This window comes from Globicephala melas, chromosome 7 (genome assembly GCF_963455315.2).
Source record: "Globicephala melas chromosome 7, mGloMel1.2, whole genome shotgun sequence".
Lineage (NCBI taxonomy): Eukaryota > Metazoa > Chordata > Mammalia > Artiodactyla > Delphinidae > Globicephala > Globicephala melas.
This window is the reverse complement of record NC_083320.1, coordinates 110,668,710-110,812,888: the sequence shown is the minus strand read 5'-3', so window position 1 is coordinate 110,812,888 and position 144,179 is coordinate 110,668,710. Positions and strand designations below refer to the sequence as shown.

Here is a 144,179-nt window from a genome sequence, read left to right as displayed (position 1 = left end):
GTGAAGTCACTAAAGAAAGATTCAAAAGCTGCTCAGTTATCAGAGCTCTAATGACAAACCAGGAAAGCATGAAATATGCCCACGGTGGCCAGTTATAAATACCAGCAGGAAAGTCAGAGCATTCGCTCAGACACTGTCATTTCTTCATCTTCTGATCCCCATTTCTACTTAGGGCCAAGTTGGATGATACTCTTGCAGGCATTAGAAAGTGTATGTGATGGAAACGTAGCTCCTGCAGGCCTCTGTGCCAGGTGTGCAGCTGAGCTGACCAAAGAGATCCAGCAAACTGTTCAGGGATCTATAAATCAGGCTCTGGAAGCCAGCTTCTCCAGTTCAGAGACATTAAGAAAGAAGAGAAGGATGTGCTATTTTTCATCAATTGCATTTCTAAACCTGGCTTATAGTCAGATTCAGAGGGTAGCTAAGATTTGCACTGTGATTTATTGCTGAATACTAGAGCCTTGGCATTGTATTCCAGGCCTGGGTAGTGGACTCTTTCCTCAGACTGCAGGATGCAGGGTTGCTTGCAGGGATGCTGGCCCTCTCCTTAGACATGGACTAGAAAGTTGAACATGCCCAAATCTTGTTAGCTATGTTGTGGAAGGAAGAGGCCTTTAATTCTCAATGACTTCATCTTTGGCACTGGTTACCTAATTATAGAACCTGTCGCTATCACCTAGTGGGTGGTGTGTTTTCATCTCATTTGTCTCAACCATTAAAATAAAGACAGGGAATGTGTATTATTACACTCAATGTAATCCCAGAGTTTTTGTTGTTTATAGAAACTAACAAACTGATCCTAATATTCAGACAGAAATATTAATACAAAAGATCCAGAATTCGATGATCTTGGAAAGATAATGTTGGAGGACTCACTTTCTGACTTCAAAACTTGTTACTGGCATATGGATGGAAACAAAGATCTGTGGAATATCATTGAGAATTTAGAAATAAATACTTAAATTTATGGTCAATTAATTTTCTACAAGAATGCCAATATATTCCTTGGGGAAAAAAATAGTCTTTTCAACATTTGGTGCTGGGACAACTGCAAACCACATGCAAAGAATGAAGTTGAACCCCTACCTCACAAGCATACGAAAATAAACACAAATTAATCAGAGACCTAAAGCTGAGAGCTTACACTATACAACTCTTAGAATAACACATAGGATTAAATTTTTATGTCTTTTGATTTGGCATTTAAATTTAGATATAATGTTAAAGCAAAAGAAAATTAGAAAAATGAGACTTTATCAAAATTAAAAAATTTGTGCTTCAATGGATGCTATCAAGATTCTGAATAAAATAACAAAAGGAATAGGAGAGAATATCAACAAATCATTACCTCATAAGAGACTTCTATCCAGAATAAATAAGGGACTCTTATAATTTAATAATAATTTGCTGCCAATGATCAGTAGCAACCCAAGACATCTACCATGCAGAGGAGAAAAACAGGCCTTGGAGTGGAAGTAAGAGTTTTCTAGAAAGTCAAAGTCTTCTGGTGAGCCTGACCATGGCTCAGATGAAGGCAAAGGGAGTCAGAGGTGAGTTTATGGGGACTTCTGTTACCTCGAGTTGAGTTATCATAGCCAACTCTAGACCATTTCCATTAGCTCTTTATATAATCAGCACATTTTGCTTAATTTTTCTTTAAATATAAAATTTAAAAAAATTTAAATGGGGAGTATTTGAATATACATTTCTCCAAAATAGGTATTTGAATGACCAGTAAGCAAATGAAAAGATGATAATCATCATTAGCTAGTAAAGAAATGCAAACAAAACCATAATAAGCTTCCATTCTCATATGCTAAGATAGCTAAAGTAAAAACGGTATACAAAGACAAGTTTTGGCAAGGATGTGGAAAAATTGGAACCCTCATGCATTGCTTTTGGGAATATAAAATGATGCATGTATTTTGGAAAAGAGTTTGGTAGTTCCTCAAAACGTTAAAAGATTGAGTTATCACATGACCCAGCAATTCAACTGAGAACATACGCCCACACAAAATCTTTTACACAAGTGTTTCTAGCAAGAATATTTATTATAGCCCCAAATAGAAACAATCAAAATGCTCCTCATCCAATTAATGGATAAATAAAATGAGACATATCCATGATAAAAGTTCTGAGCACCCCAATTTCAATTGGAAGGGTTTTCCCACACCACAAAGCAATGCTCTGATACCAGATGGATGTCCTACCATTCAGCTCAATTCTGACACTATCTACCTGGAGATAGCATCAGATGCCACAGGTTAAGACTCAGTCCCACAAGACTGCCCTCGGCTCCTGATACCAACCGCAAGTACAAGTTGTCACTCTGACTGACCAGTTATAGACTAGAGGTTTCAACAACTCACTCCTTGGGTTTGACTGCTTTGCTGGAGTGGCTCACAGAACTCAGAGAAACATTTTACTCACTAGATCACTGGTTTATTATGAAAGGATATAACTCAGGAACAGCCAGATGGAAGAGATACTTAGGGCAAGGCATGAGGAAAGGGCTCGGAGATTCCATGGTTTCTTAGAGCACACTGTCTCCCCAAATCTCCACATATTCAGCAACCCAGAAGCTCTCTGAGCCCAGTCTTTTTAAGGCTGTTATGGAGGCTTTATTAGATAGGCACACTTGATGAAATCATTGGCCACTGATGCTTAAACTCAGCTCCTATTCTTAGTTGCTCTCCAAAAGCCACCTCATTAATGTAACAAAAACATTTATTGCTCTCATCACTTCAGAAATTCCAAGGGTTTTAGGAGCTCTGTTCCATAAAGGGGACATATACCAAATACATATTTCTTATTTTAAATCATAATATCACATATACAAAGGAATCGGCAAGGGAAAGGAATGAAGCACTGATACATGCTATGCCGTGGATGAACCTTGTAAACATAAGTGGAAGAATCCAGTCACAAAAGACCACATATGGTATGATTCCATTTATATGAATTGTCTGTAATAGACAAATCCATGAAGAGAGAAAATAAATTAGTGTTTTTCCTGGGCTGGAGAGAAAGAGATTTAGGGAGTGTTTGCTAAAAGGTTCAGAGTTTTATTACCTCAAAAGGTGATGAAAATATTCTAATATTAAATCGTGGTAAAGGTTGCACAACTGTCTGTGTATACTAAAACCCACTAAATTGTATCCTTTAAAATGGAGAAGTTTTGGTATGTGAATACAGATATTTTAAAAAAGAGATTGCCTATTTTTGACATTTAAATGCAATTTAAAACATTGAAAGATCTAAAAAATCATGATCTGAGGTCAGGTCAAGAGGTCCAGTGACCACCTCTTTGTATCCTCCGGTGGACGATTACACTTGTAGTCCACATCTCAGAGGTAGGCTTCTCCTTACGTGCTTCCCCTAGACTCTAAGATCTACAAGGTCAGGGACCATGTTTTTTTGTACTTGTCATACTGTACTTAGTTAGCATCTAGGGTAGTGCCAGGCATACAGAAAGTGCTCATATATACTTGTTAAATAAATAAATGACATCTCCCTCTCACTCACTCCACCTACACTGACCAGTAGGAACCCAAGACATCTACCAGGTGAGAGAGAAAACCTAGGTCCCAGAGTGCAAGCCAGAGATGGTTTGGAATCCAAAGTCCTTTGGTGAGTCTCAGACAAAGGCATGAGAAATGAGTCAGAGATGAATTTACAGGGACTTTTGGTCCCTAGATTTGAGTTACCATAGCCAAGTTTAGGTCACTTCCATTAGCCCTTTATGTGATCAACACTTTTTACTTAATTTTGCTTTAAATATACATATAAAGGCTGTTGCTCTGCTCTATGCAAAGAAGGGAACTTACTTTTTTTTCCCAGCATCAAATGGTACTTGTCCATCCTCCCTAGGAGGAAGAAATTTAACATCAATAGAAAACCTTTTAATATCTGGGTTTTATTTTACCATCAATTAAGTGGCCATTTTATACTGCCCTTCAATTTTTTCAATCTCTTTCATTCTTGGACCATGTCAAACTGGGGGAAATTATAAAACTGACTCACTCAAAATACCAACAGATATAATCATCCTGTTTTACCAATCCAGAATGAAAATTAAAAAGAGTAGTTTTGTTCCTTCAATAAAAACGGTGTTTTCAGTAGAAGGCTGTGGTTACTTAATCTTTTAAACTAATTAATTTATTATTTTTGGCTGAGTTGGGTCTTTGTTTCTGCCCGTGGGCTTTCTCTAGACGCAGTGAGCGGGGGCTTCTCTTCGATGTGGTGCGAGGGCTTCTCATTGCGGTGACTTCTTTTGTTGTGGAGCACGGGCTCTGGGTGCCCGGGCTTCAGTAGCTGTGGCGCACAGGCTTAGTTGCTCTGTGGCATGTGGGATCTTCACGGACCAGGGCTCCAACCTGTGTCCCCTGCATTGGCAGGTGGATTCTTAACCACTGCTCCAAGAGGGAATCCCTGTGGTTACTTACTAAAGTAAAGAAAATGCAAGGAGCATGAAAATGCAGTGTTGGTCACAGAACAGAAGTTAAGACCCAGCAAAGTGAGAGGCCAAATGGGCTGTTCTAGGCCTAGAGCTTGCAGACATTTTGGAGGAGGGGTCATTCACTTTGTGCTCTCTCCAAACCTCCAGTGTCCGCAGAGTCCACCCTGGGGGACTCTCACCCTGGGTGTGCTGGCCCACCTCTCACACTGCCACTTTGGCTATTACATATGGTGTCAACTTTCTTCCTTCATCCTGTTCTAATTTAGCCCTCATTCCCGTATCCCCATTTTCCCAAGGCACCCCTGGATGACAGGTAGCTACTGGGTTGATATGACACCATCTTCATTCAGGACAGCCATCATCTTTTAGAAGAGAACTCCATCACCTCTGATCAATAGGTGACAACAGATTGTAGCACTTGATGTCAGCAGGGCTTAAGCCACACCTGGAAAGTGGAGTGTGATTGATTATCACTGTCTCTAATGGATGCTGGAATGGGGAGAAAGCTACATATTTGCCATCTGTGATGCAGCCCAGCCCTCTCATTTAAAGCTGAATTCATTTTAAACAGGTGGGGTCCCCTCACATACACCACACGAGTCACAATGATACTTGTGCGTTTTCAGACTGCATTGTTTTTTGGGCCTCCATGCAGCTTATCAAAGACAGCAGACATATTCCCACCCCAAGCTTTTGCCCCTGCTCATCTTGCTGCCTGTCCTTCCTTGTTGAAATATTAGCTTTCAGTGACCCTTTCCCTGAAAACTGATGTAAAACAACACGATCTCTCCTCTCCCATGCATATTTCTTCTTCATGGAACTTACCGTCAATTGATCCACTGTATTACTGGCTCAGTGATGTTGACGGTCTGTCTTCCTACCCAGTGCACTGGCATTTTGAGGATGGGGTGTTTGTATTTCTTCTGTGCTGTTTTCCCAGCGCTATTGTCCAGAGTATTGTCTGGCACAGAGTCGTCCCTCACTATCTAGCTGTTGAATAAAATAATGAATTGACTATTCAATTAGCTTTTATTTTTCCCCATGGTGTCCCCACATTTTACAGTTTTCCTTGTTTTGGCTCTAATTTTTGCTTTCTTTCTGTGCCTTTCTTTGAGTTTCCTTTCCTTTTGTTTTTCTGACTTCCTGGGCTTTACCTATGTCTATTACATCAGGCACATTAATTCAGCACATTTGTGAGTACTGAGAGAGTGTTTTGTACAGTCCCCTCTGTTGGAATTTGTCTGATGTTGTTCTCACAGTCAGACTGAAGTTATGAGTGCTTGGAAGGAAGACCACAGAGGTACATTACATCATATCAAGAGTCTATCCTATGAACATGATTTATCATTGTTGATGTTGAACTTGATCACCTGGCTGAAGGAGTGTTTGGCAGGTTTCTCCACTGTAAAGTTACTTTTCTCCCCACCCCACTTTCCATACTGAACTGTCTGATAGGAGCAGTCTCTCTGCATTTAAGGGGAAAGTGACACTCCACATAATTGAGGAGGGAGAGCCACATACATTGTTTTGGGAATCCTTTTTTTTTGGCCATGCCACAGCATGAAGGATCTTAGTTCCCCAACCAGAGATTGTACCTGCATCCTCTGCAGTGGAAGCACAGAGTCTTAACCACTGGATTACCAGAGAAGTCCCTGTTTGGGGAATTCTTCTGCGCAGGAGATTGGAATCTTCTCCTTCATGTTTATTCAGTAATGTATTTAAATGAGTATGGACTGGTAGATATTTATTTTATGCTTTGGTCTGAAATCTCATACTACTTTATTTGTTGAGTTGCTCAGATTGTTCCAGCTTTGGCCATTGGGAGTTCATACCTTAAGTCCTGTGTCCCTATGACATTCTGCTATCAATGTGAGTTTGTATATTTTTTGCTCACTTCCTTACTCTGGCACTACAAGCTGCTCCAGGCCAATTGTGTATATTCCCTCCTCAGCCCTAGAGTTAATCTTTTCTCCAAAGAGTCCTGATTTCTTTTATAGAAGAATAGTAGTGCAATGAAGAGCTGAACTCTTGTACTCATACTAATGGAATACGGCTGCTGCTAGGTCCTCTCAGCTGACATAGCAAGGGAATGTATGTGTATATTCACATATATGAATATATGTGAATATATACTATATATATAATATATATGAATATATACTATTTCATGTATATACACATATCTACAAATATTTCTGTATGCATTAATCTGTCCCTATATCAAGCTAAACATGAGTTGATACTGATATATTGACATACAATCAAGTGCCACACAGATGTAAGCAGCTTTTGGAGGGAAAGAGCTCTTTGCAGGAAAATGCTCTCAGCAGGAGACCCCTTTGTCTGGTCACTAATCTTAAACCAGGCACCCCCATGCTCTACTCATCTCCGGCCCTAGCACAGCTTTCAAATCTTTTGATCACACAATACATTGCTTAACCTGTTGGTTCTTTCCTTAGATCAAAAAAGTAGAAATAAAGCATAAATAATTAAAAGATGACCAGATCTCTTTCCCTTCAGTAATCTCGAGAACAAACGATGTGAACAAGACAGCATCTAAAGAAAAATCACAAGAAGACGACAAGCCTGCAAACAGTGGGGGATGGCAATCACTCTGACCCCCCATCTCAATGATTAACTGAGATTACTTCCCTGTTTCCCTTTAAAAACTTTTATGGCTGAGCAGAATCTTCAGAGGTGGTTTTTAGGGGACAGTGCGTCCACCATCTCCCCAGACTACTGGCATTCTGATTAAAAGCAACTTTCCTTTCTACCAACAGCTGCTTCTTGGGTATTGATTTTCTAGCAGCAAGGAGCAGGCTGTGATTCGGTAACACTGGTCATTCTAGCCTCTTGCTTATCTGTAACCTCCCACTCCAAAAGTGAGAAAACTGGCTCTCACCATCTGTCACTCATTGACTCCAATTCTAGAACGCATAGTAAAATGGTTCTGCTCCCAATTTTCAGTATGACAGTGAGGGTGTTCCTCCACCACCACCAAGCACTGCTCTGGACTTTAGTTGGGTATCCTACAATCAACTCAATTATGACACTATCTACCTGGAAATAGCATCAGTTCCCATACGTTAAGGGCTCAGTCCTACGAGACTTCCCCCACCCCTCAAACCCACTTCAGACATCAGTCACAAGTCCAGGTTATCACTGTGCTTCTGAATGACCAGCTACAGATTGGAGGTTCCAGCAGCCCCTCCTGGGGTTTGATTAACTTGTTAGAGCTGCTCACAGAACTCAGAGAAGCCTTTTACTTACTAGATTGATAGCTTACTAATACAAGGACATAACTCAGAACAGCCAGATGTAAGAAATGCATAGATGAAGGGATGGGGAAATGATGCAGAGCTTCCATGCCCTCTCCAGGTGCCATTCTTCCTGAATCTCCACGTGCTCACCAACCTGGAAGCTCTCCAAACCTTGTCCTTTTTTTTTTTCTTATGGGGGCCTCATTATCCATACATGATGGATTAACTTATTGGCCATTGATGACTGAACTCAGTCTCTAACCCCTCTCCCCTCCCTAAAGGTTGAGGGTCAGACTGAAAGTTGCAACCCTAGTGAGTTCTGGCAACCAGCCGCCATTTTTAGGAGCTTTCCAGGAGTCACCTCATTAACATAATGAAAGATGCCTTGATTGCTCCCTATCCTTTAGGAAATTACAAATTTTTTGGAAGCTCTGTGCCAGAGATTGGGACAAAACTCACATATGTATTTCTTATTATAAGTCACAATATCACACATGGTTAGAGGTCTCAGAATTGTTAATTCTATGGGAATCAGCTTTACCAACTAAAGTGCTTGTGTACAGTTCCTTCACCTTTAACATATATTACTGTGTCCACTCATTTCCAAAGTTTCTTACGTCAATACCTTTTCCCAGCTCCCCTTCAGTGAGGATGCATCATACATTTGTAATATAGTTTGATTCTATCCTCAATGTCTGTATCCCACTCTGGGATTCCCCAACCTCCTAAATAATTTTTTAAAATTTGTACACATCAAGGTTCATCCTTTTTGCTATAAATTCTATGGGTTTTGACAAATACATATTGTCTTGTATCTATCCTCAGAGATACATGAATCATGCAGTATTGTATTATACAGTATTATACAGATGCTGTACAAATATATGTGTTTTATAAGTGTTTTCTCCCAGTAAGTCACTTGTCTTTTCTCAACATCATTTTTTTTTGCAGAGAATTAGTTTTTAATTTTGATAAAGTATTACACATCTATTTATTATTTCATGGATTATACTTTTAGTGTTTTATGTAAAAACTCAATACCAAATCCAAAGTCACTTAGATTTTTTTTCTGTGTTTCATGCAAGAAGTTTTATATTTTTACATTTTACCTTTAAGTCTATGATCCATTTTCAGTTCATTTTTTGCATAAGGTTTCAGGTCTGTGTCAAGATTTATTTCATGAGTATTTGTAATTTTCTGTACAAAGATCCCATGCATATTTTGTTAGATTTATACTTGACTACTTCTTTTTTTGGCTCTATTGTAAAAGATAATGTTTCTTTAATTTCAGAATCCAGTTGTTCATTACTGGTATATGGGAAAGCAATTAAATTTTGTATATTGACTTTGTATCCTGCAACCTTGCTATACAAGCTTATTATTTCCAGAAGGATTTTGTATATTCCCAGTGGTTTTCTACATGCAAATAACATTATCAGGGAATCAATGGAGTTTTCTTTATTCCTTTTCAATCTGTGTTCCCTTTATTTCTTCTTCTGGCTTATTACTCTAACTAGGACTTCTGGGGCAATGTTGAATTGGTGTGGTGAGGTAGGACATCCTGCCTTTCTCCCTATCTTAGGAGGAAAAGTGTTCAGTTACTCATCTTTAAGTATGATGTTAGCTCTATGTTTTCACATATTCCTTTTATTAACTTAAAGAGAGCCTTTTTAAATGTAGGTTTTTTAAAGTTTTTTTTTTTTTTTCCTTTTTATTATGAATGCACACAGAGTACCTGATAGAATTCCTCAGTAAAACTCTTTGGGTCTTGAAAGTTTCTAATTATTAGTTCAATTTCTTTAATAGATGTAGAGTTATTCAAGTTATCTATTTCTCCTGGAATGGATTTTAATAATTTCACTCTTCCAGGAATTGATCCATTTCATCTAAGTTGTCAAATCTGTGGGCATAAAGTTGTTCATAATATTCCCTTTGTATCATTTTAGTAGCCATGGAATCAGTGATGGTTGAATCCTCTTTAATTTCTGATATTGGTAGCTTATGTCTTATCTCTTTTTCTCTTGATTAGATGAGTAAGAGGATTTTCAATTTTATTGTTCTTTTTAAAGACTTAGTTTTGGTTTTGTTGCTTTTCTATTGCTTTTTTGTTTCCAATTTCATTGATTTTCCTTCTAGTTTTAATTATTTTCTTTCTTCTGAATGTCAAAGTTTAATTTCCTTATTTTTTTCTCTAATTTCCTAAGGTAGAAGCTCAGGTAATTGATATTAGATCTTCTTTTCTAATGTCAGGGAAGAAGAAAATTTCCTCCACCCTTCCAAGTTCTTCTGGCTGATCTAATAATTAAATTGGCATGAGACAGATTAACATGAGAAAATCAAACAAAGTTTAATGCATTCATGGGAGAGATCCAGAAGAACTGAGTAACTCACCAGAATGACTGAAACCTTCACCTTAAATACCATCTTCAGCTAAAGACAAAACAGGATGTTGGCGGCAGGGTTTGCCATTTCAAATAAGGAGGAAGGCAATTCACATGGAGAAGGAAAAGCAAATGTTTGGTAAACAACTTCTTCTGGCCATCAGAGACAATGGGACACAGAGAGGAACTTTAACAAACAGATTCTGGTAGGTTCCTCCCTGTCTACACACCTAGTTCATACTGTAGTTACCTATGGTGATACCTCCCTTACTGTAACAGGTCCTCTATCTACATTCATTTAGGTAGTTAGGGGAAGGTCAAAGTTTCTTTCTGAGTCTCTTGGGCCTTGATCATTTTCAGCTCAAAATAATCCACATGCCGAAGAGACATTTTGGGGGGGCAGGTTTTTCTCCCCTACACTAATATAATGAATTTAATGGTATAAATATTTCTGTAAATATTGTTTTAGCTGCCCCTCCTCCCATTTTGATAAGTTGAATTTTCATTTATTTAAAATATTTTAAAATTTCTCTTAAATTTGTGTTGTTTAATCTCCAAGTATTAGGGGAGTTTTCAGCTATCTTTCTGCTATTGACTTCTCATTTATTTTCATTGTCATCTAAGAACATATTTTGTATGATTTCTATTATTAAAATTTTTTTTAATGGCCCAGAACATGGTCTATTTTGGTGAAGTTTCCATAGTAGCATGACAAGAATGTGTATTTTGCTGTTGATTTATGGACTGTTTTATGTGTCAATTAGATTGAATTGACTCAGTGTTGTTCATCTATATCATTAGTTTTCTTTTTTTTTTTTTTTTTGCCTGCTTAATCTGTAAATTATTGACAGAGACATGTTGAAATCACCAACTATTATAGTGGGTTTTTCTGTTTTTCCTTTCACCCCTGTTAGTGAATGTTCACATATTTTTATGCTCCTTTGTTAAATACATATACACTTAGGATTGCTATGTTTTCTTAGAGAACTGATTCTTTATAATTAAGCAATGCCCCTTTTTAAACCAGATAATCTTCTTTGTTCTGAAGTCTGCTCTGTCTTAATATAGCTACTGCAGCTTTCTCTTGATTAAGTGTCAACAGGGCAAAGGTTATTTTCTCTCTTTGTTTTTAACCTGAATGCTTATATTTAAAATTGGATTCTTATACTTAACATATAATTGGGTATTATTTTTTAATTCACTCTGACAATCTCTGTTTTAATTGGTTTATTTATGTCATTTACATTTTAAGTGATTATTGATGTTGCTAGATTAATATTTCCCATCTTGTAACTATTTTCTACTTACTGCATTTGCTCTTTGTTTCTTTTTCCCCTCCTTTTCTGTCTTCTTTTGTTTTGGGCATTTTATATGACTCCACTTTACCTGACAGATAACATTTATACTTTAAAAAATAACAATTTTCCTGGAGTTTATTCTGTACAGTTTTAATTAACCCCAGTCCACTTTCAAGTAGTACTGTAGCACTAAACATTATATTTACAATCCTCCCCCCCACCCTCTGGAACATTACTGTCATTCATTTCACTTATTCACATGCTATAACCTTCTAGTACATTATTGAAACAGGAGGGAAAGGGACAGGGTACAACCTTTAAAAGAATGACATAGCCATAGGACATGACAAAAATTGGTTAGAACCAACTAGGTCCAAGATGGTAGAATAGTCAACTTCCAATGGACCTTGAGCCTCAACATACACTCATTATAATTCATTAGCATAAGCTAAGTGACACACTCACAGGTGCCATGACAGTACTGAGGCCAACCATCAAAGACTAAAAAGTGGGCAGTGACCTAATTCCTGGATATCTCCACCCCTTCCCAAAATAGTTGGAATAATCCTCCCACTCATTAGCCTATGAAATTACTCAGCCCATAAAAACTAACCATACCATATTTCAAGGCCACTCTTGCCTTCTGAGATGGCCCACGCTCTGTCTGTGGAGTGTTTCACTCTAAATAAATCTACTTCTTACTTATCACTTTGTCTCTCACTGAATTCTTTCTGCGAGACATCAAGAACCTGAGCTTCATTAAGTCCTGAAATCAGGTGTGTGATCTTAAAAGACGATGGGTTTTCACCGGGTTCGAGTCCTGCCCACATGGGTTCAAGTCTCAGTCTGGGTTTTGGCTGGGTTTGAGTCTGAGCCATGTGAGTTCAAGTCCCAGTCTGAGACACATGGTTTCATTATCACTATTATTGCTTTAATCAATCAGTTATCTTTAGATCAATTAGATCATTTATTCCTTCTCTGATGCTCTTCTTTTCTTTATGTAGATGCACGTTTCTTTTCTATATCATTTTTTCTTCTTCATGAAAAGCTTATTTTAACATTTTTTTTTCAGAGAACATCTGCTGTCTATGAATTCTCTCAGTTATTGTTTGAGAAAATCTTTAAACCTTACAGTCTCAGCTGGCAGTGACTATAGTGGCCAAATAAACTATTTTACCACAATGTTAATGACTAAAAATTGCAGGTATCTTTCACCATAAGGAAGGATAACTTAAAAGACTGACACATCACTTCAAGGGAAAAATCATTATTTAATTCCAGACATTGCAAAACAGGCCTGGGGAATGATTTTAGCAGTTACTATGGATAGGTAACCTTCCTCTTGCTCTTTCTTGAGAAATGGTTTCTACTGAGTACAGTATCTAAATGGGAGTATCAACCAAAATAGTAGGCCACAATTAAAAATCTTTACAAGAGGCAAAGAATATTCCTGCTCAGTTCCAAAACAAGGTGGTGTAGACTTACTTTTTCTGACAGGTGGTCTTGCCTGCAACTCTCTAAATACAACTAAATACCTTCGAAATTACCCAACAAGTAATGAGATAGTGCTGAAGCTTAGAAAGAAGAAGGTGAAAGATTAGGGATGAAAAACTTGTAGTACTAATAACTGAGTTCAGTTAGGTCATAAGATATAAGATAAACACACAAAAATCAATTGTATTTCTATACACTGACAATGAATGGGTGGAAACCCATATAGAAATGCAATATTTGCTGAAAAAATGAAATACTGAGGTGTAAATATGATAAAACACATACAGGATCTGTATGATGAAAATTATAAAATGCTAATGAAAAACAACAGGGAAGACCTAAATGCTTCATGAGACGTGGTGTTCCAGGAGTGGAAGACTTAACTTAGTGAAGGAGTCAATTATCCCTAAATTGATATGTAGGTTTAACAAAATCTCATCAAAATTTCAGCAAGGTTTTTTTTTTTTTTGTAGAGAAGCGTGTTCTAAAGTGTATAGGAAAAGGGAACACTCTACAATAGCTAGGACAAGTTTCAAAAGTATAAAGAGGGAGAAATCACTCTTCCCAATGTTAAGACTTGCTATATAATTACAGTAATCGAGACATTGTGGTATTAGCAGAAGATTAGATCTATGGATCAATAGAAAACCCAGAAATAGATCAGTACAAATATGCACCATTAATTTTCAATAAAGGAGCAAAAGGAACTCCATCGAGGAGGAACAGCCTTTCAATAACTGATGTTGCAGCAATTAGCTATTCATAGGCAGAAAACTGAATCTTGACTTACAATTCACACCTTACATGAAAATTAACTCAAAATGGATCATCATTCTTAAATGTAAAATATAAAACTTCTAGAATAAAAATAGGAAAAATATTAGATTTGAAACCAACTGTATTATACTTAAAAGGAACAATTGATAAATTTGACTTTATGAAAATGAAAACCTTTTGCTCTGTAAAAGACTCTGTTAAAAGGATGAGAATGCAAACTATAGATTAAAAGAAAATATTTGCCAATTATGCATGTGACAAAGGACTGGTATCTAGAATACATAAAATTCTGTCAGAACTCAGCAGTAAAACACAAGTAATTAAAAAGAAAATAGGCAAAGAAATGCAAAGACAATTCACTAAAAATTACGTTATATAAATGTCATATAAGCACATGAAAAGCTGTTCAACATCATTATTAGTTGGATAAATGCAAATTAAAGCCATAATGAGAGATACTACATACCTATCCAAATGGCTAAAATAAAATAAAATAAAAATGATTACACTAAATGCCTGTGAGGATACCCACAGAAACTGGATCTCTCATACATTGATGTTGAGGATGTAAAATAGTACAACCATTCTGGAAAATAGTTTGACAGTTCATTTTCAGAGTAAAAATGGACTTTCCATACAACCCAGCAATTGCCCTCTTGGGCATATATCCTAATAAAAGTTATTTCCAGGCTGGGACAAAGTGAAAGAGTGGCATGGACATATATACACTACCAAACGTAAAATAGATAGCTAGTGGGAAGCAGCCACATAGCACAGGGAGATCAGCTCGGTGCTTTGTGACCACCTAGAGGGGTGGGGTAGGGAGGGTGAGAGGGAGGGAGACACAAGAGAGAAGAGATATGGGGACATATGTATACATATAACTGATTCACTTTGTTATAAAGCAGAAACTAACACACCATTGTAAAGCAATTATACTCCAATAAAGATGTTTTAAAAAAAAAAGTTATTTCCAGGCAGAAACTTGTAAACAAATATTCATAGCAGCTGTATTTGTAAATAGTGTTTTAAAATGTAATAAAGGTAATAGTCGTGAATAGTTAAGAACTTTCGTTATCATATCACTTATGATTCAAATGGTTTTATATTAGAAAAATTGTGACTTTATTTAAAAGAGAAAGCTCTAGGCATTTTGTTTTTTTTGTTAGGATGGATAAGAACAGAGAGGAACATGAGGGAAAGGGTAAGGCTCCAACACTGATCTACTGTCACGTTGTAAACTTGTCTACTAAAACACTCCCTTCTGGATCCTGAACACCAAGTCAGAAGACAGAGGTCCTTATCCGTTTATTTCCCATGTCTTCTCAATGAACAGATTCTCCTAGAAAGTATGCTGATATTCTAGTACTTGCCTTAATATCCATTGTATACATTCTCCATCCATCCTCTTGGCATGATATCCCCAAGCAGTAAGTTCTGACATCTTGAGGACTGTTAACTTATGTTCAGTTCACTTTCATTGTCCACAGACTCCTGACTGAGATTACAATTACCATCTTCCTCAGTGTTTCAACTTGGTCCAGTTCACCTAATTTTGAGGAGTTTGGGGAATATTTGGTAAAGCATCCGTTTTAATGTCAGACAATTATGTGCTCAAACTCCTGTTTAGCCACCAATTACTGTGTAAATTTGGTGACAGGCTCCTTAATTTCTCCAAGCCTCAGCATGGAGAGGAAATGGTCACACCTATCCAGAGGAATGGATTCAATGAGATCATGTATGTAGAGCATTCAGTACCATGCTTGGAAAGTCGTGCCATGCATGCTCAAATGCATATATAGTGTCTCTCCTTCAATAATCTATATTCTCTGAGTAGAGTTAACAGCTGCAGAAATAGAGGAAATAAAATAGGGAAATAGATATGGGACAGAATCTTTTGAACTGCACATCAGTAAATTTGAACTTTATCAAATAGCAAACAGAATTTTGAATAGGAGAGGGTTAACAGAAGCCAATATGAATATGTAACTGCAGGACGACAGGTGGAGTGATTTCTATTTGCTGGAGACCTACTCAATTTTGGGTATATTATCTTAGTACTCACAACAATGCAAAGAGATGAGTCTGTGTGTGTGTGTGTGTGTGTGTGTGTGTGTGTGTGTGAGAGAGAGAGAGAGAGAGAGAGAGAGAGAGAGAGAGAGACAGAGAGAAGTCATGTTATTTGCTTACATTCTCAGAGTTAGTGCTTCGTTGTCTATTACTGTGCAACAAACCACCCCAAAACTCAGAGGCTAAAAATAATAATCATTTACTATGCCTCCCAAGTCTACAAGTTGGCTGGGTGGTTCTTTTGGTCTTGTGTCTGTGTTCAGTGGCAGGTTGAGTAGACACTTCTGCTGTTCTTCGCTGAACTTGCTCACATATCTGCAGGCTGGTCCAGAACGACTCAACTGAGACAACTGTGTCTTCTCTGCAAATCTTTCACAAGTATGTCTCTCATCTCCCATGTTTTTAGTCTGGACTGGGCAGGATTTTGTTATTGTTGTTTGTTGGTTTGTTTAATAGCAACGACAGAGAAGCAAGAGAGAAATGAAATACATAAGCACTTTGTCAAGACTTTTCTTGACAAAGTGTGTCAACCTTGCTACTGGTCCTTTTGTCAAAGCAAGTCACGTGGCTAAGCTCATAATCAGAGGTTATAAGGTTACATGAACAAACATGAAGATACCAGAAGGCCATTAATGAAGTCAGTCAACCACAATTATTAAGAGGCGAAACTCAAACCTGCCAGACCCCAAATTTAGGGTTAGTACCCCCATACCACACAGATTCTCTGCACACAATGCTTTAAATACATCCTGGAATGGATGGCTATGTACTTACAAAACAAAGTGATTGACGGCCATTGAAATTCCACCCAGAACCTGGGCTGTTTGGAAGGATCGGAAACATGGCTCTGACAGACTGACAAGTCAAGAAGGACACTCTCTCACCTTCCCCTTGAGTCTTAATACGGCACTACAAGTGTAGAGTCCTAGTTATGATTTATCTTCTTACTTCCCTGAGACACATTACGATAGTCTCATGTGTCTAGAACACATCCACCTTGCTCATGTTTCAGACCACATGAGCAATCTGAAACACAACTCAGAAAGAAGCCTACCCTTGGAATTCACAAGACGGCAGCTAGAAGCAAATGACATTAACTGAATTCCTTTAGATGTGCCAAAAGAAATCTTGTCTCTCAGGTAGATAAAAATTAATGAGACATCCAGGATGCGTTTATCTAATTTAGTCTATGTAGCAACGGTGGGATTTTTCTGGGGATTGTAATATTTAAAGTTACATTTTATTACTAAACCTTGTAGAGGATCTGCAAATTACGTTTGTTTATTCCACAGCTATGAAATGTCAGCCGCTTGTTGTCTTTAAATATTGGCTTCAACTGACTGAAAACTTGGAGGATCTTGCTTCCTTTTCTCCAGCGTTTAACTTTTCAACCAATAAGTGGCAATAGAACAAGGACCCCTGATAATATAAGCCAGATCTGATATAGAAGCAGTTCTTTTCTGAATCTTTGGAACCTAATTTCCAGGCAGCCTTTCCCCAGAGCAGTTTGATTTGCACGTGGAACTTTTGTCCCTGAAATTTACTTTGTTCCTTTAAAGTGACTTAAGACTTAATAGAAGGTCCGTTCCTCAGTGAGGATGGAAAGTTGTCCAGTTTGTAAATTCACAATCAACAAAATTTAATGAAGCTCAGAATCTGAAGCACACATTTTGACAGCTTGAAGGATTTGGAGATGAATAAGATGTGTCCCTACCTGGGCTCAGCACCTGTTGCAGGGTATGGATATCCTCACCGGTACATACCGTAGAATACAACAGACGGTGGGCAGGTGTGGTGAGGGCCACCTCTGGCCTCCTCACTGCCACCCCTCTTAGAAGAAACCCTACCACCACTGAGGCCTCACTCACAGGGACATGCCAGGTGAGTTGTGAGCCAATGGCTCCTGGGATGTGACAGGGTGGACCCCCCTAGCTCTTGACAGAGCTCCTGGGAGCCAGACGAGGTCCCCAGCATGTCTTATTTGTGCCTCTGTGCTTTGTAGAAATGCCCTCCTCTACCACCTATCCACTTTGTAACTTCCCACTCCTCCTTGGAGATCTGGCCCAGGTGTCAGCTTCCTTGGCAGGCTGACCCATGGTCCTCCCGTGTGGGTGGGCAGCTCCCTCCCCAAGTTCTGAGAGCTTTCAAATCCACTTTCATCACAGCCTCACAGGCAAGGCTGTACAGAGGAAGCAGCCGGGAGGCCCTTCTCATGTTTGTAGCCAAGAGCCTGGAATAAAACTTGTCACTGGTGAAGAAAAGTGTCTGCAAAATTCTATCATGAGCAATTCTTAGTTTTCACTTTCTTCTCCTTTCCTAGACCCTATACAGGGACCACATTGGATCTCTGATTTCATCCTTATTTCTAATACAGGACCTGGCTCAGACTAGGGGTCTGTTAAATGCAAATAAAGACATTAATGAGTTAATTAATAATGAAAATATATTCCCCATAATTATATTCTTAAGGTAGCTCCCTTTTAGGTCCAAGATTCCTTTCCTCTAATGAAAGCTTTCACAGTTGATAAGATGCCTTTGAACTCTCTGCAGATTACAAAGATGAGAGGAATATCTCCAGCTACACATGAAGCTTTTCTGAGCTCCCCCAGGGGGTTCAAGTTCTGGGCTCCACCCAGAACTCTTCTCTCTTTCTAAAATCAGAACGTGGGGTTGTCCCTTTTTGTGTTTGGGCTGTATCTTCCGCTGACAGCCAGCTCTCAGCAACAGGCAGTTCCCAATATGTCTTGGTAACCGACACCCACTTGGGCTCCATCTGTACTGTGCACCTTAGCCAGCTCTGGACCAGGCAGGGCAGGCTCAGATCTGTGGCTGGCAGGCTGGCGGTACAAGCTGGGAGGCCCTGAGCATTAGTGGGGAATGTTAATTCTCTTCTTTCCTCCTGTGTGGACAGACCCAGTGCTGGGAGGTCTAACTAAGAAAGTCTGGTACTCAAAAGGTTCATTTCTCTGAGATGGAAACAGCACTGAGAAGCAAACCTCCCTTCTATAGCCTCTTCCACCTCACACCTTTTATCAAACTCAAATTTAGAACAAGGTACAGAAACAGAGCCTGACATGGCAGTCTTTACCAGCATTTCTGCCTCTGGAGAATGTGGGTGGTTTAGCCTGCCCACGCTAATGCTACTCACAGGGTTTTAAAGTGGTTTGGGGGTTGGGCTTCCCTGGTGGTGCAGTGGTTGAGAGTCCGCCTGCCAATGCAGGGGACACGGGTTCGTGCCCCGGTCCGGGAAGATCCCACATGCCGCAGAGCGGCTGGGCCCGTGAGCCATGGCCGCTGAGCCTGCGCGTCCGGAGCCTGTGCTCCGCAACGGGAGAGGCCACAATAGTGGCCCGCGTACCGCAAAAAAAAAAAAAAAAAAAAAGTGGTTTGGGGTGTGATGTGAGCAGACCAATGTCTGTGCATGTGGAAGTCTGATAGCTAACTGGGGACCAGGGCGATACTTTTAAATCCAGTTTGTCCCTAAACCCACAGCCCGGGGAAGGTGTTCCAAGAGAGTGGCCACCAGTCCCCTGTCCTTACATATCTCACCCCGCCCACCTCGCACTCTACCTCGAGGGGTCTGGGCCCCCTACACTGGGAGAGTGAGGGGAACACAGAGGAGAGAATCAAAAATGACTGTATCAGGGGAAAGCATAATAAGTTAACTCCAGAATCAGTCGAGAGTGCTTGAATGTGAACCTTCCCACCTTTCCTGGCTGGGGGCAGCAGCACAGAGCTTCCTTCTGCACCTAAGGGATTACACCCACCTTGGGTCCCTGCGAATTCTCCTGGCACAGAACCACCATGAAACATGCCCCTGAGCCCCTATTCACGCTGAAGAAGCAGGGCCACCCTCCAGGGGTGAACCCCTTCTTAGCCTGGGCGTGTGGCTCAGTGGTGCACACAGTATACAGAACCCCACTCCCTCCAGTGCAGACCCTCGAGGGGGTTGCTCCGGACACGCATTCCAGAAATATGCAAGGCGGGTGCCTAAACTGATGCTTCTTGGCAGCATGTATGGGGTATGGAGTTCTCCATATGGGGCTAAGCCCGTGACACACTTTCAATGATTCAGTTATCATAGCAACCCCGCAGGACAGGTGATTCTAGTTCTATTTTAGAACTGAAGAAGCTGAGATTTAGAAATGTTCAATGACTTGCTTAAGGTTATTCAGCTAATAAAAGGCTGAAGCAAAGCTGGGGCAGAGCCTCCGTCCTCTGAAGCTGCGTTCTTTCCTGTAACACCCCAGTGAGCCCTGATGGGCCTCTGCCTGCCTTCTGTAAGGTGAGGCTGGACACGTGGCCTAGGGGATGTGAGGGGGTGACATGCTTTCATTACACTCTTACCATTGGACACATGCTTTCTCTTAAGCAAAGACAAAAAAGGGTTTCTTCGGTCTGCATAGCAGCTTAGAAAATACTTCAGGAAAGTCAATTTCGCTGAATTTGTGGATCAAAGAATAAAACATGGCACCATGCTTTTTAAGAGCAAGTGCAGATAACAGGGTAACGGAGTAAACGCAGAGAGGTCCCGATGACACAAATCCTTGTGTCTTGCATGAGAAGAGCACATGGAAATGCAGTGTGATGCCACCACATCAGTATCATCCAAGCCAGCCCATGTTAACCTTGCCAAGAAGACACACCTTTCACCTTCCTTCTAACTCCATGGTGGGTGTCGGGAGGAGGAGACCATGTGTCTGACCTAGCTCTTAGAGAGCGATGGGCACACAGTGGGTGTGATGGGAAATAAGCTGGTGGTCAGGGTTCCCTCGGCTGGACTTCAACCTCTCTCTAGCCACCTGACATCATTTCTATTGACCCATCACCCAAGCTTTGCACTATTTCCTCAAACACAATGATTTTTTAATGAGATTAATTACTGCTAATTATCAATGACATAATTGTTATTTTCACTTATGAGAGGCAGTGCCCATTGTGTTTCACTCTGTATTAGTCAGCTTGAGCTGCCTTAACAAAATACCACAGATCAGGAGGCTCAAACAAGGGAACTTTATTTCTCACAGTTCCAAGAGGTAGGAAATCCAAGATCAAGATCCTGGCAGGTTTGGTTTCTGATGAGGGGTCTTTTCTTGGCTTGCAGATGGCTGCCTTCTCACTGTATCCTCACACAGCAGGGAAAGAGACAGAGACAGAGACAGAGAGAAGAGGAGGGGAGGGGAGAAGAGTGGAAGGGAGAGGGAGGGAAGGTGTGCTCTCTGGTATCTCTTCTTACAAGGACACTAATCCTATCAGATCAGGGCCCCACCCTTATGATCTCATTTAACCTTAATTACCTTCTTAGAGACCCCATCTCCAAATACAGCCACACTTTGGGTTATGGCTTCATCAAATGAATTTCATGGGGGCGTACATTCAATCCATAACACCCTCTTAGGAGCACAGAGTCAGGAGTTCCATGGTTTGCTTAAACTCCACCTCTGCCTCTCAAAACTGGGGACCTTGGGCAAGTCACTTAACTTCTATAAGCCTTAGTATTTTTATCTTTAAAACAGGGATACTAGTAGTCCTACTTCTAGGATTGTTATGAGGATTAAGCTATTTAATTTATGGGAGTGTTTGGAATGGACCTGGTATATGTGTGAGCTATTACGATTACTCTTTAAAACTGCATGTTATAAAATGTTATAAAATCATTACCATTGTATTTACTTATCTACGATGGAACATTAATTAGTACAACTTATCAAGTAAGAGACATCCTTTGGGTGCAGTAATAACAACAGCCTGCTGTGCCTGAGGTTTCCCTGTAACGCAGGCTCCAGTGCTGCCGTTATGGCCCTGCTCCCTCTTAATCTGCACAGCTCCCGAGACCCTATTCTTGACTTTGTCTAACAGAAGAGACAGCTGCCACCAGAGAGGGCCAGTGACTCTCTCAAAGTCACTCAGCTGAAAAGGGAAGATTCTGGGTAAAATTCCTCTAATCCCACGGCTTTTACTCTTAATTGTGTTGTAATACAACATCAGGTAAGATTTGTTTTCTACAAGTAAGTTCTCAGTTTCCCCAGTAAAATTTGTGTCTGGTTTGCAACTTCTCCCCGTCCCTATGCTGTGCTGCGAACAAACCCACTCAGGCCAGGTGCATTCCAGAGAGACCAGTGAAACCTCAGCATGACAAAGTGCATCGGGCTCAGGGAGGGAATGTCCAGGAGAGCTGGAGGGAGGCAGTTAGGGGAGGAACTCTGGAGCAGATGCTTTAGATGCACGACATGTTCTTTCCTTCGTACTTAATTCAGCTTCATGGACACCTGCCACATGCCAGGTCCACTGCTGGATGTCAATGGTAAAATACCACCATTGGAGCACAGCTGTCCACATAGCCTTTATGGAGGCACAGTCCAGTGGGAGAAGCAGACAGGGGTGCCATTAACATATGAGGTGGGCATGAAATGGACAGGTCTCCAGGGCAGCTTGCAAGTGACCATGACTGTGTGCTTCAAGGAGACTTTGTGCTGATCTGATCACAATCAGAGGGGAGAATGGGTGAGGGATGAGGATGGTACAGGATGAGCATTCCAAGGAGGGGCATAGCTGACGTGAGGCCAGAGGCAGCTTGTGGTTGAGGGTGTGGGGAAACCCATGCATTTTTGTGAAGTATTTATTGTCTAGAGAATAAGATGACTTGGGGACTTACCAGAAATGGGACAGGTACACCTTGCCTCTGGTTTTCAGCTTTGTGGCTGAGAGGTTGGGCTTTTCACAAGAGCAGGGGCCAGGAAGGCCAGCTGGCTGGAGACACCAAAGGTCGACTTCAGAGAGATTGTGATGAGGTGGGTTAGGCCTTTGAGACCTGGAGCTATAGAAATTATTTCTGAGCTGAAAGAGAGCTGGTGCTCAGGCTGCCTGCCTGTCTCATTGTGCTGCTGACAACCCCGGCATCGGAATTGCAGAGTGGACACTGGTGGTTTGGACCCCACTCTCGGCACTTCCTTTCCATGAAGGCAATATTTTATGACACACCCTGTCCCTTGCCCCCGACTGCCACCTGCCACCCCACTCCCACCTGCTGCAGCCAATTACTCCAAACACAAGCATTGACCACAGTTCCTTGCATCTTGGACTTGGGAACTTGAAAGCCAGATCATTCCTCTCCTGAAGTGGAAGTTGTAGGAAGTAAAACATAAGTGTTGGCAGCTCTGATTTTACATTTTTGGTCGTGTAGAGAAAGGTGATCTCAAGTGAATGAAGATTAAGATGGGATCCACAGCCTGCAAAGATGCGAAGTAGACCATGATGCAGCAGTATTGGCCCTGACACTGAAGCTTGGGACTGGTCGTCTCCCGGTGGAGAGCCCTTACTGCGCTTTCCATGGCTTCTTTGGATTTTGTGAGCCAATGCCTCCCCTTTTCAGCTAAGTCCATTTAAGGTTTGTGGAGGTTTTTTGGGTTTTGGTCCATTTGTATATTACGTTCACAAATACATACAATCCTGGTTGTATAGACTCCTAGGTGGTAAGTAGCTTGCCTAGGACCAAAGGGCACATAGCACAGACTAGATTCCAATTCAGATCAAGCTGACCGTTTATACAGGTTTGTATTCATAGCTGCTGTAACTAGCAGCCTGCAGATCTCAATGACTTACTCTCATGAAGTTTCTTTCTCACCCACACCAAATCCACTGCGGATGCCCCTAGACAGGCAAACCTCCTGCAGGCAGTCACTTTGCAGACCAGGCTGCCTTCCCCTGAGGCTCGGCCATTGCGTGACTTTTCGGTTCTCTTGGCATCATTTAGCTGCCGAATAAGGAAAGTGGGATGGGATGAAGGACCCCTCACCTAACACTTAACCTCAGCATCAAAATGGTTCACATCATTTCCACTGCCACTGTGTCAGCAAGAACCAGTGATGTGAGCACACCTCAGTGCAAAGGGAGCCAGGAGGTCAGTGCTTGGCTGCGCAGCCCAGTTCTTGCCATAGTTATTCACCATGGAAGGGGAGCACCGATCACTGGTGTTCTTCCTGTCTCTGCCACAGATCCCATCCACTCCACCAGAGTTCAGTGAAAAGGAAAGGGGGCTGAGTTCTCCAGAGTCCTGAGATTGACCTGAGGTGCAAGTCCGGTGACACTGAATCATTGTGTAGAGAGGGAGATGTGAGCCCCATTGCATCATAAGCATCTGGTCACAGGCAGAGATGCTTTTTTCCAGGCACATGACCTTGGTCTCCATGGGACTAGGTGGTGGGAATGTGGGGGTCAGTGCACATCTTCAAGTACTGCCTGTCTCCATGCTTTTTCCCCTGTGGATGAGAGTCAGGGTAAGAAGCAATAAGTAAATATGAGAAGAAGTCAATCACATGAAATTATAGAGCAGGGAGTCAGTGATGGAATATAAACCCTGCCCTCTAAACCTGGGAGTGAGAATAACAGGCTAGGCGTTGTTCTTTTATCTTCTGGCTTATTGGCCCCTTTGATGTTACAATAAAGAGGCATGGCTATTTTCCAGTTAGAGGCCTGCTGTGCCCCATTTATGGGACCTTAGAAGTAGTGCTATAGGAGCCCAGAGAGTCCTTTTGGGAGTGGTAGCAGTGTGGCGTATGCCATGAGCTTTCCAAGGTGGGATGAAATGAACTCATACAGACTTCAGAGGCGTCTCCAAGACCTGGCAACTGCCCCAAACACACACACACTCATACACAGGCACATGTGCGCATGCGCATGCACACACACACACACACACACACACACACGCACGCACACACACTGCAGTCTGCTTTGGACCTATATAGACAAAACACCCTGGCCCCCAGTGTTGAAGCGTGCACCATAATCTATGTGAAAGTGAAATTAGTTTGCAAGGCCTTTCCTGAAAGTCTTGTTTTCTTTTCCATGCACAGAAGGATGGAGTGAGTCCTGCTCTGATGATCTCTGAACAGACTCTTCACCTGGAAACATTAAAGTCATTACTGTTTGAGAATCTTGGAGTCTGTTTATAATACAATTAGCAAGGTAATCAAAGGTAGTCAATGAAACATAAAATGCCAATTACTTGTGGTTTTAAACTGTTTGTCATTAAACAATAAAACTTTAGAAACAATGACAAATTCTATTTTTCTTTTCTTTTTTTTTTCTTAATATCTTTATTGGGGTATAATTGCTTTACAATGGTGTGTTAGTTTCTGCTTTATAACAAAGTGAATCAGTTATACATATACATATGTTCCCATATGTCTTCCCTCTTGCGTCTCCCTCCCTCCCACCCTCCCTATCCCACCCCTCCAGGCTGTCACAAAGCACCGAGCCAATATCTCTGTGCCATGCGGCTGCTTCCCACTAGCTATCTACCTTTCTACGTTTGTTAGTGTGTATATGTCCATGACTCTCTCTCGCCCTGTCACAGCTCACCCTTCCCCCTCCCCATATCCTCAAGTCCATTCTCCAGTAGGTCTGTGTCTTTATTCCTGTCTTACCCCTAGGTTCTTCATGACATTTTTTTTTCTTAAATTCTATATATGTGTTAGCATACGGTATTTGTCTTTTTATTTCTGACTTACTTCACTCTGTATGACAGACTCTAGGTCTATCCACCTCATTACAAATAGCTTAATTTCGTTTCTTTTTATGGCTGAGTAATATTCCATTGTATATATGTGCCACATCTTCTTTATCCATTCATCCAATGATGGGCACTTAGGTTGTTTCCATCTCCGGGCTATTGTAAATAGAGCTGCAATGAACATTTTGGTACATGACTCTTTGAATTTTGGTTTTCTCAGGGTATATGCCCAGTAGTGGGATTGCTGGGTCATATGGTAGTTCTATTTGTAGTTTTTTAAGGAACCTCCATACTGTTCTCCATAGTGGCTGAACCAATTCACATTCCCACAAGCAGTGCAAGAGTGTTCCCTTTTCTCCACACCCTCTCCAGCATTTATTGTTTCTAGATTTTTTGATGATGGCCATTCTGACTGGTGTGAGATGATATCTCATTGTAGTTTTGATTTGCATTTCTCTAATGATTAATGATGTTGAGCATTCTTTCATGTGTTTGTTGGCAGTCTGTATATCTTCTTTGGAGAAATGTCTATTTAGATCTTCTGCCCATTTTTGGATTGGGTTGTTTGTTTTTTTGTTATTGAGCTGCATGAGCGGCTTGTAAATTTTGGAGATTAATCCTTTGTCAGTTGCTTCATATGTAAATATTTTCTCCCATTCTGAGGGTTGTCTTTTGGTCTTGTTTATGGTTTCCTTTGCTGTGCAAAAGCTTTGAAGTTTCATTAGGTCCCATTTGTTTATTTTTGTTTTTATTTCCATTACTCTAGGAGGTGGGTCAGAAAGGATCTTGCTGTGATTTATGTCATAGATTGTTCTGCCTATGTTTTCCTCTAAGAGTTTGATAGTTTATGGCCTTACATTTAGGTCTTTAATCCATTTTGAGCTTATTTTTGTGTATGGTGTTAGGAAGTGATCTAATCTCATACTTTTATATGTACCTGTCCAGTTTTCCCAGCACCACTTATTGAAGAGGCTGTCCTTTCTCCACTGTACATTCCTGCCACCTTTATCAAAGATAAGGTGTCCATATGTGCATGGGTTTATCTCTGGGCTTTCTATCCTGTTCCATTGATCTATATTTCTGTTTTTGTGCCAGTACCATACTGTCTTGATTACTGTAGCTTTGTAGTATAGTCTGAAGTCAGGGAGCCTGATTCCTCCAGTTCCTTTTTTCGTTCTCAAGATTGCTTTGGCTATTTGGGGTCTTTTGTGTTTCCATACAAATTGCAAAATTTTTTGTTCTAGTTCTGTGAAAAATGCCAGTGGTAGTTTGATAGGGATTGCATTGAATCTATAGATTGCTTTGGGTAGTAGAGTCATTTTCACAATGTTGATTCTTCCAATCCAAGAACATGGTATATCTCTCCATTTATTTGTATCATCTTTAATTTCTTTCATCAGTGTCTTATAATTTCCTGCATACAGGTCTTTTGTCTCCTTAGGTAGGTTTATTCCTAGATAACAAATCCTATTTTTCTAGTGAACTCTCAGGCACACTGCCTTTTTTTTTTTTTAGTAGAAAAAGCATTTTATTTAAATGGAAAAAGCTCAGATCCTAGCTACATCAACACCAGGCACTCATTACTAGGCACTACTTTTATAAATGGGAGTGCTGGAGGTAGGTAATTCAGATTATCTGCCGTGCTTTCCACCAGAAAGACTGATCCCCTTAAACCAGCACGTCTATCTCGATTGTGCTAACATATTTCAGAGCCCTCATTTGCATTGATTTTAATTTATAAATATAAACATGCTGTATATATTAAGCCATGGTAAACCAGAGTTGTCTTTCTTTCCCTCGCTAACAGAGCTCACTCTGGGAAATAAAAACAAATTAAAATAGAAATTTCAACAAGATGAAAAACTTCATTTTACCTCAATTGACAAAAGATTTTATTTTAGAGTTGAATTATTATCTTTAAAAAATTAGATGCAGAAAACAGGGAGACCACTTTCTTTTATCATAACAAAAATTTCTGCCCTGAAAACAAACAAAAAACCCCTACAAACTGATATCCTTCATGAACATATAGTCAAAAATTCTAAAAAAAAAACTTATCAAATGGAATCCAACAATATATAGTAAAAAGATCCTTACCTCATACTATATACAACACTTAACACAAAGTGGATCATAGACCTAATGTAAAACCTACATTATGAAACTTCTAGAAGACAATAAAAGAAAAAGGTTCATGAACTTGGATAGGCAAAGTTTTTTTTTTTTTAATAAGGGGGCCTATATGGCAATAAGGTTTCCTTTTTATTTTATTTATTTATTTAATTAATTAATTTATTTATTTTTTGTGGTACGTGGGCCTCTCACTCTTGTGGCCTCTCCCGTTGCAGAGCACAGGCTCTGGATGCGCAGGCTCAGTGGCCATGGCTCATGGGCCCAGCTGCTCCGCGGCATGTGGGATCTTCCCAGACTGGGGCACGAACCCGTGTCCCCTGAATCGGCAGGCAGACTCTCAACCACTGCGCCACCAGGGAAGCCCTCCTTTTTATTTTAATAAATTTATTTATTTTATTTATTTATTTTTGGCTGCACTGGGTCTTCGTTGCTGCTTGCGAGCATTCTCTAGTTACGGCGAGTGGGGGCTACTCTTCTTTGCAGTACACGGGTCTCTCACTGCGGTGGTTTCTCTTGTTGCGGAACACAGGCTCTAGACCTGCAGGCTTCAGTAACTGTAGTACGCATGCTCAGTAGTTGTGGCGCACAGGCTTAGTTGCTCTGCGGCATGTGGGATCTTCCCGGACCAGGGCTTGAACCCATGTCCCCTGCATTGGTAGGCGGGCTGTCAACCACTGCGCCACCAGGGAAGCCCTAGGCAAAGATTTGTTAGTAATGATTCCAAAAGCACAATCTATCAGAGAAATGCAAATTAAATCCACAAGTCACTGTAAGTATGACTAAATTAAATAGTCTAACCATACCAAGTAGGGATGAGGATGTAGAGGAACTGGAACTCTAGTACACTGCTGGTGGAAAGGTAAGAAAAAAAGGAAGGAAGCAGGGAAGGCAGGGAGGAAGGGAGGAAAGAAGGATAGAAGGAAGGAAAGAAGGATAGAAAAAAGGAAAGAAGGAAGGAAGGAGGGAAGGAAGGAAGGAAATGGTACAACCATCTTGGGAAACAGTTGGGCAGTTTCTTAAAAAGTTAAATCTATACCTGCTATTTGATCCAGGTTTCATCTTCAGATGTCTGGTATCTTGAAGACCACTATTTCATATATTTTGTCATTTTTTGTTGTTGTTCTTAGCTTGTTTTCACACAGGAGGCTTTCTGTTTCTTTATTCCAGGCTAGAAGTGTAAGTCTGTGAGCAGATTTTAGAGACAGAGCTTTACCTGCAGGCACGCACACACTGCAAACAAAACTGCCACCAAGGGCTTCCCATTGGCCACAAAATCCACATGTGCATTTCCTCTCCTGGCTAGCCCTATACACTTTTCTGTTGTCTTCAATGTCTGAGGATGGTACCGAACAGGGTTCTTGGCCTTCTCCGATCAATAGAAATTGACTAGAGGCCGGACAGGAAATTCAGGTGAGGCTTTATTTGGGTCCCTGCTGCAGCAGAGGGAAGAGAGCACAAGTAACAGGTTCCCTTGCTCTCTTGCTTTCTGAGGGGGGTGAGCTTTTCCTTATATGGAGTGAGGGTAGGGATATGTCCAGGGCTCGGCCGTAAGGGTAGCCTAGGTGGGTTGCCCACCCCTTAGGTGGTGTTGTGTGCTGGGGGCATGCACAGTACCCTGATTTTGCTCCCAGCTCTTCAGAAGTGGCAGTTTAGTTTTTTGGTCGTTTGTATCTTTTTGTTCAGAATTTGCCCCAACTGCACATGCACGCCGTTATTTTTAGTCCCATACAGCTTCTTTGTGTTCTGTTGCTTGAAGAGAGGTGTGTCCAGGTGCAAGCATTGCAGCACTGCAGCAAAGTGTTGCAGGTCCTTGTCTCAAGGTCATCTCCATTTTCATCAAGAGGTCTAGTCATAACCCTGGAATTTCGTATTGGTGACTGCACTTAAGTTTGATTAAAATGTCTTGAGCTCATGATTTATACCAAGCTCTATGGACTGGACTGGTAACAGAGAGAGGACTTCATCACAGTCCTCAGTGTGGAAAAGAGCCATGTCATCCAGACATTCTAGGTCAAGCTGGAGGCCGTAGTGATAAAAGGGTGACCAGGATATTGAGGAAAGGCATTTGTCAAGCTTTGGGGGTATCAGTCTCCCAATCTGTGCCTAGCCCTATTTTAAGCCATCTGTTCATAGCATCCCAGACCATTGGGTTTGCAATCCTACAATACCAAAATCAGACCAGACAGCCATCTCATTTATCTCAACAACAACTCTATAAGTAGGTATTATTTGTCACAATTTACATAAGAAGAAATTGATGCTTAGAAAATTTAAAGACTCCTTCAGTATCATTCTTCTAAGCACTGGTAAAAATTTAGGTGAAAACTAAGATATTTCCATCCTCTATAAAATCTGTGTTTTTCTATCACTTACTATAGATCCAAAGTACACAACACAGACCCTAAAACATAGCAGGTGCATGATCGATGCAAGTATTAGTAATGCTACTAGTGAACCCAGGTGAATGGAAAAAATGTAATTGTGCTCATAAATCCCATGCTATGGTCTCCCTAACTTCTTTCTCCTAAATTCTTGTTTACTATTCTGGTCTTAATTCTAAAATTCAGAATTTTTTGAAACAGCCTCGCACATCCCCTCATGTCTACCTGTATCAGTGACAAAATATTACTGCTCTCCACCTTTTGTTAATAGAAAGTGTCATCTTCTCCCTTAATCTACTCCCAACCACTTCTGAAACAAATGTTACCTGGGCTGTTATCCTTTCTCTGGGCATCCTTTCTCTGATTTGCCATCCCTGTATATTCTTAATAGACCTTTTTATTTTTGTTTGGTTTTATTTTCTTGTTCTCCAAACCACTGTGGTTAGCGTGTTCATTATGTGGCAGGACAGTGTGGCTGGAAAGGAAGTTTGTGTTTCACTTAATGAGGACAAAGGCAGATGAAACTGCTCAGAAGTTCATTCTCTGATTACTAAAGCAAGGAGGAGTGTTTCCACCCTCCAATTTAACTGTTGTACCCCCAGTGGTGGAAGAGTCATACACTAGTTCTCCAGAGGCCAAAGGAAAGGTTGGTCCCTTGTGGGAGGAACATCTCAAGGGAACATGGTCTCCCTAGGACAGTGTATGGGGGTAATGACCATAGACAACACCTGTTGGACATTTGCTGACGATGGGGTTGATTGGGTGCCACTTGCTCTATGCAGTATTATTCATTCCTCACCACAACCCTATGAAGTAGGCACTATTATTGCTCCCATATTAAAGTGAGGGAACTGAAGGTTGAGAGGTAACTTAACATGCCCAAAAGTGTCATGGCTAACCAGTGGCAGAGCCAGGTCTGTCTGGCATCTTTGGGAGTCCCTGCCCTTCATCTATATGATATACTGACTCCCCAGTATGGACCTCATACCTCTATGGAAGAGTCTAATGAGCAGTGAGTGGATCCAAGGTCCCAATTACAGGAAGGGAGGTAAGCAACTGGCTCTTCAGGTGAAGACTAAAGTCCTTGCCGTGGACAACAGGGCCAGCTGCGTGGCCCCTGCCGGAACTCTCCAACCTCCTCCTGCCACTTTTTCCCTCCTTTGCTACGTTCCTGCCTCCTGGGCCTTCTTGCCATTCCAGTCCCTAAACTGCAAGGCCCTGACTTTCCTCCCCTCCTAGGAGTTTTGTGTGTGCTCTTCCCCTGCCTGAAATGCTTCCTTCTCTCCTTCCTTCTGTCACCCAGTTATCCTCTCATCCTCCACAACACGAGGCCTCCCTGATCCAAACCCAGACCTCTTCTTTGCTTAGACCCCCACCCCTGTTTCCTTTGACACACTTATCTCACTTGGTAAACAGGCACTTATTTGTCATATTTGTGAACAGGCTCCATGAGAAGATGGATACAGTGGGATTCTGCTTATCACAGTTTCACCAGTAGGTAAAATAGCAAATAGGAGATACCCAGTAGTTACTCATTGAATAAAGGACTGCCCATGCACCTACCAGAAAGAGCACAAGCTTTGAAGCCAAGCAGACCTGTGTCTAAAGTACCACTTTGTTACTTCCTATCTGTAAGACCTTGGCAAGTTACATAATATCTTGGAGCTTGTGACTCCTCTGTGAAGTGGGAACAATTATGCTGACAAATGTTCCTAGGAGGACTGACATTTCATACTTAAAGCTCCCAATATGGTGCCTAGCACATGGCAGGTCCTCAGTCAATGGCAGAACATGCTGGGCTTAGCAAAACGTTTTAGTTGTAATCAGGATGCAACATGATTTTCGTCTCCTTCTTCCACTTTATATCTATGCAATGCAGCTATTTCCTCCACTGCCATTGAGAGAGTAGAAGATTTTTCTGTCATTCATTGTTAATGAGATTCCTTACAGTCATGATAAGTTACTTAAAATTGTGTATTTCAGTAATTAAAATTTTATAATCTCAGGTATTAATCAAAAACAACTGACTCCATTTACAAATAAGGTCTGTTGTAGGTGAGCATCCTAAGTTGAGGTGTGGTCTGATTCATGTCTACCCCACCCCCTTCCATTCACTGCTCCATCACCATCTTTCTAAGAAAGGGGTGCTGGGAGAAGGGGGTGTAAAGGAGGCAAGAATGTCTTTTCATGGTTGTCGTGGTGTAGATGAGTCTTATGCTCTGGACTTGGAAAAGTCTTAAACTGATTTTGTCCCTTGAACCCCTCACCTGATACTCTGAACTCTTATCCCCACTGCTGAGGGTCCCTCAATCTACATGACCCATGTAATCCAAATTCAAGTGTTTTTTGTTTATTTGTCTCTGTTTACTTCATCCTTGGATCTTACTAATCCAAGGGTGGACCTCTAGCTTCTCTGATGATAACTGTTTGCTTCCCCTCACCACCCCCTGCCCCCAACAGGTGACCTTCTTGGACAGGGTCACACAAGACCTGATTCTGTCTTGCTAGTTTTTTCATCTGTGTGGAGAATGGGACTCACATCCTCTAAGAGCTCTCTCCAAATAAATCCTTTCCTAAAATTCCCTCTAATCCCTGACGATCTAACCTTTTATACTCTAACTGTGGGTGAATGGTTTCAAGGGTCATGGAACCAGCTTTTTAAATAAATCCTGCCTGTGTTCTGACAGCTCCTTTGGAATGTCTACATCTGTTCTGTCACAGTGTTTCATGAGATACTCCTAACTCAGCAGGCTGCAACACATATAGGTGGATCCTACAACATGCTACGCACAGTGCTTGGGTCTGGAGATACACACATGAATATGTGCTCCTCAGGGAGCAGGCGGTCTAAAGACACAGATGAACTTCATATCTCACTGTACAGGGTGATGAGAGAGTGCAGTGGCACCAACCCAAACAGGTCAGAGCATAGGCTCTAGAGGTAATGTCCTAAACTGACTTGAAAATAACTAACTCCAGGGACTTCCCTGGTGGTGCAGTGGTTAAGAATCTGCCTGCCAATGCAGGGGACACAGGTTCAAGCCCTGGTCCGGGAAGATCCCACATGCTGCAGAGCAACTAAGCCCATGCACCACAACTACTGAGCCTGCACTCTAGAGCCTGTACACTTCTACTGAGTCCACGTGCTGCAACTACTGAAGCCCACACACCTAGAGCCTGTGCTCTGCAACAAGAGAAGCCACCGCAATGAGAAGCACATGTACCACAACAAAGAGTAGCCCCCGCTCGCCGCAACAATGAAAACCCAATGCAGCCAAAAATAAATAAATAAATTTATTTAAAAAAATAAAAAGAAAATAACTAACTCCAGTTTCTTGACCCTCCCTGCAATCTCATGCTTGACCTACAATGTCAAGAAAACATCCTCACCAGTAAAAAATAAATGCAAATTTGTTTTCATTAATATTAGAAGCTAAGTAATAAAAAATGAATAGTCTAAAACTAAGCTAAAATATAATTCCAAGTAACAACAGCAGAGTCTACATTCTATTCAAATGCCCCTAGATCATGGAATTTTTCCCAGAGAAAGAAAAACTTATTGTCACATAAAAACTTGTACACAAATGTTCCTAGAAGGTTTCTTAATGTAACATATCCTGAGTCATGACACAAACTTTAACAGACTTAAAAGAGTTGAAATCATTCAGAGTACGTTTTCTAATCAGAATAGAAACAAACTAGAAATCTGTCAAAGAAAGACAACAGGGGCATCTTCAGCACATGGAATATAAACAGCACACGTCTAAGTAATCTTGGGTCAAGGAGAAAGCCTCAAAAGAAATTTAAAAAATACATGGCAGCTCTGTTCATAAAAGTCCACACTGGAAACTACCTAATTGTCCTTCAATGGGTGAATGGTTAAAGAAAGAGCAGTAATCCGTAACATGGAACAATACTCAGCCATAAAGGCAAGAAACTATTGCTACACAACTCGAATGAACCTCAAGGGAATCATGCTAAGTGTAACAAACTAATTTTAAAAGGTTCTATACTGTATCATTGAATTGATATAATCTTAAAATAACAAAATTATAGAGATGGAGAACAGATTAGTAGTTTTAGTGTGTGTCGAAACGAGGGGTTGTGACTTCCTGTCTTGTGCCTGTGTGCCCCAGAGCCTGGCCTAGTGCTGAGGCATGGGATTCATTCAGCAACTTTTGTCCCTCTAGCTGTGTTTGCTCAAATGGAAAGTTCTGACTCCAACAAGGGGGGAGATGTGGGGGGGGGAGACAAGAGAAAAAAGAGACATATTTTCTTTAGAATGAGAAATGTGTTTTATTGGAATGACTTACAGCCTTTTTTATCTTTCTTCCAAAGGAGGATTCTAACTTTGTATGATTGACCTAAATTAAATTTATCTTTCCTTTAGTTTCCATAGCAATATACTTGAGACCTCCCCTCAGATTGCTAATAGCAATTCTCCTAATGTTATATTTGCCAAGGAATTTGCAAATATTTTGTCATTGTTTTTCTGATCATATCTTCTAGAAAGAATACCACCATTTGCAAAAAAAAAAAAAAAAAAAAAGCTATATGGGACACATCCACTGCTCAATGACTCAACATGCACCTGGTTAATCAATGAGTAAATATGCAGAATTCAAGCTATAGCCCAAACCGTAGCCTTGTTATTCTCCCAAGCATCCGTTAATTTAAGTTAAAAATTATTATTTCCATGTCCTATGGGAAGATCCTTGTGCTAGGTATGGATTTACAGAAATGCACAGAGGAGGGGTTTTTAAGGCAACCCTGGGCAGGGGATGCTTGGATAGTGTGTGTGTGTGTGTGTGTGTGTGTGTGTGTGTGTGTGTGTGTGTGTGTGTGTCAGGCATGGGAAAGAACACAGCACAAGTCAAAAGGCAGCAGCCTGTGGTGGTGGTTACTCCTGGCCGGGGGCATGGTGTTCGTCTGCACTGTCTCCCCGTTCCTCAGAACACACACGCAGGTGATGGCTCCTCTTCTGGCCATGAGTGCAGCTCCTCCTGTGATGGTAGACATGGCGAGCAGGTTTGAGTTCTTTCTGTGTGCCAAGCATTCCTCTTAGCCTTATACATGTGTTCTCCCTTTTAAACCTGAGCAAAGTGCTTTACCTCTCAGTTTCTTCACCTGAAAAACAGGGATAAGATAATAATAGTGCCACCTGGGAGGTTCTGTGAGGTGTGAATGAGTTTATACACAAAGAGTCCCAGGAGGAGTGGTAGCCAGAGCGAGCACAGGACAGATGTGAACACCTGTGGGGATGAGGTGGGGGGGGAGGCTGGTGAACATCCTTGATTTACCAATGGGAAACAGAGATGGGAGTGATTACATAACTTACCCAAGAAACACAGGAAATGGTACTGGTGAGCCAGGGTGTGTGTCTCCAAAGGAGCCAAGCAGATGGGCTGTGTCTTAAACCCGCCTGCATTCCAGAGAGCCAGGCTGTTTATGGGACAGCCCTGACCTCTCTCGGGTGTTATGAGCAACAATGACTGCTAACTGCAGTTTACATTGGTCAGCACTTTACAGTTTACACAGCACCCACCCCCTCCCCTCTACCCCTTTCCCATGCACTGTTGTCATGCTCTGCATTGAGAGTTGCTGGCAACTTCTGAAGAGATGCCAAAACGATATTCAATGTAGCACCCAAGGCTGCTGTCCTCACCTCCGGGCTCCAGGCAGTAAGTCTGGTCACATTCACCAACACTAAGATCACCTAATGTGTCCAGATAAATAGCAGGAGTGGCTAGGTGGCCTCTCTCTGCACTGCCCTAGACCTGTCCAGGTGGCGAGGTCCCATTATGCAGCCAGTGACATGCCCCAGTTGGGAGTGGGGATCAGATTTAATTCATGACTGTTCAGCTCCTGATGCTTCCCTAGGATGTAGAATTGGAAAAGGTAACTCTTTGTATTCCCATTGTTGTTTAAAGAACATGAGAAAGATTCTTGAGGAAATAAATAGCCAAATAAAATAAAATAAAATAAAATGGAACAATTCTAATTTTAAATATTGTGGGGAAATCTGCTGAGTCAGGGCCTTCATGCTTTGCTGTCTGTCAAGAAACTATTTCTGTGCAGAGCTGGCAGCCTGCCTGGGATTGGTGGGCAAATGTGCAGATCCCAGGGTCTTTAGAGAAGGAAAGGGAAAAAAAACCCTATGATTTTCCCCTGAGATTCTAAGGGGCTGATATGCTGGGGAGAGCCTGATGGCCTGGGGTTACCCTGCACGAATTCTGGGTGCCTGGCGGTGAACGAGGACCCTGAAATAACATCCCCATGAGGTTTGAAAGAGATGGGAAGGCAGGCAAGCTGTAGGGCTGGTCTGGGGAAGAAGGGCCAACAGTGAGTCTGGGGCTGAGGTCTGGGGACTCATGGTCTGCCTTCAGGGGATCACCTTCTCCTGAAAGACTTAAAGAACCGTGGCAGTGTTAGCAATCTGGCTTGAACGGCAAACCTATGTGGCGGTGTTAGTCCTTCCCAGGGCCCTAAGGCTGTGGTATGGCCCCAAGAGGTGAAGGTCAGGTCCAGCTGTGTTGAAGGCCTCCTCAGATGGTCTGAGCTGGAGCCCAGCCTGCACAGTCCCCAGTATCATGGAGGCTGGGTGTTCCCACGGCGGGACATCCAGAAGGGAGTGCACCTAGCAGCAATGGCCTCAGTCCGCCAGCCCGGCCCCTGTTTGTGCAGCATGGTGCATGGTGAGGGACTCCTCCCGGGTGTGCAGAGCACCTGCTGCTGCAGGGCGGCCAGGCTCCCTGACCCGGGAGGACAGACAGAGCCCTGGTCCTTGGTACATTGGGAAGCATGCAAGTGCCCGGGGGATTTCTGGACTGACTGGGTGGGAGGGGTTGGGGGCAGGAAGTGTGTAACAGGGAGAAAGTTACGGAGGGTCAGTGAGTTTTACTTTAATATAGTTCAGCGAGAACATCCATTACACCCCAGAGCTGGGCGGCGAGCACCCAGTTACATATGAGTTATATTACTCACGCATTCATATTGAACAGATATCTGTTACTGAAAAAGCTATATAAGCAACCTAAGTGTCCATCAACAGCTGAATGGATAAAGAAGATGTGGCACATATACACAGTGCAATATCACTCAGCCTTAAAAATAAATGAAACTGAGTTATTTGTAGTGAGGTGGATGGACCTAGAGTCTGTCATACAGAGTGAAGTAAGTCAGAAAGAGAAAAACAAATACCGTATGCTAACACATATATATGGAATCTAAGAAAAAAAAATGGTCATGAAGAACCTACGGTCAAGATGGGGATAAAGACGCAGACCTACTAGAGAATGGACTTGAGGATGGGTGGGGGGAAGGGTAAGCTGGGACAAAGTGAGAGAGTGGCATGGACATACATACACTACCAAACGTAAAATAGATAGCTAGTGGGAAGCAGCCGCATAGCACAGGGAGATCAGCTCAGTGCTTCGTGACCACCTAGAGGAGTGGGATAGGGAGGGTGGGAGGGAGGGAGACACAAGAGGGAAGAGATCTGGGAACATATGTATATGTATAACTGATTCACTTTGTTATAAAGCAGAAACTAACACACCATTGTAAAGCAATTATACTCCAATAAAGATGTAAAAAAAAGGACTTTTGCCAGCATATTTATTGTGGTTTAAAAAATCAATTAGACATGGTTGGATTCTAAAGGATCATACTGTATATCAGGATTAAATATAGATATAAATAATTCTATTTATTTAAAGTATGTACATATACACACATTCTACTTTAAAATTCAAACATTTACAGAACGGCTGTCTATCTCCTCCTCAGCATTGCTGGGGCACACAGGATAGGAATAACCATCCCTCCTTTCTCAGTAATGCTGAGGAAGGCTGGGTACGAAGCAGTCAAGCCCAGCCCTACACCTTCCGTATTCTTCTAGAATGATGTGAAATAAATTGATTTTGTTGGCAGCTGTTTAATCTTCAAGGCTTAAAAGTCTACCGTGATACCAAGAACCTTCAGATATGTGCAGATAAAACACCTTATTTTGTTGTTTCCAAGAGTGATCCTGTTCTAAAATTTCATTATTGTAGATTCATTTCTCTTTTTAATGTGACTCTTCCTAGGCTGGCAGGTTCTGGTCTCACGTGGTCACTGCCATGTCCCTGGGCTAGAACATGCTCAGCAGGGTGTAGGCAAGCAGCACCTGTTGAGTGAAAGAGAATTTAATGGACAATGAGGGTCCTAAGTGAACATCTAGGAGAAGTGGGTGTGAGGAGGAGCCTCCTGACTGCAGGAATCTCTAGGCTGCAATCCCAGCAAGTGTCGGGGTAATTATTTCTCCAAACAGCCATCTGCTTCATTACTCTTATCAGCAGGAGCACACTGCTCCTCTCAGATGCCCACACTGTCCCTCCAGCCCTCAGTGGAGCCTACAGTGGACTCTCCTAGATCCCAATCTTTCTTCTCCTGGGGACTGTTTCTGCCCTGTGACATCGCTGCCCTCCCTGACCTCTGTGCCCATCCATATGGTATCACCACTCTTCCCTGCAAACCCATAGGGACCACACCTCGGGCATCTATTTGTCTACACAGTCTGTCACATAAAGACCAAAATGTGAGTGCCATGGACACACAATGACCAGAAACCCATCCACATGTTCACAAACCCTGGTGTTCTCAGAGTCCCTTTCTCAATAAAGGACGGCTTTACTTGTCATAAAGACATAGACCCCTAGGTGTAATGGCAGATGGGTCACCATGCATGCTTTAGAAAATGTGCACCTGTCTTGGAATGGCCTCCCATTAGAGTGAGAGTCAGTCTTCACCTCAAGTGGGTCGGACTCCAGCCTAGAGATACTTTGGTCCCTGAAAAACCTGGCCCATGAGTCTGTTCGCTGCCTTCTCTCTGTATCTTTATCCTGGTATTGGCCTGATGGATTTTTATCTTTTCTGTAGCAGAGAAAGAGAGTAACAGAGAAACCACAAAACCCTTCTTTCCCAGGCCCACCCCCCCATACCTTGTCTCATTTTGCCCTGTTTCCAGGCTGGTCCTGCCCCCCTGCCACACCCCAGGGAGAACACCTCACAGGGGCGGGGCCTGATCTATCACCATTTTCCCTGTGAGGATACGTACCTCTGGCCCCTGAGAGTCAACAGGAGTGGAAGGATGTCTCAGTAATCACTGCTGTTTCTATCAGTTGAATTTCCGACCTATACTCTTTCTATAATGATCCCCACCCGGGGCATCCTGGCTGAAACATAACTTCTCTGTGAAAACATTTTATGTATAGCAATATTACCAAGTACATAGTCCTCCAAAGAAAACAGCAAGCCACCTACCAGTCTGAGTAACGCATGGTAAAATAGTTTTCCAGCCGTTATTAAATATTCAGATAAACACTACAAATACTTCAGGGCCACTTTATGGGTTTCTTGGGTGAGTATTGTAAAATCATTAAAGATCTCCAACCAAATATCAAGCCACATAACTTAGATGATTTATTTCAGGGATTCATCAGTATATAAAACAACTCTGTGTGTATGTGGTGTGTGTGTGTGTGTGTGTGTGTTTCCAAATGCCTTAAGACCTGTACAGACATTTATGTCACTGGCTTACACCAGTAGCAATTCCCCACGACAGCAAGCAAGGGGCCCAGAGTTCCAGAGGCAAGCTTATAAGGGCACATTATCCCACATCAGTCTACATGCTGGTGGGGACAAAGCCGAAACAGTTAGGACCAGTTCAAGACACAGAAGCAGAAAAGCTGCCGTGATGTCCACCCTCCTTCCCCCGCAGAGGTACTCCTAGCCCCAGTCCAGCTTCCTCTGAGCCCAGGCCATGCTGTCCTTTCCTGGCACTTTACTCTCAACCTTGCAACTGGGATGTCTTTTCCCACAGGTCTCTCTTCATTTGGACCTGCAAGGTTATGCTTCTGCCGATGGGTCCTCTCCCTTCCTCTCCACTGATTCCCAGAGATTATTCTCATCCACTCCCCCTTCAAGGCAGCTGGCAGCCAAAACCCTCCAAGTGGGCTTCAGAAGAAGGGCTCAGAGCTTCCCACCTACTCAGAGAACCAGGAGTGTCACAGCAATGCTCGCAGGTGGGTCCCCTGCAGAGTGGGCACGTTGGGACACTCATAAATCCTAGAGCGTCACTTTCATTTGCCATGGGTGGGGGCAACCACATAACTGCCGCTTGAGCAGTGCTGGAGCAGAGCACTCTGTACAAACAGGAGGATCACATGCGAATGTCCATGAGCTCTGAGGTGGGAGGACAGGATATCACCATCACTGCACTTTCATAACAGAATTCTGGAGCTTGTCACTTTCCAAAACCACAGGACAACCTCCCGTGAAGGAGGAGGGTGAAGAGCACAGGAGCTGAACTAAAAGCACAAAACAGACCAGGAGTTCTGTTTAACTCTTGTCCTTTACAGTGTGTGGTTCAAATAGCCTTTTTTGTTTCTGTCTGTTCTTGGTTGTATATACAGAATCTGGGTGGGATCTTCAACTATATTAAGAAGGTACTTACGTAGCAAGATCCCAAGCTAGACCCTAAAAGGAACTACATGGACGGGCCAAGCTCACAGTGCCTGGGAGATGGCTGGAAGAAGGAAGAAAGCCTCAGGGCACAAGGAGGCTGGGCTTGTAACCCAGGCAGAGGCAGATCACAGCACGGGCATGGGGTAGCTTAGAAGTCACCTGCCAGTGCTCCCTGTGGACTTGTGTTTGGGTCTCATGGAGTGCTGGGTAGCTGGACTTAAGATTTACTAAAAACTCAAAAGGACATGAGGCCTTGAGCAGTGAGACTCTGAGACCCTGATGACAAAAGAGAAAACTTTACCCCAGCACATTGAGGGCTACTCTGGGCAGAAGACAACAGTGCTTTGGAAGCAGAGGACACATGTGCAGGAATGAGGCTCTCCTTGGGGACCCCTAGATGGTATAGGATAAGGCTTTGCAAGACTTTGGGGTTTAGGAAGAGCAAGTGAAGGGAAGAGTTAGGAACAATGTGAGCCTGACCAACGTAGGGAGATAGTTCCTGGGTAGAGTGTTCTTTAAATAGTTAAACAAATCCTGTCCTTGAGAGGATTTTGGTGCATAGAGCATAAGATTGGAGATTATACAAACATGGGGCTAGGTGCCCATGCCATTTAGTTAACTTTTCTCAGCGTCAGTTTCTTCTTCTTTAAAACAGGGATAACATCTGCTTCTTAAAGGAGTCATAGGGAATGAAATGTTCATGCATGTGCAGAGTTTAACCCATCCCTTGGTGCTCACCGTGTTCAGTGAACGTTCATGGAATAAATGAATGCAGCATGGCCACACACTGACAAAATCCGTATTCTCTGAGAAGCCCTATTTGTTTTACTAGGATTGATATGGCTCATTCTGCACTAACATTTCCTATCATAAGACACATGGGCCTGACTTGGTCTCTGGATATCAGGAAGTGAAATTACAATGACCTGAAATTCGTTGTAAAGGGCCCCTGCAAAGTGTCTGGGTCAAGTAAAAGTGATCACCATGAGTGGTAAGCTTCTGGGCTTTGACTGAGAGCCTGTCTGAGCACTGAAGCAGATCTAGAGAGGTTTTACAGAATGACCCCGGTTCTGCCTAGAAAGGCTCTCCAATGCACCTCCATGCACAGGTGGATGGCAGATACTTTTCAGATAGGTCAGTAAAGATAGGTTATTAAGCTCATTTATATAACGGTATGTCAGCCATGTATTATCTGCATTTCAGTTTATGTAAAAATACCAGCTTAGACCCCAAGGCTATGCTGGGTTCATTCTTGCATCCCATGGTTACTTACTGGTGTTAATCCTTACTGGGCTTTGTAATGATAACGGGCATGATTCTTGTCCTTTCTTCCAGTGATGGACAGACAATTACACCTGAGTGAGATGAATGGTCTGCTGGAGGGAATTACTTTGTGCTAAATCCAAACTAAGACCACAGGGGACTTCATGAAGTGAGACGACACCTGAACTGAGGTAAGAAAGACAAATAGGAATTAGGCAGATTGAAAAGGGGCAGACAGAAAGCTCTTCATTCAATCATTATTGGTTTAGTGCCTCCTATACTGTCCTGTGCTCTGGTTATAGAATGATGAATAAGACAGGACTTTTGTCCAAGGAGGCTGTGAAGGCATGGAGTCCCAGGTGATTTTAAAGGGGACGTGGAAGTTGCTAAAGGATGACCTTAATGTCTCCAAACTGGTGGGCAGGGGCACGTTGGATGTGGATCAGGTATGTCTTAAAGTGAGATTTGAATGCTTGGCAAGAGTAAGTCTGTTCTGTGGTGTGGACAGAACAGCATTTCAGGCAGAGGAGGAAGCGTATGAGAAGGATCAGAAATCAGAAAAATGTTGGCACTTTCATGGAAGTGAAAGAATTTCAGTCGGTATAGAGCCTGGAGTGTGGAAGGAGAGGTGAAACTGGACAGATGAGAAGAGCCTGGTCATGCCCTTCTTCCTGGTCACGTGGGACTCGGGTTAGACAGGATGGACAGTTTGTAACATTTTAAGGGCGGCGATGACATTTAGATTTCTGACTGAGAAAAACAGTGCTTTTGGTTATGATATGGAGAATGGATTGAAAGTGAGGCAGGAAGTAACTCTATTCTCTAGAACAGGTCTGGTGGGACCAAGAATGCTGAGAATCTACTTAAGAGGTCAGTTTAGTAACTCAGAGAATGCTGCTCTGAGCATCAGTGGAAACTGAGATTACAGATGGTTATAAAGATGAGATGGTAGATGGCTTTTCTTGGTAGGTTAGAGCAAGTTGTGTAGCCTAAAGGTGCATATTAACAGTTCTTTCTGATTGGTGGGGTAAATCCCTGACTAATCGATTGCCTGCTCTCAGGCTCTTGGAAGGAAGAGTGGCCAGGTTATCAGGCTTCCTACACAAAGTAGGTAGTGGTGGCAGCAACTGCCCACCCACCACCTCTCCTTCTAACTTTGCTCCCATTGCAAGACCTTCCTGAGGCCCACCATGTCCCCATCAGCATGGACACAACAATCAGTAGATGGTCTGAGACCATGACTGCCCTCGGCACCAGGTTTTCAGTGGTTAGTTCCACAGAATAACTCATAAGAGGTTAAATCATTGTCAAATATCGTGAGCAGCCAAAATGACCAACATATCAGTCCCAACCCTGGTCAAAATCAGGCTTCTGTGCACTTTTCCTTCCAGCTCCTGAGGGTCAGAATGAGGGAAGCATCCCAGGACACTGTCTCCCAGAGGCTGCTACCACACAGCAAGGCTCACCAATCTGTCTCATTTCTTTTAAATCCTTGTCGAAGCAGCAGGGGACTGCATTTTTATCTTACCAAAGATGATCAAGTTTAAACTAACATCTAAACTCTTTATGCTCAAGACTTGATCAGCTTAGAGTTCTTTCCAATTAATATGGCATTTAGACCTAAACATATGCCTTACAGAGACTGTTGGAAAAGTCCATTTTCCAGCCTCTACTGCAATTGATCAAGTAAAAGTGATCTTCACCATAACTTTTATGCAGGTGGTGGGTTATAGCCACATACAGGCCTGGACCTTAAGCCTCTCCCACCTGTACTGCAGCCCTCTCTTCCTCTTCTGTGATGGAGACCACCAGGGCTTACTTGTTCAAGGTGGCAGCCAGCACTACAAGGTACAAGAGTCCCACCTAACCCCCTTGGACTTTGCTCACGTGAGAAATAAGTCTTTGTTAAACCAATGGAATTTGGGGGTTTATTTATTAATGGAGCAGAGCAGAGCACATCCAGCCTGTAGCTAAATATATTCAGCAGGACTCCTACACGTTTTCCAAGGCAAAGTGTTCATTGACAACTTTAAATTGCCCATATTCAGGCTGCACCTGCTCTCTTTGCCCCATCTGGTAAAGGGCATGAGTGTGAAGAAAACGTCTTAAACCCCTATAGGACATTTAGGAAGTACAGTCACAGTACTTGGATATTTCTTGTATGTGGGGGTGGGGAGGGGCAGAGATAATGAGAGCCCTGCTAGATGGCAGTGTCTTCCCTGGGAGAGAGAAAAATCCAGTGGAACAGTGAGCTGTATTCTGATTTGTTTTGTTTTGATTTTGTGGGAAGTGAGAAGAGATGGTCAATTCCACAGTGGACTTGCTGATTTTAAGGTACTTGGGGACATCCAAGTTGAGAATCCGGTGGAAAATTGGATACACATGCCTGAGACTTAGAAGAGAAATCGACTGGAATTATAGATTTTTGAGTCATCAGTATATAAATTGAAGCCATGAGTAAATGAGCTTTTCCAGAGAGAAGGTGGAAAATAAGAAAGACAACATCCTAAGATCAGATGCCACAGAAATACTCATACTAAGCCAGCAGGTTCTATGCAGAGGTTGTGAAGGGGGCAGAAGTGTGTGTGTGGAGAAACAAGCTAGTGTAGTGACAAGGGAGCCAAGAAAATAAGGCGGGCAGGGACGGTGGAGATCTCCTGGGATAAGAACCAAGAGATGCCTGTCAGACCTGGCAGTGAAGAGGCCATTGTGACCCCTGGCAGCAGTCTGAGTAGACGGATGGGGCTGTCCTGTGTTGAGGGGTGCATGGGAGGAGATGGTGAGCATACAGTAAGCATGGAGAAGTCTAAGAGTTTGGCTACAAAAATGACATGGACAAGACAGTAAAAGTGCGTACGACTGAGGCAGAACTTTTCTTTCTTTTTTTTTTTTTAAGATAGGGTAAGTTAACATGCCGAGGGGAAGGAGTCAGAAGGAGGGGGAAGGAAGGATAACACAGGTCTGTCCCTGAGAGTAGGCAGGGAGGAAGGCGTCCGGGGGAGGCAAGATTTTTCTGCTAAGATAAGCCAGAGGCAGTGGGGATTTAGAGGTTGTGCTCTGGATATTTCTGTGGTGGGTGCAGGAAGTTTGGAAAATTCCCAGTAAGTGGAGTCCTTTTTCATAGTTAAAAAGGGCGTCTGTTAGGTGAGGGGGTAAGATGCAGAAGAGGGGGTTTTAGAAGTTTGGTGAAGCCTTTGTGGGAAATTGGGAAAGATGGCATTTTAGGGAAATACAGAAGGCCTGTTCTCACAGTTTACGTTGGAGACTGTAAGTTTGAGTGGCAGCAATCCATGTGGTTTCCTGTTTTTCTCAAATGATGCTTAGTAATATATTTGTAAAAGTCATAAAAGCAGACATGGAAGTGATCCAGGATTGGGGTTTTGTAGAGTGGGTGTGAATAATGGAGAAAATGGTAAAGGAGATGAAGTTTCAGGAAAAAAATTACTTTTTCCAGTGATGACTTCGGAGTCCAGGAGAGACAGATAAGGGAATAAATGCATGATTTTCCTGTTTTACAGATAGATAGAAATGGCCTGTGGTATGTGGTCATACCAATGGTATGTGGTCTTAGTCCATCAGTAGGGATGGAACTCTGGCACTTTGAATGCAGGTGGGAATGTCTGTCCAAGACAAAACTGGATTGAATGTTCCAGTTCTAAGGCAGCATCATCTCTTTCTCCCAAGATCTCACTTTTGTATCAGCTGTTATGTTGTTTTTTATCCTTTATAATAAGAATTAGGAGAAAAATATTTTTTTTCTTTACCATTTAAGAGATACATTTGTTCTTGTAAATTTTAGAAAATCCTTGAGAATCTCTGCTCTAATGGAAATTAGACTCTGATCCATCATCTGCCCATCCACTCATCTATCCATCCTCCAGTATGACAGAATTCCCAATCTGCTCTAAACACTGCACGAAGAGACTAGAAATGGAGACTATGGGCCACATTCTCTGCCCTTGAAGTCATTGCTGATGTGACAACTGGCCTGTGCTATTGGGCTGTCCTGTGTAGCATCACACTTACTCTCCAAATGCCTCGTCAGTCTACAGCATCTTCCCACAGTGACATGGCTTCACCTTGCCTGTCTCTCCACATGAGGACATGTAATGTTTTCTGCCACTTTATTACAAAACTTGACTTTATAATGCTAAGTGGCTCCAAACAACTATTAGCAGACATTTTATACCAAAGTAGAGATAACATACTTTTGTTGTTGTTGTTTCCTTCTCTTTTTTTTTTAAACAACTTTATTGGAATATAATTGCTTTACAAGGGTGTGTTAGTTTCTGCTTTATAACAAAGTGAATCAGCTATACATATATCCCCATATCTCCTCCCTCTTGCTTCTCCCTCCCACCCTCCCTACCCCACCCCTCTAGGTGGTCACAAAGCACCGAGCTGATCTCCCTGTGCTATGTGGCTGCTTCCTACTAGCCACCTATTTTACATTTGGTAGTGTATATATGTCCATGCCACTCTCTCACTTTGTCCCAGCTTACCCTTCCCCATGTCCGTGTCCTCAAGTCCATACTTTTTAGTCAGTTGGTTTCTCCATAGAATTAAGATCTCAGTTAAAACAATGTGGCATGCCTATTTTGTTATATTCCAGGCTGTGAACCTGCATTCTGCTGAGTATATGGTAGGTAGGTACTCAGTAAATATTCATTGAATAATCATCATAGCTCATAACTATGACTTATTCAAAGGACTTTAACAGTGTTCAAAAGTACAATTAGAAACACAAAATAGTAACTTCCACAGTTTGTAGTAATAAAGCAAAACTAAATGGGTAAACAGTTGACTGAATCAGGAAGAATTTAAGGTCCTATACAATCCTAAGATATCATGATTCTAGGAAATCAGGGCAGAAGAAGACGGGAATCAGAAAGGGAAGATATTTGGGTTTTGCATAGGTTACTTAGGAAGCCCAGATAGGTAGATTTAAGTAGCACAGATGAACCACCTCAGTTAGGAGCTCAATGGGGCATATTCCTCATAGCAGGCATAGAGGCTCACACTGTTGCCAGCTGAGCTGATGAGAATTAAGGGTCTGTGGTCAGAGTTTCATCTCCTGACCTGACCTCTCAGCACAGGAGTGTGGCCTGAGAGCTACCTGCAGGGACATGCCTGAGGGAGGTATGGAAAACACATGTTCCAGAGCCACTGCGTTGTCATGTTAGGGAATCTGCATCTATAAGAAGCACACCTCACAACCTCTGTGCACACTAACATCTGAGCACCTTTAAGATCCTTTAGTGAGAAGACCAGGGATCTGAGATTTGGGCCTCAGCTTGGCCATTCCCAGGTGTGTGTGGTTTGGGATTCATCACCTAACTCCACTGAAACTTCTTTTCTCTTGATGGTTATCAATACTGCCCTAACTTCTTCTGTAGGAGTCTTTGGAAGGACCATTGAGGTAGAGCCTGTGAAGGGATGTTGGAAATTGGAGATTGCTGCTGAAATCCTGAGCCTCAGGTAGGTGTAAGCCTGTGCCTAATGTGAGTGGCTGACGCTTTGTCTAGAATTTGAGGTGAGTCTTTAGTTAGTTTTGGGGGTATCTTATGGCCAATTAACCCTGGTGGTAAAAAGTCCAGTCTTCGGACAAGCTGAAAGTAAGCTACATCATTGCAGGTTAATGGTAGGGCTGTGAAGAAGGATGCATTGTGATGCTAAGCAGTGGAAGGGGCTGTCCCAGAATGGAACCAGCTTCCTGGAGCCTGGGAAGCTGCCCTCACTGGACTAGTTAAGGCAGAGAGTGGATAATCTCCCTCAGGAAAGCTTGGAGCATTCCTGCTCTGCTTTGAAAATCAGGCCAATGACCTCCATTTCCCCTCCAATTTTATACTTTATTGTTTTATGACCCTATAACTAAGTTAACCAGACACAGAGAGAGGCTGTTTTCTTATATTATAATTTGTCATAAATAGTTCTTTGATAACCTTAGTGCATTAAAGAACTCTTAAAGTTTTCTTTAATCTAAATACAAATTCCACTGGGAATCACTAGGTTATAAGGTACCTTGTATTTTTATAGAGTTAAAAAGGAAAAACAGATGTTACCCTGACTGTAATACTTTTTAAAAAATTCTTTCTGTGGAAGCCGATGTGACATTTCAAATCAGAGCTTTTTTTCCCCTCATGACAGTTCTTACAGTTCTACTCTGGAGGACAGGAAGCTAGCCGTTCCCTCCCCAAAACATGCACACTTGCTTAGGCAGACCAGAGTGGGGATGTGGGCCTGTGTAACGAGTATGAACGAACCCACAGAAAGGTCCATCAGTTTGTAGAGCCTGAAGATGTTGAAAACTGTTCCTCTTTCAGACAGAACCACTGAGGCCCAGAGGTGGGAAGGGATCAGGTTTCAGTGACACAGCTGCTTTTTCACAGCTGAATGGCCCCTCCCATGAGGACTGAGGAGTGGACCCAGTAGTTTTTAAAGTTGACCGTAGAGTGATTCTACCAAATTCAGTATTTGCTATTCACTTACATCATAGCTGAAATACGCTTTACCTTCTCTTGGAAATAAACCAGTCTATAAATGGCAGGAAAAAAGTTGGCTGTGTAGGATATATTGCTCTTTCATATGTGCCTGAAACATTGTATCTAGTAGAGAAAGAAAAATGAAATCTGTGCCTTATTTATTTCCTGACCTGGACAAAATCACTAGGAGAAATATTCCTTAAGGTGTATTTTGTGTACCACTAAATCTGTGGTATATTGGGGGATGAAAAGTAAAAAATAAGTTTCAAAATCAAGTATATTTGGGAGAGTTATTCAGGATTCTCTTCTGCAGAGTTTCTCAGCAAACTCTGAGTATGATAATGCACAATAGGTCTTTCCAAGAAGGATAGGGGATAGTACCTTATTCAGTACTCTTTGGTTACACATCACAAAGAATTAGTGTTCTTCATAACACATTTTAGGAAATTCTAACATAGAGATTTCAGTTGAAGAAAAACACAAAGAAAAACTCACTGAAATTCACTGAGATGTGGCAGTGAGTAAACAGAAAGAACACATTTACTATATTTAATAAAACAGCTTTCTTCAGTACTTTAATTCAGGGCAATAAAGTAAAATTAAAAATTTAAAGTAAGCTGATAATTTAAATAATTTACTAGAACTTATTAAGTCCTAAATTTTGTGTAATAATTGAATTTTGGAGGCATTTCAATATATATATAATCAGACGAGAATGAGAGTTCTTAGAATAGCTTTCCTGCTAACAAAGAAAACAGGATTAATTTACCTAGCAAACTAGGAATAGAAGACTTACTTGACTTGATTAAAAAAAAATGTACAAATACCTATAGCTAACATCATATGTAATGATGAGAAACTGTATGATTTTCACCTAAAATTGAGAAAAAAGCAAGAATGTTTCTTGTCACCATGCCTATTCAGCATTGTACTGGAAGTCCTAGTGATTGCAAAAAAAAAAAAAAAAAAAGGTATACAGACTGAGAAGAGAGAAATAAAACCGTACTTATTCCCAGATGACATTACTGTCCATATAGAAAATCCCAAAGAATCAACAAAAACCTTCTGGAATTAATAGGTGATTATACTATGTTACAAGATATAAGCATAACATACCTAAGTCAGTTACTTTCTTATATACCAGCAATGAATACTAGGAATTTGAAATTACTATACAATCTCATTTATATTGACACCAAAAAATGAAATACTTAGGTACAACTTTAACAACTTATGTACAAAATCTATGTGAGGAAAACTACAAAGTCTGATGAAAGGAAGCAAAGATTTGAAAAAATGGAGATATATTCCATGTTCATGGATAGAAAGAGTCGGTATTGTCAGGATGTCTTTTTTTTCCACCATGATCTAAAGATCAATGTGATCCTAATAAAAATTCCAGAAGTTATTTTGTAGATATTGACAAACATTCTAAAATTTATACGGAGAGGCAAAAGACCCCAAATTGCCAACACAATATTGAAGAAGAAGAATAAAGTTAGAGGACTGACACTACCCAGTAACAATCAAGATAGTGTGATATTGGCCAAAGAGTAGATAAAAGATAAAACAGAATAGGGAGCCCTGAAATAGATCCACATGAAGATAGTCAACTTATCTGTGACAAAGGAATAAAGGTAATTCAGTGGAGAAAGGCATGTCTTCAAAAAATGATGTTAGAGCAACTGGACATCCTCATGCCAAAAAAAAAAAAAAAAGTCTAGACACATTTTACATTTTACCAAAATAAACTCAAAATGGATCATAGACCTAAATATAAAACATACATCTGTGAAACTCCTAGCACACGAGATAAAATCTAGGTGACTGTAGGGTTGGTGACGACTTTTTAGCTCAAACACCAAAGGCATAAACCATGAATGAAAATCCTGATAGCTCAGACTCAATTAAATTTAAAAACTCCTGAACTGTGAAATAGATTGTTATGCAAATGAAAAGACAAACCACTGACTGGGACAATATGTTTGCAAAGCATAAAAAAGCACTTGTACCTAGCATACACAAAGAACTCTTAAAATTCAATAGGAAAACAAACAGCCCAATTAAAAAATGGGCAAATGATCTGGACAAACACTTCACCAAAGAAGATATCCATATGGCAAATAGCACATGGAAAGATGCTTAATATCATATGTCATCAGAGAATTGCAAATTAAATAGTAATGTCATATCACTATACATCTAATTTTAGAATGGCTAACATCCAAAACACTGACAACCCTAAATGCTGGTGAGGATTGAAGCAACATAAACTCTTATTCATTACTTATAGGATTGCAAAATAATACAACCACAATGGAAGACATTTTGTCAGGTTCTAACAAAAGTAAACATACTCTTACCATAAGATCCAGAAATTGTCCTTCATGGTATTTACCCAAATAAGTTTAAAAAAAAGTGTGTCAATACTACAAAGCTACAGTAATCAAAACAGTGTGGTATTGGCACAAAAACATACATATGGATCAATGGAAAAGAATAGAGAGCCCAGAAATAAACCCACACACCTATGGTCAATTAATCTTCAACAAAGGAGGCAAGAATATACAATGGAGAAAAGACAGTCTCTTCAGCAAGTGTTGTTGGGAAAGCTGGAGTGCTGCACATTAATCAATGAAGTTAGATTATCTCACTCCACACACAAAAATAAACTCAAAATAGTTCAAAGACTTAAATATAAGATATGGCACCATAAAACTCCTGGAAGAGAACATAGACAAAACATTCTCTGGAATAAATTGCAGCACTGTTTTCTTAGGTCAGTCTCCCAAGGCAAAATAAATAAAAACAAAAATAAACAAATGGGACCTGATCAAACTTATAAGCGTTTTCACAGCAAAGGAAACCATAAACAAAACAAAAAGACAGCCTGTGGACTGGGAGAAGATATTTGCAAACAATGTGACCGACAAGGGCTTAATTTCTACAATATACAAGCATCTCACACAGCTCAATATATAAAAACAAAACAAAAACAAAAACAAAAAAAACCCAACCCATTCAAAAAATGGGCAGAAGACATAGACATTTCTTCAAAGAAGGCATACAGATGGCCAAAAAGCACATGAAAAGATGCTCAACATCACTAATTATTAGAGACATGAAAATCAAAACTACAATGAGCTACCACCTCACATCAATCAGAATGGTCATCATCAAAATGTCTATAAATAATAAATGCTTTGAGGGTGTGGAGAAAAGGGAACCCTCCTACACTTTTGGTGGGAATTTAAATTGGTGCAGCCACTGTGGAGAACAGTATGGAGGTTCCTTAAAAAACTAAAAATAGGGTCACCATATGATTCATCAATCCCACTCCTGGGCATATATCTGGAAAAGACAAAAACTCTAACTTGAAGTGCAATGTTCATAGCAGCACTATTTACAACTATATTCAATATCTTGTAATAATCCATAATGGAAAAGAACCTGAAAATGAATATATATCAATATATAACTGAATCACTTTGCTATATACCAGAAAATAACACAACATTGTAAATCAACTACACTTCAATAAAACAAACAAACAAAAAACTGTGTCTACAGAAAAACCTGCACACAGAGGTTTATATAGGCTCTGTTCATAATTGCCCAAAACTTGGAAACAACCAAGATATCCTTCAATAGGTAAAGTGATAAACAAACTGCAGTACATCCAGACAATGGAGTAATATCCAGTGATTAAAAAGAAATAAGCTATCAAGCCACAAAAATCAAACGAACAGAAAAACCATGGAGGAAACTTAAATGTATGAAGTGAATGAAGCCAATAAGAAAAGGTTACATACTGCATGATTCCAAATATATGACATTCTGAAAAAGGCACAACCAGGGGTTTAGGGGAGGGAGGGAGGGAGGGATGAATAGGTGGAACCTATGTGATTTTTAGCACAGGGAAACTATTCTGTATAATACTGTAATGGTATATGTCATCATTCACTTGTCAAATCCTATAGAATGTACAACACAAAGAGTGAACTCTAATGTAAACTATGATGATAATGTGTCAGTGGTGGCTTATCAGTTGTAACAAACAAATACCATGCTAATGCAAGATGTTAATAAGGGAAACTGTGTCTTGGGTAATGAGATATATAGGCATTTTGTACTTTCCAGTTGATTTTTTTATAAACCTAAATTGCTCTAAAATAGTCTATTAACTAAAAATATATAAATAGAATATTTTTACATTTCCCTTTCCAATCTAAATGCCTTTTTTCTTGCCTAATTGCTTTGGCTAAAGCCCCCAGTACAATATTAAATAGAAGAGTCAAGAACTGAAATCTTTGTGTTTTCCTTGACACTAGGTAGAACACATTTAGCTTTTCACTATTAAGCATGGTGTTGGCTGTTAGTATTTTGTAGATGCACTTTGTCAGGTTGAGGAAGTTTTCTCTTATTAAATCTATTACACAGTTTTTATCATGAAAAGATGTTGGATGTTGTCATGATTTTTCTGTATCTATTGAGATAGTCATGTTGTTTTCTATTGTTTCTATTGTTTTCTATTGTGTTCTATTTATGCAGTGTATTACATTAACTGACTTTTGGATGATAAATCAACTTTGCATTCCTGGGGAAAATTCCACTTGGACGTGTCATATAAAAACGTTTATATATTGCTGGTTTGCTAAACGTTTTAAGAGAGTACTCTGTTGGTATTCATTAGAAATATTGGTCTGTAGGGGCTCTTTTGTTAAAAGTTTAAAATTTGATGTAAACTGAATTGTCGTATAAAAAGATGAGGCAGAACATTTCAAACATTACCCATAACGCTATGACAAAAAGTAACTGATTAACAGGGAGAGAAACCATGTCTCTGCCTTTTAAAAACTAAGATGATTGTAGATTCACATGCAGTTTTAAGAAATAATACAGAGAGATTCCTCATAAACTGTGTCCAGTTTGCCCCAAAGGCAAAATTTTGCAAAACCAAAGTATAATATGACAACGAGGATATTTACCTTCATATAATTCACTGATCTCATTCAGATTTCCCAGTTTTACTGTACGTGTGTGTGTGTGTGTATTAAATGCTATACTTTTATCATCTATGTATGTGTATCCATTATGACAGTCAAGATACTAAAGAATTCCAATACCATAATGATCCCTCTTCTTGCCTTCTATAACCACACCTACTTCTATCCCCATCTCTAAGCCAAACCAATTATTAACATATCCTCCTTTCTAAGATTTTGTCATTTCAAAAGTATGTAATTTTAATCCTCTGTTATTTAGCCTTTGGGTTTTTTTTTTCACTCAACATAATTCATTGGCTATTCATCCATGTTATTAATAGATAGTATCTTTTAATTGATGAGTAGTAGTACATTTAATGTGTGTATCACAGTTTGTTTGAATATTTAGACGTCTGAGTTAACTCCGGTTTTTGGCTAATAAAAATGAAGCTGCTATGACATTTATGTACAGTTTATTTTTGTGGAAACATAGGATTTAATTTCCCTGGGACAAATGCCCAACAGTGTAATTTTTATGAGGCCTAATTTATCTTTTTTAAAAAAATTTTGTTTTATGAAATGTACTTTTTTTGGGGGGGGGTACATGGGCCTCTCATTGCTGTGGCCTCTCCTGTTGCAGGGCACAGGCTCCGGATGCATAGGCCCAGCGACCATGGCTCACGGGCCCAGCTGCTCTGCAGCACGTGGGATCCTCCAAGACTGGGGCACGAACCCGTGTCCCCTGCATCGGCAGGCGGACTCTCAACCACTGCGCCACCAGGGAAGCCCTATGAAATGTACTTTTGATGTCATGTCTGAGAACTCTTTGCCTAGACCAGATTTAAAAGATTTTGCCCTTTTCCTTTCCTAAAAGTTTTATGTTTATATTTTGGTTCTTTTTGAAGTATTTTTTGTATGACATAAAGTTTATTTTGAGGTCTTTTTTTGTTGCTGTTGTTGTTGTTTTTTTGTTCTTCCCCCCACTCCCCGTGGATGTCCAGTTGTTCCTTCGTTATCTGTTGGATAGACTATATCTCCTTCATTGAATTGGTTTTACAAATTTGTCAAAGATAAGCTGAACTCATATTTCTGTGAATTTATTTTACATGTTTTCTATTCTCTTCTATTGATCTGTGTCTATATATCTGCCCGTACAACACTCTCTTAATTACTATACCAATATAGCAAGTCTTAACTTTGGGTAAGATAATTCTTATCACTTTATTCTTTGTCAAGATCATTTGTCTTTTCATTTAAAATTTAGAATAAACTTGTCTATATCTACCAAAAATTGTTGGGATATTGGTATGAATTGAACTCAGATCAGTTTGGGAAGAATTAACATATTTACTATTTTGAGCCTACCCATCCATGAACACAGTATTTGCATTTATTTAGATTTTTTATTTTATTCACCAACATTTTTCTATTTTAGCATGTAGATGTATGTTTTGTTAAGTATATACCTAAGTATTTCATCTTGGATCAATTTTAAATTGTATTATGTTTTTAATTTCTGTTTGCAAATGTTCACTGTTAGTATATAGAAATGTTAGTGGAGTGTGTGTGTGTGTGTGTGTGTGTGTGTGTGTGTGTGTGTATGTGTATGTTGACTTTATATCCTGTAATCTTGCTGGACTAATTTGTTAGTTCTAGGGTATTTTCGTTGATTTATTGAAATTTCTATGTAGACAATGATGCCATTTTCAAATAGAGTTAATTTTTATCTATGTATTCCATTTACTATTATTATTATGGTTGGATTTGCATCTGCCAGTTTGCCGTTTGTTTCCTACATGACTCATGCCTCTTTTCCATTTCTCTTCTTCCTTTATGGCCTTCTTTTTCTTTAAGTGAAATTTTCTTGGGTAACATTTGAATTTTTAATAAGTTTTTACTTTATAATTTTTAGTAATTTTTTTAGTGGTTACACTAAGGCTTACAAGATATATATTAACCTCTCAGAATCTATCTCATATTTCCATTAATTTAATTCCAGTTATTTTTTAAAAAAGAAAACAATACCTTACTCCTCTTTAGCTCTATACTTTTCCCTTTTTTTGTGCCATTCTTGCTTAACAACTTTGTCTAATGTATGTTACAGATTATGTAATAGTAGTTATAATTATTATTGTATTTAAATTTGTGTTTCTTAAAGGAAGATGAAGAAAGAATATATATGTATATGGTTAGATAGATAGATAGATAGAAAATTTGTACTATTCTCCTCGTTTCTTAACTAAGGCTTGTGTTACCTTTTGGTGTCTTTTCCTTGTTCCAATATAGCTTTGGCCCCATTCATCTCTTTTTGTGTTGTTATTGTCTAATATATTGCATTTCTATATGATATAGGCACACAATGCAATAATATATATATATTGTTTTATGAAATTAAAAAGTCTGTTAAGAAAGAAAGTAGAGGAAATATGAAATTATACTGTCTTTTATGATTTTTTACATAATTATCTTAATAGCACTTTTTGTTTTTGTGTGGATTCAAATTACTTACTCTCTTGTGTCACTTGTTTTCAGCCTGAAGAATTTCCTGTATATTTCCTTAAAGGCAATAAATTCTCTTGGGTGTTGTTTATCTGGTGTATTAGTCAGCTCAGGCTGCCATAACAAAATACCATATGCTGGGAGGCTAAAGCAACAAAAATTTATTTTCTCATGGTTCTGGAGCCTAGAAGTCCTAGATCAAGGTCTGACTGGGTTGGTCTCTAGTAAGAGCTCTCTCTCTGTCTTGCAGATAGTCACCTTGCTGTGTCCTCACATGGCAGAGAGAGAGAAAGAGCTTTCTTCAGAAGGACACTAATCCTGTAGGATCAGGGTCCCACCCTTGTGGCCTCATTTAACATTAATTTCATCCATAAATGTTCTATCTTCAAATACAGTTACATTGGAGGTTGGGGCTTCAACATGCAAATTTTGAGGGGATGCAAACATTCAGTTCATAATATCTGGGAATGTCTTTATTTTGAAATGTAATTTTGAAGGCTCTAAGAGCCTTGGTTGAGAGTTTGTTTGTTTGTTTTCCCCACTTAGAATATGTCATATCTAAGCGAAACTTACTTCTGGCCTTCATTGTATCTGATTTGAAGTTAGCTGTTAATTTTACTGTAATTCTCTTGTTCATGGCGAGTCATTTTCTCTTGTTGTTTTCATGATGTCTCTTTGATGATCAGTGTTCAATATGGATCACTTTGTGTTGAGCTTTCTGGATGCATTAATTAATGTTTTTAATTAAATTTTTCATGTTCACAGCAATTATTTCTTTGAACATTTAAATTTTTCTTTTCTTTCTTCTTCTTCTGATAGTCCATTATTTGCATGCTTATTAATGTCCCCCTCAGAATGGGAGAAAATACTTGCAAATGTAGCAACTGACAAAGGATTAATCTCCAAAATATACAAGCAGCTCGTGCAGCTCAATATCAAAAAAAAAAAACAAACAACCCAACCAAAAATGGACAGAAGACCTAAATAGACATTTCTCCAAAGAAGATATATAGATTGCCAACAAACGTATGAAAGGATGTTCAACATCACTAATCATTAGAGAAATGCAAGTCAAAACTACAATGAGGTATCACCTCACACCAGTCAGAATGACCATCATCAAAAAATCTACAAACAATAAATGCTGGGGAGGGTGTAGAGAAAAGGGAACCCTCTTGCACTGTTAGTGGGAATGTAAATTGATACAGCCACTATGGAGAACAGTATGGAGGTTCCTTAAAAAACTAAAAATACAACTACCATATGACCCAGCAATCCCACTACTGGGCACATACCCTGAGAAAACCATAATTCAAAAAGAGTCGTGTACCACAATATTCATTGCAACACTATTTACAATAGCCAGGACATGGAAGCAACCTAAGTGTCCATCAACAGATGAATGGATAAAGAAGATGTGGCACATATATACAATGGAATATTAGCCATAAAAAGAAACAAAGTTGAGTGTAGTGAGGTGGCTCAACCTAGAGACTGTCACATAGAGTGAAGTAAGTCAGAAAGAGAAAAACAAGTACCATATGCTAACACATATATATGGAATCTAAAAAAAAAAAAAAAAAGGTTCTGCAGAACCTAGTGGCAGGAAAGGAGTTTTGGGGACTCTTGTTGACTCTTTCTTTCCCTGATCTCCTTGATAAGCTTCTGAAAAGGCTGCCTCTATTGTTATCACATGCAGCTGTTAGGCTCCACTAATTGCTAGCTGACTTTAACAATACTCTAGGATATGATTTGCTCCAGAGCTGTATCCAGTTAAGTCAGGCCCCTCAAAAGGAGTGGGACATTAACAGTCTTTAAGGCTTGATCTGACTTTTCCCTGGGTGGAAACTCTGCTGTATGGAACAGGAGCTGGTAGAGGGTTTGCTCTCCACTGGCTGTTCCACCTGTATCCTCCTTATGAATCAGGAGATATGTGGTATGTGTGTGTGGCAGATGTGGAAACTGGTGTCACTCCTAGGCACCACCATTGCAGATCTTCTGCAGTCCAGAATCAGGGAAGATCAGATGTGGTGGCTTTCCAGCTTTCAAATCTATTTAAAATAGGTTTTCATCCCTGGAAGCTAGAGGAGAAAAGATTTGCCATCTTTCTGTCAACTTCACTAAAGAAAATCCCTCCTATTATAGAGGCATGTGGGAAAGGGGACTGAACTCTTAAACCAGCTGCCCAGCCCAGATCCTCCGTACTTAGCAGGAGTTGAGGGTGGAGCCACCTGACTGATTCTACAACCACAATAGGCCTTCTGCAACATGGAGCTGTGAAAAAATGTAATCTCCCGATGTTCTCTGGCTTCTAGAAAGCTGGGGAGGTGGTAACTGCTCCTTGGCTGCCAAGCCCATGGTCAGGTCACAACTTAAACCAAGGAAGAGCTGTGGGGGAAGGAGGGGAGTGCAGGTTCTATCACAAATGCCGTAGCTTCCCACTGTTCTGAGTTTCCATGGATTTTGTTGAATAAATGTTTCTCAACTTGCTGTAAGCCGTTTGATCAATCACAGACTTTGAATGATTGTCTTTGCTAATTTTTATGTGCTAAGTAGATATCTTTGTGAGGGAGAGTTTTCCCCGAGTTTTTGTATTACCATTCTGCCTTCCTACCATCACTGCTAAGCACTGCTCCATCTCATAAAATTCGAGAAAATAATATTTTGTCCCCATGTGTTATTGTGACTATTGCATTAAATTATTTTTCACGATCAGAACGTCTCCTCAATGAACTATTATGCCAATATGCTGCTTTTTAGCACCACATTTACTTTAACAAAAATCATTGTCAGTAAATAGAAATGGCAATTTCAGGTGACTTTGATCTTTGGCAATTCTGTAATTGGTGTACATGAAACAATCAACTCACTGGATCATTACTGTATAAATGACAAACTTTATTCATTTTTTTCTCTCTCTTCAATATAATTATCATAAAGCTTTTGATGGAAAACACATTAATATTCTCGGAATGATAATATAAAAATGCCCTAGTTACTGGAGAAACTGTTAAAAAAAAAAAGAAAGTAGAATGAAAGTGTGGCAGGCATTGTCAGGATGGCAGCATGGTTGGATGACAAATGTCAGCTGAGAATCAAGAATTTTCCTTCTCTCCAGCCTGGTCCATCGACTCTGAGATCTGGAAATGTCATTCCAGTCCTTCTGACTATACCCTCAGGGTATCCAAGCAAAATCTTGTACAATAATGGGACTCAGTGAGTTTAACAGGAATCTGTTTAAACATCTTCCTCTGGGTCAAGAAAGCTGGAATCCTGCAGGAAGTAGACATAAGGATGATAAGATAGATGGTTAGAATCACAGGGTGTGAAAAATAGAAGAAACAATGACCAGTTATCACACTAGATTTCTAACTTTTTCATCCAAAGTAAAATTTTTTGAAAGAAAAAGTTACATGGAGCCCCAATATATAAATATCAATGCTCTGATAAAAGTGGGGTTGGAAAAAGCCCTGCTACTTTGACATGCCCTTACCTCCTACAGTGCTCACCAAGACAACATTGCCAACCTCTGGGCTGTTGAGAACCCAGTGTGGAAGGTTGATCTGATCCAGCCTTCTTCTCTATAAGTTTTCAGTTTCATGTGGTGGGGAGTCACTAAAACTCGAGGGGTGGCCCTGAAGAGGAACAAGTGGTAGAAAATACTTCATCCTTTATTGAGTCTTCCTGAATAAGGAGTCAGCTCCTGGACAAAACCCTATGTGTGATCTATCAGGCCTTACCATTGGCAATCACACAGGCTTTATGTAGGTCTTTTCATCTGCATGTATGAGAAGTAGAAACTTAACCATTTTCTAGCAGTAACATAGGTTGTATTTAGCAGCGTACCTCCTCTCCTGATCCTGCAAATCTAATTAGTGGCTGGGGAGAATGAAGTACATTAGAAAGTAGGAGTAACACTGAGGGTAGAGAAGTTCTCTTGGCTGCATCCTCAACCTCTGAGACTCTGGAGAAAGTTCCTTTTTGGCTTCCCTTTGTAAAGCCTGGGTACAGCCACAGAAAGAGAGTGTGCCATTGCCTTCCCACATCTCCTTGGATCTGGTATAACCCTCTCTTTGAGATGTAATCCATGGCCTGCCATGGGATCCACCAAGGCTGGGGGACTGACCTTTGCAGCAGAGGCTAGAGAGTGGTTTACTGGGCCAGTGAGCTGGCTGGAGGGACTGGTGAGAGGTTTGTTTCTGTAGCTAGTGAACTCCCAGATGAGGCCAGATCAGCTGAGGTGAGGCTTTAAGAGCACCATCTTGGCAGATAAATGGTCCACAAGTCCATCCAACTACAGCTGGCATCATCAGAGTTTATCAGGTCATACCAGGAACAGGAGGACAAGGCACATCACCTAAGAGACCAGATGATATCAGGTAAAGCCCATCGGGATTCCTCTCTTCTCCTTCCTTCCTCATATCACCATGACAGTGTGGAAGGTCTTATGCCTCATAAACCTGGACACTTTCTTAGGAGAAGATTCAGGAGGAAGAAATGAGACCTGGGAGACTGAACATTTGTATTTCAAGAAAAATTGAACAGTCAGAGCAGTTGCATACTATATTGCGCTCAACTTTAAATTGTGAAGGACTAGAAGTAAATATTTGACATTTTATTAACCATCAGGTGGAGGATTGCACTTTGGCCAGCAGGCGAGATGTCCCTTTTCAGAGCAGCCACACCTGGTCCGTCAGAACAGTCAAGCCAGAGGCTTCCTGAAGCTCAGTGGGCATTGGACAGATGTAGGCCAGGTAGAAAGGGCATTTGCAAGGGCGTGTTGCTGCCACCTCCATGAAGAAGCCAACCAGGTGGAGGATGCAATCAAGTTTCCTACTTATTCTCCTCATCCCCATCCCACTTTGGTTCAGAATCTTTCTTGGTAGAAATGCCATGGAATGAATCTAAAGGGGCTTGATGGCTGAAATTCAAAGAAACAGTTATACTGTGACTTCCTTTTTGTTCAGTGGTTAATCTCTAGTTTATAGAATAGCTCTCAGGAGCTGAAGATGGGGGCAAAAGTTTTTAAGTTTGAAAAGGCTCCATTGGGCAGGCAAAGCTGAAAGGGTCTAAAAATACAAAGAGACTAGCCTATGTATAGGATGTAGCACAGTTTCTGACACAGCAATCTAAGTCTGTCCTAACATAGACTCTTGTTCAATTATTTACTTTGCACACTTTGATCCCATTCAATTGCGTTCATCTACCCAGTTGTCACCAATGGACAAGGTAACAGGCCTCTTTCTCATCTCCATAGAATGTGGCACTAAATATCCCTCTGCAAATACCTAGCCCAGTCAGCTCCATAAACAGGGTGGATGTGACAGCAATTGTCATGTCATCATTTCATATTACTATGGGGAACATCAACTGAGATTCCACAATGACCCCCAAATAGTCCATGTGTTGGCAATAAAAGAAGATGCAAATACTCAGTCCTTCCCATCAGGACAACCCAGGAGGTTGTCCTGGGTTTATGTAGGTCTTTTCAACCCAGGACAGCCCTCAACACAGGAGGCGATGCAGACATATTAAGAGATTGCCACAAACAAAGTGTGGAAGCTCGTCCAGTAGAGGTGCTTCGACTGGGATTGGTCACCCCTCCCTGAGCACGAGGGATGGTGGGAGGTGCTTTGGCAACATTTCTCTGCTTCAGGAAACGAGAGTCAAACCTAAATATAAATGTTTACTGAAAGGATCTGGGTGGCTCTTGAAACTGCTAGATGCACCAGAGAAGATGAGAGTTCAAGAGAAAGCTTCAGGAACATTGCCTTAAACCAGATCATAACCAGTCTGAGAAAGGAAACAGTGGTGCTGTCATCAAGCCTTAGTAGCTTCGTTAATTCATTTCCTCACTCACTCCTGCATTCAGCAAGACATACTTGGACACCCACCATGGGCAGGCAGTATTGCATGCTCTGAAGATAAAGCAGGGTGTGCAACCACTAACACTTCATGCCAACGGCCCTACTTGACTGTCACTGCTACCACTGCCAGCTCTCTGTCCATTCCCTTTTGACTCAGTTTCTCCTGAGTCATCGTCCTATGAGTCCATGGATATGGCTGGCAAAGCCTGAGAGGGAAACTCGGAGACCAAATATCTAGCATGTTTCTTCTGTAAAGGGAGGTGTGTCTGAAACATACCAGGACTCAACAACTGGAGAATCCCCCAGCTACAAAACAGGGTTTGGTTCCTATTCCTACAAAATGAAAGACAAACAACACTAGGAAATGTGTCACAGCATGATCGATAAGGGGGTTAAGTCTTGCAGGGTGAGTGGTGGCATCAAGCAGCAAAGGAGACAGTGGGGAAAAGTTTCTATGCTGAGGAAACCACTTGAGTCAGGTAAGATGCTGGGAGAGGCAGCCCTGGGCCTTCAGAGGCTCAGCTTATCTGTGGCGTCATCAACACCATCATTTTAGAACAATTAAGAGTAAAACAATAAAGGACTTAATTCTATCTTTATTTATTGCTTTTCTGTCACTCTTTCTGCATGCATGTCCAAGGTTCTGACCCCTATGTTTATTTTTTTGCTTGAAGAACTTCTTTCAACATTTCATGTGATGAATTCCCTTAGTGTTCAATTATCTGCTAAAACCTTTATTTTTACTTCACATTTAGAATTATTGGTTGTCATCTTTTTCCTTTCAACACTAAATACTTCATTCCACTCTGCTTGCTTGCACGGTTTCTTATAAGTCCACTGTAACCCTTACCTTTGTTTCTCTATAGGTAAAACTTTCTTCTCTGGCTTCTTTTAAGATTTTTATCTTTGTCTTTGGTTTCCTACAGTTTGAATATATTTTATTTTTAAAATGTATCCTGCTTGGTGTTCTCTGAGCTTCATCATCTGATTAAGCCTCAGTCTTCTGATGTCTGTCATTAATTTTTGAAAGTTCTTAGCCATTAGTATATCAAATATTTTTCTGTTCTATTCTCTTTCTTCTCCTTCTTGCATTCCCATTATGATATGTTATACCTTCTACCTTCTTGAAACTGTCACACAATCCTTGGATGTTCTGTTCTGTGGTTTGCATATTTTTTTTCTCTTGGTTGTTTTAGTTCAGGAAGATTCTATTGTCCTATCTTCAAGTTCACTGATTCTCCCCCTGCTGTGTCAAGTTTACTCATGAGACCATCAAAGGCATTTTCCATTTGCATTACAATGAATTTGATATCTAGCATTCCCTTTTGATTTATTTTCCTGGAGTTTCCATGTCTCTGCAAATGTTGCCCATCTGTTCTTTCATTTGTGTACTTTTTATTTTTCCATTAAATCCCTTAACATACTTATCATAGTTATTTTAAATTCTCTGTCTGATAACTTTAACATCTGTATCATGTATGAGCCTGGTTCTGTTGATAGCTTATATTTCTTCACACTGTATTTTGTTCTGTGTTGCCTTTTAACAGGACTTACAATTTTTGATTAAAAGCTGGGCATGATGTATCAGATTATAGGAACTTGTATAAAAGGCCTTTACTGTGAGAACTTAAGTTATTCTGCCTAGGAGTTGGGCCATGTTTAATGTTTGCTGTAGCTATAGTGTCAGAGACTACAAATTCCACTGCTGTCTCTGTTTCTATCTCTCCTCTTGGTTTAGGGACTTCCCTTTGTGCTATTCCTTGGTGAGAGTTTGTGTGTTACAGTCCTTTCATTTGTAATGCACTGTTATTATGCTGGAAGCTTGTTGGTGTGGCCTTCAGTTGTGGAGTTGGGTAGCATTCTACAATCTTCGGATAAAGTCTCTGTCATTCTGTGGACCTGTTTCTCATGGGTGGCCTTTCAAAGTGGCTCTGTTCCTCCATTTCCAATTTATATGCTTAATTCTGGTTCCCTATTGAATATGTTTTTTAAAATTATTTTTTCAAAGGTGAGACAGAAAAGCTGGAGGGGACTGGTTTGGGGCAGAATTCCACACACCGCCTCCACCCCCCCACTGGAATAAGCTTTCAGTATTTCCCTCTGGTCATTCTCATCCACTGCCCCCCTGGCCAAGGGCATGAGGGGATCTTCAGGGGTTCTCCCTGGGAGGACCTGGTGAGGTTTCTGGAGGGAAAGCCTGCAACAATGTTACCCCACTTCCAGACTGTAGGAGCAACCCCCCAGAACTTTCTCACTATCGTGCTAATGTGTTCTCAGCCTCCAGCACTTTGTCACAATTACTAGTCAGGTAAGTGTTTTGTCAGTTACGGCTCCCAGTGACTCCTTGTCCAGGTAAGCAGTCTTGGGTGCTCTACCTTTCTGGGTATGGCTGACCCTACAGATTTCAGGGTAGTTTGCCTTGTGACTTCGGGTCTCTAGGGGGCCAAAAAAAAGTTGTTGATTTTAATTGGTCCAAATTTCTCCCATTGTAAGGACTGAGGTCATGGTTTCCAAGCTCTTTATTTGTTGGAGCCGCTATGAAAAGTCTACTAACCATCATTTTAACCAAAGGTATTTCATTGTGGAGGGCTGAGGGAGACCTCTCCTAGAGGGGTTGCTGGAGTGACAGTAATCTGCTTTTCCCTTCTAAACTAGGGAAAGTCCCACCAGGACCATCATACCCGACTTAGAGCAAACATATTAATAGTCAGAAAGAGCTGCACATCTCAATTAATCCAACATTAATTAGGAAGGAAGCAGAACAGTGACAGGAATTTGCCCTCAGCAACTGATGAATTGTCTCAAGGTTTCCAGGGCAGTGATGGAAAGGGAGAAGTTCCGGGTTTTGAAATTGGTCAGGCTTAGATTATTAACAATAGCTCTTCCTTTCACTCTCTGGGTTTCCTCCATAGTCATAATTTCCTCAATTTTAACTAGAGGGTAACAATATGCACCTTACAGGTTACTACAGAAATTAAATGAGATAATTTATTTAAAGCCCTCAGCCAGTGCCTGCCACCTGGTCAGGACCTGTTGACCTGAAGCCACCAGCATCTGCCTGTGCCTTCCCTCCCCTGGAGCCTCCCCAGCCTGAGCATCTTACCTCCAGAGAATGGGGACACAGGTGTCTGACCCTCACTTGGCCAATGCCTTCTGCTCTGCTCCCCATGCCATCTGAGTCTGTGACACAACACTGGCACACTGTGGGTTAGCTCCAAGTTCAGCGGAATGCTTTGCTTCCTAATTAGTAAAGACAGAGCTCTCGCTAAATTACTGGAAGATCAGATGTCTCATTGCCTTTTATTCATTACTGGCTTCTAATTATTCTAAATTGTTTCTTAATTAGATTCTGTCCACTGGAAAATGGATGTGAAATGAGCAAGGCACAGGACAGACCTCCGGGGTGAAGCAGACAGTACATGATCCCTCAGAGATGGTCTTTGTCACTAGAAGAGGATGCTGAATCTGAAGCTTCTATTTCCTTGCCAGGCTCATTCTTTCCAATCCTGAAGAAAACACCATCTCTCCAGTGAGGTCAAGCTATAGTCTATCAGGAGCAAATATTCCCAGAAGACTTCCAGTCTTGAGCAGGAGGTGTCACTTGAGGAAGTGTGAATAGAACCAGGCAGAATCTGCCCTGACAGTTTTGTTTTCTTGGTGATCCTCTTGTCCAGGTGGTTCTTTCCCAACCCCTTTGTAACCTAATGCCTTCATCTTCCTCCCTCCCCTACTGGAATGTAACCCAGACAAGGCATTGCTTTTGGTCCCTTACCCTTCCCTTTGCATTATGGATCCTATTCTTGCCAGGGAACTAAAGATGTTTCTTACAAAGTCTCTTCTCTTATTATAAATGAAAAGTATTTCCCTTATAGAAATGCAAGCTATCACTTTGATAGCATGCAACAAAGATCTAAAGAAATAGTCATTACCTCTACTTCTGAGAATTTAATCTAAGAAAATAATCACAAATGCAGATAAAGGTTAAGCTCAAAAAATAGTGTTATGGGTTGAATGTGTCCCTCCAAAACTCATATGAAGTCCTAAATCTCAGTACCCCAGTAAGTGACCTTCTTTGGGGATGGGGTCTTTAAAGAGATAATAAAAATGAGGACATTAATGGGCTCTCATCCAATATAACTGGTGTCCTTATAAAAAGGGGAAATTTGGACACATAAATATTCATACAGAGAAGATGATGTGGAGGGACACAAGGAGAAGATGGGCATCTGTACGTCAAGGAGAGAGGCATGGAATAGATCCTTCCCTCATAGCCTCAGAAAGAACCAAGCCTGCTGACACTTTGATTTTGGACTTTCAGCCTCCAGAATTGTGAGACAGTACATTTCTGTTGTTTAAGTCACCCAGTTTGTGGTACATTGTTACAGAAGTGTACAAATTGGTCCATCTGTACTAATACAAATGGGCATTGCAGTAAAGTTAAAACAGTGAGAAACTGCAGCTAAATATTCAGTGATTGGGAAATGATTAATTACATGTGGTATGTCCATTTGATGCCATTTCATGCAGCAATTCAAGTAAATGTTTACAAAGAGATATTGATAACAGGGAAAAATAGGTAAAAAAAAGGCTTAAAATTTATACGTAGAATGGTCACATATACATATAAACCAGACGAAAAACCTACATAGGAAGGTCATTAAGGAAAAGGTTCAGTCACACTAGTAATCAAAGAATGCAAGTTTAAACAACAAAGAAATACATATTTTCCCAACTAAATTATTTTTCAAAAATCAAACTACTTAATTCTGAGGAAATACAGTGAGATGAGTATTCTCATATGCTACTGGTGGGAGTGTGGGTTGGCATAAGTTTTCTGAAACCAATTTGGCTAAAAAATTGAAGAACTTTAACTTTTCTGTGCTTTATGGGCTAATTTTCAATTTCTAGGAATTTATACTTAGGAAATAATCATGGGTTAGAAGAAAGGATTTTTGGTATAGCATGATTCATAATAGGAAAACAAATAGAAGCAACATAAATGCCCATAGTAAGAAAACTATTATATAATTTCTGATATGCTTGTAAAATTATGTATTATGAAACAATTAAAAATGTTAAGAGTATGTTTCGTACTGTGAGAATGCATTGCCTGTTTTATAAAATTAAAACCACTAAATGTATTTTTAAAGAAATAGACCAAGATTTTATACAAATTATCTTTAGTTATAGGAATGTGTGTTGTTTTTAAACTATTATTTTATTATTCCATATATAATTTAAAATTAAAATACATAATTACTTACAGACTGTGAATAATTTAATACTCTTTTTTAAAAAGAAGAACTGTAAAGCATCATCAAGAGGATGTAATAATGTGTGGGAGGTGGGGGTGGATGTGAGGCTTTCCTATACTCCTAAAATCAATTGTGAGTATAGTTGACTGCCTTTTATTGACCTTCTGGACCCCAAATAGAGATCAATAGTTGAGCACTAAAACCATGGTTGCTTCACTGGGGAAAAAGATTAACAGGCAGGTGAGGCAGGAATATTCGATAGACTGTAAACAAGAGAAGAGCAAAGCCCTAGTTTAGCCACACTAGAGAGGCAGTAGGCAGGCTCTGTCAATCAAGCCGAGAGAGCCTACAGGACATGCAGACAGTGGGGATTCAGTGAGCCAGCATCAGCTGACAGGGTGAAATCAAAAAGTGCAGGAGGTTGTACTTGGACTAGAGAGATGGTAACTCCTCGACACGTAGGACCAAATGCTTTGCTAGGTCACTTTTAAGGAAGAATTAAAACATTATCCTACAGAGCAGCAGTTCTCAAATCTTTTAGTCTCAGTTTCCCTTTATTCTCTTAAAATTACTGAACACACCTAAGACCTTGTCTATCAATATTTCCTGTATTAGAAATTAAAGCTGACATGCATTAATATCTTTATTATTCATTTAAAATAATAATAAACCCATTTGATGGTAAAATAAATTCTGTTTTATAAAAATTAACATTTTATTAAAATGAAAAAAATAGTGAGAAAGCTGGCATTGCTTCACCTTTTCACAAATCTCTTTACTGTCTTAATAGAAGAAGGCTGAATTCTACTTGTTCTATATGCAATATATGATGATATATGCCATATTGCCTCTAGAAAACCCTACTGTAAGAAAATGACAGTGAAAACATTAAAAAAAAAAAAAAAGAAACCCAACACCTCTTTAGCATCATGAAAATGATTTTGAACTTATGGCCCTATTGAAAGGATTCGAGGGACCCTTAGGGGTTCCTGGACAAAACTTTGATACCCAACAGCTATTGCCAGAGCTAGTATAATTGATTTGAGACTGCCAAAGACCCACTCTCCATTCCATGGAGGGTATCAGCCATCCCTAAAGAATTCTGCCTTTCTTCTTTCCCAGCACGTGAAATCAGTGAATTAGTGATAGCTCTGGGAAGCAAAAAGCATGCTCCAGGTGAACAAGGCATACTAAAAATACGAAACACATTGGATTCTCTATACAGCAAAACATGCATCAGGATGTACATTCCAACACGTGAACGTGGAACACCTGCTGCAGAAGGGACAGAGATTCTGGCTCAGAGTCAGTGCCTTCCTAAACAGGAGGCCTGGAACCGAAACACCCTATAGGGTCTAACCGGGTGACCGCCAGCCTGCGCGGAGGTTCCGGGACCACAGCAATCACGCCACCGAGCACTGGGGTATGGTTGTGTGGGTTTGGAGAGCTGGAATTGTGGCTGAGGTAGTTGGCATCACCCCTGAGGTTAGGGGCTTCCTCACACCCAGAAGACGGCCTCTGGCAGGTGCCCTCGTGCAGCCTGTCCTGTGCCTCCGCAGCAATCACGGGGGTGAGTGGGGGTGGGGAGGGGCAGCCTGTGGCAGAGGGAGCCGCGGGAAAGCACGGTGCTCTAATCCAAAGACAAGCAGATATTCAGGAATCATCCAGCGTTTGTGGAAAACCACACTATGAAACCGCATCTCTATAGTCAGTCAGCAGTAATCACCTAGTGCAACAAATACCTATTGATGAACAATCATGTGCCAATGTTGATAAAGTATGATTTATTTAAGCATTCCCCTATGATGAACATTTAGATAGATTTTATTTTTATTGATTGCTATAGTCCTCACCATAATTAACATCTTTGTAAAAATAAAAATATTTGACATTGACTATTTATAAAGTATCAGGCACTATTTCAAAATTTTACATACATTTTAAAAATCTAAGTCTCACAACTTTCTTTGGGTTGGTATTATTATTGATGCATATTTGTGTAAATATGTCCATAAGAATTCTTGGTATAGGTGGAACTGCTGAATGTAAGAAGCATGCATATTTTAAGCTTCGATACATTTGGCAAATTGTCTTCAAGATATTTGTATAAATTTACCTTTGTGCAAAGAATATCACTTTTAATTTACACAAATCTACACTTCAGCCCATAGTAGGTGATAGCTCCAATTTTCCTGCCAATATTGAATTGATGTCAATATTCTTTTTAGTTTTTGTCTATCTGGTCAGAAAAAAAAATCTTATTCTGGTTTAAATTTTTAAATTAAATATTTATTTTATCCAAAATTTTACTTGACTATTAATAAAGTTGTATCTTTTCAAATGTTTATTGGACATTTGTGTTTATTTATATGTAAACTGCTTGTTCACAGCCACTATCAAATCTTCTATTAATTTTTCTTTTTTCATTGATGTGTAGGCATGAATATTAATTCTTTGTCCACCACATGTATTTCCAATATTTTTTCCCCAGGTTGTCTCTAAACCATTTATATGATGCCTTTCACAGTACCAAAGATTTTAAAGTTTATGAAATCAAATCTTACAGACGTTTTCCTTAATGGCTTCTATCCGGGGGTCTGTTTCATGCTTCATGTTTTGAGATAATTTGAGATAATCTTCAATTTATTTTTAAATTTATCTTTTCCTTTTCTAAAAAACATAAGTATTATTTTATAGTTGGGGGAACCCATACGTTAAACATTCACATGCCCACATTAGAGGGACCAAAACCATAGGTCTCCTGACGCCATGAGGCCTAATTCTTTTCTTGGTTAGAGATGATGTGTCAGCCGTCCATGGGACCAGTGACTTCATGAATCTGTCCACAGCCCTTAGGAACGTTTTTTGTTGAATATTGCCAGGCCAAGTGACCGATGTCACTATCACAGTGTCATACACTAGAGAGTGTTGGCTATACCCATACTCTTCTTCTATGCAGCTCCTAGGAGAGAGGTGGGGCTCCCTCCCACAAGGTAAGCACCACTATGAGGGTTATCTCCAAGGAGGCTTAGCAAGGTGTGGAGAAAAATGCCCTCATTAAGCGACCATGTGCTAGGGCCGAGGAGTGCATGAAGTCCGTGAATATTCAAACCTTCCTGTAGGCTAAGCATAATGGAAAGGCATTGCATTTAAGGTGTCACGGGCTCCAGGTATGGTCCAGCCCAAGCACTAGAGGAGACCAGCCAAGAAGACTCCATGGGTATAGTTCCTTGGGAACCAAGTGGAGGCTTTGGAATCAGAACTAATGTTTTTTCCTGTTAAAACAAATAGCTGTGTGCTGTCTTCCCCTTCCCCTTGCCCTTGCTGAAGCTGTACTGTACTTCTTCACCCATACCTGGCTGTCTTAACATTTCTACACTTCCCATTATGGTCCAGGTAGTTCTCCAGTTAGAAGAGCTTAGTGCCCCTCATGATTGAGGAGATCTCACTGTGCAGCCTGTCCATGAAAGCATCACTGGGGAGAAAACTCAAAGGAACAAAAGCCTTTTCACCAAAGGAGACCCCATTCCCCGAGGGCCTGCAGCATCAGCTAGGCATTCAAAAAGACAAGGGGATAAATAGAAGTAATTTACTTCCAGGGGATTTCCATCAATTGTAGTTGGGTTACAGGAAACTTTGTTCAAGCTATTTCTTTCAACCTCAGGCCTGGAAATTTTATATCTTGTTTATGTAGTGATGAGGCTGTTGTGGAACTGGAGTAAAATGTATAACCCAGAAGTTACTCCAAGTATAAGCTGAATTATGAATTTGGACTGACAATGGGTAGTGGAAATGTAGGGCCAGGAAAAAGCTACAGAGGCTAGGAGCATGTCTTATAGAGGAAGATTGACAGTGCTCTCCACCCTCACTTGTGTCTAGTTCCTTTTGTCATTACCTTTCTTTTTTTCATTGTTTACCTTTATTTTAAAATAATTTTAGATTTATAGAAGAGTTGTGATAATACAGATGGTTCCCATATGCCCTCCTTTTCCTACATTAGCATCTTACAGAACCATGATACATTTACCAAAACCAAAAAGTTTACATCAGTACAACACTATAAGCTGAACTACAGACTTTATATTTCACCAATTTTTTGCACTAACGTTTATTTTTCTGTTACATCATTCAATCCAGGCACCTTGCTGCATTTAATCATTATGTCTTCATAGTTTTCTCCAATCTGTGATTTTTCCCCCCAATTTTTCCTTGTTTATCATGACCTTGTCCCTTTTGAAGAGTACTTGATGGATATAGCTGTAGAATGTTCCTCAGTTTGAGTTTGTCTGAGACTTTCTCATAATGAGACCTGTACCTTTCCCATCTCATCATATCAGGGAGTACATGTTAACATGATTTATCACTGGTGATGTTCATGTTGATCTCTGGGTTAGGGTGGTTTCTGCCCGGTTTTTCACTGTAAAGTTACTACTATTCCCTTTTTACACTCTGCCTCAGGGGTGCTCAAACTGGGGTGATTTTATTCCCCAGGAAATACTCAGTAACATCTGAAGACATGTTGTCACAGACGGAGGGGGAGCTATTGGCACCGGTGGGCAGAAGCGAGAGATGCTGCAGAACTTCTTCCATCACAGAGTGGCCTCTGCAACAAAGAAGAGGGAGGGCTGAGAAACCCTACTCTGTCCATTGCAGCAACTCACTGCATTCAGCCCACACTCAGCAGTGACTGCATTAAACTTCACCTTTTAGAAGGAATGTCAAAGGTTCCTGGACATATTCTAAAGCCAGCACAGTCATTAAATATTTTGCAGGAGATACTTTGAGGCTATGCAAATTCCTATTTCTCCTTAAAGTACCACCCACTAACTTTACCTTTCATCAATTGCCTGGAGCAATTATTACTGTGCTGTAATAGTGATTTTCTATTTCCCTCATTGCTTCTACATTTATTATTCCTGCTTTCCTTTTTAATTAGCTTTTCATGTAGCCATGACTTGAGTTAAAAAAGTGACTGTATTTCCTGTATCACTAGTAGAATTGGCCTAAAATTATGTTACTGTCTTATTCATTTACACCCTTATTTATTTACCCATTCATTTATTTTTATTTATTTATTTATTTATTTTTTCACAGGCGCTCGGGGGGTTCCCACCTCCCCACCCCCAGGGACACGGGGCGCGTATGCGCGCAGCACACGGCCATGGCCCGCACCACAGCCGCCCGGTAGCCCGCTCCCGACTGCCGCGGCGGAGAGGACCACTGGCGCGCGGCGCGGCGCGCCGGCCCCGTGTGGCGGGGGGAAGCGGAGTCTGGGGGAGAAGGGAGGGGCGTCCCGACTCCCCGCGGGCCCGACCGCCCGACCCCAACACGGACGGGCGACCTCCCATGGGTCTTCAAACCTCCGCGCCGGGACGTGCTAGGTACCTGGAGTGGGGGAGGCGGTCTAGGCGGGGGCACGGAGCGCCCCACGCTCGCCGCCGCCCAGACACAAACCAACACGCTCTCCGCCCGCGGACGCCCGCAGCACGCGGGCCTCGGCGCTACTAGCCCGTGACGCGGGGCCCCGTCCGGGCGCCGGGCCGACCGCCACACGAGACACCACTGCCACCGCCCGACAACGCCCCCACCGTGTCTCCGAAACCGGACAGAGACCTCCCGTTCGCGCCGGAACGCGGCCCTCTTTTCTCCTTAACCCCAACCCTCCGCCCCTAGGGCCCTTGCCCCGCACCCGCGTGCCGGGCCCCCTCTCGCCACCGAGGGCGTAAGGGAGGCTTCGACGGGAAGCGGGGGGCGAGCGGGCAGGGAGCACACGTGGGAGGGTGGGAAAGAGAGAAAGCGAGAGAGAGCCGGACGGACGACGGAGGAGAGGCCCCGGGCTCGGAGGACAGGCAGAGGAGCCCAGCGAGGGGAAGGAGGGCCAGGAGCGGAGGACCGACGACCGGTGGGGGAACCGGTCCAGGGCCGGCGGCGGGAAGGCGACGGGCGGGCGAGCGGCCCCACGGGGAGCCACCACCGCCACGCCACCCATTCATGATGCACCGGAGGCTCGGCGCGGGGGCGGTCGCGAACGGGGGGGGGCGTGACCGGTGCCGGAGACTGTGGCGCGCGTGGCGGGGACTCGGCCCCCCTGGAACCCTCGGACCCAAACCTCAAGGGACGACGTGGCGGGGAGGTCGGGCGGGAGAGAGACGCGCCGGGAGATCACCACGACGGTCGCGGGTACGCGGCGTGGTGGCGGGCGGGGGTCGCCTTGGGCGGCCATACCGGGGGGTGGTGGTGGTGGTGGGGACGGTGTTGCCCCGGGGGCATTTATTTTTTAATTGAAATATAGTTGATTTACAATATTATATTAGTTTCAGGTTGCAACATAGTGATTCAATATTTTTGTAGATTATATTCCATTTAAATTTATTTCAAAATAATAGCTATGTTTCCCTGTGCTTACAATATATCCTTGTTGCTTATATATTTTGTACATATTAGTTAGTATTTCTGAATCCTCTTCCCCTATCTTGCCCCACTCCTCTTCCCTCTCCTCACTGGTAACCACCAGTTTGTTCTCTATATCTATGAGTCACTTTCTGTTTTGTTACATACATTCATTTGTTTTGTTTTAGGTTCCACATATAAGTGATAACATAGAGTATTTGTCTCTGTCTGACTTATTTCACTAAGCATCATACTCTCTAGGTCCATCCACATTGTTGAAAATGGCAGAATTTCATTTTTTTTATGGCTGAGAAATATTTTATTGTGTATATACAATATATACTGATAAGGGGTTAATATACAAAATATGTAAATACCTCATACAACTCAATATCATAAAAACAAACAACCCAATTAAAAAATGGGCAGGAGAACTGAATAGACATTTTTCCAGAAAGGACACATAGATGGCTAGCAGACACATGAAAAGATGCTCAACATCACTAATCATCAGAGAAACGCAAATCAAAACTACAATGAGATGCCATCTCACACCTGTAAGAATGGCTGTCACAAAAAGGATCACAAATAAACACTGGCAAAGATGTAGAGATAAGGGAATACTTGTGCACAGTTGGTGGGAATGTAAATTGGTGTAGTCACTATGGAAAAATATGAAGGTTCCTCAAACAAAAACAGAACTACCATATTATCCAGCAGTTCACCCCTAGGTATATATTGGAAGAAAACAAAAACACTAATTCAAAAAGATACATGCACTCCAATGTTCACAGCAGCATTATATACAATATCTATTCATCTATTTATTCAACAGATATTTATTGAGGGTTTACTATATTCTATGCATTGCCATTCTAGGCCCTGGACATATAGTAGATAATGAAATAAACATAATCTTTGTCATGTGGAGTCTACCCTCCAATGAGGGAGGACAGACACTGAACAAGTGAAGAGGCCAAAAAAATGTTTTTATGGAGACTGAACATATAATATTAGTTGAAATAAAAGTGAAATTAGAACAACTCAATTTCCATTGTATTTCTGCTTTCAGCTGCAGATGATTGACTTATCTTCAAGCTGGAAGAAGAAAAATATTATCAAGAACAGAAGCACCAGGTAGCTAGAGAAGTGGGAAAAGAACTGGGTTGCTATTAGCATAATTTTACTAAGGCATGAGAGGATGGCTTAGTGGGTCCAGGGCTACCCAGAACTCCGGGTACGTCTCAGCTCTTCCATAGGCTGGTGTCACTGTGGGGCTGTCATAGGATGTCTGTTCACACAGACACTGTCAGCAGAGTCAGGGTGCTGCAGTCATACACTGTGAAGGAATTGTGTTGGCCACAGCATGAAAACCAGACTGATATATTAAAGGGTCAGCTCTGTATCAGAATTCCACAGACAATGTAATTCAACCCAGAAGGTCCAAATAAAAAGGTCTTAATGAAAATATAAGTTAAGGAAATAAATAGCGGATATTGCTTTCACAGAACTGTGCAAAAGAGAAAAAGCATCACCAGTCTCAGGTAGAAGGGAAGCAAGGAATGAAAGATGTTATCAGAGCCCAGTGAAAGCCGAACAAATGAAGGGCAGGCCTCCTGGAGCCATAGTCAAGAATTACAGGGTATTGCCTAAGATGCAGTACGCAGGCAGGGAGGGAGAAGGAAGGGTACTTGAGTTCTTTCACCTGCTGCTGTCCAGTCTCCTGCTAACACTTCCCATGGCTGAATACATCTGGAACCAGCTGGCAAGGATAAGGAGCCCAGGTGTTGAAGTCTCTGTGTCAGCCTCTGGAAATGCAGATCAGTCAGAGAGGGGTGGAGAATGGGTCTGAGGGTGAGGAGAGGCAAAGAGAAGAACAAGCACAGTCAGGACAAAAGGACACTACCTCCAGGCAGCTTAACTATGACCTATGGGTGGGTGGCTTGGGCTTTGAGGGACAGAGAACCCTCCAACATCACAACTGCTGAACCTGGTCTGGGTAGTGACGTAGATCAGTCTCCTTCTCAATCAGGGCCACCTGGGCTAAGCAGCATCCCTCAAAGCCAGTGCAGAAAGAAATCCCACTTAAAATCAGATGGTTTCTAAACCCCTTTGTCTCCCAGGGGATAGGGGCCTGAGATTGCATCTTCTCCTGAGTGATGGATGAACTGGCCTGACTTACTGGACCCCATAACCCCTCACTTCAGAGTGCAGCTGTGCATTACGCATGTAGAAAAGCACATGCACATCTCAAGCAGTAAGTTTCTCTAGGTATGTGATTATTTTTTCCATTTAATTCCTTATGAAAAATACCTCTATGTGTAGCACAAACACACTCTTTAAAAATACATATAGCCCTACTCTTGTTTTCTCAAACAGGAAGAACAGAAGATTGGAAATTCAAGCACCATCAATATTAAGGTCAATTATTTCACTCTTCTGTAAATACTGCAGATGGTCTTGACTCAGCCCAAAGCCCCAAAACTTGCTTTCCTGGAAAACTGATTGTTGTAACCTGGCTCTCTTCTTCCTTGCCTCCCACTCCAGGGAGTGGACTATCTTTTGTGTGTCAATGCGTCTATTGTTTCTATTGTTCAGAAACAATACTCTGTATCTCTCTTTTAAATTTCTTCTTCCATCCTCTCCATCTCCTTCTCCACCCTCTCTCCCAGTTTTGCTCATGAAGTATACTACACAGAAGTATCAAGTAAAGGTAGGCCCTTGTGAGATGATGCAGTTATCCAGCCACTAGACTCTGTTTGTTCAGAGGCTGTAACATTAGCACATACCTAGATATAATATGCGGAGTAAAATACACACATTTCAAGCACATCTTGTTAATTTTGCCTGTACTCCTGAGTGAGCTGTTCCCAAATGAAGACACAGAACATTTTGTTTCCCTTGAAGTTTCCCTCATGCCCTTCCCCTGTCAACCCTCACTCCCCCACCCTCACCTCCATGTCGTCTCTTCCCAGCTTCCATCACCTCGTGTTTGTTGATATAAAAGTTTATAGTTTATAAATACTTTACGCAAAAGGAATCAGTGTGTATGCACTGGCTTATTTTGTTCTATATAATGTTTCTGAGAGTCATTCATACTGTTGAGTGCAGCAATCATTTTGTTATGTTTTAATTGTCACTTGGTATGCCATTTTGTAAATATATGGCATTTTGTTGATCCATTTTGTCTTTGTTGGGCATTTGATTGATTTTCATTTTCGACCATTATGAATTAAACTGCTGTTTACATAATTGTATGTGGCTTTCAGTGGACATCTGCATTCATTTCTATTGGGTATTGTTATAGCTTGAATTGTGCTTCCACAAATTCATATTGTTGAATTCCTAACCCTCAGTATCTCAGAACGAGATCTTATTTGGAAATAGGGTCACTGCAGATGCAATTAGTTTAGATGAGGTCATATTGGAGTAGGGTGGTCCCTAATCTCATATGGCCGGTGTCCTTATAATAAGGGGGGATTTTAGATACAGGTACGCACACAGGAAGAATGCCACGATAAGACTGGAGTACTCCCATGAGCCAAGGAACTACCAAAAGCTAGGACAGAGGCCTGGAGCAGATCCTTCCACAGTGCCTTCAGAGGGAGTATGGTCCTGCAGATATCTTGATATCTGACTTCTAGCATCCAGCACAGTGAAACAATACCTTTCCATTGTTGTTAGATGTTGTTCTGCCATCCAATTTGTGTACTTTGTTATGACAGTTCTAGAAAACTAATATAGGTATACACCTAGAAGTGGAATTGCTGGGACACAGGGTAAGAATCAGTTAAACTTTATTGGAAACTGCCAGTTTCCCAAATTGTTGCACATTTTACAATCCCAAAAGCAGTGTATTACAGGTCCTTTTGACTTATTCTCAGCATTTGGATTATCTGTATGTTTCATTCTGGTCATCCTAGTGAGCAGGTAGTGATATATCATAGTGGACTTCTTTTTTGCATTTCTCTGGTTAATTAATGGAGATGAACACCTAATCATAGGTTTACTGGCCTTATGAATATTTTCTTTGTGAAGTGTCTGTTCAAGGCTTTTGTTAATTTTTGAACTCAGTTGTGTTTTTATTGATTTTTGTACATTTTTGTATATTCTGAATAGAAGTTTTATTAGATGTATTTATTGCAAATATTTTTCTCAGTCTATGCCTTTTTTTAATTTTTTTAATGATGTATTTGACATGCAAAATGTTAAATTTTGATGACGTCAATTTTATTTTTTCTTCTTTTTTGGTTAATGCTATTTGTATCTTTTCTAAGAAATTTTTGCCTACTTCAAGACCAGGAAGACATTTTCTTATGTCTTCATCCAGAACTTTATGGTTTTACTTTATGGAACTTTTCATATGTAGCTTTATAATTTATTTCAAACTAACTTCTAAGGATGGCCAAAATATCAAGGTTAGTTTGTTTCACATGGATATCCAGAAACATGAGCAGCTGCCCCTTTGGCCAGGTTGGGAGATCCTGGGCTTGGCCAAAATGTAAAGGGGCTTAAAGGGGGGGTGGAGGTACATTAGGAATGTTCTATCTCAGGTTCGATCAGAAGATCCATTTAAATTTAGCTAAACAGTGGCTGCAGAAATCAAGTCTATTTCTAAATCAGTGGCAGAGCATTTGTGTCACAGTGGGAACCACGTGAAGCAAGAACAGGTGGCTGGACACTCATACTAACTCCATCCCCAAATCAGGGTGCACGTGCTGCTGCCCCATCCGTCCCTCCAGATCACTTGGTGACCTTGTCAGACGGGATTTAAAATCACACCAGCATGCTGGAGAGGGTGTGGAGAAAAGGGAACACTCTTGCACTGCTGGTGGGAATGTAAATTGATACAGCCACTATGGAGAACAGTATGGAGGTTCCTTAAAAAGCTACAAATAGAACTACCATATGACCCAGCAATCCCACTACTGGGCCTATATCCTGAGAAAACCATAATTCAAAAAGAGGCATGTACCAAAATGTTCATTGCAGCTCTATTTATAATAACCAGATGGAAGCAACCTAAGTGTCCATCATCGGATGAATGGATAAAGAAGATGTGGCACCTATATACAATGGACTATTACTCAACCGTAAAAAGAAACGAAATTGAGCTATTTGTAATGAGGTGGATAGACCTAGAGTCTGTCATACAGAGTGAAGTAAGTCAGAAAGAGAAAAACAAATACCATATGCTAACACATGTATATGGAATCTAAGAAAAAAAAAAAAAGATCATGAAGAACCTAGGAATGGAGACGCAGACCTACTAGAGAATGGACTTGAGGATGTGGGGAGGGGGAAGGGTAGGCTGTGACAAAGTGAGAGAGTGGCATGGACATATATACACTACCAAACGTAGAATAGATAGCTAGTAGGAAGCAGCCGCATAGAACAGGGAGATCAGCTCAGTGCTTTGTGACCACCTAGAGGGGTGGGATAGGGAGGGTGGGAGGGAGTGAGACGCAAGAGGGAAGAGATATGGGAACATATGTATATGTATAACTGATTCACTTTGTTATAAAGCAGAAACTACCACACCATTGTAAAGCAATTATACTCCAATAAAGATGTTAAAAAAAATAAAAATAAAATAAAATCACACCAGCAGTGGAGATCTGGTGCCCAATAATGGGGACAGATGAAAACAACCATCTGGCGGGGGGGGGGGGTTGTTAGCAATGCAGCTGTATGTCAGTATGTTCATCTGTGTGTGCATACACACATGCATGTGCATTGGTGTGCAGGTACATGTGTGTGCATGCATGTGTGTGTGTGAGTGCATGTGTGCTGTGTGTTCATGTGCATGTGCACTCTTCAGAGTTGGGTAGGGCCATGTTGCTGGGTATACTGCCCCACAACTCCAGAACTCTGCCAGAAGAAATGGACTATGTACTCACTGTGTATCTTCAAAAATTGACCTTTTCTTATGTATTCTATCTCCTCGTCATTTGTTGAACATTTATTTATTGTATTTTCTTTCAACTTTCAATTTTGGGGGGAGGAGGAGTGAGACATTACATTTTTTTTAATTCTAAGAGCTTCCTCCTTCCTTCCTTCACTCCCTCCTTCTGTCTGCCTCTTTCTGTCCTTCTTTCCTTCATTCCTTCCTGCCTGCCTTTCTGTTCCTCTTCTTTTAAGTAGCCTGTTGCTCTTTTATGGAAAGAATATAATTCTTTGACATTATATGTTAATGTATCTTCCTTTTCCCCCATTGTCTGTTGTTCCACTGTCAATTTTTGTTACTTTTCCCTTGGCCAGTTATTCATTCAGCAAATATTCATTGAACATCTTCTATGTGCAGCCACAGTTCTAGTCCTTGGGGTTTATCAGTGCACTTTCTTTAAATGTCTGGTTTCCCTGGGTGTCATGTTTAATTTCGTATCTAAGAAAGAAGCAGTAATAAGCCTGGTTGGGAGCCTGTGCACATGGGTAGGGATTGTCCACTGGAGACTTTTGCTTTGAAATGAGCAGGTTGGGTCCCAGCTTGACTTACTGGGTGGAGGAGAGGGCAAGGCCATAATATGCATGCTTCTCTCAGGCCTTCTAATGACCACATCAGGCACTCAGGTTCTCTTTTAGTTTGTTCAGATTCTTTATAACTTCACACCTCTCTACCTGGAGAAAACAGGTCTGGCTACTGAGATTCCTGTGTGTCTACATTGTTTGTGGGTGATGGCATGGTTGTAGGAATCCACTATACAGAACTTAATTCTCAACTTTCCCAACAACCAATCCCTCCAACCCTTTATTATACATACAGCCTTCAAATGCAAGACCCTTCAGGGTTGAGAAGGGCAGCTTGGCACCTTCCAGTGGTTCTGTAACTTTCCCAAGCGTCCACCCTGCAGCTTCTGAACTCAAAATTTGTCTGTGAACACTCTATCTTCTATCTTCTTGAACTTAGTTAAATTCTCTCTTCTGCCAGTGTTGGCTTCTTGCATCTTCTTGTTGCCTTACTATCATTTAAATGAAATCTTGAGAGGAAGAGGCTATAAATGTGTGGGCACAGTCTACTATTTGGAACTAAAAGTCTGATTGGGACTTTTTGAATGTGTAGATTAAGTGGAAAAGAACCAATATCTTTACAATACAGAGCTTTCCCAGTCAAAAGCATAGTATGCCTTTCTATTTGTTCAGGTATTTTTTCTCTTTCACATTTTTTGGATTATTTTGATATATTTTTGAGGTTTGTTTTGCACATAGCTTGTTTTTCTTTTTGCTGGTGTGAATGGTGATTTTTTTTTCCCTAGGGAATTTTATTATTGGTTCCCGATTACATAGGGAATTTCTTTATTAGTTTTTATTAATTTGTATTTAACTTATTTAATTGAATTCATATTAATTCAATTAATTTTTCAATTAAATATCTTAAATTTTCAAGGTAAACTACCTTACTGTCTGCCAAAAAATGACAGTTGTGATTTTTCCTTTCTAATATTAAATCTTGTTTGGTTGGTTGTTTTGATTTAATACAAAGCGAGAACTTTCAGTACAATCGTGACTAATAGCAGTGACTGAGGCCATCCTTATCTTAAAACTGTCTCATGTGGATGCCTTCGTATTTTGTCACTAATTATGATGTTTCCTTAGATTTCTTGGAGAAAGTGCTTATCAGATTAAGGATATTTCCTTCTATTCTTGGTTTACCTGTAGTTTTGAGTTTGTTGTTCAACAACAAATGCAGGTTGAATTTTGGTAGATATTTTTCACCTATCATATGATGGTGTGTTTTTCTCTCTTTAATTTGCTAAATTGCACTAATAGACGTAACTATCTTTACCATGTTTACAAAGTTCAATCAGTCTCTTCGAGTTTTCTATTTTTCTTTGAGTTAGTTTTAATCATTTATTTTTTCTAAGGAGAGCAGCAATTCTGTGTCAGTTTTCAAATTTATATATAAACTAAACATAGTGTTTTATGCTTTTCTATATTTTATTGCCTCTATTTATGTTCTTTGACCCTTTATTCAATTCCAAGTTTAAAATTTTTCTTTCTTCTCAATTTTTATTGGATTACATTTGCCAGTTTCATTTTATTGGTTTCACAGAACCAGATTTTGGCCTTATTAATCAAATAATATTATTTTTCTATTAGTCATTTTTGACTTTATTAAATTATGCTTGTTTGTTTTTTATTAATTTCTGGTGTGTCTTAGTTATTTTATTTTTAGTCTTCAGTCTTTAGTCTTGTGTTCTTGGGTGCTCCTTTACCACACTCACAGGTTCTGAACTTCCCACCAGGAACAAAGGAGGAAGCACTCAAGTTTCCTTACCAGTTTAGCCAGATGAGGGACAGAAGGTGAGGGGGAGAAGTAGGATTTGAAAGCTGTCATCAGACAAACAATAAACATAGAGTCAGAATCTTTAGTAAATATGTGTAGATTTTTGTGTCTCTAAGATAAATGCCCAGGAGTGAATAGTATGTTTAGTTTAGTTTTTGGGTTTTTTTTGGTCAAACTACAAACTCTTTTCCAGAGTTGCTGTAACATTTCACATTGTAATACGTGAGAAATACAATTTCTTTGCAGCCTCGCCGTATTTGTTATTGCCCCAATTTTTGTAACTGCTCTAGTAGATGTATATTGTTATGTCAGTGTGATCTTAATTTCCATTTCTCTAATGACTAGTGATGTTGAACATATTTCCATGTACTTATTTGTCATCTGAATATGTCATCTGAAATGTCTCTATATATTTTTTCTTATTTTTAAATTGGATTGGTTGTTTCTTTAATGGTGAGTTTTTTCATATATTTTAGATCTGAGTCTTTCACCAAAAATGTGGTTTGCAAATGTTTTCACATAGTCTGTAACTTGTCTTTTCATTTTCTTAGGAGGGGTGTTTGCAGAGGAAAAGTTTTATTTTTTTTTACAGCTGATTTGAATTTTATTTTGTTTTTACACAGCAGGTTCTTATTAGTTATCTATTTTATACAAATTAATGTATATATGTCATTCCCAATCTCGTAGTTCATCCCACCATCCCCCCTCCTGCTTTTCTCCCTTGGTGTCCATACATTTGCTCTCTACACTTGTGTCTCTATTTCTCCCTTGCAAAACGGTTCAACTGTACCATTTTTCTAGATTCCACAAAAGTTTTAATTCTGATGAAGTCCATTTATTTGGTATGAACACAGATATCTCTTTATTTATTTTGATCCTGTTTGATTTATTTCATCAGCATTTTATACTTTTCAGGATACAAGTTCTGCATATGTTTTGATAGATTTACACCTAAATATTTCTTTTTTTGACCAGTTGTAAGTTGTATTTTATTTTTAATTTCAGTTTAAATCTGTTAATTGTGAGCATAAAAAAATACAGTCGATTTTTACATCTTGATCTTGTGTTTACAAACTTGCCAAACTCATTGATTAGTTCCAGGAGTTTTTCTTTGTTTGTAGAATCATTGTCATGTCATGTCATCCACAAATAGGAAGTTTTTTTTCCTTTCTAAACTGTGTGTATTTTTTTTTCCTGTCTTATTGTGCTGACTGGAACTCCCAGTATTATGTTGAACAACAGTGTTAATAAACGAGATCCTTGCCTTGTTCTCAACTTGAGGAGGATAGAACATTCAGTCTTTCATCATTAAATATGATGTAAGTTATAGTTCTTTTCTAGATGGTCTTCATTACATTGAAGATACTCCTCTCTATTTCTAGTTTGCTAAGAGTTTTGAAAATCATAAATGGATGGTAGATTTTGTAAAGTACTCCTGTGCATCAATTGATAAGATCACATGGTTTCTCTTTAACCTGTTGACATGGTTGAATTGCACTGTTTGATTTTGGAATGCTGAACCAGCTTTGTATCCCTGGAATAAAGCACACTTGGTCATGGTGTGTTATATTGTTTATACATTGTTGGATTCAGTTTTCTAATATTTTGTTGAGGATTTTTTGCACGTAAGTTCAAGAGAAATATTGTGTGTATTTTTTCTTTTTCCTTTTTTGTACTGTGCCTGGTTTTTCTACCAGTGTACTACTGGCTTCATAGAATAAGTTGGGAAATGATACCTCTTATTCTATTTTCTGGAAGAATTCATGTAAAATTAGTGTTCATTGTTTAAATGTTTGGTATACTTTGCCTTATAAAACACATGGATCAAGATTTTTTTTCCAGAAAAATTATTTCATTATAAATTCAATTTTCTTGATAGCTATGGGGCCATTCAAATTATTCATTTCATATTGGGTGAGTTGTGATAGTTTGAGGTAGATTTTAAGGAATTGGTCCATTTTATCTAATTTTTCAAATTTATGTTTAGAGTTGTTCATAGTATTCTATTATTATCATTTTCAAGTCTGCGGGATCTGTAGAGGTCCTGTGTTTCATTCCTGATATTGGTGATTTGTGTCTTTTCTCTTTATTCGTTGTCACTCTTGCTAGCACTTTGTCAATTTTATTGATCCTTTCAAAGAACCAACACTTTAATTCATTGACATCTCTGTCGTTTGCCTCTTTTAATTTTAATCGATCTGCTCTTATCTTTATCATTCCTTTCCTTCTCCTTGTTTTTGGTTTATATTGCTCTTCTTTCCAATGTCTAAGGAGTACAGTTCCTTGTTACTAACATTTATGTATAATTTTCCAGGCCCAATAACAGGCAATTAAAAAAGCTTTACCTGCTCTCCCCACATAGAGTTGGTGCACTGCCAGTGCAGTGCAGCCTCTGAAGGGAGTTGTAGTCAGGACTTAGGGCCATCCTCTTACTCATAGCTGCATTCCTAGCCCAGGCACCTCCATTCAGAGGCCTCTTGATCTGGGGCCTTCAGCCAATGTCTTCCCCAAGTCTTCTCTCTCAGTCTTCCCCAGGCCCTTGGATCTATGAAATGTGGGAGCCTTTTGTTTAGGGCTTCTTTGGCAGTGAGACAATCTATAGACCTATCATATCCATAGACCTACCAGATACCATCCCATTGGGGAAATGTAACAGGAAATAGCCAGTGCTTTCTCCAGTTCAGCCTTCTGCTTATACTATTGCAGTGCATGATTAAAGACTTGACTATTCTTTTCATTTTGGTGGTTGTCTTATTGGCTGCTCCTACACCTGGCCCCTCAGCTCTCTCTAGCTCAGCTGAGCCCTTGATAAACTGGCATATCAAGCAGGGTAGTCAATTAAACACAATATTGTTATGGAAGAGCAAAAAGCTTGAAGATACCATAAGGCATCTTTGGAAGGGGCTAGCAGAGAACATTGGGTATTCTAGAGGGATGCCAATAAGTCATTTGCAAGAGTATGAGTCCTACAGGATGCTCTGACAATGGATCTTGGAAAGTGCTAGAGTATCCCATGGGGCACTTTGCTAGCCATGCCAGTGAGTCTTAGGGAGTGCTAGCAGAGCCACAGCACATTCTTGAAGTATGCTAAGGAATTGTTTATACAAGTCATTTGGTTCCGAGGGGGTGACTTTTGGTCCTTCTCTTTAGCCTGCAGTTCTCTGGCTGAGTTCCCCTGGTGGGTTAGCCTAGAGACACAACAGAGGAGTTCAGAGAAGGTAGGGAAGCACTTTCCCAGCACTATTTGGAGCAATCTGACTGTGGGAACAGAGACAGTGGAGAGCTCTCACGATTTGAGTAACTCTAAGCAGTTCTCGGACACTGATAAATGCCCTGCAATACAGCAAGTTGTTGAAATTTCAGAAGGGATAAAAGAATGTAGACCCCTTCGAGATCACTTTGCCCAGTTCCCCTGAAGAGACTTTAGAGGCTTAATTAGACTCCTTTCAGAGGTAATCCTGCTAAAGTTAGTAAGGCTATTGCCGCTGCTGCCAGGAAAACAGAGCAGCTGCAATAACCTCCTGAGTGGAAAAGCCTGGGCTCTGCTGGAATTAGCCTATCCTGTGCCATCCCTGGTAGTCCTGGCCGGGAAACAGCTGTCTACCCCAGCCTGGTGCTCTACCTGGCTCGCCACTCCTTCACTCCACCCCAGAAATCTTGTGACCAAACCTGAGAGAGGTTTGCACTTTGGTAGCCCGCATCTTCCTCTGGGCCTGGGGACAGATTGGAGGGACTCACTTTCATTTGTTCAGACCCCTCAATTGTTCAGAAATAAACAGTACTAGCAGTTGGTTAAACCAATGTCCCTCTGTCCCTAGGAGAGATCAGAGGTCCTATGCCAACGTTAGAAGTCCATGAAGAGGAAGCGAAATCACATTGCTTGGGCCCTTTAGATGCTGGTGCACAGGTAACACGCAACCCCTGCCACCAAGATGAGGGGAAAATAGCTCTCTGGTTTGGTGTCTGAGGCCACCAACACCAGAACACTTGCCCAAGCCTGATTATGAGTAGGTTCTTTTGGGTGTCTATAAAACTCTATTTTTATAGTCCCCACTACTGAATTTATTATGGGAATTGTCTATGTTCACCTCTCTTAGACTTCATCCTGAAGCCTTAACAGGAATTGCTGCAGTTATGGCCATTTAGTGTGGCATGGCAGAGGTGGACTGTGAACCTCATGGGCTACAGTTAATGGCCTGGCCATTTGATCAAGACACTGTGCAAGACACTTGCACATTAAAAAAAGTAAACATTAAGTACAATAAATTTCCCTCTTAACACTGCTTTAGCTATACTCCCCCAATTTTTGTATGTTTTCTTTTTGTTTTCATCCAGTTCCGTGTAATTTTAATTTCCCTTGGGACATCTCATGAATAATGGATTATCTAGAAGTGTGTTTCTTAGTTCCTAATTATTTGGAAATTCTTCTGTTATTGTTGTATTATTGATTTCTAGATCTGTGGTCAGAAAACTCTGCATGATTTCAATTTTTTTTGATTTGTTGAGGTTTGTTTTATGGCCAAGGATATATAGTTGGCCCTTGAACAATGTGGGGGTTAGGGGTGTCAACTCCCTGTGCAGTTGAAGCTCTGCATATAACTTTACGGTTGGCCCTCTGTACAGTAAGTCCCCTACATATGAATGACTTCCATTCTGAGAGCATGTTTGCAAGTCCAATTTGTTCGTAAGTCCAACAATGTTAGCCTAGGTACCCGACTAACACAATCGGCTATATAGTACTGTACTGTAATAAGTTTATAATACTTTTTGCAACAGTAATACATAACAAACACAAAAAATAAAGAAAATATTTTAAACCTTACAGTACAGTACCTTGAAAATTACAGTAGTACAGTACAACAGCTGGAGCTTTTTGGCAGTATCAGCTACATCACCACTGCTGTTACACTTGCTTCTGGACATCCTGGGCTTGAAATAAAGATAATGTACTACTGTACTCTATACAGTACTGTACAGTAAAGTACACAAAAGCACAACCACTTGTAGAGGATGCACGCATGTGATAATATACCCCAGACTCGTGAACTAACTTACATGATTGGACGTGTGAAGACACGTTCACATCTTTGAAAGTTCACAACTTGAAGGTTTGTATGTAGGGGACTTACTGTATCCAGGGTTCTGCATCCATGGATTCAACTAACCAGAGTGTGAAGTGCTATAGTATTTATTGAAAAAAATCTGCGTATAAGTGGACCTCCTCAATTCAAACCTGTGTTCTTCAAGGGTAACTGTAGTCTGTATTTATTATCTGTTACTGAAAAGACACAGCTCTTTTTGGGTGTCATGTTCTATAAATGCTGATTAGTTAGTTTTGATTGAGTTCTCTTAGTTATTGAGTTCTCTTATTTACTTGCTGATTTTCTGTCAAACTGGTCTACCAATTGTTGAGAGAGAGGTGCTAAAGTCTCCAACTGTAACTGTGGATTTGCCTGTTTCTCCTTTTGTTTCTCAGTTTTTGCTTTGCACAGTTTTCAGATTTGTCGTTTGATGACTACACTTTTATGTTTGCTATGTCTCTTTGGTGTATTGATCTTTGTCATTAGGTAACGTCCCTCTACGTACATTTTATTTTATTTTATTTTTTGCTCTGAAGTCTAATTTATATATTAGTATAGTCCCTCCTACTTTTATTTGATTGATGTTTGCATGGTATCTTTTTCCATACTTTTGCTTTCAACCTATGAATACCACTATATTTTAAAGTGAGTTTCCTGTAGACAGCATATGAATTGGTTATACTTTTGTTCTTCTTACCAGTCTCTGTCTTTTAACTTCTGTATTTGGACCATTTACCTTTAATGTTATCATTGCTATTTTAGGGCATACCTGTACCATTTCATTTTTTGTTTTCTGTTTGTTCTTAATGTTTTTGTTTTGCTTTTTTTATATTGCAGTTTACTTAAACAGTTTAAAATTTTCATTTTGGTTGGAATATAGTGGTATTAAGTGGTTTGAGTGTATCCCCTTGCAAATTTCTTGAAAAAAATAAATTTCTCTACATTGGTATATTATATATGCATAACTTGTCAGAGTCTATTGGTGTTGGCATTTTACCAGTCCGCCCAGAGTGTAGAAACTTTGTGTCCCTTTAAGCCTCTCATTATAATATACTCATGTTAACTATTTCCTCTACATACATTGATAACCACATCTGACAATGTTACAATTTTTTCTTCAACTGTCTAACACAATTTATAAAACTCAAGGGGAAAATTCAAGAAGAAAAAGAAAGTCTACTGTATTTACTACTATTTTTACTCTACCTACTTTTCTTCCTTCCTGATATTTTCAGATTCCTGTTTTTAGCATTTCCTTTCTATTTAGAGATCTTTCTTTAGCCGTTCTTTTAGGGTAGGGTTTATGATAACAAATTCTCTTAATGTCCTTTCACCTGATGATGTCTTGATTTCCCTTTCATTCCCAAAGGATATTTTTACTGCATATAAAAATCTGGTTTGGGCTTCCCTGGTGGCTCAGTGGTTGAGAGTCCGCCTGCCGATGCAGGGGACATGGGTTTGTGCCCTGGCCCGGGAAGATCCCACATGCCGCGGAGCAGCTGGGCCCCGTGAGCCATGGCCGCTGAGCCTGCACGTCTGGACCCTGTGCTCCGCAGCGGGAGAGGCCACAACAGTGAGAGCCCTGCGTACTGCAAAAAAAAAAAAAAAAAAAAATCTGGGTTGGTAGTTTTTCTTTTAGTTCTTGAAAAATGTGCCATTTCTGGCCTCCATGGTTTCTAATGAGAAATGTGCTGTCATTCTAGTTGATTTTTTCCCTACAGTTAATAGTTACTTTATCTTTTGCTGCTTTCAAGAATTTTTTGTCCTTACTTTTCAGAAGTTTTACCAAGATGTGCCATGGTATGAATTTTCTTTGGGTTTATATTGTTTGAAGTATACTCAGGTTCTTGAATATGTAGGTTTATACTTGTCAAATTTAGAACTCTTTTGGCCATTATTTATGCAAATACGTTTTGGCCCTACTCTCCTTTTCCTTTTTTTCTGGGATTCCAATGATATAAATATTATATTTTTTTTGTTATAACCTCACAGGTCCCAGAGGCTTTGTTTATTTTTGTCCAGGCTATTTTTACATGGTTGTTCAGATTGAGTAATTTCTGTTATTATATCTCCAAGTTTCTCTTGTCTTCTCCTTTCTGTTGCTGTGTCTTCCTCCTTTGAGGTTTTAGTTGTTACTGTACATTTCAATTCTGAATTTGTTTTTTCTTCATATCTCCTATTTGCTGAGATTTTCTTTCTTATTTATGAGGCTTTCTATTTTTTAATTTGTTTCAATTGTGTTCTCAATTGCTTGTTAAAGCATTTTCTATGATGGCCACTTCAATTTTTGTCAGATAATTCTAACTTCCCTGCCCTCTTAATGTTGGCATCTGTTGATTCAGTTTGAGGTCTTTCTCTTTATTGGTATGATGAATGATTTTTGCTTATAATCTGGGCATTTTAGATATTATATTGTAAGATTTTGGATTTTTTTTTTGTGTGTGTGGTATGCGGGCCTCTCACTGTTGTGGCCTCTCCCATTGCAGAGCACAGGCTCCGGCCATGCAGGCTCAGCGGCCATGGCTCACGGGCCCAGCTGCTCCGCAGCATGTGGGATCTTCCCGGACCGGGGCACGTACCCGTGTCCCCTGCATTGGCAGGTGGACTCTCAACCACTGCGCCACCAGGGAAGCCCCGGATCTTATTTAATCTTATGTTTTAGCAGTTCTCCCATGGCACAGCTCCTTTGGAAGAAGGGAGTTGCTTCCTTGTTACTGCCATATGGGATGGAAGTCTAGGTTTACTACTCAGCTTCCATTGCCACCACCTGTCATTCTTTGCATCCTGAGGTCCCTAGCCAGTTGTCCTTCTCTCTACCTTTCAGAGTATTCTTATGTTTGTTTTATATAGACTCCAGGTTTTTTAGTTGTATTTGGTTAAAGATATAAGGATAAGTACACTTACTTTATCTTTCCAGAAATCATATCTCTAATTGTTTGTAATTTAGATGCTTTGAATTTCATTGTCAGATAATAAGGTCAATGGCTGATATCTTCTTGGTGGCACTTGGCCCTGAGCGTATTATCTGATAATAATTTGACAGCTACTGCTTTTTTGCTTCTCTTCATCAATAAATCTATGTCACTGTCTTACAAATTTTCTTGTATCTTTTTCCTTTGTTTTTCTCTTACTGCATTTGTAAAAAATTGCATCCCAATACAAGTTTCTATGTTTGTATAACGGCAATTCAATTAGTGAGCTTTATTTTATAATTGATATGCTTAGATATATTCCTTTTACTTATCTCATAGCTGCCAATTGTAATATTTCTAGTTTGTTTTCCTCCTTACTTTTTCCTCTTATTTTTGTTAAATTGACCTTTAGAGAAATTCTGCTTTCTCTTTTGTAAAATGGCATATTCCTGTCTTGTCTTGTTTTACTAGTGGTTATCTTTTAGTTTTGTTTTGTTCTAAAGATTAATGGCTTTATTGTTTGGATAAAAATTCCAGCAACTTAGGAACCGAAAAGCAAGAATATTAACCCAAATGACACCATCTAACATTAATTTTAAGTAACGTTTATTAAACATTATTCCAGATGTCACCCAATGAGATTAGCTGAATAATATTTTTAAATGAACTGTATTGAACAGTTTAAATTTAAATTTGTTGAATCAAAAATTAAGTAGGAGATATTGTTGATCATTGCCTTCACCAAAGGAGGTATGATATTCTAAAACATTCTGAAGTTAAGTGGAGGAAAAAGCTAATGATGAAAAGAAATAAGTAGTTATTTATTGCCACTCTGATTTGAAAAGTAGTTCATATTTAGACCAATCTATGGTTGCCCTGCAATTAGTGATGAAGACATCAGCTCATCTACACTTTCTCTTTCTTCCCCCAATCACCTCTGTTTGGGTCTCTGAGGTTTCTAGCCTTTCTTTCCCTCTATAATCACAGCAGTCTCCTGGAGCAGGCTAAGCGTGGGGGATCCTCCTGCCTAGAGAGAGTTCATCTTCATATTTTTCCCCCAGTGCATGAGGAAAGGCAATCTGTGGAGTTTCCTTGGTGAAGAAATGGGAAAGATAGTGAAAAATAAGGAGTCAGAAGTGTGTCTTCAGAACCCTGCCTACCTACCTTTGTGGTCTTTCCAATGTGCTAATACTTCAGTCTAATCCCTGTTCCACCGTCAACTAGTGCTGTGCCATTGGGCAGTCTAATTTCTCTATATACCTATTCTACTTTCCAGGCAATTTCATGAATAATGGAGATTTCAAAATCAATATGAAAAAAGTTTGATCCATTTTTAAAGATCATCACTCTTTTCAATTATTTTCTTCTCCAGTCTTCTTTATATTTTTGAATAATAGGCAACTCTTAAATAATAAGTAACTCTGGATTGCTGTTCTTCCTAGGATCCTTATAATCACACCACTTCAACCTGTTTGCTCTCTTTTTCTCTCACTTTTAATCACTAAATAATAAGGAATTTTCAAATTTTACCCTTTTCTTCCTGCAGCTTACAGTCCCTCAGTACATCTCCTTTGCAGCAGCCTTGGGATCTTCAGCCCACAGCTGCTGTCAGCTGTGATTTTCCACTAGAGAAGCCCTTTTGTATTTCATCCTGATAATGATAGTGTGTGCTTTTCCAGCTCTTTTGAGCACAAAAGTTCTCAAATAGTAGTCATTCTTTCCAGGAGAATCATTAGTGAGGCTGATGCTTTAATTTGGTGAATGAGAACATGTAGGCAATGAGCTTAAATCATTTGCTAAAGGTCACATCCTGAGTCAAGGGCAGACATGAAAACAGACATAAGCAAGCTTTGAAAGTTTGATGTCTTCAGGAATACAGCAGCTTTTATGGAAAATATTGTTAAAATTGTCTGAAATTGTTGATCTTTGCTATTTCCTCCCTTCACTTCTACCCTTTTTGGGATACTTCCTAAGAACCTACCCTTTAGCCTCCAGATTATCCACAGTCTCCATTCTGTAATATTATGCAAGAATATTAACCTGGTCCTAAGTTATTTCCCAGCTCATGTGCATCCTCACTCCTCCTACTACCACCACAACAACCACCCCACCAATATCACCATGGCCACCATCAAAAGCAACCACAATTCTGCACTGTTCTCTCCACCACCACTAGCAACAACCCCGCCAAAACTATCACTATGACCAACATTGCCACCACCACTAATATTGCCACCAACCACAATATTGCATCTACAAGCACTGACACTGCTACTACGGACACCTATCATTTTCACCATCATCATCATCATCACTGCTCCCACCACCTCCATCATCACCACCATCACCAATACCACCACCACTGCCACAACCCACCATACTAACCATCAACTACCACCACCACCAGTAACCACCACCACAACCACCAATACTATCACCACCACTACTACTCCTATCTACCAACAACAGGGCCACCACCAAATCCAGCACCACCACTGTCACTGGTGAGCATTACCTTCACCACTATTACAATCACTGCCACCACCATCACCACCACCAATTGCTGCCCCATGCCTTTGTCAATTTCTATATGACATTCATCCCTCCTAAAATTCAATTCCCCTCCCTGTTGATAGAGTACATTTCTAAGTCATTCTTACAGTGGCAACTCCGATCATCCTTCTTTACTAAAGCTTCCCCTGACCCTCTCAGGAAGTTGATCATCTTTCTCCTGTGTTCTTTTTGTCTCATAGAAGAGTCCATGTTGTACACTTAATTCCTGTGCCACAATATTGTGAGTACCTCAAAGGCACAGAGCATGTGCTATCCACCATTATATCATGAGTGCCTGGCAAATAACAGACAACCAAAAAATATTTGATAAAGTGTACTGATCATCCTAATTAATATTTATATAGAAATATGTGGTTTATATTAAACATTTTAACTACTGGAGCCAGTTTTCTGCTAACAAAATAGTTTTACTAAGATGTGTCTTGCATTTTGGTATTTAATTTAGGTAAAAGGCAAATTTCATGCCTCAGTTGACTTATTGGTGATAAGAGAATGGCCCAAAGCTTGGGTTCTATGCAAGAAACTGTTATCCAAATGGTAATAAACTGATATGCCACTAAACTCTAAGAAAATAATATAAATTAAGAAAATACACTTTAATCTGTGTGACGTTGTCTAGAGTATAGAACTGTGTGGATGGGATGGCTGGTGTGGAGAACTTCTTTTATTAAACTTTTTATTTGTGGATAACTGTTGAAATTGGACAGTTGAAATAATATAGAGATCTTGTATGCCCTTTACCCAATTTCCTTCATAATAACACCTTGAAAAACTATAGTTAAATATAGCACCTAGGATACTGACATTGATACACTCATGATACAGAACATTTAAATCCTCACAAGGATCCCATACATTGCCTGCCCTTTAACAGCCACACCTGCTTTCCTCCTGCCTCTGCTCCCTCATTAATCCTTATCTCCATTTCTATAATTTTCCCATTGCAAGATGCTATTTAAATGGAATCATACAATATACAACCTTTGGCTTTTTTCTCTCAGAATAATTCTTTGGAGATCCATACATGTTGAGGGCTTCAATAGTGTTTTCATATTTACTGCTAAGTATTGTATCATTGTATGCATGTATCACAGTTTATGAATGACATCTGGGGTGTTTCCAATTTTGCATTATAATAAAAAGAAGCTTCTGTAAGCATTTGTGTACAGATTGTTACGTAAACATAAGTCTTTATTTGTCTGGGAATTTTCTCAGTGAATTTGGTGGGTCTTTGGTTGTTGCATATTTAGTCATTTCCACGAAACCCCCAAATGTTTTTCAAGTGATTGGACCACGTTACATTCCTATGAACAATATGTCAGTGATGCAGTTTCTTTTTATTCTCATTAATATTTGGTGTGGTCCCTATTTTATATTTTAGGCATTCTGATAGTTGTGTAGTGATAACCCATTGTGGTTTTAATTAGTATTTTCCTGATGACTAATGAATGTGAATATATTTTCCTGTGCTTATTTTCCATTTGTATAGCCTTTCTGTGATACAATATCTCTTTATGTTTTTTGCCCATTTTCCTAATTGAATTGTTTATTTCTTTAAAGCTGAGTTTGTGTGTATATATATATATATATATATATATATATATATATATATATATATATATTCTATAGATTCTAGGTTCTAGTTGTTTGTAGGATTTGTATGTGGTTTACCAATATTTTATCTTGGTATATAGTTTATTTTTTCATTTTCTTAAAAGGGTTTCCTACAGACGAAACTATTTAATTTTGATGAGATCTGATTTATCATTTTTTCTTTTATGGATTGTGCTTTTGCTGTCAAATGAAAGATCTCTTTGTTTAGAAATAGGTGTCAAAGTTTTCTCCTATATTGTTTTCTAAAGTTTTTTATAGTTTAAAATTTTATGTTTAAGTCTGTGATACATTTAATTAAATTTCACCTAACGTGTAAGGTTTATGTTGAGGTTCATTTTTCTTTGCCTATGATGCCACATTGCTTTATTTACATTTGTTGAAAAGGCTCTTTTTCCTCCATTGTATTTCTTTTTCACCTATGTAATAAAATAAGGAAACCTGAACAGCAGTACAAATCAATATTATATGACTGACATTTGTAAAATATTCTATATGACAACAGCAGAATACACATACTTCACAAGCTTACATGAAACATCCATTAAGATGCACCCCATCCAGGCCCTAAACCACATATAACACATTTAAAAGAAAAAAGTCAGACAAAATATGTACTCAGATCACAGTGGAGTTAAACTAGAAATCAATAACTGAAAGATAGCTAAAAATTGTGCAAATTTTTGGAAATTAAGTATCAACCTTTTAAAGCCCACTTGGATCAAGTATTAATCTGTGTGGCTATGCTTCTGCCAATATCACTTGGTCTTGTTACTGTATGTATATAAGAAGTCTTGACACCAGGTAGACTGATTTTTCCACTTCGTTTTTATTTTTCAAGATTCTTTTAGAAATTTTAGTTCTTTTGCCTTTCAATATAAATTTTAGAATAATCTTGGCTCTATCTACAAAAATGTCTCACAGGGATTTTGATAAGGAATTGTCATTACCTCGTGTATCTGTTTGAGGAGAACTGACATCTTTGTTGTGCTAAGTCTTCTAATTCATGATCATGGTATGGATCTCCTTTTATTTAGATCCTCATTGACTCATTTCATTAACATTTTGCAGTTGTCAGCATACAAGCCCTGCACTTGCTTTCCTAAATTTATACTTACATATTTTGTGATTTTACAATTTTATTATTTTATTTTATTTTTAATTTATTTTCATTTGTCTCCATGTATTCATTGCTAATATGTATGCATGTATGTACAATTAATTTTTATGTTGAGCTAGTAAACTGCAATGTCACTGAAATCACTTAATAGTTCTAGAAGTTTTTGGCAGATTCCTTGAGATTTTTTATGTAGACAATCATGACAACTGCAATAGCAGTAATTTTATTTATTCCTTTGCAACCTGGTGGCCTTTTATTTTCATGTATTGCTTTCTTACACTGCCTAAAACTTGAAGCATTAGGTTGAATAAAAGTGATGAGAGTAGACACCCTTACTTTTGTTCAGTCTTTTACCATTAAGTAAAATGATAGTGATAGTTAGCTTGTACATGCTGTTTATTAAGATGAGGAAGTTTCCATTTATTCTTATTTTCTGAGAGATTTTATCATGAGTGATTGTTAAATTTTGTCAAATGCTTTTTCTGCATCAATTAATATGAACGTTTTTTCTTCTTTAGCAAGTTTATATGGTGGATTACATTGATTAATTGTCAAATATCATATGCCTTGCATCCTTGGAATAAATTAAACTTAATCACAGTATGTAATTTTTTTAAAAAACTATTGCTAAATTCCATATTTTGTTAAGAATTTTTCACCTATAGGGGACGAGGAGAAGATGGCAGAAGAGTAAGATGTGGAGATCACCTTCCTCCCTACAGATACACCAGAAATACATCTACACGTGGAACAACTCCTACAGAACACCTACTGAATGCTGGCAGAAGACCTCAGACCTCCCAGAAGGCAAGAAACTCCTCACGTACCTGGGTAGGGCAAAAGAAAAAATAATAAACAGAGACAAAAGGATAGGGACGGGACCTGCACCAGTGAGAGGGAGCTGTGAAGGAGGAAAGGTTTGCACACACTAGAAGCCTCTTCATGGGCAGAGACTGCGGGTGGTGGAGGGGGAAATCTTCCGAGCCATCGGGGAGAGCACAGCAACAAGGGTGTGGAGGGCAAAGCGGAGAGATTCCGCACAGAGATCGGTCCGACCGGCACGCACCAGCCCGAGAGGCTTGTCTGCTCAGCTGCCGGGGTGGGCGAGGCTGAGAGCTGAGGCTTGGGCTTCGGTCAGAGCGCAGGGAGAGAACTGGGGTTGGCGGCGTGAACACAGCCTGAAGGGGGTTAGTGCGCCACGGCTAGCCGGGAGGGAGTCTGGGTAAAAGTTTGGACCTGCCAAACAGGCAAGAGACTTTTTCTTCCCTCTTTGTTTCCTGGTGCGCGAGGAGAGGGGATAAAGAGCGCTGCTTAAAGGACCTCCAGAGACGGGTGCGAGCCGCGGCTAAAAGTGTGGACCCCAGAGACGGGCATGAGACACTAAGGTTGCTGCTGCAGCCATGAAGAAGCCTGTGTGCAAGCACAGGTCACTATCCACACCACCCCTTCTGGGAGCCTGTGCAGCCCGCCACTGCCAGGGTCCCGGGATCCAGGGACAACTTCCCCCAGGAGAACACCCGGCGTGCCTCAGGCTGGTGCAACGACCCACTGGCCTCTACCGATGCAGGCTCGCCCGGCACTCTGTACCCCTCCCTCCCCCAAGCCTGAGTGAACCAGAATCCCCAAAGCAGCTGCTCCTTTAACCCCATCCTGTCTGAGCAAAGAACAAACACCCTCCAGTGACCTACACGCAGAGGCGGGGCCAAATCCAAAGCTGAGCCCCAGGAGCTGTGAGAACAAAGAAGAGAAATCTCTCCCAGCAGCCTCAGAAGCAGCGGATTAAAGGTCCACAATCAACTTGATGTACCCTGCATCGGTGGAATACATGAATAGACAATGAATCATCCCAAATTGAGGAGGTGGAATTTGAGAGCAAGATTTATGATTTTTTCCCCTTTTCCTCTTTTTGTGAGCGTGTATGTGTATGCTTCTGTGTGAGATTTTGTCTGTATAGGTTTGCTTCCACCATTTGTCCTAGGGTTCTATCTGTCCGTGTTTTTTTCTCTTAAAAAATTTTTTTTTCTTAATAATCATTTTTTATTTTAATAACTTTAATTTATTTTATTTTATCTTCTTTCTTTCTTTCTCTCTTTCCTTCCTTCCCTACTTCCTTCCTTCCTTCCTCCCTCCCTCCCCTTTCTTTCTTTCTTTCTTTCTTTCTTTCTTTCTTTCTTTCTTTCTTTCTTTCTTTCTTTCTTTCTTTCTTTCTTTCTTTCTTTCTACTTTTTCTCCCTTTTATTCTGAATTGTGTGGATGAAAGGCTCTTGATGCTGCAGCCAGGAGTCAGTGCTGTGCCTCTGAGGTGGGAGAACCAACTTCAGGACACTGGTCCACAAGAGACCTCCCAGCTCCACATAACATCAAATGGCGAAAATCTCCCAGAGATCTCCATCTCACAACCAGCACCCAGCTTCACTCAACGACCAGCAAGCTACAGTGCTGGACACCCTATGCCAAACAACTAGAAAGACAGGAACACAACCCTACCCATTAGCAGAGACGCTGCCTAAAATAATAAGTCCACAGACACCCCAAAACACACCACAAGACGTGGACCTGCCCACTAGGAAGACAATATCCAGCCTCATCCACCAGAACACAGGCACTAGTCCTCTCCACCAGGAAGCCTACACAACCCACTGAACCAACCTTAGCCACTGGGGACAGACACCAAAAACAACGGGAACTATGAACATGCAGCCTGCAAAAAGGAGACCCCAAACACAGTAAGATAAGCAAAATGAGAAGACAGAAAAACACACAGCAGATGAAGGAACAAGATAAAAACCCACCAGATCTAACAAATGAAGAGGAAATAGGCAGTCTACCTGAAAATGAAATCAGAATAATGATAGTAAAGATGATCCAAAATCTTGGAAATAGAATGGACAAAATGCAAGAAACATTTAACAAGGACCTAGAAGAACTAAAGATGAAAGAAGCAATGAAGAACAACACAATAAATGAAATTAAAAATAATCTAGATGGGAGAGATCAATAGCAGAATATCTGAGGCAGAAGAACAGGTAAGTGACCTGGAAGATAAAATAGTGGAAATAACTACTGCAGAGCAGAATAAAGAAAAAAGAATGAAAAGAACTGAGGACAGTCTCTAGACTTCTGGGACAACATTAAACACACCAACATTCAAATTATAGGGGTTCCAGAAGAAGAAGAGAAAAAAAAGGGACTGAGAAAATATTTGAAGAGATTAGAGATGAAAATGTCCCTAATATGGGAAAGGAAATAGATAATGAAGTCCAGGAAGCACAGAGAGCCCCATACAGGATAAGTCCAAGGAGAAATATGCCAAGACACATATTAAACAAATTTTCAAAAATTAAATACAAAGAAAACATATTAAAAGCAGCAAGGGAAAAACAACAAATAACACACAAGGGAATCCCCATAATCTTTTGGCAGCAGCTCTGCAAGCCAGAAGGGACTGGCAGGACATATTTAAAGTGATGAAGGAGAAGAACCTGCAACCAAGATTACCCAGCAAGGATCTCATTCAGATTTGATGGAGAAATTAAAACCTTTACAGACAAACAAAAGCTGAGGGAGTTCAGCACCACCAAACCAGCTTTACAACAAATGCTAAAGGAACTTCTCTAGGCAAGAAAGAGAAGAGAAGGAAAGACCTAACAAACCCAAAACAATTAAGAAAATGAGAATAGCAACATACGTATCGATAATTACCCTAAATGTAAATGGACTAAATGCTCCCACCAAAAACACAGATTGGCTGAATGGATACAAAACCAAGACCCATATATATGCTGTCTACAAGAGACACACTTCAGACCTAGAGACACATACAGACTGAAAGTGAGGGGATGGAAAAAGATATTCCATGCAAATGGAAACCAAAAGAAAGCTGGAGTAGCAATTCTCATATCAGACAAAATAGACTTTAAAATAAAGATTATTAGAAGAGCCAAAGAAGGACACTACATAATGATCAAGGGGTCAATCCAAGAAGAAGATATAACAATTGTAAATATTTATGCACCCAACACTGGAGCACCTCAATACATAAGGCAAATACTAACAGCCATAAAACGTGAGATCGACAGTAGCACATTCATAGCAGGGGACTTTAACACCCCACTTTCACCAATGGACAGATCATCCAAAATGAAAATAAATAAGGAAACACAAGCTTTAAATGATACATTAAACAAGATGGACTTAATTGATATTTATAGGACATTCCATCCAAAAACAACAGAATACACATTTTTCTCAAGTGCTCATGGAACATTCTCCAGGAGATATCATATCTTGGGTCACAAATCAAGCCTTGGTAAATTTAAGAAAATTGAAATTGTATCAAGTATCTTTTCCGACCACAATGCTATGAGACTAGATATCAATTACAGGAAAATATCTGTAAAAAATACAAACACATGGAGGCTAAACAATACACTACTTAATAACAAAGTGATCACTGAAGAAATCAAAGGAAATCAAAAAATACCTAGAAACAAATGACAATGGAGGCACAACGACCCAAAACCTATGGGATGCAGCAAAAGCAGTTCTAAGAGGGAAGTTTATAGCAATACAATGCTACCTTAAGAAACAGGAAACATCTCGTAAAAACAACCTAACCTTGCACCTAAGGCAATTAGAGAAAGAAGAACCAAAAAAAACCCAAACTTAGAAGAAGGAAAGAAATCATAAAAATCAGATCAGAAATAAATGAAAAAGAAATGAAGGAAATGATAGCAAAGATCAATAAAACTAAAAGCTGCTTCTTTTAGAAGATAAACAAAATTGATAAACCATTGGCCAGATTCATCAAGAAAAACAGGGAGAAGTCTGAAATCAATAGATTTAGAAGTGAAAAAGGAGAAGTAACAACTGACACTACAGATATACAAAAGATCATGAGAGATTACTACAAGCAACTCTATGCCAATAAAATGGACAATCTGGAAGAAATGGACAAATTCTTAGAAATACACGACCTTCCAAGACTGAATCAGGAAGAAATAGAAAATGTGAACAGACCAATCACAAGCACTGATATTGAAACTGTGATTTAAAATCTTCCAACAAACCAAAGCCCAGGACCAGATGGCTTCACAGGCGAATTCTATCAAACATTTAGAGAAGAACTAACGCCTATCCTTCTCAAATTCTTCCAAAATATATCAGAGGGAGGAACACTCCCCAACTCATTCTACAAGGGCACCATCACTCTGATACCAAAACCAGACAAAGATGTCACAAAGAAAGAAAACTAAAGGCCAATATCACTGATGAACATAGATGCAAAAATCCTCAACAAAATACTAGCAAACAGAATCCAACAGCACATTAAAAGGATCATACACCATGATCAAGTGGAGTTTATTCCAGGAATGCAAGCATTCTTCAATATATGCAAACCAATCAACGTGATACACCGTATTAACAAATTGAAGGAGAAAAAACAAATGATCATCTCAATAGATGCAGAGAAAGCTTTTGACAGAATTCAACACCCATTTATGATAAAAACTTTGCAGAAAGTAGGCATAGAGGGAACTTTCCTCAACATAATAAAGGCCATATATGACAAACCCACAGCCAACATCATCCTCAATGGTGAAAAACTGAAAGCATTTCCACTGAGATCAGGAACAGGACAAGGTTGCCCACTCTCACCACTTTTATTGAACATAGTTTTGGAAGTTTTAGCCAAAGCAATCAGAGAAGCAAAGGAAATAAAAGGAATCCAAATCAGAAAAGAAGTAAAGCTGTCATTCTTTGCAGATGACATGATACTATACATAGAGAATCCTAAAGATGCTACCAGAAAACTACCAGAGCCAATCAATGAATTTGGTAAAGTAGCAGGATACAAAACTAATGCACAGAAATCTCTGGCATTCCTATAAACTAATGATGAAAAATCTGAAAGTGAAATCGAGAAAACACTCCCAGTTACCATTGCAACAAAATGAATAAAATATCTAGGAATAAACCTACCTAAGGAGACAGAAGACCTGTATGCAGGAAATTATAAGACACTGATGAAAGAAATTAAAGATGATACAAATAGATGGAGAGATATACCATGTTCTTGGATTGGAAGAATCAACATTGTGAAAATGACTCTACTACCCAAAGCAATCTATAGATTCAATGCAATCCCTATCAAACTACCACTGGCATTTTTCACAGTACTAGAACAAAAAATTTCACAATTTGTATGGAAACACAAAAGACCCCGAATAGCCAAAGAAATCTTGAGAACGAAAAACGGAGCTGGAGGAATCAGGCTACCTGACTTCAGACTATACTACAAAGCTACAGTAATCAAGACAGTATGGTACTGGCACAAAAACAGAAATATAGATCAATGGAACAGGATAGAAAGCCCAGAGATAAACCCATGCACATATGGTCACCTTACCTTTGATAAAGGAGGCAGGAATGTACAGTGGAGAAAGGACAGCCTCTTCAATAAGTGGTGCTGGTTAAACTGGACAGGTACATGTAAAAGTATGAGATTAGATCACTCCCTAACACCATACACAAAAATAAGCTCAAAATGGATTAAAGGCCTAAATGTAAGGCCAGAAACTATCAAACTCTTAGAGGAAAACATAGGCAGAACACTCTATGACATAAATCACAACAAGATCCTTTTTGACCCACCTCCGAGAGAAATGGAAATAAAACCAAAAATAAACAAATGGGACCTAATGAAGCTTCAAAGCTTTTGCACTGCAAAGGTAACCATAAACAAGACCAAAAGACAACTCTCAGAATGAGAGAAAATATTTGCCAATGAAGCAACGCACAAAGGATTAATCTCCAAAATTTATAAGCAGCACATGTAGCTCAATAACAAAAAAACAAAAAACTGAATCCAATAATGGGCAGAAGAACTACAGAGACATTTATCCAAAGAAGATATACAGATTGCCAACAAACACATGAAAGAATGCTCAACATCATTAATCATTAGAGAAATGCCAATCAAAACTACAATGAGATATCATCTCACACCAGTCAGAATGGCCATCATCAAAAAACCTAGAAACAATAAATGCTGGAGAGGGTGTGGAGAAAAGGGAACACTCTTGCACTGCTTCTGGGAATGTGAATTGGTACAACCACTATGGAGAACAGTATGGAGGTTCCTTTAAAAACTACAAATAGAACTACCATATGACCCAGCAATCCCACTACTGGGCATATACCCTGAGAAAACCATAATTCAAAAATAGTCATGTACCAAAATGTTCATTGCAGCTCTGTTTACAATAGCTAGGACATGGAAGCAACCTAAGTGTCCATCAACAGATGAATGGATGAAGAAGATGTGGCACATATATACAATGGAATATTACTCAGCCATAAAAAGAAATGAAATTGAGTTATTTGTAGTGAGGTGGATGGACCTAGAGTCTGTCATACAGAGTGAAGTAAGTCAGAAAGAGAAAAACAAATACTGTATGCTAACACATATATATATGGAATCTAAGGAAAAAAAATGGTCATGAAGAACCTAAGGGCAAGATGGGAATAAAGATGCAGACCTACTAGAGAATGGACTTGAGGATATGGGGAGGGGGAAGGGTAAGCTTTGACAAAGCGAGAGAGTGGCATGCACGTATATAAACTACCAAATGTAAAATAGATAGCTAGTGGGAAGCAGCCTCTAGCACAGGGAGATCAGCTGGGTGGTTTGTGACCACCTAGAGGGGTGGGATAGGGAGTGTGGGAGGGAGGGAGATGCAGGAGGGAAGAGATATGGGAACATATGTATATGTATAACTGATTCACTTTGTTATAAAGCAGAAACTAACACACCATTGTAAAGCAATTATACTCCAATAAAGATGTAAAAAAAAAAAAAAGGGAAAAAAGAGAATTTTTCACCAATATTCATGAATGATATTGCTTTTCTCCTGTGGGTTAGTTGCATTTGTCTCTCACTAATCTAAATATTTTTTTTCCTCGATTTTAGTTTTCAGGACTTTAACTATGACTTATCTTGGTGTGGATTTCTGTAGCTTGGTTTTGTTTTAAATTTATTTTATTGAAGTATAGTTGATTTACAATGTTGTGTTAATTTCTGCTATACAGTAAAGTGATTCAGTTATACATACATATATACATTCTTTTTCATAGTCTTTTCCATTATGGTGTATCACAGGATATTGAATATATTTCCCTGTGCTATACAGTAAGACCTTCTTGTTTACCCATTCTATGTATAATAGTTCACCTCTGCTAATTCCAAACTCCCAATCCATCCTCCCCCCACACCCTCTCCCTTGGCGACCATAAGTCTGTCCTCTGTGTCTATGAGTCTGTTTCTGTTTCATAGACAGGTTCTTTTGTGTCATATTTTAGATGTGGATTTCTTTAGTTTAATTTTGTTTGGTGTCAACCAGATTGATGAATCTGTAGGTTTATGCCTTTTCTCTCCAAACTTGAGAGGTTTTCATCCAGTATTTCTTTACGTACAGTCTCATCCTCTTTCTTCTCTCCTTCTGTGACTTCTATGGTATGATTCGATATTCTATTATATTTTGTTAGATGAGTTTCTTAGGATCTTAATTTTTCAGTCTATTTTCTCTCTGTTCTTCAGATTGTATAATTTCTATCTTCTGAGTGACCCTTTCTTCTGTCCCTTCCATTCTGTTATTGATTCCATCCACTGAGCTTTTTATTTGGGCTATTGTGTTTTTCAATTCCATGATTTCCATTCAGTTTTTCTTTATATATTTGTTTTCTTCTCTGAGAATTGTTATTTTTTACTATTTCATTTGTTTCCCAAATGTTTGTGATTTCTCTTTGAAGCATCTTTCTCATGGTTGCTTTGTCAGATATTTCTAACATATCTATATATTGGTATTGATATCTATTGATTGTCTTTTTCAGTTAGAGGTCTTTCTGGCTCTTGGTATGAAGAGGAATTCTTGATTGAAATCTGAGCATTTGGGGTATAGCTTTATTTTTTATATACATTTAGTTTATTTATTTTTGACTACGTTTGGTCTTTGTTGTTGCAAGTGGGCTTTCTTTAGTTGCGGCGAGTGGGGGCTACTCTTCATTGGGGTGCGTGGGCTTCTCATTGTGGTGGCTTCTCTTGTTGAGGAGCATGGGCTCTAGGTGTGTGGGCTTCCATAGTTGTGGCACATGGGCTCAGTAGTGGTGGCTCTCGGGCTCTAGAGCACAGGCTCAGTAGCTGTGGCATGCAGGCTTAGGTGCTCTGTGGCATATGGGATCTTCCCGGACCAGGGCTTGAACCTGTGTCCCTTGCATTGGCAGGCAGATTCTTAACCACTGCACCACAAGGGAAGCCCCATCACACATTCTTACAACTTTTTTTTGGTCATCGACAAGTGAATGCATAAACAAATTTTGGCTTCCATACAATAAAATATTACTCCACGATGAAAATTAATTAACTCTTAAGACATATAGCAACATGGATCTCAAAAGTATTATGTTCAGAAAAAGAGTATATACTATAAAATACAATTTGCACAAGGCTCTAGAATTGGCAAAACTAAACCGTGATGAAAGAAATCAGAAAAGTGTTTGACTAAGGTGGGGGAATTGCCTATAAAGGAGCATGAATGAATTTTCTGGGGTTGTATAAATTCCTGTATCTTGATCAGGATGTTGATTAGACAGGAGTATACATTTATCAAATTCATCAGATATAAAACCTGCTAATTTTATTGCATGTAAATTATATCTCAATAACGTTGATGTAGGGCCAAAAGATTTTTGTAAATGTTGACCACACTGTATAATTGGCTTCTGTGATCCCCGAGGAATGGTAATAATACTTAAATGTAACATAAGGGAGTGGAGTGGAATGGAAGTGAATTTCAATCCATGAGGAAGCATGTAGAAGAGAGAGTAGATGGAATGTAGAGTTCAGTATCTGCTAGAGACCACACAGACCACCCATCAGTGCCCAGTGAGCAATGAGTGCTGGAGGAGAATCTTTGTGCACTAGAGTACTCCACTCTCCCCATGAGTGATTCTGCAGGGTTGGAACAAACAATGCCAAGAGGAGAGGTAAGGATAAAGAGTGTCTATACATCCTCTCCTGACAGTCGAGTGTCTTGTGCTTGCCTCACAATGACAGATTCACAGGACGCAAATGAGTCAGATGCAAAATAACCTAGAGTGACAAAGGCCACCTCTCACTTCTTCACAGCATTGAAAGGTGAGCTGACACAGTGTCATGACAATTTCTAAGTAGGTAAGTGACCTGTCCCAAGTTGTATGTTGTTTAATAGTAGAGACTCTCCACTTACATGCCTGCTTCACAGCCCTGACTCTCCTGCTGAGGGGAATTTGGGAAAGTCTGTTGATACCAAGAGTGCCAGACCCATGTACATTTACAGGGCAGAAACTAAACTGGGGGTGGACAAAGTGCTCAAGGAGTGCTCTCATTACCACTGTGTTTGTGTACCTGAGTCTCTGCAGTTGGAAAATCAACACTCTTATGTTCAGATTAGATGATCTGAAAACCACAAATCAAGCAGCAGGGTATTAAATGCTCTATTCACTAAAGCATGTGTGTGATTGTCCACTAACTTGAGGTAGGTGGTAAGAGTAGAAGAGCAACTATCATCTGAAAATTGAGTCTAAAAGGTGGAGAAAGGGTACAACTGTGAGAAGCTGTCCAGATTTGTCATTAACTGAGTGGGATTTCTAGTCTAAACTGTCTATGCCAAGGAATTCTTGTCCCATTGGGCCATAGCTCACTATTATACCTAGTAGTGTTTAGGAAAAAATCAAAAAACAAAAAAACAAACAAAGAAAAAAACCTTTACCATGGTCCACTTCTTTAGAAAATAATTATATTCCTGGAGCCACTATTGATAGAGTTACTGCTGCATAAGAATGCCATATGGCCATACTCCAATTTCAAATCATACCCTGAGGTTAAGAAATGTCCTGATTATTCATGAAGCAATATTATATCTGAAAAATTAGTTTGCAATTTTATCTTGTCCAACAAGGTCATGTCTTTGCTTCCTGACTGTCCAGGTATATGTATGCATAAACAGATGCTCATACACACCCACCCACTCACACAGCTGTAATTGCATTGCTCCTGGTTGGTCTCAATCCCATAAAGGTACACAGACTGGTAGCCACCCTGACGGCCCAAATCTCTTTGGCAGGAGGCTGAACACCAAGCAAACCGCCCAGTGAGCTGATTAGTGTTTTCCTCACTGAGCCTCTCCTGTCTTCTCTTTCAGCCCTGCTCCCTCTGCCTGACAAAATTGTCAACTGTAGTGGATTCTGGGGTTTGAGCAAGACTGAAGAAGCTGGTCCTGCTCCGTATCTCCACAGGATCCCACCTCAGTTACAACATCCGAAAGCCAATGTTTCCAATATTTTTGAAAATTGTTTTCCTTCAGTAAAATCCCAGTCATAAGGTGTTGGCCTTCTTGTTTGGCAGGGTACACACAGGTGGTCTTTTCTGTTGCCGCTGAGGGAAAGAGATGGCCAAAGATGTTCTCTGGTCTGGAATTCCCACAGAGGGCAGGGAGACCCCAGCCACCTGGCCCTTCAGGAAAACATTCTGCAGAGGGGAACTCGGGACCAGTTCTTGAAGAATGAGTTGGAAATAGTAGGAATAGAGGATGGAGTCTATATGGGTGGCGACATGCATCCCCTGTGTGCTCTCCCCACCTGCTGATGTGCCTCGGACCCAGCTGGCCAGGCAATCAGAGGGTGAATCCTTGGGCACTGGCTTAAACTCTTAAGGAGAAAACACTTCTCCTGAAGGCATGGGAAAGCTGTTTCCTCCAGGGTACGTGGATGAGTCAGGAGAGCCCACCAGTAAAGATGAATAGTGTGGGATAAGTGCCCCCATAACCAGTTGTTAGATTTGTTTCTAAAGCAAGCGTAAAGAGAATCTGAAATAGGCTTGAGCATCTCAGCACAGCAAATAGCAGGTGTTTTTGATGACTCAGATGCCTGGTCTTGACTCTTCCATTTTCTCAGTTTCTTTATGAAGAAATAAATGAGGTCTCATTGCATTGTGAGTGATTTTTGTTTGTTTTTTATTTTGGAGTTTGTGACAATTCCCATTTATCCTCTACTGTCTCTGGTAGGAGGTCAGTCAGATCATATCTCGATAGCATTTCATGTTTAGTACCTTACATTTCATTCTTATTAAATTCAGCATTCAGCATGGATATTTGAAAACTGAATTTTCAAATATCACAAATCATAAGTGAGAACAATTCTATTTATACAGAATAGGCTATTTATTGTTGAACAGTTTATTTATAAAGAAAAAAAGAATTAATATGTCGTGTAATTTAGAGTCAGATATAATTAAATTGAACATATAATTTTGAATCCACAAGAAAAAGCATTTAAAAACAAATGATTTTGACTTAAGAAGCATGTAAATAATAAAATTGATGAATTAAGTTACTTCTTTTGGAATTTGAGACAATTATGCTGTCGGTTTTTTTCCATTTTTTGTTCCAAGGTACAAGACACCTCAGTCATTCTCACTGATATAGTAATTGGCTTCAAGTAAAGCAATTAATAATAATTAATGGTGATTGGTTGAACATGTGCACTGCCTGACCCAGGGATTATAGCAGCTTCCAGCTGTGATGCGGAACCACAACTCTGAGGACCACACTGCTTCGTTTACTCTCTACGCTGTATTTTCTGATATACGACACTAACAATGACTTCCAGGACACAATGCATTCAGTCAAATCAAAGTTTTGCCTCAACTCTAAGAAAGTAAAAAGTAGGAGTTTTTTGAGTAAAAGCAGACCCAGAAATATATATCTTCAAAAACAAAAACACTATTTAGAAAGGATATATGCACCCCAATGTTCATAAGAAAGTTATTTACAACTGCCAAGATATGGAAGCAACCTAAGCATCCATTAACAGCTGAATAGATAAAGAAGATGTAGTATATATGCAATGGAATACTACTCAGCCATAAAAAAGAAGGGAAATTTGCCATTTGTAGCAACATAGATGGACTTGGAGGGTATTAAGTGAAATAAATCAGACAAAGGAAGACAAATACTATATGATATCACTTATACGTGGAAAAAGTGCAACAAAACAGTGAATATAACAAAAAATAAGCAGATTCACAGTTATAGAGAACAAACTAGTGCTTACCAGTGGGGAGAGGGAAGGGGGGCAATACATTGGTAAGGAATTAAGAGGTACAAACTATTACATATAAAATAAATAAGTTACAAGTATATTTTGTGCAACACAGGGAAAATAGCCAATATTTCATGATAATTAAATGGAATATAATGTTTAAAAATTGTGAATAACTATATTGTACACCTTATATAATGTGTAACTTATATTTTACATCAACTATACCTCAATAAAATTAAAAAAAAAATCAGACCCGTAAAGAATTGACAGGATCAACCACAGAACACTATGGATGGACCAGGTCTTCTTGACCAACTCCTCAGACCCCTGAAAAAGAGGCAACCAAGTCCAACATTTAATGGTACCTCAAGAAATATCTGTGAATTGTGATTTGTATAATCTTATTGCACACTAATCATCCATTTCTACCTTTGACGTTAAGATTTTTTAGATATGCTTTGCAGTTATAAACCATGTTGAAATGAATATCCATATGCATGTCTCCTTTACCCATCCATGTGCTAGAGTTTCTCTAGAATCTATTCCCAGATGAGGAGTTCTAGGCTGAAGGTCATGAACATTTTTATCATTAATGCGTATAGACAAATTATTCCTCGAAGTTGTGTTCCAATGTTCCTTTATGCTGGCAGTGTAGGATGATTATTTTTTCCTAGAACCCTTGCCAATTGAGTCCTGAATTTAAGATGGATGGGGCTCAGGTCTATTTCATTTATTTTACTATCATCACAGGCTGGTGTCAGACCTGCTAGCTGCCTTCCAAATGTCCACCCCCTTCCTTTACTAAGGAACTTAGATGTTGTGTATGGTCTTCAGCAACATCCTTAACTTTAAACTCTCAGCTTCCAGATAGTAGGGTTGATGATAGATCAAAGTTCTACCAGCAAATGAAATGTTGGTAGAAATCTCTTAGGAGGGCATGTATTCATACATGAAAAGGTACAGCCTTGCTGGGAAAAAGTCTCTCTGCTGATTTGCACCTTTAGAACCTGCCTGGAAGGGGATGAGAGGTGAGGAGGCACAGCAGTCCCCTTGTGACCTTTACATGACATGCATGAGGATGAAACCTTGTCAAATGTAGTGGACTCTGGGGTTCTCTTCCAAGACAGGCTCTTGAGGATCCACACACCTCTCTTCCAGGTACTGAGAGTAGTATCTGAGGATACAAGTGCCTCACTGGTTAGGAATTTCCCTTGGCCTAAGGGAACTGCCCACTTAGAATTACCTCTCCTGCTCCCCAGGGGAAGGTGATGGCAATGAACTTTCCAGTGACCAGCCCAATGAAGGCAATGGCTGAAGCAGAGATACGGAGATGTCACTGATGTATCTTCATTTGGGATAAGAACGACCCAGTTCCAGAGCTCTAGTAGGATTGGCTGAGTCATCAGCTGCAACCATTTTGCTGTTCAGCTCCTCCCTTTACCCAGACCTGCCTTCCTCATGACCTTACTGCTGTATCTCCCAAAAGCTCTTCCCAGTGAACCCTCTGCAGTCTGATCTTTTTCCAGGGTACCCAATCTAAGACGCTCAGAAAGCATGCAGAGCACAAATATTGAAATAGTCCAATGTCACTGGTCAGGTATCACACGTGTCCTGAACTACTCCTAGATTTTTTGCAATATGTGACAAATAAAACTATACATATTTAAGCTTCTGTCATTTTAACTTCTATTCCTTATAGCAGGATCCAATCCTAACTGATAACTGCAGCCTCACATGCTTGGCAAGGGGGTCGAGGTCCTGTCAAACATGGAAGTGTTAAGAGTTATGATGTTTTCCCTTATGTTATGAGGTTATGTAAATTAAACAAAGGTGAAAATGATTCTATGGTCCTCAGCTTTCTGTCCTCTTCTTCCCCCAAACCCACTCCTATTTTATGCTTTGGCAATGTGGAAGTACCTGTAGAACTCAGATTGTGTTTTCTTCCTCTTTGGCACATGCGATAATTTCCATCAGAGAATATTCCCCTGCATTTGGAAAACATGTCATTCTTCACAACCCAGAGCTGGCTCATTAGCATCCTTCCTGGATATCCTATGCTTCTTCCAACTTTCTGTGGAGGACATGGCTCCTTGCCTCCACAATAGCTATTATCCCTTCTATGTTGATGGGATAGTTTTGAACTATGTCGACTTAGCTAAATTGGAAATGCCTTTCCCAGATTTCTTTGTGTATGGTTTTGGATAAGGGTTCACCAGAAAATAACCTGTGTAAGATTTGCAAGGCAGAGGTGAAGCAGTGGACATTTTTTATGCATAGGACACTGGCGCTATACTCTCATGTGTGTAGTCACTGCCTATTTGGCTTACATTGTTAGATCATGGCTCCTGCAGTTCTACCAGACCGCCTCCTTCAGCTTCTCTGAGTTCTGGGCAGAGTGCATACATCACTCCTTGGCAAAGGGCACTGACTCTTCCCTCAGGTCACCCATGTCATTAAGGTTGGAGGGAGTGAGAGGCATATGCAGGCTCCACTTTATCCTCATAGATTGCAGTTTGCCCTCATGCTCACTTCACAGGTTCTGCTTTGTCCTTGCAGTGCCCCATGTCCCATCCACCTTTCTTTCTTGTCTGATGGCCAAGCTGGGTTTAGACTCAGAACAAAAACTGGACAAAAATACAAAAGCCTACATACTTTACTGTCTGAAATTGGGAATGGTATAATCCTGTTAATAAACCTCTTATTCTATGTAACTTATAGTGATTCTGTTTCTGTGACTGAATCCTGACTGATATACTTAGTACAAATCTTTGGTTTATTCAGTGTCAATGTGCTCAGCTACAAGACTAAATTTCCCACACTCCATTGCAGTAAGACTAGTCAATGATATGTGAGTAGATATCATTGGATGAGGCTTCTGGGAAATTGAGGGAGAGTGTTCTTTTTGTTGCTTGACCTTCCCCCTTTTCCTTTTTGGAACTCAGATATAAGGTCGGAGCTGCAGCAGCTATGTTGCAACCTTGAGGAAGGAAGACACACACCAAGATAGTGAAGCAGGAGGAAGTGGCCTGGGTCTCTTGTGTCTTCCTACAGCTTGTATCACAGCCCTGGACAGCCAACTCTGGACTTCTTTATATGAAGGAAGAAATCTACAATTTAATGAAACAAACAACGATAATAAAGACAACAAAAACACTGGAGTTGGGAGTCTATAGTAGACCAGACATAATTTAGTATTGATTTAGCAAAAAATGTTGGCTTTCTTGTGAAATCACTTGCCCTGTAAAACATATTTGCATATATTATATGTGTCCCTCTGGCTAAGGTGGTGAACACAGTGGATACTGCATCCCTCATCTGTATCCTCAGCACCTGGTATTGCAGCCAGTGTATAGTAGGCATGCAGACATATCTATTGACTGTAACTGAACTAAATATTGATGAAGTTACTAATTCCCCTTGGAGAAACTGAAGTCCATCGAAAGAGGAAGCATTTTGCAAATCTCACACTGATGCAGCCTATCATGAATCTTGTTCTTCCCTATCCATATTTCCTGTATCTATCCTTCCTAGAAGAAGTCTAAAGTAATTACATTTTGGGTTCATTACAGGTTTTCACCTTATAACCCATTTATACTCCTTCTTTAGTGATGTTTGTGGTGTTCTTCAAAATGATATAATCAAAGATCATGTTTCCCTAGGTGGGCCAGAGTCTTGGGAAAAACAAGATCTGTGAGTGGCCTGGTAATAGCCAGCATTCCACTGCCACCGTTTGCAGAGCTGAGGACACTAATGCCCTGGCTAAGTAGCTGAGGTGGCTTCCAGAGCACTTCTTCTCCTCTCCCTGCCCTAGAAACCTAAAATAAGCATCTCCCAGGAAAGGTCCAGGGACCTTCACTCAACCCAAGTTTCCTGGGGACAATGAGTAAGGAGATTGAACCCCACAAATATTTAACTTGTAAATATTTTCTTATCATTTTCATGCTTATAATGTCTTTTCTCACCCCAAGATTAAATAGCAATTTGCCTCAATAAATTCTAGTTTCTAACAGTTTCATTTTTCATACTTAATTTTTAAATAAACTAAAAGTTTATGTTGATACACAGCAAGAGGTAAGAATTTAATATTTTCCTAAAAATAATTGATGAAAAACTCTTTATTAAATAAGCCTCAATTATCCTTTGGAAGTTTTCTTTTGTGTATGATTAAAATATCTTCCCTTCCCTCCTTCCTATCTTTCTTCCTTTCTTTCCTTTCTTTCGTTCTTTCTTTATTTTCTTCCTTCCTTCCTTCCTTTCTTTCTTTCTTTCCTTCCTTCCTTCTTTCTTTCTCCCTTCCTTCCTTCCCTCCCTCCTTTCTTTCCTTCCTTCTTTTCTTGTTTCTTTCCTTCTTTCTCCCTCCCTCTTTTTCTTTCTTTCTTTCTTTCTTTCTTTCTTTCTTTCTTTCTTTCTTTCTTTCTTTCTTTCTTTCTTTCTCTCTCTCTCTCTCTTTCTCTCTCTCTCTCTCTCTCTCTCTCTCCCCCTCCCTCCCTCTCTCTCTCTCTCTCTCTCCCTCTCTCTCTCTCTCTCTCTCTCTTTCTTTCTTTCTATTTTCCAGGTAACACATTTGTACTGTTAAAAATGAGAAAATACAGGTCAGCTTCTTTGACCCATCCCCCTGCACTCTGTATATATACTGTGGGAACAGAATCTTGAAGACTTTGATTACTGACAACTTTGAAGTTACTATTGCAGTTATTTTTTATATATGTTTTAAAACTTACTATGAAATTACAGCTTCTCTTCTTATATCCTCTTTATTTTGTCTCTTCACTAATATTTGTTGGATTAATAGTTGTGGGGTTAATTTTATGTGTTAACTTGTCTTGGCTACTGAGTGTCTTGATATTTGTTCAAACATTATTCTGGGTGTTTCTATGAGGTTGTTTTTAGATGAGATTAACATTTAAATTGTTAGACTTTGAGTAAATCAGATTTCCCTCTTTAATGTGTGTGGGCTTCATCCAATAAGTTGAAGACCCAAACAGAACAAAAACAGTCCTGTTCTGAGCAAGAAAGAATTGCTGGCAGCCTGCCTTCAGATTTTTATCTAAAACATTGGTTCATTCTGATTCTACAGCAAACTTCAGACTGGAACTGCAGCATCAGCTCTCCTGGGTTTCCAGCCAGCTGGTCCACCCTGCAGATTCTGGACTTGCCAGTTGCCATAATTGTGTGAGTCAATCCTTAAAGCGCTCTCTCTCTCTTCTATTTAAAAGTATTCCTATTAATTTTAATCTTCCAGTTATCCTTTACGTTTTTAAAGTATTTTTAAGGTGAAATTCATGTAAAATAAAATTTGCCATTTTAATTTATTATTATTTTTTTTGCAGCGGGCCTCTCACTGTTGTGACCTCTCCTGTTGCGGAGCACAGGCTCCAGACTCGCAGGTTCAAGGGCCATGGCTCACGGGCCCAGCTGCTCCACAGCATGTGGGATCTTCCCGGACTGGGGCACGAACCCCCGTCCCCTGCATCGGCAGGTAGACTCTCAACCACTGTGCCACCAGGGAAGCCCAAATTTGCCATTTTAAAGTGAACAATTTATTGACATTTAGTACAGTAACAATGTTTGCAACCATGATGTTTGCAGTGTGTATCTCTTAATCTTTATATGATGTATTGGTCTATAGAATTTTTTGCATATAATTTTTTCAAGGTATCTGGGTTATTAGTCTGTGTTGTTAAAATGTGGTGGGAGTTTCCCATGATTTGTATTCCACAGAATGGTTTGCATAACATAGGATATATCCATTTTATTTTTGAATGATAAAATAAAAGAATCTTTTGGCCCGTGAGATGTTTTAAAAGAGGTCATTGTTTGATATTGGAATATAAGGGCATTTAAGATATTCCTTAATTATTTTAGATATATACTATCGAGTTTTTAAAAATTAGTATATTACTGTGACTATCAGGCTCTTAACATTTTACTGTCTTCCAAAGTCTATTTTTGTTCCAGTCAGGTTTTAAATCAAAGCAGAACTATTATGAGTTATATAGAATGAGATATTCATTTAGGAATTAGATCTTACCCCATTGTGGGTGTTGGTGGAGAAGTCTTTGCAAAATGGTTGTCTGTATGTGGCATTGAAGTTGATCAGCCTGAACAGCAGGTGTGAAGAAAGGATGGCAATGCTCCAGCTCATAACAAGATGACACAGACCCTGCTCCTCTCCTCTCAAGATAAATACACTGGAAATAATGCAACAAGTAATTACAAAAGGTGTCTCAAAGGTGAAGAGAGGAGGGAATACTGGATACAATCTAAGGATTTGAAGAATGACATTGCATTGAGTGGCTGGGTTTTAATTTTATCTGCTATACAAGTCAGCCTGGGTGCAAGAGAATCTTATAACTTAACCATAGACGAGAAAAAAAAGGGGAGAAGGGAAGCAAGGAAATCTTCATTGAATGGCCAAAAGACCAGTACATGGAATACCCAGAGGGCATGTGATGGTAAAACTGTTACTGAGTCCGAGCTCATGCTGCTTGCCACACAACAGGTCAATGAATCAAAAGACAGTTGTTGGGGTAAGGAATAATGACTTTATTCAGAAAGCCAGCAGACTGAGAAGCTGGTGAGCTAGTGTTCCAAAGAACCATCTTGCCTGGGTTTGGATGCTAGTTTTTTTTATAAAACAGAGAGGAAGAAGTAAAGTAAAAAAGGTGATAAATTGTTGCAAATATGTCCTGGTTCTGACCAGACTCTGGAAGTGTTGTGTTAATTTCTTCTTTCCTGCAGCCCGTTCATGGGTGGGCCTGGTCAGGATGCTTCCTGTGAGCTAAACAACATATTTTAGCTTAACACTCAGGCATGGGAGGCAGGGTTCCCAGGGATGGGCCATTATGTATACTTTAAGCTATAGACAACATCCATTTAGTGATTAACTTATAGCGAAAGCAATAGAATATGAAGGTAAAAGTAGAGGCAACGGATCCAGTATTGAGTCAGATTTGTTCTTTCCTATTACAAAACCATCTATCAGGGGCAGTGGCAGCTGATCTGTTCACAAGAGCATTTCCGGGTGGAACCCAACAGCCCTGCCCCCACCCACTTGCTGCAGCTGGTTTGATCTGCTCAGAATTCGGAAGTCAGCAGAACACTGGAGGGCTTCCACGCCTGCACATTAAACATAAACAAGGTGACTGGTGCTAAAATAGCAGGTTTAACATAATATGATATAACATATTATATTGTAACATAATATCTGAAATATCCAGAATATAGTAAAAAGTCATACCAAAAATCAGGAAAATCATGACTTAAATGAAAAGGCAGTCAAGAGACACCACACTGAGATGAACTTGAGAAGTTGGTTTTGTCTGACAAAAATATTAGAGCAGCCATCACAGAATTGCTTAAACAAGTAGATAAGAATTCCCTTGGAACAAATGAGAAAAAAAAAAAAATAAGAGCACAGCAAAGAAACAGAACTTAAAGGAAAAGAGCCAAATAGAAATTATAGAACTGAAAAATATAAAACCAAAGTAAAGGACTTGCTGGACGTGCTCAGTAGGAGCATGAACATGATAGAATACAGACTGCATGGAAATAGGTAACAGAATGTACTCAGTTTGAACAAGACAGCAAACGGACTGAAAAGAACAATGACAACAAAAAGAGAGCCTCAGTGATCTGAAACCGTCATAAAAAATCTAAGATCTGTATCATTGAGTCCCAGAAAGATTGGGGAAAAAATGAGACATTGAAAGTGTATTTGGACAAATAAAGGATTAAAATATCCCAAATTTGGTATAAGACAAACCCACAGAATCAGAAACTTGACCATACCCCAACTAGGATAAAACCAAAGAAATTCATAGCAACACAAATCATATTTATTTTTTAAAATTTTTACTGGAGTATAGTTGATTTACAATGTTGTGTTAGTTTCTGCTGTACAGCAAATTGCATCACTTATATATATCCATATATCCACTCTTTTTTAGATTCTTATCCCATATGGGTCATTACAGAGTATTGAGTAGAGTTCCCTGTGCTATATATCAGGTCCTTGTTAGCTATTCATTTTGTATATAGTAGTGTGTATATGTAAATCCTAATCTCCCAATTTATCCCCCCACCCCTTTCCCCCTGGTAACCATAAGTTTGTTTTCTACATCCGTGACTCTATTTTTGTTTTGTAAATAAGTTCATTTGTACCATTTTTTTAGCTTCCACATATAAGCGATATCATAAGCTATTTGTCTTTCGCTTTCTGACTTACTTCACTCAGTATGACAATCTCTAGGTCCATCCATGTTGCTGCAAATGGCATTATTTTGTTCTTTTTATGGCTGAATAATATTCCATTGTGTATATGTACCACATCTTCTTTATCCATTCCTCTGTTGATGGACATTTAAGTTGCTTCCATTGGTGAGAGTTCTGAGTCCAGGACACTGGGCTGCCAGAAAATTCTCAGACCCAGGGAATATTAATTGGTGTGTGCTCTCCTGGAGGTATCCATTTTGACACCAAGACCTGGCACCACCCAGCTGCCTGCAGACTCCAGTGCTGTACACCTCATGCCAAACAACGAGCAAAACAGGAACACAGCCCCACCCAACAGCAGCCAGGATGCCTAAAGTCATATGAAACTCACAGACACCCCAAAACACACCACCTGATGTGACCCTGCCCATCAGAGGGAAAAGACTCAGCTCCACCCACCAGAGTTCAGGAACTAGTCCCTCCTACCAGGAAGCCTACACAAGCCCCTGGAACAACCTCACCCACTGGGGGGGCAGACAATGACCCTGCAGCCCATGGAAAGGAGACCACAAACACAGAAAGTTAGACAAAATGAGATGATAGAGAAATATGTTGCAAATGAAGGAGCAAGGTAAAAACCCACAAGACCAAACAAATGAAGAGGAAATAGGCAATCTCCCTGAAAAAGAATTCAGAGTAATGATAGTAAAGATGATCCAAGATCTCAAAAATAGGATGGAGGCACGGATTGAGAAGATACAAGAAATGTTTAACAAGGACCTAGAAGAACAAAACACCAAACAATCAGTGATGAACAACACAATAACCAAAATGAAACATACACTAGACGGAGTCAGTAACAGGATAACTGAGGCAGAAGAATGGATAAGTGAGCTGGAAGATAGAATGGTGGAAATAACTGTCACAGCGCGGAATAAAGGGGAAAAAATGAAAAGAAATGAGGACAGTCTCAGAGACATCTGAGACAACATGGAACACACCAACATTCGAATTACATGGGTCCCGGAAGAGGAAGAGAAAGAGAAAGGGTCTGAAAAAATGTTTGAACAGATTATAGTCGAAAACTTCCATAACATGGGAAAGGAAATAGTCACCCAAGTCCAGGAAGTGCAGAGAGGCCCATACAGGATAAACCCAAGGAGAAACAGGCCAAGACACATATTAATCAAACTTAAAAAAATTAAATAGAAAGAAAAAATATTAAAGCATCAAGGGAAAAGCAACAAATAACATACAACTAACATACAAGGGAAAAGCAACACATAATACAAAGGAAAAGCAACACATAACCTACTAGATTGCCTCCATGTCTTGGCTATTGTGCTGCAATAAACATTGGGCTGCATGTATCCTTTCAGAATATTGTTTATCAGGGTATATGCCCAAAAGTGAGGTTGCTGGATCATATGGTAGTTATAGTTTTAGTTTTTAAAGGAATTTCCAAACTGTTCTCCAAACTGTTCTCCACAACTGTTCCAAATTTAAAGGAATTTCCAAACTGTTCTCCAAACTGTTCTCCAATTTACATTCCCACCAACAGTGTAGGAGGGTTCCCTTTTTTCCACATCCTCTCCAGCATTTATTTTTTGCAGACATTTTGGTGATGGCCATTCTGACTGGTGTGAGGTGATGCCTCATTGTAGTTTCGATTTGCATTTCAAATAATTAATTAATAAATTAATTTCAAATTTGATAATTAGTGATGTTGAGCATCTTTTCATGTGCTTTTTGGCCATCTGTATGTCTTCTTTGGAGAAATGTTTACTTAGATCTGCCCATTTTTTTATTGGGTTCTTTGTTTTTTGACATAGAGCTGCATGAGCTATTTGTATATTTTGGAGATTAATCACTTGTTGATTGCTTTATTTGCAAATATTTTCTCCCATTCTGAGGGTTGTCTTTTCATTTTGTTTATGGTTTCTTTTGTTGTGCAGAAGCTTTTAAGTTTAATTCAGTCCCATTGTTTATTTTTATTTTCATTACTCTAGGAGGAGGATCAACAAGATATTGCTGCAGTTAATGTCAAAGAGTGTTCTGCCTATGTTTTCCTCTAAGAGTTTTATAGTGTTCAGCCTTACATTAGGGCTTCGATCCATTTCTAGTTTATTTTTATGTATGGTGTCAGAGAGTGTTCTAATTTTATTTTTTTAACATGTAGCTGATTCCTCCAGCTCCATTTTTCTTTCTCAGGATTTCTTTGGGTATTCAGGGTTTTTCCTTTTTCCATATAAATTTTAGAATTATTTGTTCTAGTTCTGTGAAAAATGCTATTGGTAATTTGATAGGGATTGAACTGAATCTGTAGATTGCCTTGGGTAGTATAGTCATTTTGACAATATTAGTTCTTCCAATCCAAGAACATGATATATCCTTCCACCTGTTTGTATCATCTCTGATTTCTTTCATCAGTGTCTTATACTTTCAGAGTAGAGGTCTTTCATTGCCTTAGGTAGGTTTATTCCTAGGTATTTTATTCTTTCTGATGTGATGGTAAATGGGATTGTTTCTTTGATTTGTCTTTCTGCTTTTTCATTGTTAGTGTATAGGAATGCAAGAGATTTCTCTTTATTAATTTTGTATCCTGACATTTTACCAAATTCAATAATGAGCTCTAGTGGTTTTCTGGTAGCATCTTTAGGATTTTCTATGTATAGTGTCATGTCATGTGTAAACAGTGACAGATTTAGCTTTTCTTTTCCAATTTGAATTTCTTTTATTTCTTTCTTCTCTGATTGCTGTGGCTAGGACTGCCAAAACTATGCTGAATACAAGTGGTGACAATGGACATCCTTGCCTTGTTCCTGATCTTAGAGGGAACAATTTTAGCTTTTCACTGTTGAGAATGATGTTAGCTGTGGATTAGGACAAATCATATTTAAACTTCTGAAAACTAAGGAAATTACCCTAAAAGCTACCAGAGAGAAACAACATATTTCCTATGGAGGAACACCAATTCAAATAACAGCAGATTTCTCATCTGATAGTATGGAAGACAGAAGGAAGTGGCATAATATTTTTCATGTGCTGAAAGACAGCATTATTATTTGATGTTCTTATATATTTAAATTTTTTGGATGAAAAGTTAATTTAGTTATATTCATTCTACTTTTTTAATAGTAAGAGTATCTTTGGACTTGTCTTCTAAGTATAGTTTTGACTTTTTATTTTTTCTGTAATCTAAGTAGTCTATAGCATGTTTTTATTTATTCTTCATTTAAGAGTCTTTAAAAAATAATCACTAAAATAATTAGGTTGCTAACTTATAGTTTAATATTTATTTATTGTGGTTTATATACCTTTTAATTATATGATCAATTTTATTAATAATATATTATTGAAAATTATTTGTATACTTTATGGGTAAGTAAAATTATTTGTTTCTATAGAAGAATGCTTGTTAGAGAATCAATTTGCACTCTTTAAATTTATTTGGTCACCTCTGGAAGGATGAGTCACTAGAGAACAGAATGTGTTCCCACATACCATTATACAAAGTAGTGACTCTCTTTGGTTTAAAGTACCTGGATTATTTGGAGTTGGTCAAACTCTACTATTAAGGAAATATTAAATGCATTAAGGCTTAATAGGTTTCAGTTCTCAGATGTAGAGTGCTGAAAACCATATCACTCTTACCCTCACCACAAGAAAACCTGGACAAATTGCAAATTAATGACTTTTCTTGAGCTAATCAGAGAACACAGGTCATAAGGTGAATAGTTAACCTGAAATCTACAGTGAGAGACAGTACATTGCAAGGAGACAAAGCCAGATGATTTACCTGGACAAGAAATCATGGAATGCTAAATATGCCAGTAAGAAAATCAAAGTAGACATTTTAAATGAATTTCTGAAGGCCAATTGTGGGCTAACATGAGAGTGTGACAGACTCTAAGGACTGAAAACTTAGGGATCTTAACACTTTCTTGCAGGCTGTTTCTCCAGGAACCCCATCAGGCTCCCACAGGGAAGATTGAGGAAAGCCCAGAGAAAACCACCCACCTGTGGTCTGGCCGGGGGAGGGAAACAGCAACCATAGTGAAATCTGCCCAAACCCATCAATACTATGAATGAAAAGCCTAAACTTCAGGGGAAAGGTACTAAAAACTGTAGCCTAAGGGTACTTGTGGCAACCCACTACAGCTAGGGGAGGGGGAGGAGGGTAAGGGAGGGAACAAATCTCTACCAATGGGAGAGGGGCAGGTATACATACTAGGTCCAGAATTCATCTAGTAGGGGAAGGATCACTTGTAAAGACCAAACCCCAAGATGAATGTTCACAGTGCCTGCCTGAGACTGAGGCTTAAGAGAAACATCAGAAAACATAACCACACTATGTTAACAGACATTGGGTTAAAATAACAACTAGGAAAGCTAAGAGAATCAGACTGACTGTAAGGGACAGTATAACAGAAGGACCCCAAACCAGGAGAGAGAACTACAAGGAAGCAGAGGGATTTGAACCTTTAGTGTACTTAGAGTAACCACAGCAACCACGAACTTTAAACCCAGCCCAACTGTGTTTGAACTTGATTAACACATACCCCTTTATCAAAAGCTTAGCAGAAGAGAAGTTACACTCACTCTAAGTATAAAAAAAATATTTACTTCAGTATGTACTCTTTTCTGTAACAGGTCTAGATTTCAGGAAAAAATGAAGAGGCATACAAAGGAGCAAGGACAAGTAACAAAGATCAGAACCAGACTTGGATATGGCACAGGTGTTAGAGCTATAAGACAGGTCATTTAAGATAACTATGATTAATATTTAAATAGAAAAGGTAGAAAACACGCAAGATCAGAAGGGTAATTTCATCAAGATGGGTAATTTCATCAAGAGAAGGCAACTATCAAAATCACTTGGAAATGTGAGAAATCAGAAGCACACACCATTTCCCTGAAGAATGCCTTCAATGGGCTTATCAGTAGACCTGACACAGTTGAAAAAAACAATCAGGGAACTTGAAGACAGGTCAATAGAAATTACCCCAACTGAAATACAAAGAGTAACAAAGTAGAAAAAAATGGGACAGAGCATCCAAGAGCTGTAGGATAATATTAAATGGCCTTACACAAATTAGAATCCCAGAGAGAGAAGAAAGAGAATGGGTCTGAAGACATACATATTTGAAGAAATAACACAGAATGTTCCAAAATTAGTAACATACACTAAACCAGAGATCCTTGAAGTTCAGAAATCAAGAATAATACAGAAAACAGCACCTGGCCACAGGCACAACATATTTCAAACCTCTGAAAATCAAAGATGAAGTGAAAATTTGAATACAGCCAATGATTCAATGGGTAGATGCTGTCAGAAGCCACGTTCCCAATTCTCACCAATACTCATGACAACACATACATAGGCCTTTAAGTTCTGATAGTTCAAAACCCTCTAGAAGACATTTTGGAGAATAAGGTATCTAGATAAAGGCTTTTTTATTGATTTTAATTTTTTTAAACATCTTTATTGAAGTATAATTGCTTTACAATGGTGTGTTAGTTTCTGATTTATAACAAAGTGAATCAGTTATACATATACATATACCCCATATCTCTTCCCTCTTATGTCTCCCTCCCTCCCACCCTCCCTATCCCACCCCTCTAGGCGGTCACAAAACACCGAGCTGATCTCCCTGTGCTATGCGGCTGCTTCCCACTAGCTATCTATTTTACATTTGGTAGTGTATATATGTCCATGCCACTCTCTCACTTTGTCCCAGCTTACCCTTCCCCCTCCCCATATCCTCAAGTCCATTCCCTAGTAGGTCTGTGTCTTTATTCCCATCTTGCCCCTGGGTGCTTCATGACCTTTTTTTTTTTCTTAGATTCCATATATACGTGTTAGCATACGATATTTGTTTTTCTCTTTCTGACTTACTTCACTCTGTATGACAGACTCTAGGTCCATCCACCTCACTACAAATAACTCAGTTTCGTTTCTTTTTATGGCTGAGTAATATTCCATTGTATATATGTGCCACATCTTCTTTATCCATTCATCTGTTGATGGACACTTAGGTTGCTTCCATGTCCTGGCTATTGTAAATAGAGCTGCAATGAACATTTTGGTACATGACTCTTTTTGAATTATGGTTTTCTCAGGGTACATGCCCAGTAGTGGGATTGCTGGGTCATATGGTAATTCTATTTTTAGTTTTTTAAGGAACGTCCATACTGTTCTCCATAGTGGCTGTATCAATTTACATTCCCACCAACAGTGCAAGAGGGTTCCCTTTTCTCCACACCTGATAAAGGCTTTTTTGAAAGAGAGCTTCCAGAACTCAAGGGAGAAAATTTGTCTGTGACTTTGAATCCCCTGTGTTAGGATCTCTGAGTCCAACCTAGAAGACGTTTCTGAGATGCCTGAGACCACACATCCAACACTGTCTATCTCCCTTGAATAACAAAACACCTTATCCTTTGCATTTTCTATTTTATTTCCTTTCTTCCTATAATGATGTTTAAATTAGAATGCAATACATAAGAAAATTGCACACATCATAAGTGTTCAAAGTGTTATCATAAAGTGAATATGTCCATACAGCCAATATAGGAAAGAATACTACCATTGTTCCAGAACCTATCATTAACTTCTTGCCCCCATCACTAACCTCTCCATCCTCCCAAAGGTAAACACTGTCCTGAACAAACACCATAGATTAGTTTTCCTAATTTTGAACTTTATATAAATGTAATAAGTCAGGATTTACTCTTTTGTGTCAGGCTGCTTTTGGGGAATGTTTGTGAAATTTACCTATACTTCAGAGTAGTTTTATTTTGTTCATTTTCATTGGTAAATAGTATTCCATTGTATAAAAATACCACCATTCATTTATCTCTCTTTCCACTTTGGGGCTGTTTCAAATAATGCTTTTAAGAACATGTTTGAACAAGTCTTTTGGTGAACACAATTCTGCTTCTGTTGAGTACCTACCAGGGGTGAAATTTCTGTCATATGCTATGCAGGTGCTTCGTTTTAGTGAAGTGTCAAACAGTTTTCCAAAGTGACTATATCAGTTTACATTCCCATCAGGAGTGAATGAATTTTCTACTTTCTTTGCAAATATGCCAATTAAAAAATAATTTCAGCCATTCTGATGGGTATGCAGTGATATCTTATTGTGATTTGTTAAACTTTCCTGATAACTAAAAGGTTGTAAAATTGTCCAACAGGTATGAAGTATTTAAAGAATGTTTATTAAATAAACTATTAAAGAGCACAATGAATGAAGTACAAGGAAAGGCATGGCTTCAATTAAAATTATACATACCCTGTTTTGTGGCAGGAGAATTGCTCTAATCATTGAGTCCCATGGTCCCATTTATGTGAAAGTAGATCACCAATGGGGCTTAGCTTTGTCTGAACCTGCCATTCATCCTTCAGAGCCATTGCAACCAGTCCTCCTCCTTACATGGGCTTGAGGACACCGGGCCCCAGACTTCTCAGACATTGTGAGTTCTTCAGCTCTGTCCTTTTGTCCGCACCTACTTGTGTAGTTGACATATGATGAAATAAGACATAGGAACTAGCCCTCTCTCTGTGCAGTGCTGGCACGTGTGTTCCAAGTGAGCACACTAGTTGAGGCCAACTGGACCACTGGAAGCAGCCAAGAGTGAAGAGTGCCAGGGATCAGCTTAATGAAGCCAGTGTTTCGGGGGCACACCAAGTGTCATAACTGAGGAACTCAGTGTGATTATCAGTCTCAAAGGGCAGGGTCCTGGAGAGTATCAAAGCCAGGCATTCCAGAGCTATGAGCACAAAGGGAGCCAGAAAATATTTGATGTGCTGGGTGGAAGGTGGGCAGGCTGGAGAAGGGAGAAGACCCTTTTGTGCCACTGTCCTCAGCAGAGTCTTATGCTCGTGAAGCTCAGGGGCTCCCACTCATGGTCCCACTCACTGTATCTCACCTTTGTGCCCACGTCATCATGATGAGAGTGTCTTATTTCTTCTCTGATGCTTGGTGAGTCTGCTACTGAGTTCTATGATTTTCCTTGAAAGAGGAAAACATTGTTTCCTCAGAATGTAATCACTAGTATCAGAATAGTGTAGGCAGTGGTTGATTGTAGTTGACATATGTAGTGACACTAGCACTGCCTTACACCTAAATGCTGTATTTCTTTATTCTTGCTCTAAATTAGCATCCTGTAGATACTCAGGTAGCAATTAATACATTAGTTAATCTAAGGTATACCTAAATGAAAAGATTTATATTTTCTGATTTATAATTACAATGATGACCACATGAAAACCAAGCTTCTCTTTTAATTATTTTCTATCTCTCTCTCACTTTTTTGTCCACAAGAGACAGCTCAGTGACAGAAAGAATATAAACTCCATAGTTATTCACACCTGGCTTAGAATCTTTGCTCTGCCAACTACTAGCTTTATCATCTTGTATAATTTAAACTGTATCTGAATTTCTTTATCTGTTGATGTATATTATAATACCTGTGTTCTAATGTGGAGGAATTACATGAGATGTTAAAGCAGCCAGCATAAAATTAGTGTTCAAAATAGTAATTCATCCTCCTCCTTTCTGCTTTGGGGTCTTATTATCATTCCCAGTTGATGGGTGAAAGCCTTCACCACTGAAAGGAATGATGATCCACTAATAGTTTTAGACACTTAACAGGGAAATTCTGGAACCCAATCTGTTAATACCAGGTGAGCTTCAGCCTACATATATTTTTATTCTGCTACAAAACTTCTAGTCAATGGGGAAATTTAAACATACAAAGTAAATCCAATGTCAGAGAATAAGCAATCCCTCAGTCTTGTTGCTTCATTCTTGAACGATTGTAATGTCTTCCAGAGCATGGCCTTACTTTCAGGCTTTTCCTCTATGCTGCGCTCATATCTCTACCAGATTAATATTCCTCTAGTTTTCTTCTCATAGTCCCTCTTCTTGTTCACAATCTTCCAATGGTTCCCTGTGCCTAAGGATAGATGTTCCAACCTGTTCACTTGCCATGTGAGGACTCTTCATTTGGTCAACTCAACTTTCTGCCTTTATACCCCATCATGTTTTATTAAAATATTCTGGTTTTGCAGGAGTGAAGACTCTGACCCGTGACCACACATTTAATGTTCCTGTTTCATTGTCTTTGCTAATGTAATGTGTGGCAGACCCTGAAATTTTCACACTCCATAGGTAGTGTTCGTCACCTGACTTTAACCTTGGCGGGTGTCAGAGGTAGCTAGGTGCTTACTTATAACAGTAGCTGGATAAATGGGTTCTTGGATCAAAAATGTTTGCAGGGAATGACTGAACCTTAAAAAAGGTCACAATTGTACTGTTAACTCAAACAGTTATTACACAGCAAGCTAAATACCAGACGTGTGGGTAATTAATGGAAACTGAATTCCTTCTACTTGGTATTTAGTGGTAATTCTTGATCACCGTATCAGGGTGACAATAATCACTTTATTCCTACCTGGACCCTTTTCTCCATGTATTTACCTCATTCTGATAAGTCTCTTCTATGAGTCCTTTGTGATTACGAATCTTCATGACTATTGTCTTGGCATTCTTTCTAGTTAGAATTTACATGTTAACAGATTTTACATTTTAACAATTCTTGTTATTAATAGTTACATTAAAGCAATTCACATTGAGTTTGAATTTTGTAGTTCCTGTTTCTGCCAAGGTTTCATCAAGTAGTATATGTATATGAAGCATGTACGTAGTAAACAGAGTTTTCCAATTTAACCCACGATTAAAACTAAAACCACCAGGAACAACTTATGTACCCTTTTTGCTCATCTTTTCCAGGTTATAATTAACAACTCCATTTGGGGGGACAGCATGCAGAAAGCTTGCTTAAAAAATGAGTTGTGCTTGGACCTAATGGCTAGGGACAGTTAATTTCTTGCAGTCTCTGTGGTGGCTGTGTAATAGGGAAGAACAAATCTGACTCCGTATTAGATCTGTTCCTTTTACTTTAACCTCTGTGCTCTGTTGTCTGTGCTGTCATGCTGGCTCTGCACCTTTCCTAAAAGAATGTTGCCTATAGCCTGAAGTATACAGGATAGCCTATTCTCAAGGCTCCGACCTTAAAGAGTCCATTCATAAACAAATAAAACGTTTCAGAACAGAGAATAACATTTGTCTTGTTCGAGGTTTACAGGAACATCTTGACCTGACCTATGTGGACAGCTGGAAAAACAAAAGATTCCTACACCAAGAAGGTCGTAACAACTAACCACACCCTTCCCTCACTTTGCTTTGCCAAAACCCTTCGAGGAGTTTGGGGCTTAAGCCACTGATCTCCTTGCATGGTCCTGCAATAAACCTTTCTCTGCTCCAAACTCTGATGTTTCTGTTTGTTTGGCCTCACTTTGCGTGGAGCACATGAACTTGCTTTTGGTAACAGTTGGGTGGTTGGAGAAGTTTTCAAAGCTGCTGCTCCAGCCAGTCTCTAGATGTCTGAGGTAGTTTTCTCACTGTGTGCATCCCGGGAGGTATGCAAACCTCCAGGTTACTAGTCAGTAGGATCTGTGGGAAACAAATGTAACAATAGGTTGAAGGCTTCTGAAATACAATTTTAAAAAATAGACACTGAAGAACCTTGTCATTGAGAATGTAGACAGTAGTCTGAATGCTCTTACTATGTTTTGCACCTTGTAAATTTAGTTGTTAATTACATCATTTGGTAATACTGTTAAAAGAGTTTAATGAATCCTTTCAGCAGCAGTGAGCTCAAATATTAAAATAAATGTTTGATGACAAATTAAGTACTAAAATTAGTCTCTCAATAATGTTAACAAACATGCACAAAATGCAGACATAACAATTATGAGGGCTATATTAACAACCACATAAAAACTAGGGGACAGAAATCAGCAGATAATGCATCAATATCTATTTCAAAAGTAAGTTCTTATTTTAAGAAGACTGCCTTCAAAGATGATGTTTTAACAAATGTATCTTCAGAAGGAACACTTATTACTCAATAAAGCACAACTTTTCATTTAGATCAGTTGACTCATTTTCCAAAATAATATATTTTTAATTCTAATATTTCTTGCATACATGCTAAAGGAAAAGTGATTGATGAAAATGAATTGGCTCTGTTATGAGAAAAACTTTTCTATCAGTTGAATAATATGAAAAACAGAGAGAATTTCTAACAAATAAGCCTATACCAAAAGGAGAAATCTAAGTGAAAAAAATTTTAAGCACAAGGATAATGATCCCACAGGGAAACACAGAACTGCAGGAGAAGATAAAGAACAATAGAAAAGGATATAAAAAAGAAACATGTTTTGAGGTTTTAGAACTATTGGAAAAAAGGTAAAATTACTAATTTTTGTTAAAATAAGTCAAGAATGCCTATTAGAATATCTAGGATAAATTCTGAATGAAAAATGAAAGCATGTATAAGTCATAAGTTAATAGAAAAAATAATAAAAATATCTAATTTATTTAGAAGGTAAACAGACAAAAGGGAACATTAAAGAGGTATATAGAAAACAAATAGTAAGATGATAGATAATAGACCAAATGTGTCAATATTTATATAAAATCGTTTAAAGAGTCTATATAAAATAGCATGCTTTTCAGAAATGACTAAAGAAGGGAAATTTGATAACTTGGAGATTATTGATATTAAAAATTTTTTTTGTTCTGCAAAAACCCATGTAGAGAGGATGAAAGACAAACTACAAACTGGGTGAAAATATTTGAAAACTGCATATCCAGCAGAGTACTAATACATATAATATATAAAGAACTCTAAACATTTAACAGGTTAAAAAATAAATTAGAAAATGACAAATACATGAACAGAGATTTCACCAAAGAAGTATACAAATGGCAAATAAGCCCATAATATGATGTTCAGCATAATTAGCCACCAAGGAAATGCAAATTAAAACCACAATGAGTTATCAGTATAGATATATCAGATGGCTAAAATAAAATTTAAAAAACTGTGGCAACACCAAATACTGGTGAGACTGGGGACTCCTATATTACTGTTGGAAATATACTATGATCCATCATTCTAGAAAACAGTCACTCAGTTTCTTGTGAAATTGAACATACAATTACCATACGACCAGCAGCTGCCATCTTGGGAATGAAATAAAATAAAATGAAAACTTAGGTTCACACAAAAAAATCATGCATGAATGTTCATGGCAGCTTTATTCATAATAACCAATAGCTGCAAACAGCCAAGCTTTCCTTAAACAAGTGAATGGTTAAACTATGTTAAAGGCTTACCATTAAATACTGTTCAGCGATTAAAAAGAATGAACTTGTGATAGGTGCAACGCTGGGTGAATCGTCATGGAATTTTGCTGGGTGAATAAAAAAGCTAATTCAAAAATGTTACATACTGTAAGATTCTATTTATGTAACTTTAAAAAAAGACATCATTTTAGAAATGAAGAACAGATTTGCTCTTGACAGGGTTTAGGGACAGGAGGAGGGTGGGTGTGAAGAATGTGAGTTTGGTTATAAACAGGCACCACCAGGGATCCTTCTGGTGATGGAGCTGTTTATTTCTTAGCAAAACAACAAATAAACAGCTGTGGTGGTGAATACCCAAACTTATCATGTGACAAAATTATATAGACCTCAATACACACACCACTCAAAAGAGTACAAGTAAAACTGGGAAATGTTAATAAGTTTGGTAGATTGCATCTTGGCTGTGATAGTATACTATAATTTTGCAAAATGTTACCTTTGAGGGGGACTTTGTAAATTGTACACAGGATCTCTCTGTATTATTTCTTGTAACTGCATAGGAATCTTCAACGATCGCAATAAAATTTTTCAGTTAAAAAGAGGAAATAGTAGTAAATGTCATGAAAGATGTTCTACTTCTCTACACTAGGGGCTATATAATACTATAACTATAAATGAAAGAAGAACAATATAAAAGGAGGGGGCATATCATGTTTATGGAAGGGAGGACTTGATATTGCAAAGATGTCATTTCCCCCCAAGTCACTCTATCCAAAGCAATCTTAATCAAAATCCCAATTTGTTTTCAGAAAATTGACACACTAATTCTAAAATGTCCAGGAAAATGCAAAATGCCAAGAACAACTTAGGCAATCTTGAAGAGCAGAAGGAATATTCTGGAGGACTTGGAACATCAGCTATTAAGGCATTTTAAAATTGCAATAATTAAGACTTTGTCCTAGTGGTGAAAGAACAGACAGATATATTGGAAAAAACATAGGGTCCAGAAATGGATACACACATATACCATCATGTACTTTATGACAAAAGTGACACTCCAGTGTAGTGTATAAAAGTTATTTTTAACATATTGTATTAATTGGCTACCATGTGGAAGAAATAGTGTATCTTGACCCCCTACTTCCCAGCTTACACAAAAATCAATTTCAGTTGTATTGTTCATGTAAATATAAAAAGTAAAACTATAAAACTTTAAGAACATAACATAAATATTGGGATGGCCAAAATGTTTGTTCTGTTTTTTCCGTAAGAGGGCTCTAATAGCACTTAGTTGTCTTTAACGTCATGGGAAACAATTTTGTTAGACTGTATGTGACAGCTGTCATATCAGTGTGCATTTAAAAAAAGACATCAAAATTGGTGAATTTTTGTAGAGCCCTTTTAATATTGAAGATGGAAGAAAAAAGCAACATTTTCGTTGTATTATGCTTTATTATTTCAAGAAGGGTAAAAGCACAACTGAAATGCAAAAAAAGATTTGTGCAGTGTATGGAGAAAGTGCCGTGACTGAGCAAAGGTGTCGATGATGGTTTGCAAAGTTCTGTGTTGCAGATTTCTCGCTGGAGGATGCTCCAGAGTTGGGTAGACCAGTTGAAGTTGACAGCAAGCAAATCGGAACATTAATTGAGAACAATCAATGTTATACCACACAGGAGAGAGCCAACATACTCAAAATATCCAAATCAAGCATTGAAAATCATTTGCACCAGCTTGGTTATGGGCATAACTTTGATGTTTGGGTTCCACATAAGCTAAGCAAAAAACACCTTCTTGACCATATTTCTCCATGCGATTCTCTACTTAAACATAAAGAAAACATTCTATTTTTAAAACAAATTGTGATGGGGGATGAAAAGTGGATACTGTACAAAAAAATAATGTGGAACGGAAGAGATCATGGGGCAAGTGAAGTGAACTACCACCAACCACACCAAAGGCCAGGCTTCAACCAAAGTAGGTGATGTTGTGTATATGGTGGGATTGGAAGGGAGTCCTCCGTTATGAACTCCTTCCGGAAAACCAAACAATTAATTCCAACAAGTACTGCTCCCAATTAGCCAACTGAAAGCAACACTCGATAAAAAGCGTGCAGAAGTAGTCAACAGAAAATGCATATTCTTCTATCAGGATAATGCAAGACCGAATGTTTCTTTGACGACCAGGCAAAAAAAAAACTGTTATAGCTTGGCTGGGAAGTTCTGATTTATCCGCTGTATTCACCAGACATAGCACCTTCGGATTTCCATTTATTTCAGTCTTTACAAAATTCTCTTAATGGAAAAAATTTCAATTCCCTGGAAGACTGTAAAAGGCACCTGGAACAGTTCTTTGCTCAAAAAGAAAGTTTTGGGCAGATGGAATTATGAAGTCACCTGCAAAATGACAGAAGGTAGTGGAACAAAAGGGTGAATACGTTGTTCAATAAAGTTCTTGGTGAAAATGAAAAATGTGTCCTTTATTTGTACTGAAAAATCAAAGGCACTTTTTGACCAACCCGATATATCTTCATGACTTGCTGGTAAGCAAGTATTCTTAAATTAGGAACAAAAGTGTTATTTTAAAAAGGGCTGAGGGCTTCCCTGGTGGCGCAGTGGTTGAGAGTCCGCCTGCCGATGCAGGGGACACAGGTTCGTGTCCTGGTCTGGGAAGATCCCACGTGCCGCAGAGCGGCTGGGCCCGTGAGCCATGGCCGCTGAGCCTGCGCGTCCGGAGCCTGTGCTCCGCAACGGGAGAGGCCACAGCAGTGAGAGGCCCGCGTACCGCAAAAAAAAAAAAAAAAAAAAGGGCTGACTACATTAAAATTGAGAATTTGTGTTTATCAGAGGATACTGTTAAGTGTTAAAAGGCCAGTGCATAGAACAAAGATTATATATAATATATACATCTAACAATGGTCGTTTGTCCAAAATATATAATACACAGCTTCACAGGGCAAAAGACATGAGCAAGCTTTGAAAGGGCCATAAACTTGTGAAAAAGTGAAAAACCCGTTAATCGTCTGGGGAATGCAAATTAACACACAATAATTGTAGTTAGATTGTTTGCAAACACAGCCTCATTAATTTCTTAGTCTCTGCAGGCATGGCTTTTTTGAAATGAGAATTTGCTTTTCCTCCCATGAAAAGATAATGTTACTTTCCACAAGTACAACATGTTTTCATACAAGACTCCAGAAGACCTTGAATCTGAGATGGCCTTGTAACTTGCTTTGGCCAGGAGAATGTGGAAGAAATGATGCTGTGGACCTCCTAGGAATGCTGCTGCCACCATGCAAAGAAGCCCAGGCCAGCCCCCTTGAAGATGACAGAATATCTGGAGAGGGAGGCAGAGGCGACAACAACTACCAAATGTCAGACATGTGAGTGTGGCCGTGGTGGACTGTCTAGTACCAGTTTAACCTCTGGATGACTACAGCAACATGAGTGTCCCCTGGAAAGACTAGCAAAAACACTGCCCAGATGACAACAGGCCAAAACTTCTGACCCATGTAATTGGCCCATGTAGTAAAATAGTGGTTATTTTAAGCCTGTAAGTTTTGGTGTATTTTGTTACACAGCAATCACTAACCGAAACAATGATACAGCACTACACACCCACCAGAGTTGCTAAAATGAAAATCAGAGACAATACCAAATGCTAGCCCCAAAGCAGCGCATCTGTAACCCTTACACCCTAGTGGTGGAAATGCAAATTGGTACAGTCATTTTGGAACACCACTTGGCAGTATCTACCAAAGTTAAACATACACATACTAACTCTAAACATACACCATACTCTAAGCAATTCCACTCCTTAGTTACAGGCTCAAGATAAATGTATCCAAAACACGTGTAAAAATGTTTATTACAGCACTATTCATAAAAGAATATTTGGGATTAACCAAATATTCTTCTAATGTAGAATGGATAAAAAAGTAAATTGTGATACATTCTTACATTGTACAGCCACAAGAACAAAAAAAAACACAACTACACACAACTATATGCATAAGCATCACAAACATAATTCTAAGAGAAAGATGCATAATTGCATTTATATAAAGTTCAAAAGTGAGCAAAAATAGTCCATGGTGTTGGTAGTGAGGACAGTAGTTAAATTTGATGGAGGAATGAGGGGAAGCAACACAAGGAGGCTTTCGGGGTGTTGGTAACACTCTATTTCTTGATGTGAATGCTGGTTACATGGAGCTATTTACTTTGTGAGAATTCATCAAACTGTACACTTATGATCTGTGCACTTTTGTTATACATATATGTCAATAAATTTACAAAAACAAAAAAAGCATAATGAAAGAGAATACATTCTTCAGAAAAATACTAGTGTCTTGGTATTAGAGACAGATATGACTAAAAAATTGGTTAAACAACATGAATAGAAACCAAGGATAAGAATTTAAGATATATTTTACGATGTTCACATAATCAATATAAATTTTGGGGGGTAAGTTTTGCTTCCATGTTAATTTATATAGATTATACATTTTTTTAAAGTTGTTTTTGAATAGGACAGTATGGTGGCTCCAACAATATAATACAACTAATTTGTACTCAATAAACAGTTATCAAACTTTACTTCTTTTTAATGTTTTCTCTCACTCTCAAAGTTTCCTTATTTTGAACCAAAAATTACATGATCACACACCTATCATGCTCCACCTGCTTTTTCATATACTAACATCTGGGGTTTTATTTCTATTTGCTGATGGTTGCTCAAAGTTTGCTCTTAGTTTTTTTTTTTTTTTTTTCCTTGACCAAAACACTTTAATTTACAACTTTAATATACAATATGACGTCTGTAATTTCTTGATATTCTCACCTGGCTCTTGGAAAGAGTTGAGTCTACATTTTCAGTCTCATCATCAGGAAGGATACCTAATTCTTCATCTGTCCATTGGGAAGGATCTGGATACGGAAAGTGACCCAGCACGGCATCTGAGTCATGCCAGAATCGCCAGAGAATCCAGAACCACATGATTGCACTGAAGAACTCCACCTTGATCACCTGGGATCTGGTCAGCTGGGGAAACAGTCTGTACCGGGGCTCGATATGCACACCTCCCTCAGCATGACAGACTCCAGCGCCTTCTGCTACCCGCGCGCGGCAGCCCCTAAAGAAGTGGCCTCCAACGCCCGGGAAAGGCGTTTGCCGCGTCCGAGCCGACATGCCAACCCGCAACCGGACAGCAATCCCCAGGCCGCACCGCCGCCTCGCGTCACTTCCCTTGGCGCCCCGCCCAGTCTTAGTTGATTTCTAAATAGTTTTTCTATAAAAGTTTTCTCTGTCTAATAAATTTCCTGGCTAGTTGCTCCACTTTCTAAACCCAGATGTTTTGGGGTGTGCCTCGTCGTTCAGCTCTCCCTCTGGTTCTTAACTTCTCAGAATTCAAGTTTCCCTACAAATCTCTTGAGGAAGTTGCATCTTCCCAGAGAAGACTGGGTTCCCCCTCTTCCACTCACACACAACACTTTCTTTCGGTGTTCAGGGCCATTAGGAGCCTTGGCCTGAAGGAATCCTATGGTGGTCCGTAGACCAGGTGCTGTTGGTGCAGCCCATTCCCTGGGCTGGGAAGACCCTCTTCCCAGCAGAGCCTGGACGATTGTAGGATGGTGTAGGGCTCTACGTGTGGCCTGGTAACCTCCTGGGTGGCCTCCTCCCACCCACACCCAGTGGTCTCCTCACCATTTCTATGTGTAGGGCTGGCTCTGCCTCTGGTCACCTCTACCTGTTCCCCCCTGACCCTGAAGGTTCTGGAGAAGCCCCACCAACTCCTTGAACTCTGCCTTGGCCAATGTGGAATGCTCTCTCTCTCCTCTGACTGTCTTTGCCATTTGAACCTTAAAGCATTTACCTCTTTGGTTTCTACTTATTTTTATCTGTGGGTTTCCTGTCTTACCAAGTTCCAGATTACAGCTGTGATTTGAGATAAACCCGTTTCAACAACATAATCACAACATCAAAAAGAATAGTTATATTTAGGGCTTAATGGACACCTGACACTATACTTGATTTAAAAAATAACCCTTATGCCAACTCTTACTATGTTGATGATACTGGTCATGGATGAGGGAAGCGGCGAACAGAGAGGCTCAATTACTTGCCTGGGATGTCTTAGCAGGATGTGGCTAGAGCTAAAATATGTGCTCTAGTCTGGGACTCAAGCACACACCCTGTTCTATCCACCCTGCCTCTATTTAGGCCATGGCTGTGTCTATCATTTCTTTTGTTTTTATATTATAAATTTATTTATTCTGACACTAAACCTAGCTGACTGTGGTGAATTAATTTTTTCTCCCTGCATCGGTTCCTTTTTGTTGCTCAATACACCACAGCAGCCAACTGTTTGGCATCATGTGTTCAAAATTTTTAATTCCTGGATTTACATGACACCTTTTCAGAACTCAGATAACATACAACGAACTGACCATCTCTTATAGAACTAATTAGTAAAAAGAAAAAAACCCAACAAATGTGCACGTGTACAGGTAATGCTGCATATTAGAGGCGGGGGGCGGGGCTTTAAAAAAACCCCTAGGTGGAACCTGCCTCATACCACTTAGATGGGCTCTCTGGGTGCAGGATCGGAGGTGTCCGTGTTACCGAACTCAGGTCCGGCTGCTGGCTGCTTGAAAATCAATCCCTAAGGGGCAAGTGTTGGTAGAAAGAAACATTGCTTTTAATCAGAAAGCCAGTAATCTGGGGAGAAGGTAGACTCATGTCCCCTGAAAACCAAATCCGAAGACTCTGCTCAGCCATGAAAGTTTTTAAAGGGAAAAGGGGACGTAATCTAAGTTAATCACTGAGATAGGGATCAAACTCGTAGCCATCCCCCACTACAAGTGCAGGCTTCTCTAATCCTTGTGATCTTGCTCTAGATGCTATGCTGTTCACACAGTTTGTTTAGGGGATTACTGAAGAAGAAGCTAGGGAAGAGATCTGAGCATCTGTTAATGACTTATTCTTCATGTCTACTTCTTTGATCAAGGAAAGAACCAACAGTTTAGGCAAGGTGTTGTGTGATCAAAAGTTTTGAAAATGTGCTAGAGCAGGAGATGAGTAGAGCATGGGGATGCCTGATTTAAGGTTGGTTACAATATAGCTCTGCTAAAGTGATAAGACGAAAGGGACCTCCTGCAGAGAGCTCTTTCATGTAAAAAGCTGCTTATATCCATTGTGCAAACAGGGGTGGGAACCACCTGGGGGAGTGTCTCATGGTAAACAGAAACTTCCGTGCCTCTGGTATCATTTCTTTTTTTTTTTTTAACATCTTTATTGGGGTATAATTGCTTTACAATAGTGTGTTAGTTTCTGCTTTATAACAAAGTGAATCAGTTATATATATACATATGTTCCCATATCTCTTCCCTCTTGCATCTTCCTCCCTCCCTCCCTCCCTATCCCACCCCTCCAGGGGGTCACAAAGCACCGAGCTGATATCCCTGATCTGGTATCATTTCTTGGAGTGAAATATTTCAACATAGGACAGAACTAATTGTGGTCCCACAGAGGTGCTACAGGAAACTTCTTTCTAGCGACTTTAATGTTTTGCTTTCCCTGAGTGTTTTCCTCCCATAGAGGGAGAACACTCTGCAGGGAAAAAAGTAGCTGCTAGACAGACACTTAGAAGAAGCTGAGTATCAGGCTTCCCTCCTTCATCAAACACACAGTAAGTACAGTGCAGTGTTCCAAACTCAGGGAGAAGCCCTGCAAAGAATACTGGAATTAAACTTATTTATCAATAAACTCTGCAGAAAATTCGGTGGGGTTAGAGAGACAAGCAAAGCAGCATGTAAAATATATATTTATATGTTCAGGATAGAACTTGGAGGTGAATTATGGAGGTCATAAACATGTAGCTATAAATCAGATCTGGCAAAAGGTCTAGCAGCAGAGGTGAGTGGGTGCCAGCCATCTGTGGCTCAGAGGCCATGCAAAAGAGCAAGGTCTGTGGGAGATGGGGAACCCTGCTGTCAGCATCTACTTTCCTGGTGCAGATGTGCAGAACTTTTCCTCCAAGGGCAAGATAAAGCAGCAGGTCCAAGTACAGATTCCAGCAATGGAATGACTTGCTGGCTGTGTGAGCATGGCGAGTCCCATCACCCCTCTTAGCCCCTCTTCCCTGATCTGGAACATCTGGATGCTGATGGTACCTATGCTCTGGGGTTGTGGGGAAGTTAGACAAGAAGAGAGTCAGTCTATTACAGCAGAGAGCCTGGTGTGTTACCCAGTAAAGAGGAACCATGATAGCATTACTACCCATGGACATCACAGAATGAAGTTTTTCTCACTGGATGGAAGGAGCTCGCTGCTCTTCCACACCAGAGACACCATGGTTCCTCCAAGGGGGACTCTCAGTTTAAAGCTCGAAGGTCAGTGTAAGAAAAGGACACAGGACACAGAATCTGATCTCCTTGTTTAGCATCCTGGAGCAATCAAAACTCCCCTCCACCCAATCACTTTTGCATCAGCATTCCTAAATTGCCTGCTGTTTTCTCATGATCATCGTGATTCAAATTTTAATAATCTTCTTGTTGAAAAACAGATCAAGAAATGAAAAAAAATGAGCTGGAGATATTGCATTTCTCTGGAAGGCTACCACTAATTAAGATGTTGAAAGCAATTTTAACACCGTTTCTCACCATGGTGAGGAATCTGACAGATTTACAAATTAGCATTCTGGGACTCTCATGTTGAATGCCCATGTTTTGTCAGATTCTCTGATGATCACAGACGTGCTTGGTAATTACTGCAAGTTGATACAATACCTTGCAAAAAATAAATCACACTCTCAGGTGATTCCAGGAAACTGGCCTTTTCATTTGCATTATAAACTATTGTTTTTGGCAGTTATGAGAAAAAGACGAATAGCATTTTGTAAGGCTAAATTACCAATTCTTCTTTCGATAAATTTCAGGTTCAAGAATTATTAGACACCAGTGTCTGTGCTAGGTATACAAGCCATGTTGTCTGCTTCGTAGGATCCTTCCAGGATATTTGGAACCCAAGACGTAGATGGAAAATATTTCACATAATGTGGGGTGACTCCAAATCGGTACTTTTCCAGAAAAGAAGCAGGTTAGGATAATTTCTCATCTTATTATGCACGGCAGCTGCTACTGGGCTCACTTAACCCTCATCTCCCACAGGAGAGGAATAATTCCAGGGGCTGTTCAGAAAGGTCATTTCTGCCAGGAAATTTTTGACAAATTAGCTAACATAAACCCTGGATTAGATTGCAACATTTTTTTTCTTTTCCTCCTCTTTCTTTTTCTTTTCTTCTCCTACTCAGCCTCCTCTTCCTCCTTACCCCCTTTCCTTCTTCTTAATATAAAGCTATCACGTGTTGGTAAACTACCAGTTAGGTAACAACTGAATAGGAAGAGAGACATTCAAGTTGAATTTCCATAACACCCAGGGAATTGTTAGAGGGTGAGCTTCAAAATAATTTTAGAAAGAAGAACCAGAAATAGACAGAAGCACCCCTTTTCCAACTATTGTCCCATTCCCATGTGTAGAGCATTCTTCCTCTTGTGCCCAAGGTAAAGACTTATAGCCGTAGCACTTATAACATAATACTGACATCTAACGTACATTGAATTCTGCTATGATTTGGAGAAATTACACCCATTATCTCGTTTAATTCCATCAATCATCGAGTAAATAGGTTTAGTCCTATATTTCAGAGGAAATAAAGAGGCTCAGAGAAGTTAAGTGACTAAGCACAGTTAAGCACTGCTAGCAATAAACCAGCTTTCATCTCAAGTCTGTGTGCTTCTGGGCCTGTGCCTTTACCCCCATTCTGTTTCACCCTAGCTTGGTTACCTGTATCCATTGGAGTCTGTAAAAGGCAAAGATTACATCTTTGCTCTGCTTCATCAATGCCTGGGCAGTGAACCTGCAGCAGCTGCTCAACATGGGTTTATTGAAAGAATAAACAAAGGAATAAGCAAATGAGTATATGAAGCAACTATTGCTTCCATCACTTACTCAACATTTCTCAAATGAATATCTACCATGAACAAGGCCAGTGTCTCTGGAAGTAGACTCCTGAGACAGAGAATCACATGCATTTGATTTACTGCGAGAGTCATCCCAGGAGAAAGAGGATGAAGGAAGAAGGATAGAATAGGACAAGGAGCTCAACAAAGATGTGGTCTCAGCTGGAGGCGACTTCAGCTTGATCCCACAGGGAGCTCTGGAGCGGAGACTGTACCGCAGAGTGCAATTAGGCAAGAAGCAGACTTTTATCAGTCAGCCATTAGCCGTGAGCTGCCCATAGGGAAGGGGCCTTAGCCGCCCAACCAGGCAGCTTCTATCAGCCAAGGGTTCTACCAGCCTTTTCTCTGGAGAAAAGGGCACCAGGAGTTGGGGATGGGTGAGTGAGTGAGGTTAAGGGGATCAGCAGGGGCCAACAGCATATTTTCGGGCAGACCTTATTAAAATCCTATGGACATTTCCCCAGGCAATCCCCATGGGCATGCATTTTCAATGCCTGCACTCCACTATCATTGCCCTTCAAGGCCCATCCTAAGACCAACCTCCCTCAAGGAGTCTCCCTGGACCACTTCACCCAGGGATCTTCCCTTTTCAGAAATCCTACAGTGCTTCCCTGAGCAAAATGTTTATATAGTTAATCATTGCCTTTAAATGCCTTTAGATTGTTATACATGCATATAATTATGTCCTTATTAAACCTCAAAATTCTTCCAAGGCATGGATTGTGGCATCAAATGGCAATCTTTAGCTTTTTTTTTTTTTTTTGCGGTACGCGGGCCTCTCACTGTTGTGGCCTCTCCCGTTGTGGAGCACAGGCTCCGGACGCACAGGCTCAGTGGCCATGGCTCACGGGCCCAGCCGCTCCGCGGCATGTGGGATCTTCCCAGACCGGGGCACGAACCTGCGTCCCCTGCATCGGCAGGCGGACTCTCAACCACTGCGCCACCAGGGAAGCCCGGAAATCTTTATCTTGATGCACTTGGCTATGCTAGATGTTGTCAAGGATGTAATAGAAGGCATTGATCCTGTATAGTAATGAATAATGATAGATTGTACAGTAATAAATAATAATAGTGTACATTTTGTAGTGCTTTCTATTTGTCAGGCAATGTGTTAAGCACTCAACAAGTATCGTTTCATATAATCTCCACAAATTTTTGTCAAGGAGTCTATTATTAGGAATGCTAAGATAAGAGAAAACCTGGATACAGAGTGGCTTAAACAAATTAGGGATGTCTTCATCCTGTATCCGGGAAATCTAGAGATATAGTATTCCTGGCCTTGGCTTCATGGCTCTCTGTGACTCTCTTGGACTTTTCCATCTGCCTGTTACCCTATGGCCACACAGTGGCTGATGCTCCTCCCCCAGGCATCCCATTTAATTCAAGACAGGAAGGAAAAGCTGTTGCTCACTGCATCTGTCTTTTATCAGACAAACTAAAACCGTTTTCAGAAGATGCCAGGAGGACTTCCCTGGTGGTAGTGGTTAAGAATCCGCCTGCCGGTCTTCCCTGGTGATGCAGTGGTTGAGAGTCCGCCTGTCGATGCAGGGGACACAGGTTCGTGCCCCGATCTGGGAAAATCCCGCATGCCGTGGAGCGGCTGGGCCCGTGAGCCATGGCCGCTGAGCCTGCGCGTCCGGAGCCTGTGCTCCGCAACGGGAGAGGCCACAACAGTGAGAGGCCCGCGTACCGCAAAAAAAAAAAAAAAAATAGAATCCACCTGCCAATTCAGGGGACACCGGTTTGAGCCCTGGTCCAGGAAGATCCCACATGCTGCAGAGCAACAAAGCCCACAGGCCACAACTACTGAACCCATGTGCCACAACTACTGAAGCCCATGTGCCTAGAGCCCTTAGTCTGAAACGAGAAGCCAGTGCAATGAGAAGCCCGCGCACCACAGCAAAGGGTAGCCCCTTCTCGCTACAACTAGAGAAAGCCCGCACACAGCAATGAAGACCCAAAGCAGCCAAAAATTAATTAATTAATTAATTAAAGAAAAAAAAAGAAGGTCCCAGGAAACTTCTACTTCCATGTTACGGACAAAACTGTGTAATAAGGTTATCCTTTTCAGCAAGGAATGTTGGCAAATTATGTATTTTGTTTTCTCTGATGCTTTCTCATCACAGTGGGGTGAACTGCAATAAGAGAGAACAGGAATTTGGAATGCCTGTCAGGTCAGCCCACAGACATTATCTGCTGCTTGCAAGTACTAAATTCATCTCCATTTCACAGATGAGAGAACTGATGCAATGAAGTAATTGTCCAAGGACTGGTAAGCAGTGGGTCCAGTATTCACATTCAATTCTGACTGCATAGCCTGCACTTCTGACTACTATGCTATATTATTTCTTTAGGTACTGCATCTCAGTGCCTCATTTCTGTCTCAAAAATGATAACTCCAGGATAGGGATAGTTTAGAGCATTTAGAGCATTCATCATTTAACATTCATCATTAACAATGAAAACATCTAAACCCTGGGTTGATATGTTTTTCCAGAGAAGACTAGCTGTGAGAAAGCTGGACTTAGGTTAATATAGGAGAAGTCCTCATGATGTGAGTACAAAGAGGATGATGATCTCCATTAAGCACACACACACGTTGCATCCTCCATGCTTAATACAGAAGAACAGTCACCCAATAATCTACATTATTTTGACCTAAGAAAGACTATAACTATGTTTTGATCTCAGAATGCCCAGTTAAGTTTTGTACATCCCCATTTTTATAGTTCAACACTTCCTGGCTGAGACAATTTATTTAATTTTGATATTTTCTGAATCTCTGTTACAAATGACACAGAATAAGGTTTCTGGGCAGAAGGTGTGGTATGAATGTGAAATTCATGAAAGGTAGGAGTCCTAGTCACCCACCTTCTAATTTGGAGATAAGAGCGACTCCCAGGACAAAAGCAGAGACAATACAGTCAAGACGGTGTTGGGAGGGTGCTGGTCCTGGGTGCACTGTGGTGTGCTAGGGTCAGCTCAGGCTGACTCACCAGAGCCCTCCACTAGCATTTCTTCCCAATTCTGTGGTCAGTGATGTCACACTGACAGCTTGAAATCATGTATAGGGTAAGTACTTATATCACACACGTTGCAAGCACTACAAAACAAAGGCTGTTTTTCCTCTGAGAGCCAGTCGTTAAAAATTGACCAGCACACCATTCACTGAACACCTCAAATAAGTAAAATCTTGTTTCCAAAAAAAAAAAAAAAAAAAAAAAACACAAAGAAGAGGAAGGGAAATTGAATAAAACAATATCTAGCTTGTCTAGGATTTGGGGAACACCTCAGATGTGCACTCATAACTGCAGACTCGCCCCCTATTATTAACACAAAAGCAATATCACGTTTCCATCAGTGTCCTAGGGCTCTGGGAAATGCTTTGTGAGAGACTGGCTTAGGTTCCTTTAGTCAGTATTTGTCTGTTCCTTGCTTTATACACCTGTTATTGGTAATCAGAAATCCAACGGCATGTGCTTACATTTGTGATAAGTTCCTTAATACTTGGGGGCAGCTCTAAATATTATCAGGTTCTTGGAGGCAAACTTACAAACCTGTTCACCTTGCACGTTGGCGCTCAGGTCTCCCATTCATCAGTCCCCTGATGCAATGACTTTTCACAGGTAATCAATAGCTAACCTGATAAATGGGAAGGCTCCTTAAAAATCTATTGCTTGATTGCCGAGACTGAATGTTTTATTCATTGACAGCTGTGATTTGTCACTCAGTGGCTAGGAGGAAAATGTTTGCTCCAACTGTTCTTACCAACGTCGCCCAGCAGTGGTGCTTTCGGTCTGTTTCCACAGAGCAGATTGACTTTCAGTTAGGAAGCTGTAGCTATATTTAGCATGTCAGGTCACTAGCTATCTGTAAACAATCCAGATGCATTGTCCTTCCCATTGTTCATAATTAAACTCCTCATCATGGGAACTGCAGTGCAGAGTCTTTGATCTTACATTCAGATTCTAAAATCTATGAAGTATTTCTATCCATGTGGAAACCGCTCCTAAAACGAATCCAGTTTCCTAATGACACGGGGATAGCTACCATTATTGAGGACCTACTATGTGCTAGACATTAGGTTAAGTCTTCATTTGCATGATAGATTTAAAAATCTTTATAGTAACTATGCATGACTCTCTTGATGTCCCTCTGGTTCTCTGCAGGGGGGCACAGTGACAAACGATATCAGTCAGAGTTCAATACGAGTAGTAGAACCACTAGAAGTGATGGGGAACCAGGGATTGATTACAGGAACTTGATCCTATGCCATTGTGGAAGCAGTTTAGCAGCTTAGGTGTGGCTATTTATTCTGCATCTGATGGTGTATCTGTGGTCAGCAGGGTTTCAGCAGGCAGTAGGGAAGGGAAGATGGGCATGAAGTGAAAGAGAGCAAGGATGAACAGGAACCTGCAAGGACCAGCTGGAACCCATGAGGATGACCTGGAAGCCACCTGCAATGATGGGGGTGTCCTACAGAATAGCTGGTGCCCTTATTTATGGAGCTGCATGTGGATCTGGCCCAGGTGTCCAAGAAGCTGAGTGAGGAGACTTCATAGGAGCTAGTGCTGCTGCCGGCCCAGTTGTGGCCACAGGAATGGGAGCAGCCCAGGAGGAGAGCTGGCAGGGGCTGGGGAGCTGGCTGCATCCCCGTGCCAATGAGTGAGCCAGCAGACCTGCAACAGCATGCTGGAGCTGCAACACAGAGTGTGGTTTGGAGGTTTAATTCTAGACGGGCCTCTGTTGTCTGCAGCTGTTTTCCGGTGTGTTGGTATTCTCTCTCCCATGACGGCAGGTAACAAGCCTCCTGGCTCCCACTGTTCAAGCCTTCCTAGGAGGCTCTTCTCTCATCAGGCTCCAGAAGCAATCTGGTCAGTAGGCACAGGGGACTCCAGGCGTGCTGGATCAGGGGCACACACTTGGGAGCCCAAACAGAGTTTGCACCTGACTTCAAGCCCTCATGATGATCTCAGGTGCTTGTTAACTCTGAGCCCAGTTACTTCAAGTGAAAACTAAGTTGTACATCAGTACTCTGGTTTGTGTGAGGATTTCTTAAGAAAAGGTTGGCAGGGCAGCCTGTGTGCTATTTGGAGTGCAATATGTAATACCCATCAACACATGCTTGTTCCTTCCGCTTTCCTCTGTATCTGGACTGGCCTTGGGTCCCCATCCTGATACCCTAACCTTGCTTCACTGACTGTGTTTGAAGACCTCCCCCTCTCACCAATGTCCTGATTTGGAGTACAGTGCTCCCCACCCACAGGTCAGAGCATCCACTGGGTTGATGGAAACCTTCCTGGGGAGCTGCTTTCTTGGAACTCTGAGTCTTTCCACTGCTCCCATAAGTGCCTTTATTCACTGGTCCATGAGTGAGAATATGAGGAAGGAGAGTTTTCCGAGCCCCGTGAGGACACGACTGCCCTTGAGGAGAATTATGAGGACATTGATGTGGGTTCTGTTGAAGGAGGGAGTGAGGAAGATCTCAGTGGCCCTGCTACGGACCCCTCTGTGCTGCCCCTGCTCTGGTGTCCTCACAGGTCCCCTGTAGAGGGTCAGACACCCTCCTGGCATCTGCAGCGGGCTCTGACCCTACCACCAACCCCACTCTATGATGGGATCCTATTTCGATGTCTAGACTGTCTCAGTCTTCTCCACTCTTGGAGTTTACCAGGCCAAGCCTATATGTTTCCTACGTTTATAAAAGATAATTAATCAATATTTGGGAGTTTTCTGTTTATACAATATTTTCTCCAAATTTTCTTTACCCATAGATTTTACAGACTTGCAGACAGTGAGCCCACCTTGGATGTGGATGTACTCTTTCCATTGCTTACTTCTCACTTCCCGAGGGCAGTTGCTCCCATCCCAGTTAATTCTGCCAGCAACTTGTTAAATAAGTCATTCCAAATGTCACATTTTCTGTTCACTGACCTCCTGCAGCTCTCTGAGTATTCTTTCTAATGTTCTCATACTGTGGTCCATCTATTTCTAT

General features: G+C 40.1%; 1 pseudogene; it reads right to left on the bottom strand.

The window, feature by feature from the left end:
• Window positions 1–74,082: 74,082 nt before the first annotated feature.
• LOC115843924 (NADH dehydrogenase [ubiquinone] 1 beta subcomplex subunit 2, mitochondrial pseudogene) lies at window positions 74,083–133,352 on the bottom strand (annotated as a pseudogene).
• Window positions 133,353–144,179: the final 10,827 nt, after the last annotated feature.